This window comes from Amblyomma mixtum, chromosome 2 (assembly GCF_055824585.1).
Source record: "Amblyomma mixtum isolate Tamu chromosome 2, ASM5582458v1, whole genome shotgun sequence".
NCBI classification, from domain to species: domain Eukaryota; kingdom Metazoa; phylum Arthropoda; class Arachnida; order Ixodida; family Ixodidae; genus Amblyomma; species Amblyomma mixtum.
Window position 1 is genome coordinate 202,641,124 of NC_143013.1, and position 109,899 is coordinate 202,751,022.

Genomic DNA, 109,899 nt, shown 5'->3' on the forward strand with positions numbered 1-109,899 from the left:
TCCTCTACGTATATGCTTCCACGTACAGAGGCAGAGAAGCAGCGGTCGTAGCAGTCGTTAACAGCCTGGGAAATAAATATCCAGCATGCCAATTTGGACTGGGGATATAGACACGGCGGAGGAGGTGGCAATAGCTTTAGCCATCGCGGAAGCAAACAGAAACAACAAAAGCTACACGATAGTAACAGACTCAGAGGCTGCATGCAGAGACTTCCTAAGGGGAAGAATAAGCAAGCAGGCCGGCACCCTCCTCAGGGAGGTGACAAAACTCAAAAATAAGCAGAATGTGATATGGGCACCTGGGCACGGAGGAGTGAAGGGAAACCTTAAAGTCGACGCGATAGTTCGAGCTTACACAAACCGAGCGAGCGGCGACAAGGGGGAAACCAACACTACTCCGAACAGGTAGGGAGAGCTCACCATGTTTTGGAAGTTAGGACGCCGTTAATACCCACTTCACCACAAGACACTCACAAGAAATCAGGCAACTACATGGAGACGGCTAAAAACAAACTTATACCCAAGTCGCTACATATACAGTAAGATCTGGCCTACGCAATACACTCCAGAATGCGTGTGGTGAAGAGATATAGCCAGCCTCTACCACTCCACATGGGGCAGTCGGGCGAGCCCGATAGAAGCCAAAATTACAAACCCGTCAGTCGAGCAGTGGGAGGAGCTTCTGTCGAGCTCCTGACCCGCAAGATCAGCTTGCGCAGGTTGAGCAGGCCGAAGAGGCAGCAAGAACCAATGGGATCCTGTACCTAGGAACACCACCTGCAGCTCAAGACCCCAATCCCTAAACCCGGTCCCATTTTGCTGAATAAAGTTTTATACTACTACTGCTACTCCTACTCGGTTTTATTTCTTTATATAGTGTGACTAGAAAGGTTAATTAGACTCAATTAGTCATTAATTATCATGCAATTATTATAGAATGCCTTAAATTGCGTTCCGCAATAATTCGAGTGTTACCGAATAAGTATCGATTAAGTAATCATTGGCATATGCCCATATAAGGCACGTAACCGAAACGCGGACACACCTGCCGACACGGCTGCCGACACGGCTGCTAACGAAAGCATGAGGCATTAAAGGCTTTCGGGTTAATATTCGACCTCAAGGCGGTAGGCACCCACTCGCCATAAGGTATGGAAAAGCAGCCTAATCACGTGACAATACATCACGTGGATGATAGATAGCGGTGCCAAAGAGATAACGCTTGTTACTTCAGCGTCTTCCAGACGGTGGCGGCACTTTCTTCGCACTTCGCTAAAAAAGAGTTTAGGAGTGAATGACGCTTCTTGTGACCGCATATAACCTATATCCTGCCTGCCCAACAGTGTGAGACAGACTCGTCCTCAGGGAAACTGACACCAGATATCTTGACATGTTCACTGAGAGCATGTCCCTTCTTTTTAGGCGCCCTACCAAGTACGCTGACTTCGCACTTTAATTTCATGGCCTCACGTGCTTGTTTTCAAGACGCGCGGAAGAATTTCGCGATGTTTGGCGAGACCAAGAAGCAGTGGCCAATGTGAAATTTTTATTTTCTTTCTTTTCTAGCTTTTCACGTAAAATTTCTGTTTTACTCCCTGCAGGTAAGTAGACATTAAGGTAAAAATCTTCCACTGCAGGCTGTTGTGAAAAGCAAGTGCCGATGCTTTTCTCAGTGCTTTTCTAGAGCCTTCCGACCTTCCCTGTTACTAAGATGCACGGCGCTTCACTTCTCGCTTTCTGCGCTGAGTGTTCTGCCCGACAGCTTTCAGAGCTTGAAGTTTCAAGTTTATTCATTGGTTTAGTTATAGAGGTAACAAACACGCAATAAAGGAGGAGCTAAAGGCGTAGCGTGGCAAGGGCTCCTGCCGTATCGAGCAGCAACGGCAGACAGGATGCAATTTCACTCAGAACTGACAAGCATACACAATACACCTTTTAAGACAGCAAGCGTTGAAATTGAACAAAAAAAGAAGAATTGTACAAACACTAACAAGTGTTTAAAATACATGTAATACACATAGCACACGGCCAAAAGAAAGGTAAATAATTGTGTTCTATCAAAGCACAAAATACATCTAACACACTTAGAACACGTTGAACAGAAAAGCTAAATAATTGTATTCTAACAAAGCAACATAAGGCAAATCTATAAAGTTAAATATTTATTATCTCAGTTTGCAGCAGGAGTCTTCGCAGTGGCCCCTTTGAGATACATGCCCTGAAATCAATCCTGTTTCCTAGGATATTTAACAGAAGGGGGACTTGGTAGTTTTTGTTGCGTGCCATAGTTTGTACGTCCGCGTGTTGTTCTCAGTGTTTCTTTGCCTAAGCAGTACCGACTTGGTGTCTTAGGCTCGACATTTTTATATAGCTGAATTTTTTTATGAATTGTACAAGCTTGTAACAGTTTATTTGACTACGTTTAAGGATTTCATATTTTCAGATGGGGGGTTTGGTTGGTAAATCTTGAGTTCTACGTCTGTAGCTTTTTTTTGTGTAATATGGTAAACCGACTATTCTTTTGACTCGTATTATCCCATGCTAGGCTGCAATGAGATAGTCGCGAGAATAAAATAAAGTGTAGTATAATGTTTTCTTCAACCAGAGAGGTGTTAAGTTTGTTAGCCTACAAAGGCACCCATAGCTTGTATACATGTGTGTTCCGCGACAGATCGTTTCCAAACCAGATGCGTAAAAAATTGGCACTGGCTTAGCTCAGGTAGACGAGGATATACTTCGCGAAAGCAATTTCGTCTACTGGCATTTCGGTAGCGACACGCCGTCGTTGTTCACCAACTTGGCGGCGTCTCTTCGCGAAACGTTTCTCCCGTTCTTCGGGTGTCTCGACCGCCCGCTTGGCCTTTCTCGCCTCGTTTTCCCGCTGTCGGCCAGCCTTGCACCATGCGACGACTTCTGCATCGGAAGGCTCAATTTCGCGCAGCCTACTGCTGCCGTGACGAGAACGGCCGCTCTCCTTCTTCCATGGTGTGCATCTGAGGAGCGAGCGTATCGATTCCGGCTTATATAACATAAGCTGCGCGGTCGCGACTCTGCGTATGCGCAGTGCGGCGCCATTGTTGTTACGGTACTGGTTGTCTTGGTAATGGCGCATGCGCCTTAGTGGCCTGTGGCAGGCACCGCCAAGTTCGCTTCTGCTAGCCTAGTCTAGCTTTCGGTAAAAACATTCTGCGTCGATGTTTGCATGGTTCGTTCAGTGTGTGATTGTGTCTTCTGTTGCGACAATTGGATCAGCTGCAGTTTCGGAATAGTCGCCCTCCTGGACTGATGATTCCGAAGCTGTTATCGTCGGAATGCTGAAACAGTGACTGCTGTAAACTTTGTAAAGTGTATCTCCATGAACAAGGGCTAAATAAGGCTGCTGATTTGAAAGAGCCGTTTCAGTTCCAGATGATCCAAGGCATTTCTTAACATGGTGCTGAAATCGATACAGTCTCCGGTTGGAGGCGATTTGCGATGTATACCTGTGTATACCTGTGTATACGTGTGTGCATATACGTGATAGTGGTGGCCCCACAGAGTGCTAATGTCTCGTTTGAGGTGCTTTGGGCGCGGCACCAGCAGACGTCGCTCCCCATCAGGCATGACTTCAAATCTTGCTACATACTCCGAAGTGCTGTTATAGTGGTGGGGTCTTCCTAACCATGACAGAAGTTTTCTTCCTGAAACTGAAATCATGAATATTTTATCATTTATCCCTTATCGGCTTCAGTAATGCTACAATGCAGTTTGGCTGCACTTTTAACCAATTATCAGATGAGTGATATCCCGCAGTGTCCTTAAATTTCTTGCCAATGGGATACTTAGGTGAGCTAACGTTGTGGTTGCTTGGGTTATTCATATATGTAGGCAATTAAATGCCCTCTCACACACATTCAACGCATAAATAGGGCACCATAGAGTGTGTGAATGGAGGCCGATCAAGAGTTTCCCTCAGTGCAGCTCAATGCAGCAGGACAAGCTCCGTCTGACCAGCGAACAGTTCTCAGCCTGACCGAGAACACTCCTTGGGCGCGCCGTATGCTCCTTGCCTCCGCACGGAACAGCCAACGACGCGGTATGCGTCACTTGCGATCATAACGACGAAGTGTCTCGGCCTAATTCTTCTCAATAGGCAATATTGGTTTCCAAACAATGTACGACAGTATTGGAGAGTGAATGAATAAACAGTTCATTTTTCATCTGCAGTTTTCGCTCGCGTGGCGGTGCAAGAGAGGCTTACGAATCACGCTAATTCCGTTTCTGGTTGCCCTCTGCGCTTTGTTGCAATGTGGAGAGAACGAACTACGACCAACCAGGGGGAGGGGGGGGGGGGACCACGATGGGATGGCAGTTTCCTGCCCATTGATGATAAGGAGTGCATGTTTTCGACGACAGCAGGCATGTTGTTGCCGCGGAAGATACCATCTTTAGCTAATGTAAATACCCCCTGGTACGGGACCCCCTGTACCTGCGCGTTACCAGGGGGTAACGCGCTGGTATAGGAAACAAGCCCAGACATTGTTTAGCATATATAGCACAAGATATAGCTGAACTTAAGCAAAGCAAAAAGGTACCCGGATAATATAACGACATTCATAAAACAGGCTTATGGAGGCCTACTCGATGTTGGCAAACAGATGTGGGAAGAAACATTTCACTTGTCGTGCCAGGCCAGGTGGCCTTTCTCGTGGAGCAGAGTACGTTGACTTGAAATGCACTTTCATCTCCACGACTTGGCTATGTGCGAAGGGGCGCGTGGCGAGCAGTAAACTGAGCATGGACTGCTGAAGCTAAAAAATTGTTTCGTTTCTCAAAACAAAAATTGTTCTGATAAAACTTAACGAGGGCAAAGCAATGAAGATGCTGAGCAAACGAGTCATGTCTCGTATTTTTCATGGCGAGCTAGTGCGTGCACTCGACAGCCGAACTTAAGAAACAACGGTGTTTTTCTCGCATCTGATATTTTTTATGGAGTACAGGCGCTAACATAAGGAGCCAGATTTATTTTTCCTGCCCAGTACAAGGCCTTGCAAATGCGAGATTTTGCGAGAAACCAGCAAAGAAACCACTTTTTTTTAAATTTCAAATCAGGAATGTTTTTAAGATATGAAATAAATATACAGACAGCCAGGAAATAGAATTTGCTCGGTGGCTTACAGGGCAGTACGGTGGAGCGTGTGCAGACGTGGAAAAAACAAGCGGCAGCTGTGCCGATAGGACTTCCTTTTTTGCAGTATTTTTTCCAGTTCATATTTTTTCAACTATGCTCGCAGTTTGTGGGCTGCTCAAGCGGTCAAAAGTTTTTTTTTTTTTCGTCAGAAATCATTTCAAAGAGCGCTGTTCCCTGGGGAATCAAATAACATTAATTTTTTCTCAGAAAAAATCTCAGATGGTCGAGTGCCGCACCTGGGACATTTGATATGAAATCGCGAGAATTAAAAACATAGCAAAGTTTGTTTCGTTTCGGCTGATCGAACGACATTCTTCAGGAAGGACATAAAGAAGGTCAGGCCACGGGCAGCATCGTTGTAATCAACCCCGTTATGTTTTGAATTCTGTTATTACTCTTAATACACGACAGTCAGCGGCCAGGCAGGCATTATATACCAGGTTCAAGGTTCAAGGTATGTTTATTGCATGTTTATGGTACAAGAATAAAAAACACTGGAATACAGAAGGAGTGTACGATGGGGGGCTAGTTGGTAATCCATGAACTAAGAACGAAAACCACGCAAAGGACGATACACAGGGAAGAAGTAGACAGGACGAGCGCGGACTTGCAACTTTTTATTGAAACACATCTTCCTTCCATCACCAACCCTACGCATGCGCAACAAGCAATCTCTATCTAATCGAGTTCAGGAACTTCAGTTCCTTCTTGTACAGATGGACCGAAGCCTCGCTTACACACTTTTCGGGCCCATATCTATCAATCTGCCAGGCTTCGATGACCTCACGGGTTTTCTGGTCTTTGGCCCTTCCGATTATCTTTGTGCGCTCAAAGAGTGGCGTGCATTTATTGTCACACGAAAGACAGTGTTTTGGCAAATGCATGCCGCTGTGAGAGCCCAACGAATTTTTATGTTCTTGTAGGCGCTTATTAATGCAGCGTCCCGTTTGCCCAACGTAAACGTAAGAACATAAAAATATTCGTTGGGCTCTCACAGCGGCATGCATTTGCCAAAACACTGTCTTTCGTGTGACAATAAATGCACGCCACTCTTTGAGCGCACAAAGATAATCGGAAGGGCCAAAGACCAGAAAACCCGTGAGGTCATCGAAGCCTGGCAGATTGATAGATATGGGCCCGAAAAGTGTGTAAGCGAGGCTTCGGTCCATCTGTACAAGAAGGAACTGAAGTTCCTGAACTCGATTAGATAGAGATTGCTTGTTGCGCATGCGTAGGGTTGGTGATGGAAGGAAGATGTGTTTCAATAAACAGTTGCAAGTCCGCGCTCGTCCTGTCTACTTCTTCCCTGTGTATCGTCCTTTGCGTGGTTTTCGTTCGTAGTTCATGTAATACAGAAGGAGGTCCCAAAGTCAGAGACTGTGGACGGGACCTCCTGTGAGAACAACTGTAAGGATAAGTATTGGGCAGCAGATGCAAAAATTATAAGGATGTTGGCATCAGTAAAGACCAGAAAGTGAGATACAGGAAATAATGCAAAAACTTATTTGAATGGAAAATGATTACACACCTAAAAGCGTACAGAACAACACAAAACAAAAATCATAGAGTGATATAAATTACAAAACTAGTACCATTTACCATGAGAAATACTTTTAGAGGGATTGTAAAAACTGACGAAGAGCGCATTTAAAGGCACAGATATTTGATGATTGCTTAATGGTAACAGGTAATGAGTTCCATAAAGTGGTAGCAAAGAAACGAACTGTTTGTTTACCATAATTAGTGTTAGGTTTAGGGAGTAAGAAGTTATTGTGATCAGCAAAACGTGTGTCGTTGCGACGCGGGATTTGTTCACCGGTAGTTAGCGAAAAAGGAAGTAGCTCTTTAACAGATTTGTACATAATGGTGCATAATTTGTATTCGATGATTTTGCGCACAGACAAAATATTGTGGGATAGGAGCAGACGAGGCGCACTTACAGAGTAGTGACTGTAAGTTAAAATGCGAATGGCTTGGTTTTGAATAGTTTGCAGAGATGACAAATGCGAAGGATATGTGTTTCCCCAAGATGAAATGCAATACTGTTTCAGGGAAGACTAAGTCATTTTCAACAAAAGACTTTTCGGGGTAAAAATATGACTTTTGCAGCGTAGTCTCCTCAGTGTTGATGGACACAGGAAAGCCAGTGAATTGTCTTAAGTAGTGAGCTGGTTAACTATTTTCTGATAATTCTCTTTTTAACTATCACAGCTAGGCAACTGGTTGCAATTATAGATCTGTAGCCGATCGTTAGTTCTTATCATTTAGAAAACGCGATTGCCCTCGACGCTGTGGTTCGACAAAATTTGGATAGATCGTGTCAAAATATATAAGCTTGCGACAAGCATACAGCCAAAGCCACCTTTCCAGTCCCCGTGACTAGTCTCAAAAGCCGAACTTTTTCGGACTACAGCACCGGAAGTAAGTGCGTTTTATTAATTCAAAAGCTTGATATGGCGATTACTAACGAACGGCTACAAATCTCTGATTGAAACTAGTCGCCTGTGATAGTTAAAAAGTTCATTAATTAAAAGTAGTTAAAGAACATGCACTTAAAACGATTCACCGGTTTTCTTTCGTTCGCCAACACTGGTAACACTTTGCTGAAAAAGGCATATTTTTACCTCGAAAAATATATTTTGAGAATTAAGAGTTTCGCTGGAACACGTGTTCCCCCTCACACACGCATACACACATGTACACAAACGCACACACACGCGCGCGCGCGCACACACACACACACACACACGCAGTGCAGTGTCGCCGCGGTGGCTCAGCGGTTATGGTGCTCGGCTGCCGACCCGAAAGACGCGGGTTCGATCCCGGCCGCGGCGGTCGAATTTCGATGGAGGTGAAATTTTAGAGGCCTGTGCACTTTGCGATGTCAGTGCAAGTTAAAGAACACCATGTGGACGAAATTTCACGAGCCCTTCACTACGGCGTCTCTCAAGCCAGAGTCGGTTTTGGACACTAAACCCCGTAAACACGCACGCACGCACGCACACGCACACGCACACGCACACGCACACACACACACACACACACGCACACGCACACACACACACACACACACACACACGTACGCACGCACGTACGCACGCACGCACGCACGCCCCGCTGCGGTCGCTCAGTGGTTAAGGCGCTCGGCTGCTGACCCGAAAGACGCGGGTTCGATCCCGGCCGAGGCGGCTGAATTTCGATGAAGGCGAAATTCTAGAGGTCCGTGTACTGTGCGATGTCAGTGCACGTTAATGTTCCCCAGGTGGTCGAAATTTCCGGAGACCTTCACTACAGCGTCCTTCATAGCCTTAGTTGCTTTTGGACGTTAAACCGCAATAGCCCAAACAATAAAGAAGCGTCCAGCCAATGCCGATAACCTTGCGGCTATTCGCATTCTCTTCTGCCTCAACTCGGTCGATCTATTTCTGTCTTAGGACGCGGATTATGCCAGCGTACTATTTATGAATGTTCAGTGCTATGCGCCACGTGGTGGCAGCGAAGGCAACTAGGGGCGCTCATTCCAAATTCGTGGTAATGGTAAACCTCTTGGGTGACTGCTTCGAGCGTCACGCAGGTAGATGCAAGGCATTCTGGATGCACAAGATTTGTGAACGGCACGAGATTGCGAACCAAATTCAGAATCCGCGAAGACCTGAATAGTCCTCCGAAAGAACCATAAAAACGAAAATCAAACTGCACTGCCGCCACTATCGAGGCAAAGCGATACGGACGCGAATTCCTAGGAGCGCCCGCTGTACAAGTAGAGCCAAGTGATTTTAGTGGTAAGGCCCACGTGCCGTGACAACCAGCCCGCAACGACTCAGGAGAGAATAGTCAGCAGAGCGTGCAGCTGAAGTGTAAACAAGAAGGCATCAGAAGAAACCTGAAGCAGCAAGAAGTCTTCTTATAAAGAATTCAGAGAGGAACCATTAGGCATTGTTGTTCGGTCTGCTGCCCCTAAAACTCGCGCAATAGGTGTAAACCATCCTGCGAATCTATTTCGCGTCACGGAATAATCTCCTGCGCTCATAGGTAGAGAAACTAAACTCAATCAAACCCAACATGAGAACACGAAACGCATCAGCGCAACTCATCACATGTTGAGAGCAAGTCCAGCTGTGAAATATCCTAAGGCAGCATTATGAAATAGTGATTGCAATAGACTATTCTTGTGACGTGTACTGGAATCTCGTTTTGAAAGTTTTTCCTGCGCTCACACCGAGTAGTTAAGACTGATATGAAAAATCATTGGTGTGTTTTTGACACTAAATAGCAGAAATCCGCGAGCGTCCCGACGAGCGACCAGTGGATATATTGAATGTTTGGGGGCAGTCTTGCATTATGCGAATAAATTCCGTTCTTAAACAACATCCGTTGAAACATGCACCTGTCCAGAATTTCTCTGTATGACAGGACATGACATACGACCCCCGAAAGGGATTTCAATAGTTCCTATTCGCTGAAAAAAGAGTAAGGCTTCTGAGGCACGCCATAAGGCATGCTTCTTTCATTAGCGTGCGTTCATTAGCTTGTGCTGGTTCATTCCTATAAAGTAGAGTTTTCGTTTCGCATTCGTTCGAAAGCCAGCGCTGTTGAAGGTATTGAACCCGCGGCCAGGTTCTATATTCAACCAAGCAGCGCAGCCACAAAACCTCCACTGCATGGGATCCACAGGGAGCGCCAATTTTGGTTTGCACGGGCATAGGAGGTGCATTTCTCAGACTTAAGAAACCATTTGAATATCGGCTCATATGTTACGAAAGAGCCTAAACCCCAGTGTAACGTGATAAGCTACCGCGTTGTCGTTTTGCTCTATTAATTTCTACTCCGCGCTAACAACTGCTTTCAGATGCCGACCAGAAGTTCTGACTTCAAATTTCGGTCTCATAGCCGCCGCGATGGCTTGATAGTTATGGCGCTCAGCTGCTGACCCTATAGACGCAGGTTCGATCCCGGCCGTGGCGGTGGAATTCCAATAGAGGCAAAATTCTAGTGGCCCGTGTACTGTGCGATATCGGCGCACGTTAAAGCCCCAGATAGTAGAAATTTTCGGAGCCCTTCACTACAATGTCTCTCATAGCCTGAGCCGCTTCCGAAAAATAAATTCCCATAAACCAAAAAACCGTTTCGGTCTCATCAACATTTATTACTTCTCTATTTTGTGGGCAACCTTTCATTACTCCGTCAAAACGTGCTGCAAGGAACCCCTTAAGGCTCAAGTGAGACGTCGTTGTCAGGCTCACTAGTCATCCATTAAACCGACCAAGTGAAGCGCCGAAGGTGTGTCCACAGATGACGCCTGCCTGTCTACTTTGGCTACGTGAAAACGACACTGGTCTTAACTACTGTCCTCGCAATGAGCTCGCCCCACTATTGTATAAAGGGTGGCACAGTGGTTACGGCACTCGGCTTCTGGCCCGAAAGACGCGGGTTCGATCCCGGCTGCGGCGGCTGAATTTCGATGGAGGCGAAATTCTAGAGGCCCGTGTGCTGTGCGATGTCAGTGCACGTTAAAGAATCCCAGGTGGTCGAAATTTCCGGAGCCCTTCACTACGGCGTCCCTCATAGCCTCAGTCGCTTTGGGACGTTAAACCCCAATAAAACAACCAATAAACAAACTATTGTATAAAGTTTTTTCAAAACGTAAGTGAGGGAGTTTAGGCAAACGCAGTCTAGTGTGATTTGAACCAAAAGATTTTCTTGGCATGACGGTCACGAAGTCCGCAGCAAGCATGATGGTGCAGAATAGAAGCCTCCTTCTGCTCGCTATACTTGTGTATTAGTCCCGGCTTTCTTGAGAAAAAAACCGCGTCAGAGCAGTTTAGTCTAAGTATGTTAAGCCTGAAGTGATCACCTTCAAATCTCGCAAGTGTGAACTTCGCTTGGTGGCCGCTAGAGTTGTGGGATACTAGAAGAAGGCGCTTTGAAGCCAGACGCCTAATGAAGCACAAAGAATAAGCAGCTGCTTCGATCGAAAAAGCTTGGCGACCGGAAGTCATCGAGGCTTTTGCGCTCTCTCCAGCAGCTTTGGGCAGATAATCGTGCCACACTCTTGAAAAAAAGTTCGTAAAAAGGTAGTAAGTGCAGCAGTTACTAACTATGACATAGGTTTACTACTTTTTATCAACTATTTACTACCCTCTTCAAGGTATAATTAGTAAAAGCAACCCTAGCTACCTTTTTAATAACTATGGCCGCTAGTTACTACCTAGTTAGTAACCGTTTTTTTCACTCTAAAATAAGGTCAAAGAATATAACTGGCACAGACTGTTGTGCCAATAAATTGGTTTTGTAATTAAACATTTCTGCAGGGGCATATGGGTAGGCAGACTAAGCTGTTTCTACAATCTAAACTTCATAATTAACGCTGGTATCCAAGCTCAACCGGTAAGCGCCACTAGCCCGTACATGAGAGTGTGATTTACGGAGCATATATGACTGAGAAAGATTTACCTGTGATGTGTGTGTGTGTGTGTGACTCTTTGACACAGGTGTGATTTGCCTGTGTGTGACTCTTTCTTATTAGTGCTTTTCCTGCATTCTGAACCTTTGTGTGCGCACGGTAAGGTTCTTGTTGCCATCACCTCGCATAATTTGTGCATGTAATGCGTGATAAGCTTAAACCTAAGTGTTTGATTTACGGCCAGCACGCTCTGATAGTTCTGTCTGGATTCCAGAATTAGTCAAATTGACTATGAAGCTCTTTTATTTTACCAGTACGCATAAATTTGGCAAGCCATGCCAGCACACTGTACGATGAATCTAGCAGCATATGCGAGTTTATATTCATTTTCTTAGTAAATACTGTTAGTTTCCCGTTACTAACTGCGGGTAGCAGCCGTTACTAACTCAATGGGTTAATAACTGTTTCTAACCTTCCCTGTACTAACTGCAGTTACTAACAGGGTAGTAGCATATGTGACCACCGGTTACTACCCCAAGAGTTAGTAAGTACTACAACCTTTTTCCTAAGAGTGCACTCTTTACCAAGTTCTACACCAGGAGTGCTTCTGGCGCTTACCTTCCTCTGTCTTTGAGGTGCTTGCCCGCTGCGAAGGTTCGTCCTTGATGAAAGGCGCTCAGCTTGCCGACTCCGCTATAGTATTTGCTACCTCATCTGTTTATTCTGTTTAAACTTATGCTGCTGGAAGTGCGGAATTTCTTCCGTCGCCACCTGTCCTGCAGACTTTTTGCGAGGAGTTCCGCAGCCGTGTACAGCATCGGTCCGCTCGTTCCGGATCTTCATCATGCTCCCGCTCCACTTCCCGCCGGCGCTCCTCATCTAAATCGTAATGCCCCGGCAAGTGCTGGCAGCGCAGCAGCTTTTACGCGACAAAAAGCCGAGAAATGTAACTTTGCAGTCTCTCGTGAAACACCCCAGCTCAGCAGCCAGAGGCAGCGACTGGCGGCGGCCAAGCCAGCAGCGGCTTATTCGTGCTGCACAAGGCAACTGCCCTCCGTTCCTCAGTGGACGCGGAAGCGAAGGTAGCGTTGTTCCATCCTAGGCTGCACTACCCAGTCATTGTCGCTATACCGTTTACGCTCCCAGTACTCAACAAGGCCACCATAGTGACTAACAGTGAGCGTGCCCTTACCTTGAAAATTTAATTACGATCGCTTTCCCGAGGGCTCTTACTCGTAGCGAACGTAGCTTAGCTCATTTTGGGGGCAGATTTTTTCGTCGATTTCGCTTCCTCATTAAGATATACCGCAAGCATGTGGTAAATACTACGACAAAGCGGCTAAAAATCCTTCGAACGGCTTGCTGAGTACAGCCTGACCATCAACAAGGCCAAGCGTATATTCGGCGCACCCGAATTCTATGGTCTAGGTGACCACGATGATGAACACAGCGTCCGATAGCTCCCGGCAAAAGTGCAATTTATGCGGCACTTTCGCAACCCACTTCCATTTGCATTCTGCGGAAGTTCCTGGGTCTTATCAACTTCAATTGGGACGCTGTTTACCGCTGTGTTCAGCCGCTCTGCCCGATTATTGATCTGCTCGAGCGGCTCAGACCATTACACGGTCTGCGGATGCGTCCAGCTCATTCGCAACTATCAAGATTAAGCTCACTGACGTCGTGCTTCTTGCCGACCACAAAACCTGACAGCCGCCGCGGTGGCTCAGTGGTTATGGTGCTCGGCTGCTGACCCGAAAGACGCGGGTTCGATCCCGGCCGCGGCGGTTGAATTTCTATGGAGGAGCAATTCTATAGGCCCGTGTACTGTGCGATGTCAGTGCACGTTAAAGAACCCCAGGTGGTCGAAATTTCCGGAGCCCTCCACTACGGCGCCTCTCATAGCCTCAGTCGCTTTGGGACGTTAAACCCCATAAACCAAACCAAACAAAGCTTGACATTCCATAATGTCTCGTGCCGGACATGTTTTAGGTTTATTAGTTTGTTGGGCTTTATTGACCCAAAGCAACTTAGGCTATGAGGGACGCCGTAGTGAAGGGCTCCGGAAATTTCGACCACCTGAGGTTCTTTAACGTGCACTGACATCGCACAGCACACGGGCCTCTAGAATTTCGCCTTCATCGAAATTCAGCCGCCGCGGCCGCCGGACATGTTTGACATATCGCTGTTCGAGCCGTGTACACCAATGCGTGCATGGAACGTGGGGGCCACTGGCGCTCTTTCGGCGCAAGATTTTCTAAACCGAAGGCTGCTGTCGACCGTGAACTCTTCGTTTTTTAGATGGATGTGCGCCATCAGCATTCCCTTGAACCTCAATGTTTTTAATCGCCACAGATCACAAGCCTCCGACATTTACCATCATGTCTGTCAGCGCCAACTTTCCGCTTTGTGAAAGATGCCACCTGGCTTGCATTGCGGAGTCTGCATCTGCCATTAGCCACTAGCGAAAGCTGCTGTTTGCCGGCTCCCTTTGTCCATGTCTTCCGCCACATCGCCAACATCTGTCCGTTCTAGCGCTCTTGTTGGAGTGCTAGGACAATGCGCCCAGATCGCCAAGCTTCACCAGTCCTCAGGAACGCTTCTGCTGCGTGATGCTGCCCGACCATCCAGGATCGTGGGATCCTACAATTTCTGTGAAACATGTGTACTGGCAAATCACGACCTCTTTTCTCTGGAGGTTCTCTGGAGTTCGGCATTTCCTCTCCCGTCTTGGGATCGGCACCATGCAGTACCTTACCTCACACGGCGTTTCATTTGGCCCAACAAGAACGATGTCCAGGATTCATGGACATCGATTTTAATTGTAAGCCAACAATGAAATATTCTAAATTACTGCAATGTCGAAGGTAATGGTCGATTCCTCCGACGCGTAGAAAAATATTTCTTTAAAAGTTTATCGATCGCTCGCATCGAGTAGTTAACACTGCCATAGGAAATATTAGGGGAAGGTTAATAGCGAAAAAATGCAAGCCTGCCGAGGAGAGATCTGTTGAAAAATTAAGTGTTGCCGTGGGATCTTAGGATATACGAAGAAATTACGTTCATGAACAACTTCCTGTTGAAAAATGCACTTATCCAGAATTTTCGGGGAACGTTCGTGTGTGGGGCCGTGGCTCTTTCGCTTGCCAACTGTTCAAGGTTTGTCGCCGTACCTTCTCACCTTACGGATTCTCCGCACAACCTCCGGAGAACTTTGTCAAGGTTCATTTCGAATAGATTGCCTTGGGATCCTGTCCTCCACCAGAAGGAAACACCCACCAGGTGACCGGCACCAAAGGCTTTTCTCCGTGGCCAGAAGAGTTTTCTCTACCCGACGACTACAGCGATACTGCCTTCAAAGTTTTCGAGCGCAGCTCTTAGGCGCCCGTACCTGCGTTCCATGTCATCGTCTAAATTATCGACGTAACCGGTTGTCCAAGCAGCAAAGCTACACGTCACCTGGAAGGTGGCTGCCACTGAAGGTCACGGAGGATGGCTATTATAAAATGCTGCCTGGCTAGCATAAAATACTGCCTGCCAGGTTGCGTGTTATGCGCACACATACGCGCCCGCTGGAGGAATGTGAAGAGCTTCGCTCAAACTTTTCACTACCGAATATAGTAAACGTCAGCGAATTTTTGTTACATACTGGGTGCCACGTTTTGGCGTACCTTGTACTGTCACCACTGATCGTAGCCGCCAATTTCAGGCAACCATTTCACGAACTAAATGCTGCTGCTTGGAAGTGCATGGATTTCAATCACTTTATATCTCCTCGTCGCAATTGCCACGGTTAGTGTTTTCATCAGAACCTGAAGGCATACCTCAAGGTGCGACCTGACATGGTCGGCGGGACAACTTTATTGTCGCTTTCCTTGATGATCCTTAGGGCTACCCTCAAGCAGGGCATAAACTGCACGCCTGTTGATATAGTCTGTGGATCATCGCTCTGCCTTCCAGGAGATCAAGTGTTAAGACTGCGCCCACCTCACCGTGGCCTGACCCAACAGAGTGTAGTGTGCAGCCGACAGCGTGCCCTGCGTAATTAGCGCCCTGTATTCTCGTGCGCACGGCGGACCGCGCCGGAATAAGCATGCCTCCGTTCTTGCTTATGCAGGTCAGTGTCGGTTATGCCTACAGAAGTGATGACCCTTTTTTGCCGGTCATGCCTAGCCCACGGCGTGTTGTTTGTATCGCATACGAGTGTCTACGCGTTTGTGAGCTTCTCTTGTGTGGAGATGTTGAAAGTAACCCGGGTCCTGATGTACAAGTATTACTTGATACGATTTTGGAAAGCTAGAAGTGCGTAAAGCAAGACGTGTCTGTTCTGAAAATTCTGTACGAAAGGATAAATACGGCTATCATTTCTCTGTCTGACAGTGTAATTCAAGTTGCAAAAAACTGTCCCTGTCTTTCGCGACATTCATGAAACATTCACCCCTATAAAGCAGCACTTAAATTTTGTTGGTCAGTCTCTTCATATGGAAAATCGAAAACTGGTTGGTTTGGAAGATCGTAGCAGGCGCGCAAATATAGCCATTTATGAAGTTTCGGACAAAGAGGAAGAAACGGCAAAAGATTTAAAGCAAACCGTTCTTAATGACGTATTTCAAAAGCAGCTTGATGTCTCTGCTTCATCAGTAGGCCATTTCTACAGACTTGGTAAATCAGCCAATAAAAAGAGGCTAATAATAGTTCACTTCGAAGACCTTGATGAAAAGAACACCATGTTTACAAACATAGGGAAACTAAAAGGCTCTGGAATTTACATTAACAACGATTATCCTCAGGAAACTTTACGAAAACGCAAGTTGCTTTGGGAGTCGGCTCGAAAAGAGAATGATGACGGCCATAAGGTGAGATTGGTACACGATAGACTCATTGTTGAAAATGAAACGTTTGTCTGGAACGACACATCGAATAGCCGTACTAAAATCGCCTCGGTCCCACACGGAACTTCGACTGACTACCCGCTTCCACTCCTTGCAACTATAGACACCTAACTATTCTTAATCTCAATGCTCAAAGCATAGTCAATAAAGGAGAATAGCTTGAAGTCTTACTGATCACTCATAGTCCCCACACAGTTGTGATCACTGAAACTTGGCTTCACTCTGGCGCTAGTGACGACTGCGTTTTTCCTCCCTCTTACCATGTCTTCAGGCGTGATATGGGATCCCGCGGCGGTGGCGTTGCTATCCTAATAAAATATAATATTAAAAGTGAGGTTTTGCAGCAAATAGATAACCATGAAAGTTTATTCCTAAAGGTTAATTATGTTGGTCACACCTTCATTCTGGGCCAAGGGCGTCCGCAGAATTTTTTGCAGGGGGGGGCCCCATAGGTTGTTGGCGCCGGAGGGGGGGGGGGGGTATATTCGTAGCAAAAAGGCACTATTTGCGGAGTAAATTTATTTATTTATATATAAATAAAAAAAATAAGTAAAATACGCACATGAAAGAAAAATTACAAACAGCAAATTAAAGCGCGGCTAGGAGAGATACATTGAAGTTTATCAACGAAAAAACAATTAAAATTAATAAAAAATACAAAAAGATACTATCACTTCGTGGAGAAGAGTGCTCAGTCTTGCTGCATACGGGTTCTCGACTCACCCGGATTGATGACCAGCACACAGCACAATATGTTCACAAACACGCAACTACAGTCACTTAGTCAGTCTTCCTTGAACAGCAACTGTAGGCGCCTCGGATTTTTCTGGGCGAATTGTGTAATTACACGGGTGATAAATTCATTTCTGTGCTTCACTACACGCTCTCGGTGCATACTCATCATACACATTGAATGGAAAAACGGTTGAACGCGTACGTTGAAAACAAAAGACAACTATATATACAACAAAAACTTCTTTACAAGATAAATGCACGCTCGCCGCTTCATACACCTCGCTCCATCTTGCTCGCGCATCCGCACAGTCGAGCAACCGCACACACACTGCTCGCCGCTCGTCGTTTTCTCGTCCGCTGTCTTGGTTGTTCTGACCTTCGTTGACAACCGGCCACTAAAAACACCGAAGCACAAACACAGAGGCGCGCACACGTGCAAGGGCTTACTTCCCGCAATATCCCCGAATGCGCACTTTGGGGGGTGAAAGGAACGCCGCGCGACTTCCGAGGGGAAGGAACACTCGCCACTCCGGTCGGAAAATTTGTTGTGTTTTTATGGGGTTCAGAGCCCCAAAACGCATCAGGCTATGAGGGACGGAGTAGTACAGAGTTCCGGATAATGTCGACCACCTGGGTCTGGGTCTCTTTACCGTGCACTGACACGCACAGTACATGGGCGCTGTTGTGATTTGAGACCCAGCCAGAGGTTACAGGCGAGCCAGGCAGGCGCCATCGGTCTGCATTGACAAAAGGCGCTGGTTTTCGGAGAAGACGCAAGAAACGCTGGTGTGGGGGCGCCTCTGGAGACTGCGTCGCCGTGAACAAAAGCAGCTAATCCCCTTTGCCGAAGGTTCTGAAAGCGGCGCTTCTACCGAACTGCGCTCTCCCGTGGATCGGAGGAGACAGCGAGCGGCGGCTGCGGCGCCAACCCACCGCCCGCTTGACCCTGAGCAGCCCGACAAAGCGGGGGTGGATACGGCTGATTTGTCCTTCCCTCCTGAAGAATTCATCGGTGGCCGGCGTACGAACGTATCCTGATTATAGCGAGCGACGAAGTCGAAAACAAGATGCTCTGTGCACTGTCTGCCTCCGTGCCGCTATCTCTCTAGAGATCAAAGAAACAGACACCGATCGTAAGAAGGCTCAAACACATGCTCGCCGGTGCCGCTGTATGTCTGCAACAGGTCGCCTTTTAGTAGAGCTAACGATGGCGTGGTTTGAAAACGGCGGAACGACGCCCGCCCGGACGCGGCATTTCGCAGATGTGACCCAAAGCGTGGAAGCGGGGCTGCTTTTACCCTTTTGGCTGAGCGCACCACCGCCCCTGGCGTGCGGCCATCACTCACGGTTCGAGTGAGTGATTTTCCAGGGGGGTGCAGCCGCCCCCCCTTGCCCCCCCCCTCCGGACGCCCATGGTGGGCGCATTGTATAGGCCTCCAGATTCTGGTCCTGACTATATGCACAAATTGCAGGACCATATGCATTCATTTAGGAACAGTGAAATCATTATTTGTGGAGACTTTAATATTCTAAATATGAATTGGTCTACAGGATCTTTTGAAACTTCTGAAAATGCAGACTTAATTTCAGACCTAATGATTGGTCATGACCATGTACAAGTTGTAACTGAACCAACAAGGGTGCGAGGGATGAGCAGTTCCGTTTTAGACTATCTAGCTTGTTTTGCTCTAAAACGACGTGCCACGTCGAGTTAAGCACGAATACGTGCATATTTGTCAGCCGCTTGTTTTCTGTGCACATGTCATCTTTATTGGAGGGAATATCAGATCACAAACTGGTACTTGTTTCTCAAATATTTTCTTCTTGTCATAAACCATGCAAAAATTTGCTTAAAGTTGTAAAAAACTTTTCACGTGCAAATGATGAATCAGTACTTGATTATTTAGACGTTGCTTTCGACAGATTTTTGTGTGAAGATGTCTCGGTTCTGTGGGCTACGTTCAAGGAGACCTGTGAATTTTGTCAGCTGAATTTCATTCCATAGAAGAAGAAACGTGTCAAGAAAAAGAATCCATGGATTAATCGCCACATTATTCATCTCAAAAGTACAGTCAAGCGCCTAAAGCGTTTGAAACGGCCAAACACAGATCTTTTACCAGAACTTGCGGCTGAACTTTCTTTAAATATTAGATTGACCAGGAAACGGTACTTCACAGAATGTCTCCCACAGTTCATAAAAAGTAATCCTGGTAATTTTTGAATCATATCAGAGAGTCTCATAAGCCGACCGAAAAAATAGTCACGAATGGATGCGTTGTTACGTGCCAAAAGGGCATTGCCATAGCTTTTAATAATTATTTCCAGTCTGTTTTCTCAACTGATCAAGCTGAAAATATTGACGGTTTTGTTTGCGATTCCTTTCAACCTTTAGACATTGTATCTGATGAAGGTGTCATTGAAATGCTACTCTGATTAGATACGAAGTGTTCTGCCGGCCCAGACGGCATTCCTAACGCATTTTTTCGGCGATATGCTGAATTATTGTCTCGTTTTTGTCCAACATATTTCGTGCCTCCTTATCTTCTTGCTCCTTGCCGCCTTACTGGCTCATAGGGAAGGTTATTCCTGTCTATTAGAATGATGATCAACTCTCTGTAAACAACTACCGCCCGATCTCTCTAACGTCATCCTGTTGTAAGCTTATCGAAAATATCATTGCCAATCATATACTTGCAATATTAAACAGTAATAATGCCTTAAACCCAGCTCAGCACGGATTTAGGAAGGGATTCTCTGCCGCTGCACAACTGATAATAGCCATTCATAATTTTAGAGCAGCTTTAGACAAGTCAGACCAAATTGATGTTTTATTTCTAGATTTCGCCAAAGCCTTTGACAAGGTGCCGCATAACAAGCTTCTTTTAAAACTGAAACTGTTTGGTGTACCACCTCCGCTAATTGCTTGGATTGCAGCTTATCTACAAAACAGAACGCAGTTTGTGGAGTTTGGCGGTAGTTGTTCTTCCCCACTCCCTGTAACCTCTGGGATCCCTCAGGGAAGTGTGCGCAGTGCCCTACGTTTTTTAATATATGTAAATGATTTAGTTTCAAGTGTTAATTCAGCTGTCAAGATTGCTCTGTTTGCCGATGACTACATGATATATACTCCCGTATCTTCCGTTTCTGACCAGGAACTTTTAGATAATGCTCTGCTTAGTGTCGTTTCCTGGAGTGAAAAATGGGGTATGAAAATCAATACTGAAAAGAATGTGCTCTTGCGGATAACAAGGAAGAAAAATCCGTTTTCCTTCAGCTATCGTCTTAATGGCGTTTCAGTTAAAGAAGTGCCAAGGTATAAGTATCTTGGTGTTGTTCTAAACTCGCAACTAAAATGGAATGACCATATAGACCACATTAAATCCACAGCTTTATGTAAACTTGGTTTTCTTCGCTATAAACTTAAGGACGAACCAACAACTGCAAACTATTAGCCTAAAATGCTCTTATAAGGCCAAAACTCGAATATGCCGCCAGCGTTTGGGACCCACATGCAAAAAAAGACATAAGAAAACTAGAAAAAATACAGAGGCGCACAGCACGTTTTATATTTAATAAGTACAACAGAACTGACTCCCCATCTTCGTTAACGGCAGCAAATAATACTGAACCTCTCCACGTCAGACGCAAGATAGCCCACCTATCTTTCCTTCGCCAACTAATTCATGGAAAACTAGGCATCTCTCCAGCCCCCTATGTGCAGTTTTCTGAAACGCGAAGAACTCGACGTCATCATAATCACACTTTAGCACCATACTTCGGGCATACTAACGATTTTAAATTTTCTTTTTTCCCGAGAACTATTGACGAATGGAACGCCCTGCCTCTACAAGTGATATCGGCTGTTGATTTTGACAACGGACTTTGTGAGCTATTTTAGATTATATATGTGCTACAGTGTTGTGTGAATGTGTTTTTCTGCCCTCCCTGCCTGGACCCAAATGAGGGTCTGCAGTATTGTGAAAATAAATAAAATAAAATAAAAAAACAACAATACGTTGTTTCCCCTACATTCATGCTGACCTGGTGGTGGGGTGAACGCGTTTATTGTATTTGTGGTCAGGTGAGATTGAAAGAGTTCCTTGGCATATGTGGCAGCCCGGGCTCAGTTGACGATCCGGGTCCGAACTCAGTTAAGAGACCTTCCGCTGACTGTTTCAGAGAGCATTCTCTTGGCAGTTACGTTTCAACATGGCAATTAGCTTAATGTAGTTTCTACATATTAATCACTGATGGTGGACAGGGAGGGAGGTAGGGATGTAACGTGGCGGCCAGCCGAAGAATGAGGCGTGGTGAACGATGGACAAGAGATGATTTAATGGCCGCTGGCCTAGCGCGAGCGCTCCGTCCCGCGCCACTGCCAGCTTCGTCTTCGTCACACTACCCGGGGCCACCGAGCGATCGTCCCGATCGGTGGCGAACAGACGCGCGAAATGGCGATGGTCTTGAGTGAAGGATTGAACAGTGTGTAGAAGATGATGCAGTGCTGGCCGCCACGATGAGAATGATGAGAGAATGAGTCCCGGTCCACGAAGCATCCGGGCCGTAGGGTGCCCGGAGCTGAAGGCCGAGGCCCTTGGACGCACCGAACGGCAAGGGCAGGGGGGGGGGGGGGCGGTGTCCTCATGTGTGGGCAGGGTCTTGGGTCGGTCGGGTCTTCGGTCTTGTGGGTCTTGGGTCGGTCGGGTCTTGCGGTCCGGGCGGGGGACGGGGCTGGGGTGAGCGGCGAGGTCGGTACAGGTCGGGCGGGCTGGGGCACGGCCGACCGCGCGGACCAGGTACTCACGACCGACCTCCATGGCAGGCGCAGGACACCGAAGCTCCGGGACCAGGATGGCGATGAAGGGAGCCCCGCACCTCCACCAAATGTAACGTGGCGGCCAGCCGAAGAATGAGGCGTGGTGAACGATGGACAAGAGATGATTTAATGGCCCCCTGGTCTAGCGCGAGCGCTCCGTCCCGCGCCACTGCCAGCTTCGTCTTCATCACAATATTATTTCGTAAGCTAAGGTGAAGGAGGTGTTGGTTTCAAGTTGTGGCCAGTGAACTTCTTACGATTTATGTAGAGAGAGGTGGGCCGGCTAAAATTGGCGTCGGCCCAGAGTGTAGCGCTGCCTGAGTTTTTTTTATGACAGTATAGACGTTCTGTGCCCCACTGAAAGTCCTTTGTGCCAAGTTCAGCTCGAGCAGCGGCGTAAGCACCTCCATTGCCTCATGGGCAGGAATGAGCGGGGGACCGTAAGATGTTCATTTGTCCATTGGAGGATTGTGGTAGTAGAATTTGTTGGGGCTTCCTGTTATTGATGCCGTAGGAATAGTTACGAATGGCCGACGTTACTTCTGTTTTGTCTATAGAGAGTGGGCGATGACTTATGCATCTTCTTGTAGGGATCTTCGATGGACGCGCATTTTATTAAGTCGCGTTTTTGGTTTGTTACTACGGCCTTGATACGTTGATGAACCGGCTATGTGGCCGCGTCGGTATAGACAACGCCAGGATGTGAGTGTAGTGGGGAGCGCTCCAAGCGTCTTGCTTTGCTGTGTGGTGGGTGCATGTTTTTAGATATCGGACTAATGAGTAGTTCTTTGTGGAGGTTGGGGGGGGGGATGTCTGCTTTAAGAGTTTAGGTTACGGTTTTCGCCCCCTTCACTTGCAGACGGTGACTCATGTGCTCGTGCACTGTGACTCAGTGCGGAAACATTTAGAGCCCTAATCGCGCCATTAGGAATCGTGACAATCACTATACCACTAATTTTATTGGTCGTCGAGAAATGTCTCTGTCGACGCCTCAAAGAGCTCATCGTCCAGGACCCATTGCCATCACGCACTGCTTCCAGCAATGACCACCACCATCCACCACAGCACCCTGCTTCTCTTGACCCTGTTTCCACAAGAGCAAGACGATGCGTATCGCTCAGGCTCCCGCGTTCAACCCTGTGGCCCCTGTAACTTCATCAACGCCACTATCATCGGCCGCTGTGAAAGGAGAAGACCCGGCGACATGGCCCAGATCTCCTCTTTTGTACGGCACTAGTGCACAGAGCTGTTCTGCCACTTCTTTCGGTACGGGTAATTCCTGCCCATGTTGCCTTCCAACCTTTTGCATACCAATTTAGAGTTTGCTCTATTTTGTACTTGCGTTCCTGATTAGGTTCTCGAGAACACAACAGCCTCGCGGCTAGAGGCTCGTCAAGAGTAGCACGCAGGGCCAATTTTTTATTGTTGTCTATGTGTACCACAGAGCTCTTCAAGCAATGAAAACCCCGGCGTAAAAACAGGAACCACAGCTAGCGCGTGCGACCAAGCATACGGGAGAAAAATTCACCCGTGCTACCCTTGTCATAGAACTCCGCCTGATGTCGAGGCATGCTTCTGCCATACTTGATACCTATTGCACAAATTTGATTGATGAGCATGATCTTCGTCGTCAGACCTCGGCTAACTGCTACGTAAGCTACTCAGTTGCGGCTGCCCGCCTAGAACAGGAGTCAGCGCGTGTACTCGCAGGCACGGCAACGCTCTCAAAGAAATACTCATTTCCGCAACCAGACCGGCATCCGGTAAAAACGTTGCTTGTGGATAAAACTGAAAGCTGTACGGCGCTAGAACGAAAAAAAAAACACAGCAGAAAAACACAGGGCAGAAAGCTGCTCTCCGCAATGGGCGTCACGTAGGTACACTGCACGCAGCTGTTGCCCGACATGTTTGCAACTTCTGCCCTTCCTCTCTCTCTGTTTATCTCCGGCGGTGGCTTTCGCTAACGCACGTGTCGTTCTGGAGCAGCGTTTTCCGCGACGCGGCCCACTGCACCCCAATGCGCATGTTTGTCTCGCTCGGCTTCCTGACCATCAGTGCTGACCCTCCACTCACCATGGACCTAGCAAGCCAAGAAGCAGCGGCCACGACATGAGTCCTCTCTCGAAGCCAGGAAAATGTCACGTGCGCTTCGTTCATCGGGTCTGCCGCAAGCCATCTCGAACTTGTTGGGTACCGACATGGAAGGTTAGTGAATCAAGGCTACTCTGTTCAGCGCAGATGCAGATCGCTGTTAAGGACGCAGCTGTGAATCAATTTTGCCCCCCCCCCCTCCCCTTTTTTATACCAACAATGTGCGCCATACTTTGTGTCGCATCTGAGATTGCTCAGAACCAAGATGAAGTGCAGTGGCCCTTCGGTTAAGGATGTTAAATTCACGATATACGCCACGATGTTTGGTGTTGTTGCAGAATATCGGTGTAGTTTCTCATGTGAGCTGTTTTGCTTTCCGGTGCAAGCGTACTGGCTTGATTAGTTAAAAAAACCTGTTTTATTTTATTAGCGTTATCCGTACAAAACAACGGTACGCCACAGACATGTTGTTTATGATTTACATTTTCTATTCACAGCGCAAAAATAAGTGCACTACTATTGCTATTTGTGTTCCTCTTCAAGATAGTGTGTAACCGTTGATACTTGTTTTTTTTACTGGTATGAATCCGCTGACTCACTCTAGAATCAGTCGGTTAACAAGAGCGCACGGCAAATGTACGGGCAGCAGAAGTGCAGCCTACGGAAGGTATTATATGTGCATTCTGCAATTAAGCTTTTGGCGCAAATGACACATGTAATATAAAATTCGGAAGAGAAGTTTTTTACGTTTTAAAATTTCCTGTCTGATATTCCTTTTCGTTTGCCCCTTTCAGCACACCACTATTTTGTTTTGAAATGGTGAGAAAAACACTAATAACCTTCTTCCAATTGAAGCGAGTATTATTAATTGGCATTCTTTTCTACAGTACATCGCGAGGCTGCATGTCTGCAAACAACGCTTCCAAACATTTTCCACTTGTGCCAATCCAGGCAGTAACTCTCCTGCACTGTTTTAGTTCGCACAAAAGCTTGCTGAGTCGCACTAAGGCTCTGGAAAGTTTTCAAAAGTGTCATTACCAAATTAATGAAATGCTTTGTGGATAGAAAATTATGTGCAGCCACGTCCTAAGGCAGCGCGAGAGGGGAACTGCCTTTAAGAACACGCCATGCTGCTGACTAATTCAGTCTCTGGGGGCCACAGAAACGCCGTAAGAGAATCCGTGGCCAGAGTCGTTGGTGCTGAACACCGACTGCAAAAGTGTACCTCGGCTGTGTTTTAAAACATGGGGACCTGGAGACAAGTGACGCCGGAAGGCTACAACAGCTTTGAGCATAGAGCTCCCTGTGAAGGGATAGGATACGCAGAGCCAATTCTTACAATTAAGCCTGGAATGCCACCGTAGATGACAACCATATACATAGGAAATAAGAAGAGAAGCCAAGAGGAAGGGCGACAAAGACCACAAAGACAAGCAGCATACGTTGAAATATGAATGGCTGTTGGATGACTCCACCGCGAACTCCATATTCCCGAGAAAGTCTAATCAGCGGCTCGCCTGAATGGTATCCAAAATGGCATATGCCTTGCCACCTTCGACGGCATGTGCCGCCGCGGTGGCTCAGTGGTTATGGTGCTCGGCTGCTGACCCGAAAGACACGGGTTCGATCCCGGCCGCGGCGGTTGAATTTCTTTGGAGGAGAAATTCGAGGCCCGTGTACTGTGCGATGTCAGTGCACGTTAAAGAACCCCAGGTGGTCGAAATTTCCGGAGCCCTCAACTACGGCGTCTCTCATAGCCTTAGTCGCTTTGGGACGTTAAACCCCATAAACCAACCAACCAACCTTTGACGGCATGTGCCGCCGAAGGTGCCACCCTTCTATGCGCAGTCATCGCTGTGAAATAACCTGGCTCTAATGGTCTTGTTAAAGCCCTGCAGTGCGTCATGCGACTTGAATGCGGGAAGCACCAAACACAGAGCGACTGCGCCTAAAAGTTCGGTTTTTGGTAGGCGGAAACTGCAAGTATCTGTTATAGCTGTGCAAGTGGTAGCAGATGGCAAAGTGCCAGTCGCTGCTCCTGTGCATTACATGAGCAGCCGCTAGACTACGTCTATGCGGAGCCATGGCTCGTACGCCGCAGTGGCGCGGCTGGTGATCGACGAGAAGCGCAGCTGGAGTTACTCGCTTCTGCTCTGCCTGCTGTGCGGGTGATAGCCACGAGGGAGGCCATACCACAAAGCGCAACTACCCCCGCCGCACCCCAACACACGATTTCTTGATGCAATAGCACAGCGGACATGCGCAGATGCAATAACATTCCTACATTTGTCCTTCCCGTGTTCTAGGCTTGAAAGGAACACAATGGCCCTTCTTAAACAGCGTAGTCGACGTCTTTAGGTTGTTTTAGAAACTATGTTTTAATCTGCTATAACATACTCATCCCCTAGTTGCTTTCCAAAATTACTCCGGGAGAAAGAAACTGTGAAAACAAAGAAACAGGCACGCTAAAAGAGTTCCAAGAAACTGGCCGCCAAGAAGCCGAAATTCAACAACCAAAGGATAGGTATCATTGACATACCTTTAATTTAACGATTTCCTGATTAGAATTTTACGATATTTATTGCTGTCAATTCTTGACATTAGCACTTGTTTGTTAGCATTACGTAGCGTATTTACTATTACAAACCCGCAAGTTTAGGGTAGCGAATTGAAAAAAACTTCCCTTTCAAGGGAGTTCGCGAGCCAGGACCTCGTTCGGCGAGTGACACACCACAAACAGCTGGCAACATCTTTTATTACGGACGAACTGTACAACACTGAAGTATGCAAGGAAATAAATGCACTCGCAACGGACTACAAGCAGAGCACACCGCTCACACACCTCAGAAACATCCGAGCTCCTCAACGCTGAACGCAGACAACGGAGGCACAGGTTGTAAAAGCTAGGCTACGCTGAGACAACAAGACGCTATCCGCTGCAAGAAACTGCGGGACGAAAGTCGACCCTCCGCGGCACACCAATAACCCGTCTACCGATGCCGCAGCCACTGAGGCCGGGTACTGTTGTAACCAGTGCGTCGAACCGGAACCGAAACTGAACATGAAACCGGAATCAGTATCGTATTTTTGCCTCGAACCTGAACTGAACCGGACCCATATTTTTTCGCCATCTTGAAACCGAACCGGAACGATGCAAAGAAACAGTTCCGAACCGGTTCGGATATCGGTTCTGCCCCACTCTTCTCGCAACACGGGATAATTTTCTTCAAGACGAAATTACATGTGCTGCAACATTGATTTACCAGCGAAAGCTGTCTGTGCCCGGCAGGGCGAAACTGGCCCCTAGTCCGTGAGAACAAAATGCGGGAAATGTCTAGGAAAATAACTTAAGACAACTTCATGTGCTAAAGTACGATACACCAGGGAAAGAAGAACACAAGACAACGCTGGAGTAACAACTGAAGTTTAATCGAGAAACGGCCAACCTAGGTCACTAGAAGACGCATGGGTATCAGGCACACTAAAAAAAAGCAAATATATATGTGGAGATTCAGCAAGGAGTGGATACACGCTCCATATCTGGCAAACAACAAAGGACAGATATTTTTCCTATCAAACTTGCACAAGCACACTTCTGCTTAGGAAATGAACTTCCTTGTTAGTGAGATGCAAAGACGGTGCACTGACGCATGTGTCACTGCCTTGCAACCTAATATGCCCTGCTTTTACCTTTTCCGATGACTGAAATGTTAATAGCCGGAACACTGTTTTTACAACTCCTCCAGTGACGTGGGGGGTTATTTTGATGAGACATTTTTCAGGGAATTGTTATGTTCGCGTGCCCGGTCATTAACACCTCTGCCAGTCTGGCCCGTGTACAACCTACCACATGAGAAGGGTAACTTGTAAACGACACGAGTCGAACGAGCAACGAACTTGTTGCCATGCCTCAGAGTGCTGCACTGTGCTGCAAAGCATGCTCTCGCTGATAAGTGCGGTAATGATTAAGTACAGAAAAGGACTTTTGCAATGCAATGCAACTGTGAGGAAATGATTTTGAATTATGCCGATGTGCTGAGAGTTCTGCTTATAACCAAAAAGGACACCAGTTGTTGGCGGGTGGCTTCCTCATGCTGTTCTTGGAAGCTGCTGAATATAGAATTCTCTTTAGGAGCGGTTTGTACCTGCGTCTCGCTTTAGCATTTCGGGTTCTTGGCTTCTGAGACGAACGGTTTTTTCTTATTGGCGATCTTCCCGGGAACGCTTTGGCGACGGCACATGGGAACATTCACGTCCCGCCTCGGCTGCATTGCATCAAATATTTTTGCACCAAACTGCACAAAAAATGAAAAAATTCTCTAAACCACGATAAAATTGGAGTAGAACATCAAAAAAGAAAGCAGATTTGTTTCCGAAACATTCCAAAAAATTTCTTCAGAATGGCATCCGCAAAAAAAAAGACCACGTGATGTGATACGACAAAGGCGCGTTAGCAGTATTGGTTGTACCTGTCGTAGCGGCGTCCGGCCGCTATCGGGGTGAGTGTTCCAACCGAGCGGAGACGCATCCAGAAGCAACGAGGTCCGTGTCCAAGCCCAGAGCGAAAGACGCCCGTCCGTTTATTGCGGTCAAATATATACAGGCAATGATGTCACGGTTCTCACGTGACTCGAACGCAGACGCATATCAGCACAGTACCTAAATTCCGAATTTGATTTGATTGCGTCCCATTTCGTCCACGAATTCGATTTCACAGCAGCTTGTGTGTCGAAGGCTTTTAGAGGGTGAAGCCGCCCCCCCACACGGACACGCACGCACGCACACACACACACACACACACACACACACACACACACACACGCACACACACACACACACACACACGCACGCACGCACACACACACGCACGCACACACACACGCACACACGCACGCACGCACGCACGCACACACACACACACGCACGCACGCACGCACGCACGCACACACACAAACACACACGCACGCACGCGCGCGCACGCGCACGCGCGCACACGCACGCACACGCGCACGCACACGCGCACGCACACGCACACGCACGCACACGCACACCATGGATTATTTTTGCAAAAGGAGGTTATAATACTGATAGCGCAGTAATAAAACAACACCAGTACACTCCAGCCGCACGTGGAATTGGAACCACTGATGTCGCAAACAGAAAAGCTTTGTTTGCCGATGCCTTAGACTAAAAAAAGGCGGGCGGTTCAGCATTGCCAAGCACTAAATATTGTGCGAAAGCCCAGTTCTTTGAGGTGCACGCTACAGCTCCGTACCTGAAAGCACGATTGAGGCGTCCACTGGCCCAGAGGGACAGCTGTGCACGTCTTCAACTTTTTCAGCGTCAGTTCCATTTTACCCAATGTACGCCGACGGCCCATGCTCCGATGCAAGGTTTCTACAGCATTGTTGCGAGCGCCAACGCGTATTGCCCTAGTGCCGCGTTTCTGCCACAAAGTTGGCCATGCCGTCGCATGCAGCGCACATCCGTCTGTCACTACCGCCACATAGCTCACAGCGCGAATATTAGTTGGATAGTAGTATTAGTTGATGAAGAAGACGGTGTGGAATGCACAGCGCGATAGAGTGTTGCAGTTTAACACGAGGCGCGTTCGACTGCGTCGATAGCCTACGGTTAGGTGTCGAATAGCATGGGAACTCAAATAAATTCGCTTTTTCAAGTTACAGAATTCTGTTCTTACAACTCATGAAGCATTGTTAAGTTGTTTCAGAAATATCACAGAGGTGGCAGTTCAGAGGTGACACGATAATGCCCCTTTTCCGAAGCAAAGTCATCAGGGGTAGAGCTTTCGTACGTAACTTATAGAAGGAAGCATTAGTGCATGGTTAAAGTAGCATTTATTGCACTTACTCGTGCAAGACTATCATGTCCTGCAAAACATACATCATGTATAAACCCCAATAAATAAAGACGGTCAGTGAAGTTAGAGAACACAGTCATTGTGGGCAAAGCATTAATTAAATTTCTTTGCAGAAATTTTCGAAGCATTGGGTGGGAAGTGTCGAGAAAAATCATAAAGCAGGTAACAATCTATCGCACATGAAGATTCAGAATGTCTAAACCTAGCCTGCCTGCCTGCCCTGACAGGTTGAAAAAGGTAATCCCGTCGCGTGGATTACATCTAAGAACCCAAAACAAAAGTGGCAAAAACACTACTGTCTCAACCGAGACCTTTGAGGAAATAAATAAATAAATAAATAAATAAATAAATAAATAAATAAATAAATAAATAAATAAATAAATAAATAAATGAAGAGAAGCCTTGGCGCAGTGGATAATCTGCAAAAACAAACCAAATTTTTGTTGCAAAAATCAAGCTAAAGGCGGCAAGACTATTGACAGGCCACGTGGGCAATGTCTCAACATAGCGCTGTACAGCCGATACGCGATCTTTCCAATAATTTTCACTGAGCCTATACGCGCATAATGGTACGCCAATGTACTTGAGCGGTACACGCGTAAATCCCATGCCAGCATATTCAGCTGGCGTATTTCACAATTCAAACCACAGACAGCAGGCCGTTTTTTTGGGAACCCAAAACTGCGCCAAACTGCTCATTTAAGCTCTAGGCTTGTCTGCACAGGAAAACGCCATATCATTTGCATAAGCTAATACTTTAAGCTCACTACCTAGGATACAAAAACCTCGCATGACACTCGGCGAATCGCTTACATAGGGATCCTCCATTAACTCTTACCCCCTCCGGTTCCCAGTACAGGGCTCCGAACACCTGCTGTAAACAGGCGGTGAATGGCATTGGCGAGATTGTGTCTCCCTGCCTCACACCCTTCCTTATTAGAATTTTATTGCTGGCTTTATGAAGGCCTTTGGTAGGTGCGCAGTCACCATGTAAATTTTCAAGCATTTTCGCATAAGACTCTTCTACCCTCTGATTCCGCAATGCCTGCACAACTGCTGAGGTTTCCACTTAGTGAACTGCTTTCTTGTAATCAATGTAATTTATATATAGGGGTCGGTTATATTCTGCGCATTTCTATATCGCCTGATTGATAGCGTGAATATCGTCTATTGTCGAGTGTCCTTTACGAAAGCCCGCTTGATTTTTTGGATGATTGAAATCTAAGGCCGTCTTGATTCTATTCGCGATTACCTTAGTAAATACTTTGTAGGCAACGCACAGTAAGCTCATCGGTCTGTAATTTTTCAAGTATTAGACAACTCCTTTCTTACAAATTAAGATAACGTTAGCGCTCTTCCAAGCTTCCGATACTCTCAAGGTCATAAGGCAATGCGTGTAGACAGTGGCTAGTTTTCTTCCACAATCTCCTCTCCATCCTTCTAGAGATATGCTGTGACCTGGTCCTCACTATCTGCTTTCCCCCTTTGCATTGCTCCTAAGGCTTTCTTTACTTCATCCGTCGTTACTGGATGGATGTCCCACTGCTGTGCGCTATACCCTCTCTCATTAAGGTCCTGATTGCATTCGCTACTGTATAGATTTGTGTAGAAATCTTCGGCTACTTTATTTATCTTATCTATATTCCTAATGGCATTGCCCTCTATGTCTGTTAGCACATACATGTGGTTTTCACCTCTGTCTGGTTTTCTGTTCCCAGCTTTTAGGCTACCTCCGTTCTTTAGAGCATGTTTGATTTTCTTCATGTTAAACTTCCTTATGTCGGCTACCTTATGCTTTTTTATTAAGTTTTATGGCTCTGCCAGTTCTATTCTGTCCGTATGGTTAGACGCTTGCAGGCTTTGCGTAGAGTGTGGTTTGCTTCAATGCTCCTCTTTCAGAAATAATTTATCGGAGAAACCGGGCAATCAATGAACGCCAGACTAAATGGTCATCGAGCCGACACAGCAAGGAACCTACGAAGGCAGTGGCGGATGATTTTAATTAACGTGGTCACAGGTTCGATGAGCTTAAACTGTTCATTCATCAATCAGGGTTCAAATCTGCAACGAACAAAAACAGAGAGAGGCATTCCTAAGTCACAACTTTAAAACCTTAAAACCAGCAGGTATTAACATATCGAGAGAAAACTTGGAATCTTTCAGGTAGATTCTGGTACCGGCGTAATTCTTCTAACAGGTCTTTCACATGGTTAGACCATTTACCAGCACTTCATACGGCCACTTAATCGTGTTTTTACCGTACCCTTCCGCCTCGACCCGCCCTTTTGCCCCTAAATGACATTTTTTTTTCTCTCTTCAGTGTTCAATTTTCTCGATATCCGACTCTCTACTCTTTTGCCATCGCTTCTCGGGAATACTTCTCTTCCGCATTCCTTTCCAACACACTCTCCCCTTTCATTTCATGCTTTCGCTGTTTTCTATTTCTCTTTTATGATATAGTTTCCCCGGTTATTCGTTCCAGGGTTCGTTCGGTCATGCTGCCTAAATCCTTTATCTGAGTTTTTCGGGACAACACCGCGAGTCACATCAGGCCACCTGTCGCAGCTGGACACACAGCCTTTCAAGCCCACGCCCTCTCTCTCTACGCGGCACACCACCAGATTTCTTTCTGCAGAGGCGGCCTTTTTTTCAGTTTTGCTGATCGAGCGCTTAATCAACTTCAGCAGCCATCATGCCTGTACAAGTTTCACTCTTCCCATCCTAAAGCCATTCCCACTTCCCACCTTTCTCCCCTTCACCGGGCATTCTTCCTCGGAGGGATGACCCTATTTTTAACCCCGCCAATGATGAACGCTGTGCCCAGACGAAGACAAGTACACTTGTCGAAACGCTGGGAAGGACCTTGAGATTTTCCTTCCCTTGTTAACATTGTGGTTAAAGGGGGCCGAGATGTATGGAACGAATTACAGAGGCAATGTCGAACAGGCGATTTTAGGAAACTATTCTGTGATCACTGGCTGATAGGAAGAGCCAGTGTTCCTGCGAGGTTCTTGTTGAGTGGAGGATGGATAGCTGAGGTGATTCTCGCATATTCTTATGCATGTGGTAAAGGTTCCGGGTGCGAGGTAGGGCTGCGCATAGGATACATTTTGGAGGTGTGCTGGCAGGGTGACTGGCAAGTCGGTTTCGAGCGTCGGTAAGGTTCGTAATGGTAGCTGCCGAAACAGAGCACCTTTCTTCTCTCAATAGTGTGCGGTAAAGTAGGGGGCGCGTGCGTTCGGTATTGATGGTGCACTCGTATGTACTCTGCACAGAAATCCCTGACTGACACAAGCTTCAGGGGTGACCTATACTCGCGAGACGGGGTGTCCAAAGCGGCTGAAGCTGGAAGGTTTTGTAAAGACAAACTCCTATAGTTAGTTTTGCGTCCCGCATAAGATGTATTCTAGCCTACACAGAGCAAGGTTACATTAAATGTGACTTCATTTCATTTTGCCTCTTAAAAGAAATTTTTGATATGCCATTTTGTATGCCAATGTAACACAAAAAAATAAACATAACAAGGCTGACTAGACACCTATCTACGATCAGGATTTTTTTTGGGTCATGAACCCGTTTCAACCGGTTCAAACCGGTTGCACTCGGATGCACGCGTTCGGACCAGAATGACGCGCAGCATGGTGCGGGCTCGGCGTGCGCAGTCTGTCGCGTCGATTTCGCACAAAATTTGATTAATTTACGTATCGCTTCTCATTCCTAAATCCATCTTTTTTCACTTGGAGAGCCAGTATTATTAATTATAGAGCGCCTAGTTTTTGGGCGTTGAAAAACATTTCCAGGTAATGGCTTTCGCCCTCAGAGCTTGTCTTGTACCAAATTCTGCAGCCAGTGAGTGGTATACAATTTGTAGCTATGTATTCACTTATATTAAAAATGAACCACAACGCATAATAACATAACACCTTAGATGGTCACAGTGAAGACTTGAGGCACCCTCGAACATGTATTCTTTCTTTACATATGTACTTCCTTTTCTCAGTGCATTTCTTACAGACGGAAGGAGAGAAGTTTAATGAGGATTAGGGTAACGGAGTAGATTCCAAGAGAAAGCAAACGTAGCAGGGGACGGCAGAAAGTTAGGTGGGCGGATGAGATTAAGAAGTTTGCGGGGATACAGTGGCGGCAACTGACAAAGGACAGGGTTAATTGGAGAGACATGGGAGAGGCCTTTGCCCTGCAGTGGGTGCAGTCAGGCTGATGATGATGATGATAATACAACATCTGAAAGAGGCCTAGGCTAGTAATGTAAGAAAAATATCAGAACCAGAGTAAGAAATTTAAATTAAAATCAGATGCTACATTCTTTGCCAAAAGTAACCAGGCTGTGTGGTTTGCTTCTTTTTTATTTATTCGCATACCCTAAAGGCCCTTTCCGGGCATTACATGGGGGGGGGGGGTGTACAGTTACAAATAAACAATATTCCACACAATTGTACAGGCAACACAAATCCAAAACCACAGGCAAAATCGGGGGAAAAAAAGTACAGAAAATTCAAAGCTGATAGAACGCCGGATTAGAGGCTTCGTAATCCGAATTTATTTGTAAAAAACACTTTAGTTTTTGAACAAAGGCGTCACCATTAGAGGTGAAGACAATGTCATCTGGCAACTTCTTCCAATGATGGACGGCAAGAAGCAATGGTGAATGACTAAAGAGTTGGGTGCGTGAAAACACGGGTGCGACTTTGAGAGCATGATCTAAGCGCGGAAAGATACGGTGGGCGGGTCTAATATGGTATGAAGCGAAAGAAGATGGACTGTGATACAATCTGTGAAAGTGCGATAATAGTGCTAGTATTCTTCTCTTTTCAAGTGATGATAGCTTTAGCGACGCTTTGATGGTCGTTATGCTGGAATGACGTGAATAGCCCTTAGTTATAAATCTCGCTGCTTTATTTTGTACTGACTCCAGTTTGTGAATTAAGTACAATTGATGTGGGTTCCAGATTAAGGATGAGTATTTCATTTTTGAGCGGATGAGTTTATTGTAAGCTAAAGGTTTGGTGGCGGGATCAGCTTGGTGCAAGTGACGTCTGATGAAACCAAGTGCTTTAGATGGTTTACTGACAATTGCATCGATATGGTTATTCCATGTTAGATCAGACGAAAGATTAACACCAAGGTATTTGACTGTGGAGACATTCCCAATGGGAATACTATTCATGGAATAACAGTGATTTTGAAGCTGATCATTGCTGGTGAATGTTATAGTCTTTGTTTTAGAGACGTTAATTTGCATTTGCCACTGTTCACACCAAGTGGTGATTCTGTCGAGGTCTTTCTGCAAAGAGTTAGTGTCGTCAGGGTTGATAATCTGTCTATATATAACGCAGTCATCAGCAAATAATCTAGTAGTAGAGGTAATAAATTCACTTATATCATTAATGTAGAGCAAGAACAAAATTGGTCCAAGCACCGAGCCTTGCGGCACGCCAGATTTTACCACGGTTGGGGAAGAACAACACCATTTACACAAACATATTGATAACGCTAGTTGGTTCATATTGCATATAAAGGGAACCAGCGAAAATAGACGCAAGACAAGAACACAGAAGGCACACACCACAACGCTGGACTTACAACTGATTTATTGCGATGAAGAATTGCTCAATTTAAAAGAATTTCCTGCCTGCGCACACACCCTACAGACAATACACTTCGCGCACCACATGGTGACATGGCTACTATAATGATAAAAACTTGCACTATTTTTCGGTGATAATCACAGACTGCTCACTGACGCATTTCTGCTTATTCTTTCTGATCAGGAATGCCTCGGGCGGGGGAAAACTAAACGTGAGCGTGAGCTATTGGAGGCATTCCTGATCAGAAAGAATAAGCAGAAATGCGTCAGTGAGCAGTCTGTGATTATCACCGAAAAAGAGTGCAAGTTTTTATCATTATAGTAGCCATGTCACCATGTGGTGCGCGAAGTGTATTGTCTGTAGGGTGTGTGCGCAGGCAGGAAATTCTTTTAAATTGAGCAATTCTTCATCGCAATAAAACAGTTGTAAGTCCAGCGTTGTGGTGTGTGCCTTCTGTGTTCTTGTCTTGCGTCTATTTTCGCTGGTTCCCTTGATATGCAATAAATATAGCGTCAATCCTTAATTTAGCGTGCACGGCATGATGAAGGTCGGTTATTAATTCAAACAACTGCGTCTCACACGAACGACCATGTAGAAAACCGTTAACGAGACAGGTCTGTAATTTGTTAGCATGGATTGGTCACCTGATTTGAATATAGAAGTAACACGAGCAAGTTTCCACGAGGCAGGTACGCATCCGGTGTCAAGAGATTGCTGGAACAAGGCAGTAAAAAAGTGAGATACAATATGTTTTGTTAATTTTAGCAGTTTCGGGCATATACCGTCTGGACCAGGTGACGAGTTAGTTTGTAGTCTGCCAATAGCTTTTTCTTTCCCTTCAGGAGTGATGATAGGATTATTCATGGAAGCACTAATAGAAGTGAAGTTAAGATCAGGGGGTATTGGCATCTCTTCAGTAAATACGGAACTAAAAAATGCATTAAATTTTGTTGCTGCCTCCGATGGTGAAAGGTGTTCGTAATCCTTTATAATTGATAAATTTGTAGCTGAAGACTTGGGATTTATTACTTTCCAAAATTTCATGGTATTATTTTTTAATAAACCCGATATATTATGATTAAAAATTTGTCTTTAGCTGCTTCAATTTCTTTCTTGCACGCTGCTGCATGATGCCTGTAACGCTCCCAATCACCATTCGAGGCAGTCTGTTTTGCTCTACAGTATAAACGCTTCTTTTTATTGATGCATCGCTTTATTTGTGAAGTGAACCATATATTGCACGTTGAGGGGGTGATGGTAATTTTTAGAATATATTTACCTTTCAGTTCAATTAGCTTGTCATGGACTGTTCTCCAATTTTCCGTGCTTCCACGACAAAAATGTGTTTAAAATTCTTCGGAAAATGACGACAGTTCGCTCAAGATTAGGTCTACCTTTGCTCGCGTATAATCGTATATGACCTTATTTTGCATTTCAGGCTTTTTAATTGGTAGGGCGTACTCGCAGTGTAAGACATTATGGTCGCTAATGCGCTCTAATACGTTGACATGCATATTTTCTGGCTCAGTTGTCAGCACCAGATCTAAGACAGCAGCTCCACGCGTTGGAAAGGATACGGTTTGGGTCAGATTAAACAAGGAAATTAAATCAAGAAATTCCATACATTCGCGCTGCCTTGTACCGCCAGTGGATGTGCACGTCCGCCAGTCTATTCCGGGATAGTTGAAATCACCAGCCAAAATTATTTCTGCGTTCGGGTACTTGTCTGCAAGAAAACTAACTGATTCGCCGAGGTCGTCAACAAACTGATTTCGTGCATCTGGCGGACGGTAACATACACCGATGGCACAAGTAGCGGCGGTCGATAAATACCGCTTCTCATTTTTACGGTAGAACTCTTACGGCTTCCCTTAAAATAAAAAGTCTTTGAAGGTGAGGACAGGGGTTCTCCTTACCGTACAGAGATTTAGAGCTTGAGGGCTGGCATAATAGCTTTAATATACGACTGAGAAGCAAATCGCGCAGCCTGGTTACTTTTGGCAAAGACTGTACATAAGAAGTGCTTCAGTTGCATACAAAAAGCCCTTTGCAGGCTTGACGAGACCTATATCGTAGTGACAAACTTTTAGCAGAATCAGCAGCGATAACTTTAGGAATTTAGTCATCAATTTAATGTTGCTAGGTGATCTAAAAAATTGTAAATTAGGACAAATGCGCGCAATACAACAGAACGGTAACAAAACAAACCTACAAAATCAATTCGACACAAGATGCCGACAGTAGACATCCACAGTAGATAGAGTGCAGGTACCTACACTCTATCTACTGCAAAAATATGCATGTCGTGATTTTTGGAACAAACAACTGATATGTATGTCAGCGATAATTCAGCTTCTTCACGCTGAGGTTTCAGTGCCTTGGATAATACGTGCGTTAACGTTATAAAGCGGTTTGAGCCCAATTGTGTAAAAACCGAAGTCTGCAGCTTTTTCTCAGAGCGCACTATGCTTTGCAGCGATTTCTTTGTTTAACGTTAATCTAGTATCGTTCACGTTACCAGGAATGCCGGACGGCGGTCCAGTGAACTTGTTTGGCGACCAATTTGCGTACGGTGAGAAATATACTGCTGTATTTTTCTTTACAAAAATGCACACTGCATGTAGGTTAAGTTTTACCGGAGAGCATCTTTACCGGCGTTGCGTAGCTTTTAGTAGCTAGACAGTAGGCTACTACGCGACGTATACTCGCATGCGGCCGCATTGGCATATAGTATTTCAGCATGATATGGCTTAGCCGCGATCTGGAAATGCCAATTTTGGACAATTTTCCTCTTTGTCAAAGCCGAACCATCGCCGTATTGAAAATGGAAAGCCCACTGCCTGTCGTATTTGAACCCGGTTGAAGAAAAGTGACAGGAGGTATATATACTTCACAATGCTTTCTGTGTCGCCCAAGAAGGCTCTAAATTTTCATCATCACCATAGACTGTCCTTGGGTAAACTTGTACTTGATTTTGGAACAAAGGTTAGGCAAAGCATAGAAACTCCGCCACCTTTGACCTGTGCCACAGATCGCCTAGAATCTAAATCTTGTTGAAAAACGCTGTGAATCATATTTCCGATTAGTTGCACAAAAAAACGCGACTAGTCTCATTTAAACGCAGAGGCCGCAAGGCTTACTGGGGCTGTTTGACGGCCCTCCAAATTTCCTGATAAGGCTTCGTAAACGGGGTTGCCTTTTGGCCCAGCTAGCGATCCAAGTAACATTTTACAAAAAAAAGCTTAGTGCAATTCCTTTCCATATTTCCATTCAGACGCGTTTTGCCATTAAATAAAATGGTCTTTTGCTGCAGCTGGCGAGAAAATTAACATTTTACAAAAGAAACTTGGTACTATTCCCTTGCATATTTTCATGCACACACGTTTTGCCACCAATTAAAATAAATTCTTTTTTTTTCTCAATTTGTACCGTCATGTGGATCTTCGCAACATATAGTGATTCCACGAATGCGGAGGAGTTAATCTGAAGAATGCTAGTAATAAAAAAAAATATTGCACTTTGCTTTCGAAAGCTGATAGATTCGCTTTCTCTAGACGCTTAGAGTATATATTTAGGCCAAATATGTTTCCTCCGTCAAATAATGAGCTGTGCCCAAGAGAGTTATTAAGGATGCAAATTTACCTGATGAAATGAATGGCCGGCTGACAACGCTTTGCCATTCCGTACATAATCGAAAAAAATCACCGACGACAACTCATGACAAGTATCCGGCACTTGTCGGCCATAAATGACCATTGCAATTTTATAGCGACGCCTTGAAGTCCGATACGGGGAAAATTTTCAGAGTCAAGTGGTAGATGAATCGGCCCAGTTAACTCGGGGTGCCTCGGAAAGTGGGCATTCCAACTGCTATGCCCATTTCCGCTTGTGTAAATTGATCCAGAGCGCTCCATTACGCCGTCTTTCACTGCCCATGTGTAGATTCTGGGAATTAAATTTCAAACACCATGCCGCATCATTCCATACCGTGCCATAGCACACAGGGCCGTACCATAACTTAAATATTGGCAATAGGCGTGAAGTGCTCGCATGCCCTTTGTGAACTTGTTTATTAGGACCTCAGAAATCAGAGCTACCGCCGCAGCGAATGCGCGGAGGTTGTAGAGGTTGCGCAACGGTTATCGCTGTCAAACTGCATGGTGCTCTACTACTTCCGCAGAAAGTGCAAAACATCGTATCTTTCACTCTACGTCTTATGCGCCCGTGAGCCACTGACACAAACGATTAGATTACCACTGCACCGGACTTCACCGCACTGAATCAGAGCAAAACTTAGCTTCAGAGAGTCGTCCAACGTTTTCTCTTCTTTTCGTTGAATGTTAAAGATAGAATTTTTTTGGCTGGCATCCTCAAAACCGCGGGACCCGAATGGAGAATAGATTGCAAACTTTTCTGAACTTCAGTTCTGAATGGTTATCAGCTTTGCGTACGGTGAAGCAATCGGTGCGCCGCGAGCTGAAGGGTGCTTAAAGCCTCTGCTATCACTGCGAAGTTCAGGCTGCTCACGGCAGTGTATAATCCTTCTAATCCATCGTCTCATCGCTCTCAAACTGCAATTCTCACCGGCGTGGAAGCCATTCGGGTTACAAGGTTGCGCTTGTGGGTGCCCAAACTTGGGGCTATACAACGAACTGACAAGGGCGGGGTATCCATAGAAGGAGAGGAGTGAGGGTGGTGAAATGGACCATTCCCTTTCCACCAGTGGTCTGGGGGCCATTTGGAGACCAGCTCAGGGGTGTGCGCTGCCGCACCGGAGCAGCTCTCCGTGGATGTCACGGGTTTGGCAGTTGCGAAGTTCCGTCTGACTCGAGGCACATTAAGCTCGCAGGCCCGAGCCGTTGGCTCGTGAATGCGTGCGTCTCTGGCTCGTTCTGCGCTTCGGCGAGGTAGGCGGCAGAACTGCTTCATGGCTTAGTGCGGCGTGGTATGACATGGGCGAGACACATTTCAATAATGAGTTTAGTGGCACTTACTTACAACCCATCTAGACAATGAGACACTCTCTTGGAAAGTATTTCATGTTTACATCTACTCTCGGCAAAGGGAAAAGGTGCAATTTGTTCGGTCATGTTCTTGCTTTCCTTTAGCAGAGACCATGCAGCTCACAAAGCACCTAAATGTGCTGCATGTTAAATGTAAATTTTAATAATTTCAACGTTTCGTTTCCTTTCCAGTGCAGCCAAGGGCAGGTCAATGATAGCTGCTTCATTTTTCAAGGAGAGCTGTCAGCAACAGTCCTGTGAATTCTACATCATTGGTGTTCTCAGTGTAACGCCACGCAACACTGAATAGGCAGAATGCAGTTACGGTACGCATGACGTCGCTGCAACTCGCCGTGCCAACATGGTCGGAAGAAGGTGATCCCACGAGTGACAGGATTGTGGTTTCACGCGCAATCTGGCAAAGAAGGCGACAGAAAATAACAAATAAGTGATGTTATAATCACCACCAAAAACTACTTTTTCTACAGGCTATAACTGACCTGATCAATGTTTTTTTGCCTCCACGTTTTCATTTTTGGAATAAGTGGCTTTCATTCCTTCAAATTGTGGGTAAAGTTGCCACTTCTGAACCCCCTATTAAGAACACTACGCGTAGCAAGGCTTTCACTCTTCAATGCAGGCGCGTACAAGAAATACAGCTTCATCTCCGCACCTGTCTCTACATTTTGGAAGTTGCATTTCTTCATCTATGGAAAGTGTTTTGCACTGCGAAATTCGCTTTGAGGCAAATTCTGAGGACGCTCACTTAACCTTCTCCGAAGGTATGGCGAAACTATCGGCAACACTTTCACCCATTTGTTCAAATCGAACAAAAACTTTCGAGGACACTTAGCTCTGCTTACGTGGAGGAATGAGAAAATGTGTTTTCAGGAAAGGAAAGGGCGAGTAGCTCTCAAATCTCGACATCTCTCGGTGGACACTTCAAGCGCGCCTTAAAGGATGCAACTGAAGGTGCATATATCATCGGTCCGAACACCTCACATCTCACATCTCGACATCTTGTTGGCTCCTTAACCGCACCTTGACGGAAAATAGTCTCCGAAAGCATGCAATTGAAAGTGCATATGTCGCTGGTCTGAACCTCTGTTGCAATCTAGCTTCCAACTTCACTAAAACATGAAAGCTATATGCAAAGAGAAATGCTATAACACCAGGCGGAATGCTCTAAGGCAACGGTTGCGCACAATTTTGGTGAACGCATTCGGGAAAAGTGCCACCCCACTGAGGTCAACCAGTGATGGTATCGTTGGGAATTACGTGTGCATCTGCGTTATCTGTTGCTCGAACCAGCGTCATCGTTTCCGCGGACGCAGTTTTGCGCCGCGTTTCGGTTTCCATCATTCCTCCCGTCTCCTGCCTGCACATGGCATCGATTATGACTCAGCTCGGGTGTGACGCCACACTATAAATTTTCAGCCATCCTGTCACGTCATCTCGCTCCCCGGCGCCCGCGTTCGATTCCTACCTAGACCCTATTTTTCTTTTCTTATTTTAACTTCATATCACCGATGACGTCACATGGGACCAATTTCTGGCGACAGATTTTGCAGACACTTCCGGTGTCAATACAGTCGTGCAATGCTTTCGTATTAGTAACGGGACATGACAGTGTATCTCGCAGTGCAAAAACGCGCATACTTTCTGCATTGCGCGGACTAAAGGAGTGACATTGATATTTGTCAAGTAAGAGCGCAAAAAACACAGACGGAACACATAGAACCAGAAGACACAACGAGCGCTGTCTTTCAACAAGTTAATTTCGACGTATACATTGCTTTATACACTGAAATAACATAAAGTTAACGTCGATCAAGCACGCAGGTATATTGGAATACATGTGAGAAATTGCCCATCCAAATCTTGCATGGCTGAATATGCACAATGTAATGTGATCGATAAATTCGCAGAGCAGCTGGTTCGCGAGATGACTGAGGCAGCCGAGATAGCCATGCTTGGAGATGATTGTATCAGCAAACTATCTGTACTTTTGACAACAAAAGAAGTGGAGCGGTTGGATGGCGATGATTCTCGTGGAAGTGATGACACGTATGGCGTAAGTCAAGTGTTGTGTCTCGTGTGGCTCGCAACAGTGTGTAAAGCAATGCATGCCTCGCAATAAACTATTTGAATGTCAGCGCTCATTGTGTGCACTTGTTTATGTGTCCCGTCTGTGTTTTTTGCGCTGTTATTTGAAGATGAATAACCAACAAGCCCAAGCTGCTGTTCTGATTGATATGTGCATTAAGAAAGAAATAATTTCAGCCCCGGTACCCTGAACACACTAAATAATGTCCAGAAACCGCAGCGAACCTGAAGCTGATTTTGAAGAGGTACGTTTCTCAAATTATCTCCAATATTATGCCCGAACTGCACCCGTCATACAGTGCACTCAGGAGAAGCACGTCGAAATTGTGGGAGGCACACATACGTAACAATGGGCAACCAGTCTGGCGGTTGTTTCTCTGCCCCTAACTACCCATCGCACTTAAGTCCACTTCTCTCAGAACAGACACTTCAGAGAAACCAGTGGCTCAGCATGTGTCGGCCCATCATACGGTCTTGCATTGACTCAACAGTCCCGTTGGTCTGATAATGCACAGTAGGATCTCGAGTCCTTTTTATTGATTAAGAACAACATCTCGACAAAGAACAAAAGCTAATGCCACAGCCTGCCACACTCGTCATCATAATAAGCCTGACTACGCCCACTGCACGGCAGAGGCCTCTCCCATGTCTCCCCAATTAACCATGTCCTTTGTAATGATCGGCTGCAGAGAGCTACTGCCAAAGCCTGGTAATGAGGACGTGCGGGCCAACAGCGAAAACCTCACCTGTGTCGCCAAGAGCAGCTGCATGTATCCGCACATGGAGGGGAGGCCACAAGGCCAAGGGGTAACTGAGGTCGTTGAAAGCAGGCAAGCGAATACAGCGATAGCAGCGCAAGGCTGAGCGCGCCGCCAAACAGCAAAATAAACGAACTTGGGGTACAGTTAGTTGACCGTTAGAGTTTGATGCGGTAGCATTGAAAGACCCCTACAGACTCATGGAGGATCCCAGGCGCACCCGTTCGCAGACACCGGGAGGCTTCGCCGTATTAATCGTCCGTATTAATTGGTGACGATAATTATTGAACCCATTGACCAGAACGTTCCTGTAATCTAATTCGCCTACAGTGCGGTGTGAAGTTCTCGTTCAAGGCCTCCATTTATTGCATCCAACGAACGTTCCTAAATGATGTAGAGGTAACGTGCCGAGGTCCTAACAAAAAGGAGAGTCGTTCGATTCTTCTTTACCACTTTTTCAATGCGATAGCACTACATCATGGGGTCAAAGCCAACCAAGAGTCTTGGGGCGTCCCTGAATTTGACGGTGCAAAAATTAAATAAATATTGCCGCGACTGCTATTCGAACCCGCGGGGGTGCGAAGAGATCAGCTTCGTTAGAAACTTCACGAGAGCACTGTGCTATCGCCGCAGGCGGTCACGCTTCTTGTTAAACTGCAACGTGCTCTCGCGCTGTGCATTGCACATCGTCGTCATCAGCTTCCATCTGCGGCGCCAACATATCAAATCAGCTCAACCTCGCTCAGCTCTTAACTTGAGTCTGATATCGTGGCGAGACGTGTCCACGACCCAGCAAAGAAAAACCGTGACCCAACCGGGCTAAACACATGTTTTCGCATATCCTCTCGGTTTAACTACCTTAAAACCCTGCAACTTCATTTTCAGCAAAACAGCGTTTTTGTGTCTCTGCCCTCTACTACAATAATAATTCCCCTTCATGCCGACACCGAGTTATGCGCCACACGTGACATTTAACGTTGTCGAGGTTAAGGAAAAAAGACCACAATCGACTTAACGCGGTGGCAGGGAAAGCACCTATAACGGTATGCTGAACAGCTAAGAGAAGCGGCTGATGGTGGCTCCCATAAGCTCGAAAAAGTCGGCTCATTTTATTTAATACATTTTTTCCTCCACCTCGTCCTGCTATTCCCAAGGCGCGGAAGCAGCCAGGGCAACCAGGCACTCTGCCTGGCTGGAACAGCAGGAGTGCGCGAACAGAACGGCGAAGCAACCAAAGAACCTGATGGATAGCCGCATCCGGCTACCACCAAGTTTTATATTCCCTAGAAAGCGCTAAGCCTTTCCTGAAACGCCTTCCATGCTTGCACCTCCTCCTGCGGACAAGGTAGACAGACATTTCTATGTCCTATCTTTCTGGTTGTGAAGAATGCCCGCTACCGGCTGGTCTAGCTTGTGTCACAGAGAAAGAAATTGGTAAAGAGCGGACACATTTGGTACAGAGAAGAAAATTGGTAGAGAGTGGACACAGTTGGTAAAGAACACGGCCTAGGGAACTAAGTGAGGGCGCATATCCTGGCGACCATGGACGCCTGGACATGTGAGTGCTCGGCGTTCTCCGTTTTTCGTTTCCAGGTAGCATAAACACTGTGTAAGTGTTACCGCCTCCCTTCGGCTGTTCGGCGCTGCAGCCCGGCGCTTTTGGACAAGAACAATGTGAGAAACGTCTGTTTTTGTGAACATACGTTGAATTCCTAACAATTTAGGCTGAGAATGCCGGCCGAGCCACCCGCTGTCACGAACCGCGAAGTTAGCGATCATGCGCCGGCTTTTGTGCCGCACGTAATTTCGCACTGATTGCTAAATGAGGACGTGACTTTTTTTTATGGTTTCTGAAAATGACAAGGTTAGATTTTTTTTCGCCAAACCGTACGATCCATTGCAGACAATTCAGGCAGCACGCCGGCTGTGCCAGTCGGTGCCACAACTGCGCAGTTAAGTGCAGCTTCCACGCGGGTATAAGCTGCGTTTTGACTCTTACGTGGGCGTGCTCTATATTTTTTCGATCCAATGATGCCTAATTTGTTTCAACTGATTTGCTGACGGTAGGGCAACATGCGGTCAAATTGAAAAAGAGTGGCGGTGTTATCCGTGGTACGCCTTGATTGACCACTGCAAGAACGCGTGGGTTTTGAGCAGTGTTCTTGAGCCATAGCAACAGTTCGTGGGGGAAATTTCTCTGGCTAGAAAATGGCTCATCCATCTCGAGCGCTGGGTGGAATCTGGGACATTTGGAGCCAGCGCAAGTGTAGACAACCAGTGCTTGTTTCCAAATCGAGTTTCACATGCGGACAGCCTGCTGGAAAGGTGCATACCACGCGCTGAAAGACCGTCAGAGAATGCGCTAAAGAGGTGGGGGCAGGGCATGGAACGATGCCGTGGAACAAGGGGTGAAGTTGGCAGCGAAAACAACCAGGACGCTAGCGTTTGTACAAGCATAGCATAAAGCTATAACATACAGCGATACACTTACGCGCATCGCCAGTGCGCTCGCGCTGTTTGCCCCTGACGCAGCAGGCGTGCGGCCAGCTTGCCGGCACTTGGCGCCATCTGCCGCCAATCACGGCGATTCTTGTTGACGCTCGCCGAACTAAAACGTTGGCGGTCGAGTATCGCTCGCTGCCAGTGCATGCGCTGGAAGCTCCGCTGCTTAGTGTGCCCAACACAATCCCCTTTGTGATGCCTAGACTATCAGCCTTGGAAACGTTGTTATTGTAGTCGATGATTTGACACCCTGCGTAGTTGGCACCGTAATCGATTATGTCGTGAACACTTCAAATAAACAGGAAAAGATAAATATGAAACCTCGTTTGAGCCCAGCTTATGTACTTATTCAGTCCCTAGAGGACGCGGTCTGTACGGACAGAAGGAAAGCGGACGGACGAAATTTGCGGGGAGAGAGAGAGGAGCATATGTAGCCGCTAAAAGCATTCTTGCATTAAAACGGGCAAACGGGAGGTATGTATCACGGGAGGCAGCTTTTCAAAACGGCGAGAAAATATGACGCGTAGGATTAAAAGCTCAATAACCGGGAACTTGTGTGCCAAAAATTCCGTCCTCTACGCCACTGAAAACACGCACTGCCTCTGCATTTGTTCTCAATCTGCCAAGCAGACATCCTGTGAACGTGTGGCTGGGAGCCCGTGTTGTGACCTCCCCTGTACCAAATTTGTCGAACAAAGCGCATAGTCGGCTGTGCATTATGGCTCTTAGGCATCAAAGGATAACGTTGGGAAATAGAGGAATACTTTAAAATGGTTTGGTTTGGTTTATGGGGTTTAACGTCCCAAAGCGACTGAGGCTATGAGAGACGCCGTAGTGAAGGGCTCCGGAAATTTCGACCACCTGGGGTTCTTTAACGTGCACTGACATCGCACAGTACACGAGCCTCTAGAATTTCTCCTCCAAAGAAATTCCAGCCGCCGCGGCCGGGATCGAACCCGCGTCTTTCGGGTCACCAGCCGAGCACCATAACCGCTGAGCCACCGCGGCGGCGTATACTTGAAAATCATTCGACGATTTCTACACCGTATAGTATAATATTGTGTGTGGTGCGTCCATCTTTCGCATGTGATGTTCATAAAAGCATGTTTTCCGTGCTCGTAATTGCCTCGCTTCGCTGCATTCGCGCAGTTTTTCAATAAGGTTTACCGCATTAACTCTTGGTGGTAACTTATATTTTTCAGCTGACACTGCCCGGTGGGAATGAAAATCGCTGCTATGTACCGTGATGCCAAAACAATGGTCGGACAAGACACCTTTAACGAGCTTAATGGTACGCCAAATGGCGATGGCGACTGCAGCGATTCGTTTTTTCGTTTATCAGGAGGAAAATAAATATTCAGTTCACAAGACACCTCGTGCATCCTGTCCGGAGTGCCAATGATGGAGAAAGGGTGTGGCACAGAGGCGTTGATGGTTTTTAGACACCACTCGCAACACAATTTTGCTGGACCAAAAATTGTTTTCAAGCCTAACAATAGCCCAAACAAAGTAAAATAAAACGTTAGGACGCCGATCGCCGCGGGGTAGCACGTGCTAACATTCAAAATGCGCGTACTTAAAGCCGAAAGCTGCCCCGGCCAACCGCGAAGTGTTCCCTCCAACCACTTGGTGGTCGACATTCAAATTGACCACTGCGCCCTTAGGAGGTGTCGGCTCTTTACCAATTACTTTCGTCACGTCCGAGTTAGGCAACGAACCCAACCTCCAGCGTCATTTCCTCGACCGATGCGCCCCATGAGCAGCCGGAAACCATTCGCCTTGCACATCAATTCGACGAGAAATTTTTGTTAGCCTTCAATTGGGACGCTGCACTCAACTCGGAAAGACGTGGTTCGAGAACTATGAACCTGCACCGAATGGGAGGTTTTTCGCAGAGAGCTGTTAGCGACGTTCAGTACCAGTGCGATGAAGAAGGCTGAAATCACTCTGCACTCCATGTCGCAGCAGCCGGAGAGCGTCGCCATGATATATACATGATATATATATACAGGGTGTCCCAGCTAACTTGGACCAAGATTTATAAAAAAAACTAAGCGTTCTTCAGAACTGAAATCGCGTGGATGTTATTGAGGTTTATGTAAAGTTACAGTACCATTTTTTCGCTCCTACTATTTGAATAATTAGTCGAGATAAATAAATTAACTTTATAAATATAGCTTGAAATGTTCAGGCGTCAATAGGAAGGTTGTGGAGCTCCGCAAATATCGTCCAACCCAGGCACTTCCAAAGAGATAGGCCCAGCGTGGCCATTTTTATTCGGGAAAAACGAAATCCCGCGGAATTTAAAATATACCACGTGACAGCGCGCTCTGTGCGCCCGGATGCGCCGCGATTACAGCGCTCTCAACCGTGCTTCGTTAGAAACATCACCTGCTCCGGGCCTTTCGTGCTGCCCAAGACAGGGCTTCTTGATGTGCTTGGTTCCAAGATAAGCGCCAGTGGGAACGGGCGGCAATGGAAAGAACATATATATACCAGTAGGGGTTTCAATGGCCCAGTTTACTAGTTTAGGTACAGTATTACAACAAACGCGACTGTTCTTTTAACGTTTATTTTGCCAACAGTTTCGAGAATGGTATTCCCTTCGTCAGGGAAGGGAATATCATTCCCGAAACTGTTGGCCAATAAACGATAAGAGAACAGTCGCGTTCGTCGTAATACTGTACCTATATATATATATATATATATATATATATATATATATATATATATATGTATATATATGAGAGAAGGCAGCAGCCACAGAAACCAAGGGACACGAGGGATTTTTAATTAATGTATTTATTTTGTGCTCTTCTTCGATTAAGAATATTACTGAATATGTTCCCGCTTAAAGCTAATTGATTAGAAAAGCAGAAAAAAGAACCACATGCCGCCGGTGGGATCCGAACCCACGACCTCCGAATTACGCGTCCGGTGCTCTACCGCTGATCTACGGCGACGGCTGTCAGTTCTGCTTTCGGGGGTATTTATGTTTACAAATAACCTAACCTTTAGAGTGTTCACCAGCGCCACCCACGCGCCATATATATATATATATATATATATAAATGAGCGCTACGGTATCGCCCTGGAGCTACCTCACAGAGACTGGCAAGTTCAGCGCTTCACGATCGGCTATAGCGCCGGTTAAGCTCCTGATTTTAAAAAAAAAATGTACTTTCTCCGCATCCCTACTATCGCGTGTGCACAAACACTCAACTCTCCACAGCAGCAGGCCCCGCCGCGGTGGCTCAGTGGTTACGGCGCTTGGCTGCTGTCCCGAAAGACGCGGTTTCGATCCCGGCCGCGGCGGCTGAATTTCGATGAAGGCGAAATTCTAGAGGCCCGTGTGCTGTGCGAAGTCAGTGCACGTTCAAGAACCCCAGGTGGTCGAAATTTCCGGAGCCCTTCACTAAGGCGTCTCTTATAGCCTGAGTTGCTTTGGCACGTTAAACCCGAATAAACCAAACTAAACCGATCCACAGCAGCACCACCGGCGCATTAAAAACTCGAAGTGTTTTTATCTATTTAGTCCAGCGCCTGCGCTTAGACGCTATTAGGCAGCGGTGAAATCGAGTCAAAAGCGAACTTGAAAACCGTGAACAAGATGCTTCATGCGCAGGTGCGCGGGTCTGCTGCGCAAGGTTCCCATAGTCCTTTGCAACAAGCGTATCAGATCTGGAGGGCCTAACGAGCGAAGCAAATTTACCAGACTGCAGAGCCATGGAGGAGGGTTTTGAAATCGTGAATAACAGAAACGTGCTCCAAAGGAAGCTAATGTAATAAGCTTCCGTAAAGCACTCTGCTGTCTCTGGCAAAAGGCATCCCAAGCACTCGTTCTGCCGCACGAGCGAAGAGTGCTGTAACGGTTTTTTTCCTTAAAACACACACCAACCTGTTCTGACTGTGAGTCATTGTGAAGGCTGACTTTCAGGGCAGTGAGTCATCAAATAGTTTTTTGACACATGAGATCACGCGCACAGCCGACAAGCCGGAATGAGCTACGTTCGCGGGACATCGATCGTATCAATAAAGCCAAGAATGCAAGCTTGCTTCAGGACTCGCCGCAACAGTGTCCTAAGCTCGCAGCGACGCTAGCTCGCTGCGTCCTTGTCCTTGAATTCGAACTCAGAGAAGATAAAAACCCTGTACTGGTTCGGCAATAAAATCAGAAAAAAAGGATCCCCCTCTCCTGCAAGCTTTGCATTTTTGGAGTTCTGGTTTCTTAGATAAATTAAAATGCAGAACGGTGCAGTAAATGACGACCAAAATTTATCAAACCCAGGATCTACACGGCGTCTCTAGAATGCTGTTAACAAATCTATCAACAGCTACAGTAAAAGTAATTGCGTTAAGACGCGGAGCCATGAAAATGTTTGAATAAAATCCCTTCGCACGTGGCAAAGAAAAGGAGGTAAATGAAACGCATAAAATAAACTAGTCAAAGTACATGCTAAGCTAAAAAAAAGAGACTTTCCTAAAGGAAGTAAAGGCTTTGGATTGTTTCGGCGTGTAGCCCAACATACGCCGACCGCGCCTGCCTGCCTGCAGGAATAAAAACAGTACGCAGTTTACCGTGACTTTTTTCAGCCTATTTATAACCATGCCGCAAACTGTGCTGAAAAAGTAGGCTACACTTTCCTTCCAACAGCACCTTTCAGTTGTATGTGCAATCTACGCCGCAAAAAGCTTTTCTTTACCTGAAAAGCCCCATTTTTTAAAATTGTAGGTGTGCTTCCCTGAAACAACTAGTCCATCCACAGCACTCAGTAGTGAAAATTTTAATATACTAGGTGTTTAAGGGAAGCCAATCACTAATTTTTAATAATAGGGTTTTGAGGTAAAAGAACCTTTTTGCGGGGCAGTAATGCCACTGTTGGCGCGGGACAATGAACAAGCGAATCATGTTAGACAGTAAAGTGATTAACCAAATTCTAATTGTTTAATTTTGTAACTATTATCGATAGGCGCCTGGTTGCAATTAGAGATTTATAGCCGGTAGTTAGTAGCAGCTATATAAGTTTTTAGAATTTTGAAATATCGCGATTACCGTTGGCATTGTGGCTCGACAGAATTTAGCTATTTTAACTAGTTGAGTGCACTGGAGCGCTTGCTTTGCCTCCGTGCATTTCGAATGCCCATGCATTTTGGCACGATGTAGACAAAATTTCTCGAGCTACAGCGGCCAGGGTAATCGCGTTTTGCGGATTCTAAAAACTGATATGGCTATTGCTAACATGCGGCTGAAATCTGGAATTGCATTCAGGTGTCTATCAGCAATAGCAAGAAATTTATCTATTTGAAATTGGTTCATCACTTTCCTAGTAACATAGTCGCCTGTTCTTTCCAGTCCGCTATCACTAGTATTGCTATGCAGAAAAAAGCTTGTTTGTGCTCCAAAATCCTATTTTTAAAAATTAGTGACCGGCTTCCCTGAAACACCTGGTAAATATGCCAAGTGTTTCCGGGCTTCCATACAGTCGTAGGGAAACGCAGACCACAGGTTCACCTTTATCCCCGAAGAAGCAACGGCTATTGACCTATGCTCGCCTCGCAGTCTGGAAATCTTTTGTTCAATTCCCCGCTCCTGCTGAAGAAATTTTATTTTTCGTTCTTTGCTTTACATGTCGCTATGGTCTAGTGCTGACGTCATGCGGAAGAGTGCTGGCGTCACTGAGGAATTTCGCGCCATGGACTTCGACAGACGCCGACTTTTGTAGTAATAGGACGAAAAGTACTTTCGAATAAATAATGTTCATGAAAAAGCAGCATATCCCAAGTGGCTGCCGAATGTATGACCTTCGCGTACGGTGCCTTACTAAGTGGGTTAATGTAACAGCTTTCGAAGCAATTAATTTTATTGGAGAGGTATCATCGTTACCAAAACATAACGTCCTTATCTGAACACATGAGAACTAAATATGTTCCGAGCAATTTTGTGTTATTCAATCTTGTGGGTGTCCACCGGGGTAACGCCCAACAAATATGACTTAGTAACTTAAGTATGAATTCAAAATTTTATACCAGCATTAAGCACGCCCCGTAGTTCTTAACGTTGCCTAAGCCCACATCCTTGGTAAAAAAGTAGTGATGTAATACTCATTACGCCTATATTACACACCATGGAAATGCATGCGTGCTGACCCGTCTTTTGTTTGCCGTAGGCCATCGCACTTAATCGTGGTTAAAGATGTGGCCACGGAAGGCGATTGCAGTATCGATGATAAGCAATAGTACTTCTAGAATGTTCTTCATACGTCGACCCCATTTAATTAGGTCACATCAATAGAGTTAAGGAGCACAATTTTGGGAGCACAGGGTGATAGAGACTTTTGTGTCGCCAGTGCGTGAGCACGCGTTCATTGGTCCCGAAGCGGCAAGCGCCCCCCCCCCCCCCCCCCCCCCCATTTTCCCTCAGCACGTGGCGCCATCTTGAAGCCTCATGGCGTTTGTTGTGTGAACGGCCGCGCACGGCAAGCCGCCTGTGCGCATGAGCTGAACACTCCTTCTGACGGCCTCTTCCTAGTGTTTCAGCATTCTCCTTTGTGATGTCGGGCGTATCTGCCTTCGCAAATTTCGTTGCTGTAGGTGATTTAAATACCCTGTGTAGTTGGCACACCTCAGATGAATAATATTGCAAACACTTCAATAAAAAAAAATCAGAAAAACAACAAGTTTTTAACTTCGCTTAAGCGGCACCTTATGCACTTATGCAGGTCATAGGGGACGGCGTGGACGGACACAGGACGTATGAAATTTGCAGTCAAAGAGAGTTGAAAATGTTGCCGTTAAGTGCATTCCTACTTTAATTCTCTAATTACTCCTGGCGTATTCTTCCAACTTTGGCGGCGGTATGGCCCCTCGTGTAGCAACTGGAATGGTCCCTGCCTAGAGCACACGTGATAGCTTTAGGCTCCTCGTTCGATGCGAAAACCACTCTCTGTGGGACGATATTATCCCATTGTGCGAAAGGAAGTGTGATGCCGCTACTCTCGCAGCGAATTGTTTGGCGTTAACGTCACATGGTGGTTTGTGTGGTCTGAAGTCACACCATAATTTCAAAGGGACATAATAGGGATCAGATTGAATTATTTTCGCGATAAAATGAATTAGTGGGCATAGCTCTATGCCACAGAGGCACAAGCGTTCAACAAGAATTTAGGGAGACAAGGGACACCGCGCAAGCTGCGCATAAGCAGACAGCGTGATCTGAACTCGATAGTGTGCAGGGATTCCTCTGCGTGATGCTCCTTGCGAGAAACACTTAGCACCCATTCTTTGCCCGTTCTTTTTTAATTTTTTGCACGCTCCAAGATGGATTCCCGCAAGCTGTTGCGTTCCGATATCATTGGCGTTACCAATCTGTTCTCGATTCTCACAGCCCTGTCGCTCTGTTCAATTCATTAGACCCCTTTCTTTGACCACCTCCTGCCGTGGGCGCAGCTGGAAGACCAACTGGTCAAGGTTCACTAGGCTTGTGGTATACTGAACGCTTGGTCTGCGGTATTTAATGCAATGATTCTCTCCCATTGGTACATTATGCGGTGTGGAAAGCGGCACTTATAACCATGTAAGTGGTGGCGAAAAGGCAGTTGTTAAAACCCTGGTTTGCTGCCCCGCCGCTGAGGCTCAGTGGTTACGGCGCTCGGCTGCGGACCCGAAAGATGTGGGTTCGATCTAGGCCGCGGAGGCCGAATTTCGATGGAGGAGAAATTATAAAGGCCCATGTACAGTGCGATGTCAGTGCACGTTAAAGAACCCCAGGTGACCGAAATTTCCGGAGCCAGTCACTACAGCGTCCCTCAAAGCCTTTGTCGCCTTGGGGCATTAAACCCCAATAAACCAAACTAAACAAACCTGCTGTGTTGCCTTTGGTATCGAGACTTCCAGCACCCAGACCCTTGCTATGTTTTCTTCATAGAGGTGGATTGAGGGGATGCGCTCGTTAGGAAGAGAGTTGCAAGAGTCATTAGAAGGAGTGAAATAGAGCGAAATAAATGGCGTTGTTTAATGTTTAGAGAAGGTAACCCGTGCTTTGACCCCTGAGATAGGAGATAAATTAAAAGGAAGTGCATAAAAGGAACATTTCACCCGTCGCAGGGGAAGGCAATTAGAGCGAAGTATATCTTGCCTCTGATCTGTGAACATATATGTGGCACGTACACAATTTCAAGTATCCTTATGTAATGAGTTGGGCGCATGTTACTTGCACACCGTAGTTGCAGGCGACCATTATCCTGAAGTTATGGGCGTAGCTAGGCTTGTGATGGTTCGAACTTAAGATAACCGCTGGAATCTGCAATATAGATAGCATTAGTGCAAGTAAACATTTCTTCATTCATGTCACAAGTGAGATATCCGTAGAATATCCTCGTTTCGACAGGCGTCATCTTCATCTATACCTCACATTGCTGATGCTTCAATCGTATGTTGCGGTATACGCATCTATAATAGTTTTTTTCGACTTAGCGAGATAAAGGAACAAAAAAAAACCTTAAAAGACAGGTCACGCATTTGAACTGCACTAATGATATCGGCCAGACAAGTAGTTCTATATTTTCTGCAAAAATTTCAGGTCCCTTCACTGATGTACAGCCAGTATGAAGCAGTTCTTTAAAAACGGAACTGATGACACCGGTTTCCAAAATAGTGGCAGAAACGAACTTTATACATAACATATGTATGTCAGTTGTTGTTAATTGAGATGTTGTTAATGTTGTTAACTGCAGAAGAGCAGACTTTCCTACTTCTTCTCTTCAATTTTATCGCACCTTGGTAAGAACTGCGTTCAACTGATCACTGATAGCCGAGAAAAAAAAACAATCAAGAAAAGTCATTGGCATGAAACTTCCAGACAACCGCTTGCACGTTTCAGCGCTTCACAGATATGTTTCAACCTTCGGGGCCGTAACGTTGCAGCTGCGATATTTCCTTTCAACACCGGATGTGGTACCAGAGCACATGAATGCAGTCACACCGAGGACAACAATTACGAAAGCACGGCGTGCACGCAAGTCAGTAAATGCTTTTACGCGTGTGCTGCAGTTCGTGAGACTGTCGTCACGCTCTTTGCAAACATTGCTTTTGTAATTATCGTTGCTTTATTCAGGATAGCGTACAGATGCTCAAATCACTGGTCGCACTTCCTGAACTGTACGTAAAACCAGCATACTTCAGGGTGGAATTCGGAGTAAAACTGCAAAGAGTAACAGATCACTTGCAGAGTTCTCCTACTGCACTAGCAGTTTTCCCTGGTAGTTCCCAGTTCCCTGGTAGTTCCCAGTGTTTGAGTATATGTTTGAGTGTTTATTGTTCAGCAGCAGCACTCTATGTGTTTCTGTAAGCATAGTTGCACGGAGCTTGGAGGCTGCCACGTGTGTGGCCACATACAAGCTCCTGTGTTTCTGGATTGCCTATAATGGTTGTTCTCTAAATACATATACCACCGCTTCATTTCGCCGTCGATTTGGAGCTAGTGTTAGCATATAATGAGCAGGAGAGCATAGCTTCAGTTCAAGTTCGACAAGAAAATATTCTTGAGAATGCCGAAGGCACCAACTGTACACGCAGGTTATACGACTTTGTTGATGTTATTGCTTGCTTTCACATACAGACATGACATCAGTCAAATGCTGTCTAAGAGACAGCTTCCTTCGGCGCTTTAAAGGTTAGGTCTGCACGTACATACAAACTACACAAACGCGTGCATACGCGCATGCAGCGTGCCTGCTGATGCTGTATAGATGCATGCATGCAGTGGTGTATACATACCTACCAATGCATGTGTGCGAAGAGCCAACTTTAGAATGGCAAGATTATTTTAGCTTCAATGCATTCTGTCGCACCGTAATTTCAGGGTCTTCAAATTCTGTTTTCAGTTGTTTGCTGCTTTGTGACGGCAACAGATGTGAGTTGCTATGTTTACCTGTTAGTGAATTTTTGAACACCGAGCGTCTGGTCATTTACTCCAGGTCTGTTAAATATCAGTCATGAAAGAATGGTACAGTCGTTCTGCATTTATGGCACTCGCCATGGCTTGGCAGGCATGGCACATCTTTTAATACATCAGGGGTTAAACCAGGATCTACAGCAATCCGCATGTACGATAAGGTCCTGTTTGCAGTCCTAGGCCGCTCGTAAATGATGGAATTGTGCTCCCCAGTGCACTGTTCAAGCGCTCTAGACAGGTGTGTGGGCGGTTGTGCACTGCAAAATCAAAATCACGGCGCCAGTTTTCTGTGCGCTAAACACTCGCTAGCTCCCACAGCTGTATTTTTGTTTTTTATATATATATTTCAAGCTGTATTTATGGTTTACAAAACAATTGTTTTCGCGCGCTTTTTTTCTCGAAACCTCTAGAGTGCACACGGCGAAGTTGCCAAAGAACAATCCCTGAAGGTGTGCCTTTCGTGTTACTCGTCATTAACTGCAGTCGGATCGTGGCATCATCCGCCTAGTATACAGCATGTCTGAGCTTTCCTTGTACTTGAATAGAAAATAAAGGGTCAGTCCGAACAAGGCATCTCTCTCAAAAAACCATGACTTTTTTTTTTTTTACCAGAGCTAGTTTTTACGACAGTCACGGCACGAAGGCGACGATGGACATGGAAAGAAACATCTCAAATAAGCATAATATTAGTCGTCTTCAGAATTACAAAACATCATTAGAAGGGTATATGACCACAGTGTTTCTCACAACCTGGGCCTCTCGTCTATTGAAATGAATGTTTTCTTCCTGAATAAAAAAGAAAAGTGAAAAAGCAGAAACTGAAATGCCGAAACTGCCTTGCTGGAGCACGGAAAAAGTCGGTATGTTTCGTGACGTAGTGAAGACTTTACATTGTTCGCAATACTTTCGTGCACTTCGCTGACTGCTGATTTACAGACTGTTCAGAAAATGCAAGAAATGGCTTCGTAGCGCACAAACCGTTGCCCGGAGCCAGAACTGCCCACGGCGAGGGTGCGCTTTATCCATGAGGCATGACATAGTGGAGGCCTCTGAAAAAAATTGCACCTTCTCTCGTTCCCTATTGGCCGCGATATTACAGTATACGAGTGCTCCTGCATTTGACCTGTGTTGAAGCTCACTCACTGTTGCAGGGAATCGAACATTCGACCTTGTTCCGAGTAGCAGAAAGCCGCAGCACCGATATCGCGGAGGGGACAAACGTGTTACATCTTTAAAGTGTTATTGCACACTTACCATAGAGACATAATTTGGATTCGCCGCATGCTAATTAAGGAAATAATTTAAGCTGTTTTCATGCAGGAACCATAGAAGGCTCCTGCTCTTATCCTTATCGGACAGCCACTTGGAGAAATCCTGCTCCCATGGCGCCGTCCGTCCTACTTTCTGAGCATGACAAGATCAGTGGATGTCACAGATGTAGAAGGGAATAATATTTAATGATATGAAACAGTAGTGTAGGAGGTGGAAGTCAGCTGTCAACGGCGTGCTGCGGACAATGTGGGCGAAACAGGACATGAAGCCGTGAGGAACAGATCAACAGTAGCACCTTTGTACCGCAAGCGAGATGCTTCTTGAGCTTACTTCTCTGACGATATCGGCCACAAAAATCTCGATTTAATACGAAAGAACTAAACAACGCAGAGAATTCACTTTATCTTTCGTGTCCTGGAGCACCGAGGCCAGCTGGTCCTCCAGTCAAGCTGACGCTAACCTAGTGCGCGAAGAGCGGGTGAGTGGCTTCGTAGAGGTGTGACGTAAACAGCGGAATCAGCCGCTCTGCAATTCTTTACTGCAATACTCTAAAGGAAACTGTATTCCTAGCTCTGTACCTGGTGCTGCCAACATCGCCCTGTACGGCTGAGCGCGCGGAACGCGTGCCGCTCACAGACCACTGATGCTCGTACTTGGGAACATCGGAGGTTATGTCTCAATACCGTAGCGTGCCGTCAAAAATTGATTCCACCGCTTGTTGCAGCGCGTGTTGAGGCGTTGATGTCAATACGGAAACATTTAAAAGAAGGCAAGTAAAGTGTTACGCTTTAGTCTTGTAAAGTATTGTCTTCCTGTAGCCCTAAAAAAAGGATACGCACATTGCTCTGTAGAAGAGCGTCTGAAATATTTATAATGCAATGCCCGGTGCAACGTATGTTAAAAAAGGTTTAAAGAAGAACGAAAAATAAAACTGCTCTGCCCACACCGGTGAGAAGACCCCACCGGAGAATACGTGAAACACATATGACATTATCGACAGGAGAAAAAAGGGATTAGTGGATGTTCCACAGCCGCTGTGTGACTGTACAATTTGGAGTTGTCAAGTATTAGGTTCAAGTCGGCGGAATAATCGTGCAGAAATACATACGCAGTCATGGAGAATTCAGTTTATTACTAGGCACGAGAACCGTCGACCACAGCTACTACAACCTGTGTTACCAGGAAAAGTCCCTCAATTAGACCGGAAAATCTCTGTCTTTTTCTTCTCTGAACGAAGTCAGTGAAGTTATTGGGGAGGCAGTTTTAATCTTCCTTCTCGTTCATTTCCTCTGTTGCTTCTGTTGTTTAAGTAACATTTGATTCCCTGTCATGTTTACTGATGTATGTTGCTGCTGTGTGCTATGCTTGCGTCACTGATGTGCTGCGTCTCTGGTTTTGCAAGCGACGTTTCTGAAATTTTAGATTCCAGCGTAAAACATCAAGGCTTTTTCCAAACTGATGGCAATCTATTAAAAAACAAAATCCATGTCGTCCTCTACTCGATCTGACAATCAAGCTAAGACAGCATGGCGTGTTTTTTTTTTTTTATCGCATGCGAAACGTCTGTGTCATGCGACGTTCCCTGAGCAATTAGAACACCCGGCACGACAAAAGGAATGAGTTCTTTTTACCAGGGTAAAAATAGAACTTGACACATCCTGATAGCCCGTGCTGAGTTTTCTCCGAATCTGTGAGCAGCTATGATAAATGCGGGCAGCGTTTCTACTTTTTCTTTTTTTTCCGGAGCACGTGCACTCTCTTCGCTATTGCGGTCTATAAAACGATCGCTTCCACAAGAGAGATGACTCTTCGGTACATTTCCACCCTCTGCGCAAGGGCAGTTTGCGTTTCTTTTTTTTTTCTTGTCAGCGTAATGTTAAGTAGATTTTTTTTCACTCTTACTTCGGCGCTTGCTGGCGAAGCAGTTAATAGCCAGAACATATCTCCGCCACGCCTACAATTGAAACCACAAGGCGAGTGACTGCAACCGCGCGTTTCAAAAAAGGCGCGCTAGTTCCGAAAGGGCTTGTCGTTTGCACCGCTTCCGGTCGCCTCTCAGTGCAGCTGGCATAAAACAAAACGGACGATTCGGTCGCCCCATAGCAGCTTTTCAGAGGAGCGGTTATGGCGGCAACAAGAGCAGCAGCAACAGCAATCTGCTTTCATGGCTACAGTTTACGTCATGCGAAGCGGTGAGACCCCAGTGAAGAGGCCGGCGCGACTATTGAAAATGCAGGCTGCGGTCAGGCACACATCGGCTTAGAAAGAACAGCCCGTTAGTGACGACAGAGCAACTATGCCGGAACCGCGCGAGAACCAACAAGCAGCAACCGCCGGGGTGAGTGCTGAGCAGGCGTGCGCAAGTAGTTGTGGGCACGTGCGCCCGTAGGGGTTTGTTGTACAGTGTTGCGCTGCGTTACGCTTGAATTTCGCACCAACAGGCTGCTATCATCTGCACAGTACGCAAATTGAAACAGCGCTCGAGAATGCTGCACTTATCCTTCATGCTACATTAATGCGAATTTAGTTCGTGGGAGTTTAACATCCCAAAGCGACTAAGGCAATGGTGGACGACGTAGTGGAGGGCTCCTGGTAATGTCGACCACCTGGGGTTCTTTAACGTGCATTTACATCGCAGAGTACACGGCCCTCTCGCATTTCGCCCCCTACCAAAACCCACATCCGCTGCCGGGATCGAACCCGGTCAGCAGCCTAGCACCACCACCACTGAGACACCGGGGCGCCAATTTTGCGAATTCAATGCGAATTCAAGAGTCGCAAGAGCTCAAAATCTGAGCGTGGTTAATTAGTGCTGGGTTAAACTCGATATATAGCATTGATTTTGTCCCCTGGTTTTAACTAATGCTGGGAAAGCATAGGAGTTCCTGGCTGTCGGTACTGCTTAATCTCGCGTTATAACGAAGTCAACAAAACTAGGCTGGAACCGAGGCAAACAGTGGTTTGTTTCCGACAGTTATGAAGACACAATCAATGTATAGGTCAATACTAACTCCGGAGAACTAACATAAAAACCCTGAGAAATATCCCCACATGTTTCGTTCATTCCGTTAATAGTTCGTAAGCGGATTTCACCTGCGATTATAACGGCGTAGCCGATTTAAAAATTCACCCATTTCATTTTCTTTCGAAACCTCGCAAAACGAATACGTTTTTTCCTCAAGAATACCTGTCAGACACTGGGCAATGCGCACTTGTTGCGAAACTACTTACCAATGTCCAATTAACGTGCTGACTGGTACGGTCCACCACAGCAGTCGGCGAGGCAGTATGACGTCCTATGTTCAAGAAGGAAACTTTACGTCCAGTTCCAGTGCATTATTTCGAATTGCGCACTGCGCGTGGTATGATGTTATTACGGAGCGGCGGAGTAGATTAGAGCTTTAAACGGATAAATCAGGCCCTGTCACTCATTTTGAGCACTGCCGCTATAAAAGAAGACAAGAAAAGCAGAAAATGACGTTAAATGCGACAACGTCACACAGGTCTGCCGAGCAGACTGCGACACGGCTGCCCTACAATTAAAGTAATGAAGGGCTCTAGTCACAGTGGTATGACGAGCGATTGAAATGCTTGTTTGAGAAATTAATTACGAAGTGACGGCACAATGCGTACCTAGTTTGGTTATGACTGCTGCGATCGTTATTTCAGAATTGAATATTTATTAAATGACAACAATACGCATTACTGAATCTGGAAAAACTATTTATTGTTATTGGCTCTTTTCGTTCCTTGCATCCTGATTACGCCTTCCTTGTTGTCAGGAAAAGAAGTGGATATGCCTTGAATTGCTTCCGCCTTTCACTGCCTGCTGAACTACGGATCCACGTGTGTGTGTTCGTTATATAGTCGACTGTCAGATGTGAAGTTTACCACGTCGACGTCAAAGTAGCCAGTAAGGATGAGTGGCAGTGTGATCAAAACCTGAGAGAGATGACTTCGCGAATTTCACGACGTATTTCCTGATAGGCGCTTCGAAGCGTTCGCTTGGACCGCGCTTAGCACCCGATGACGACGAAAATAGCATGAGGCATTGTCTGCGTGCTCAAGGTGGTGGCTAGACAGCAAGAAACCCATCTTTGTGCCTTTGTGCCGGCATCGTGCTTGTGCCGTGCCTGTTTCGTGCCTGCACGCGGGCACCGGTGACATGAAATAAGTGGAAGCAATTCGCACCTTTCAAGTACCGCTGAGAGCACGCTTAAAGCAAACGCTCGAGTGCGCGTCCTGCACGGAAATTAAAGCCGCTGAGTGCTGGGTACTGGGTCTGAGAGCATGCTATAGACGGTGTGTTTGCAGCGGCTGGCGTCAGTTGGCGCTCTGCTTCCACCCTAACATTCTCTCAGAACCAGCGGCCGAAGCCAAGCGGTGCTAATATCAGTGGAAGACATGCACTCAAGCATTCATGTCAAGCGTGCTGCCGACGGTACGGCATCAGGGTCGCCTCCGGAACCGTCCGATCGATGTACCGGAGGAAGGCGTCCAGGGCAGCCTGCACAAATTCAGTGCTTTTAGTTCTGTCGCAGAGCACTTTGAGCGCATTTCTGAGTTTTTATTTGTGTGTGTTTTCTACACAGCCTCGGGATCAGGTTAATTAATATCCATGTGCGAGTGCAAAGAACAAAATATGGGTAGAAGCAATTGCATCGGTTGTCTACAGCAGTGAGCGAACTCTGCATTCAAGGGCGAGATAAACCAGCATAAGTTCCTTCTAGATTACAACCTAAAGAGAGGAGTGGACAGTAAAGTGAATTAAAATCTCGGTGGGGGAAAGTAGCTGTTCATAAAAAAAAGTGCTAGGGTTTTAATATAGTTAAACCGAGCATACATGCGAAAGAAAGTGTTTAGCGTTTAGAAAGAAAGTGTTTTACTGGGTCGTGGCCATGTCTGGCGACGATATTAGATTCAGGATAAGCTTGGATCGAGGCTAAGCTGGTCTGATCTGTTGGCTCCGCAGATGGAAGTTGATGAAGACGATGTGCAATCCACAGCGTATCCTATGGAAATTTCCTTATTTATGCCACTATACCTTGACCAATCGCCCCACGTGGGTATGTGGCATTATAAACAGGATGAAGAAAAGAAGCGCGAGAGTGTGTGGCAGTTTAACACGAGGCGTGATCGGCTGCGGCGACAGCAGAGTGCTCTCGTGCAGTGTTCAGCGAAGCTCTAAATTCACTTGCACGTTACCTTCATGCATTCTTCATGCAGTGAACTTCGTCAGCCCATTTGTCGGACTATGCGCTCCATCATTCCATAGGTTATATCAAAACTCGCCATTGCATCCTTAGTACCCATTTCATGGCCGCATTTTATCTTCGTTTTTTTTTTCTTTTACCTCTTCCACGCTGCTCTCCTACTGTCTTTTTCTCCCAAATTCCCCTTCCTACGCAGAGTAGCATGCCAGCGATTTTTAAACGCCGGCTAAATTCTCTGCATTTCATTAAAGAGTCTCTCTCTCTCTCTCTCTCTCGCCGCCGTGAGTTCGGAACTAAATCGTGGCAGTAGTTATTTTATTTATGCAGCTTTAAGGTAAGGGTGCACAAGATTCGCGCAAGATTACTGGTTGTATTCGTTGGGTTTGACCCCGTGAAGTAATGCTTTCACTCTAAAATATAAGTCAGTTGCATAAAAGGGGGCGGACGAAGAAATACACTAACGGCAGCACTTGTGCTCGTGGCGCACTGTTGTTGCCCCGTTTCTCCATTCTCTATTTTCCACGATCCTTCAATTACGCGCCATAAACAAAACTTCGAACCGGAAAAACTCTGATGCAGTCATCTTTACTGATGTAAAATGTGAACCACCCTTGAAGGCTACGTTAATAAGCAGCGACCACTTGACGGTACAAGTAATTTGTAGCAGAAATTAATAAATTCTGATTCCTGCCCGATTGAATATATGCAATGTTTGTAATCTGTATAGTAGCCGGATGCGCTCTAAATTCGGAGTGCGTACTGAACTTTACAGAGAGGTGGGTCCATATTCGCAGCTGCTAGTAGCATTTGTGGCGCGGAGCAAGTAACAGCTACGGCTTCACCTTAAAGTCGGTGTTGCCTCGCTTGTGCAGCGATCGCTGATCAAAAATATTTCTGCCAGAATTTGTTCACGAGTTACATCAGTTAGAATCCTTTCCTACCTGTAGTGTTACCCAAAATAGATAAGCCGGGCTCAAATGCACACTGTTGGCCATCGTTGCTGCTTTTCATTCGTGCTTTTTTAGTCTAGACCACGATTTTTTGTTCGCTGCTTGTCTAAGAAGCAAGGCGTGGTGGTCTATGTGCTGCATTGAGGTGGCAAGCGGGGCCAATGGCTGTGAAGTGAGCATATACGCGCCGATGTGAATGTGCACTGCGACATTTCGGAATGGTAGGCTGCAAGTCCCGAATGGTATAAGTGGAAGTTTTTCTCGGTACTCGTGTTTACCGTTAACGCACGTGCCGATTGTTACGCTGCCGATTTTCTTTGTTGGCGGGATTACAGCCGCCACGGTACATGTCACACCTGTCACACTACATAGTAAGCAGCCGAATGTTTTGCATATCAGACCAGCCACATCTGCGGAGACTGCGCACAGATGGATTGTACGGTGACTGAAGTACCCTGTATAACTTGGTGCCACCGCGCCTAAAAGGGCCTGCATTGAGGATTTCTTCGCCTAACGCCGCACACTGGCACATAGGCTTTAAATAAGCTTCACGCAGCGCAGCGCAGCGCAGCACAACGCAAGCGTGGCTGCCTGATCATCGTTGAAACAGCCATATGGGATTTTCAGTAGCCCTGAATATAGGCCGTGAGAGTTGCGTATAGTGAAGCAGAAAATTCGGCTGTTGGTGCAAATTCATAGCGTTGAAAACAGCGCAAACCCGACAAGACACCAAAGACTGAACACACCGGTGCGTTTGGTGGATTCTTATTTTTATGTTTCGTCCAGTTTGCGCTGTTTGTTTTTGACCAGAATACATTGGAAACTAGGCTAATAGATCTAGCGCGGTCTGGCACGTGAGCACATATGCTCTGAAGGAATGTACGGCTATCTTTCAGCGCTGCGCTAAGACATTGGTGCGCATTGCTGCTTCTGCGGTGACCCCAGTGGCGCAGTGAGGACGACGTGGGTGGTCGAGTGGCGTCGCATCTGAGCGAAAGCAAGCGAAGAAGCCCTCCATCTTTCCCTTAGATCAGTCCAGCTGAGCGTGGTCCGAAAGCATGCATCATTACATCGTAACCGATAGCTTAAAGTGACTGGAACAAAACCGTAGGAATGAAAAGGTGGAACGATCAAGATACTGCGTTTCGTCGAATTCTCAGCAAAATGACTGAACATGAGCTTGGAAGGGAAGCCTATATAAACAGCAGCTAGCACGCATCTTGCTCAGATATTTTTCGTTTCCTCTTGCGTTGTCCAGAATATGCGAAGCAATAGTGTTTGCGATTGAAAACCCGACGAGAGCCGCGGGATGCGCAAAATTTCAAAGCATGTTTTTCGCTGACTTAAATGGCCTCTTGTATTTAGTTATCATATTTGGCGCTGATCATGCTTGCAGTGAATTAGCAGTCAATAGTATAGCACTCAACACAGATCAGTGCATTACTTTCACTCTGATGAACGTACAATCTAAGTAAGCCAAAAAATTCGATGTCACATTTTTACATTCGGGAATTGGCTAGCCCGGTCTTTCACATTACTAACTATCACTGTGCACGGCAGCGAGATTACTTCCAAGCGTCCTGCACCTGCGCCCATTTCATTGAACAAATCTTCCAGACGACCTCTATCTTGAAGACCGAATCTATTTGCTCGATAGGAGATGTTTCAACGTGCTGGTGGCAATGCCATCGACAATAGACGATTAGAATTTCGTAAAATTCAAGCACTTTATTGGGTGGACTTCTGCCAACAAAGAACTGAACAGCTCGATGGTGGCACCGACAACAAGCGTGCTCGGCGGACAGCGAACAGAATTGATGCCGCTCCCGGCTGCTAATGCTGAAAAGAACTCCCAAGACACGTGCGGTGCGAAAGGAGACCATAACAATCTGGAACCACGGAGAAGGGCTTGTGCGTGGCTGCCACCATTCGCGACATACCTGATATCATCTCGCGTCACAAGCTGATAAAGTCGAGTGAGGGTGGCGTTGACCAAGAACAAATGAACAGTGCAGAACCTGGTAGCATTACTCCCCTCTTAAAGGAGCATTTGCCTGTGTGTATGTCTGCGCGGTTCCGCTGCCTGTCGGGCTCTGCCGCTCAAGCCCTATGAGGCTTTGGCAGGCCGGATTTCTGTACATTTTTTTAAATATTTGGCGCAATAAAGAATAATTATTATTATTATTATTATTATTATTATTATCGGCTCGGAGCTTTAGAAGAAAAGGAAACGTGTCCAAAATAACACAAAGAATAGAAAAACAAACAGTCAAAGCCTCGTGCAAAGGCAGTATATTAAAAAATAGTGTCGTTAAACAGCTCTTTGACCAAAATGCTAAGTGCGGCAAAACGTGAGCTTGATTGCCCTATGGTTAGCTGGTACTTTCCGCTAATGTATTTTCGGTTTGGTTTGGTTTATTGGGTTTAACGTCCCAAAGCGACTCAGGCTATGAGAGACGCCGTAGTGAAGGACTCCAGAAATTTCGACCATGTGGCGTTATTTAACGTGCACTGACATCGCACAGTACACGGGCCTCTAGAATTTCGCCTTCGTCGAAATTTACCACCGCGGCCGGGATCGAACCCACGTATTTCGGGTCAGCAGCCGAGCACCATAGCCACTTAGCCACCGCAGCGAATACTAATGAATTTTCAGTAACTTCCTTTTAGTCACGAAAATTTTGCGCAACGCTATGAGAAAGATTTTTTTCATTGCCTAGAGTCACTGCGCCCCGGAGCCACCTCGCCGGAAAGGCCGTCTCTTACTTTGAACAGGAATTAGCAAAACTCAATAACACGTGGCCCTGGAGACGAAATTTGTGTTGTTCTGTAAATAATGTGAAAGAATGTGTAAATATAAATCTACATTTTCCTTTTTCTAAGTAACGCTTTTTCTCTTTTGGCAGCTCTAAAGGAGAAGTCTGTTTCCGCGTACAAGGCTGATTTTCAAGTACAAAAATATGTAACATTGCTGTGCTGATGCCGTAAACAGCCACAAGTAGACTTGATAAATATATAATTTTTGTTACTTTATTGAAGCGGCACTGAAGACACCTTTAATGGCTTTTTTTTCTTTGTCATGGCCAGGGCGATTGGATTTACGGAATAAGGTTACTTTTTTCGGGCAGGAAAAGCAAATTCGTTGCTGAAAACATTTTCTGTAAAAAGATTTTAGGGCGAATAAATTCCATTTTTTTGCGCCTAAACTAAAAAAGGTCAACTGACTGCCACTTTGGGCTTAACAGCAGTGTAACCTAAAGCAGTGCTGGGAAATTACATGCTATAAAATTTGTCCACACACCGCCGTTTACCTGTGAAATCGCCCAGTGGCGGTAACACGTTTGGTTTTCCTGTTGTATTTTAATTATAAAAGCTTTGTTTTCGCGCCGGGTTCTTTGTGATTAGAACGCGGTTATCTACTCAAAAAGGCCAACTTCTATTCATCCTCAGTTTCAGCTTAACAGGCATGTTACCATTGTCGCCTAATTAGTTAAATAGCAAAGGTTGTTATTTTTCTGAAAAGAATTACCTTGCCTGAAATATAATGACCACCTTTCCAATTGCTCTTTGAAAAGCAACTGTGCACTTAACAGGCGAAAACATAGTGCAAGACACACAAGGTGATTCAGTCAATTGTTTCAGGCAAGCACCGCAGTAGTGGCGACGTTTCATAAATACTGAAATACGCTTTCAAATATGCGGTGGAGACGGCAGCTTAGCTACAACGAAGGTAAAGCAAACTGGTGAGCCAGGTTAAATGATGTGCAGCATGCCTGTTGTTGCCGCACTCACTATGCCTGTTTTATCTGGTGCTATCAAAATATATACCACGTATCAGTGTGCGCGATGAGCTGCATGCTCATGCAAATACGTCCAAAGCTTTTTCATGCTACCTTCTTCAGAGCGTGAAAGAGCACTGCACCTAATATCGATTGAAGTTGCCAGTAACCATCTAACATTAATGGCATAGTGAGGCTGTTGTTAAGGTTTTTCGACGGTAGCGTTTCGGTCGACAATGGAATAAAAAGATAATTGGGTATACACATGTTAATCCCTGCGTGTAACCACTTCAGAAATGAGCTACACCCGATTACCCCTGAAAGCCCACTTATTATCTGGGGGCTATCATTCTGCTTTGTCTAATGTTTCTTCACCTCAGTTATAACGTAATATTCTTCTGTTATTTTGCCTTCAGCTCTAGCACGGGCTATTGACTACAAAGGAGTTCTGCGACTAACGCTGTTAGACTTCGACCAGTGAAAATTACACTGCCCTAACACAATCCCGCTTCAATTAATTGTTCAGTTCGGCTTAAACACAATCACTACTAGCTGTCTGGTTAATTTAGTTGGTGTGGTCTCTGCCTCGCACAGGCTCTTGTTCTGGTGTCGCTACCTAGACCAACACGAACTTTTCCTCGACTGCTCTGTGTCCGAAAAAGCGGTATGGCTTTCAATTATAGGCATATCGCTGCCCAAAGACGGATGCTAAACAGTAATTTGTATGGGCGGTATTACTCAATAGCTAGAACAAAGGCGCAACCACAGAGCTGCAAAGAAAAATCTGTATATCTTTCACAGAAGCTTCCTAGTTGAAGGGAAATTGGTGCTGGTCCCGGGTTTGAATCTTTCCCCACGTGGAATTTTTCTTCAAATACGACGCTTCTATTAGAACTGTATAGCTTTCCTTTGTAGCCGCAGGGCTGCGGCTGTGTGAACGCCAATGAGTAATTGCTCGGGTATGGCAAATTCGCACCAACTTAAGTGATTCCCTAGGCACTTTGCGCCACGGAGCAAATGCTCCTCAACTCAAAGCATCTTTCTCCAGGCTCACTTGGAAGCGTGTATCTTTCGGCCGAAACAGCCATTTAAGCACGCAGAGTACAGAGTGCAGCAAACACAGCGGAAACACTTGAGCGCTTCGGCTTGCGACTCGTGCGGCTAACGCACTCAAACAGCCTCTCGGTTCTGTCCATTCCAAAATAGCGCTCCCCTTGGGATATCCGTGGTGTGTGCGAGCAGCTAAATCCCGCATTCAAGAGTTCCGATGATTTGTGGCCCACTCTGTAAACTTATAAAAACATGTCGCCAATGTTTCCACACTGCAGCAGCTTTCCTCTCGTCAGTGAGTACTGCTAACCGTGACATATCCGCTTCATGTGGTTCGCCAGCGTCGCTTGAAATCCGCCACTAGTCACTGATTGGAAAAGGCATTGTGAAGAGAAGGGCGCGGGCAGAGCGGGCTTGGGCGTTGAAAAATACGGTTACGGGCGAAAGTTCAAGGGCCGGGCAGTATCACGACTGTTTCATCGATAACGAGCCTGTAACGCATAAGGTCGAGGGCCGTGAATGGTTATATTTAACACGCTGATGTGAAAGCAGCTGCTTACGCTGGAACGCACGAAAGTCTCGAAAGCCGCAGCCATTGTTTGCTTCACGGCAGCGTTGAGCATAGCCTACACGAAACATGGCATCCCGATATATGTTATTGTTTTTCTTGCCATTGCCCGAAGGGCTAATGATCGACCGGACAGAAAAAAAAAGAACACAGCTCAGCTGGGAAGGCAGTTAGCGCGCTTCTGACGACTGTTACGCGACTACAGTGTGCGAGTCTCTTGTGGTCAGCAGGCTCTCGCACAGGACAGATATCCTGCAGAGGTGCTATCAGCTCTTCGCCACTCGAATTACTCAGCATTCACTAAGTACATTTGACGTTAACTCGCCGAATCACTCTATCGGCTCTCGATATCCTTGCACCGCCATGAGTACAGTTTTTCATGAAGAAATTATATCCTTCTAGATTTATCCTTCAGGAAATCTCTAGATACAGGTTTTTTACCAGGTGACTGGAAAATAGTTCATGTGGTCCTAATTCAGAAAAGCGGATCAAGAAAAGATGTGTCAAATTACAGGCCTATTTCCCTAACATCAGTTTCCTGCAAAATCTTTGAACACATCTTATAGACAGAAATAATTAACCACCTGTTAAAAATGATTTGCTAAGGACCAACATGGGTTCCGCAAAGGTATATCATGTACTACGCGACTTGTTGAAGTTTATCACGATCTTGTATCTGAAGTTGACTACTGGGGGTAAACAGACTGCATACTTCTGGATTTTCGGAAAGCGTTTGACATTGTGTCACACCCACTTCTTCTTTATAAACTAAAAAATGTTAAATGTCGACACAGCTATAATAACATGGGTTCAGAATTATTTGCTCGACCACCGCCAGCGTGTAGTCCTGAACGGTAAATGCTCAGATTACGTTAATGTGACATCAGGGGTCCCAGGGGGGTAGGGCCTGGGGCCACTCCTGTTCTTAATTCATATAAATGGTATTTCACTCAATATTTCCTGAAGTATACGTCTCTTTGCAGATGGCTGCGTTTCGCATAGGAAAATTAACACTGCCAGTGATGTTGTTAAACTACAAACTGACTTAACACTTACCCACGCTTCCTGTCTGAAATGGAAAATATCTTCGAATACGGAGAAATGCGCTCATCTTTGTTTTTCACGAGAAAAATTAGTCCAAGCTCAGTATCGAACAAATAATGAATTGATCAGCCAGAAATGCACATACCGATACATAGGCGTTATATTGTCGAATGACTGTTCCTGGAATGCTCATGTGGATGATGTGGTTACCAAAGTCGTTTGGGCGCTGAATTTCATAGAGCGCATTTTAAGGTGCTCGTAGCCAAACCTCAAGAGAACTGCTTTTCTGTCTTGTGTTCGACCTATCATGGAATATGCGTGTATTGCATGGGACCCTGCTCATGAGGTTTAAATTACGAACTCTACAAAATTCATAACAGAGCAGCAAGGTTCGTCTTGGGCAGATACGGGCGAACGGTCAGTTGTACAGCAATAAAAAAAAGAATTGCAATGGGAACCACTCGCTTCCCGTAGAAGAAAATAGAGGCTAAGATTGCTGCATTGCTGTATTTGCTCTATCTTAAACAGCCCTTTTACGCTTCTAAAAGGCATGACCATTCTCGTAAAATTAGAGATCACCGTACCAAGACAAACTTGTTTGCAAATTCATTTTTTTTAAACAGTGCAACATTGGAACCGCCTTTCCGAAATGCAAGTGGTTCTTCGAGTGAAGATGCATTTTTTGCCAATCTGTAACCCTTTGCTATAACGCGTGTGGGCAATGCGGGGTAACTCTTGAGTAAAGAATAAAGAATAAACAAACAATCAATAACTTTTTCAGGGCGGCGGCTGAATTTCGATGGAGGCGAAATTCTAGAGGCCCGTGTATTGTGCGATGTCACTGCACGATAAAGAGCCCCACGTGGTCGAAATTTCCTGGGCGCTTCACTACGGCGTCCCTCATAGCCTGAGTCGCTTTGGGACGTTAAACCCCAATGAACCAATAAACCAAACCTTTTTTCAGGCTATTGTGTTTTGTGCGCTCGTTGATAACCTGGCGCGTAGAAGCAAGCTAGGGCTATGGGACCATAAATTTTGGTATGCTGCGGCATTTGTACCTGAATGCTCTGCAATGAGTGCGGCATTATAGCCGTTCCCTCTCTCGGCAGTGCTACGTCACCAATCATACGATATGTTTTAACCACAGCCTAGAGCTGCGCATTTCAGCAACTGAACAGATACGTTTTTTTGCCGAACTTTCCCTAGCCGATTCTTCACATCTTCAGCTAAAAAGTAGTCTCAGCGAAGGATACGATCTGCGTTAAAGACATACGGCCCGATTGGCACTGGATTCTAGGGGCATCAAAGGAACCTCACTATTCAAAGATGAACTGTACAAGTAGAGCACCGTGTGAGCTACATTGTCATCATCATCGCAATCATCAGCGTGACTTCACCTTCTGCAAGGCCTCTCTCATGTCTCTCCAATTAACCCTGTCCTTTGCAAGCTGCGGCCACTGTATACCGGCAAGCTTCTTAACCTCAATCGCCGACGTAATTTTTTACCGCGCCCTGCTACGCTTGCGTTCTCTTCGAATCCACTCCGCCACCCTTAAGAACCAGCTTTTATTATTCCTTCGCATTACATGCCCTGCCCAAGCCCATTTCTTCCTCTTGATTTTGACTAGGATGTCATTAACACGCGTTTGTTCTCTCACCCACTCCGCCCGCTTCCGATCTCTTAACTTTTTCGCTACCGCGCCATAGGCGATCGTTCGCAAATGATCGATTCAAATCGCCCGCGCAAAAAAGCTAATTTTGGAGCGTTGTGGACGTGCTCCGCCATCTAGTTAGCGAGCTCAACAAGTGCTCTTTCGATTGCAGCCTTGGTTTCAGTGTTTTGACATGAGAGGGCGCCGTGAAAAATAAAACTTTGAACGGCCGCAGCACCGTCAGCCGGAGAAAATGGCGTCCGCGTCGCCGCGCGCTCCTCGTAAGCGAAAGCTGACACCGAGCACGTCGGCCGGTTTTGGTTTCGTTTTTTGCGACGAAAGCAGCGGTTATTAGTCGGGCAACAATGTACAAGCGTTGGATTTCGGTTTCGGCAGCGAGACTTCGCCTCGGGAGCCTGGAACGTCAGCGCGTACTTGCATGTAAGTTCTGTTTTCGTTCGCTGTGTGTTTTCTGCGAAGCATACGGTTTGTAACTGATGACAGTGGTTTATTTTTGTGCTTCAGGGTCCTGACAACGTATGGCGAAGACAGTTTGCCAAATGCTCAAGGTCGCGTCGCGTTTTTCAACCAAGACGACGGCTAGGTGTCCATATCGGCACATCGCTGCGGAGCGGCGCTCGGAGATTCGCTCGACTTCTCGACTTTTTTTTGATGCTCTTCACGGCGGAAATGATGAAGATCGTGTGCGGAAACACTAATAAGTATGCATGGATGAAGAGTTTCAGCAAATTCGGCGTGACGGCTCATGGGAAGACGTGAATCTGTTGGAGATTCTGATGTTCATTGGAATCATCATATACATTGGAATTGTTGACCTGCCACGACTGTATCTCGACTGAAATACCAGAATAATCTATTCTGGCCCTCTGCCATAAAAAATCATTTCTCAAAATTTGTTTTTCGCTTTTTTTGTTTTTGATTTTTTGCACGTAACGGACCCGGATGATTCAGTGGCGGCAGCTTCTATTGGCAACACTTGAAAAGTGTCCTGGCTTTTGAACCACATCGATAAAACTTATTTTATCGATCCTGATGTTTTAGAGCTTGTCTAAAATGCCAAATTTTATCAGCTGGCTTTCAGGGAGCAGCTCATTCAAGAAATCTTCGGGTATGATGAGGGAAAAGAAGTCCACGCCCCCAATCCTCTCATAGAATCCATTCAACACCAACCGAAAAGAGTGAAAAAAAGAAGAAACTACAAGCTCGGCTATCAGAGAACAAGGGAGGAACAAAGATAAAACCTTATGTGAAGCACTAGTCAGTCTACCTCTACTTCACATCTTCACCTCTGATTGCTCTTCACAGTGGCACCACAATCATGACCCCTGACTTGACAAGCCATGGAAAGTGCAGTAAATTTTTCTCATAGCTGAAACTGTGAATAATGACAGCTATAAACATGTGCAACAGTTTGTATATTCCAGTTTTCCTCTAATCAAGTTCGGGCTTAGTGCAGCCGGTAATTTTTGTTTTTGCTATTTACTTTTTTGTGTGTTTTTAGCAAATTTCACAAATAAATGTTCATTTACTTTCGCACACACAACTCTTCTGTTTGTTTCATTCAGAAGTGTAAATAATAAGCTACAATTTCATGCATTGCAATATGTGCTGGGTGTATTAGTTCTTGAGAAAAAAAAATTTCTTTCAGTACGCTCCAAATCGTGCATTTTTCCGCGGTAGCGAAAGAGTTAATGTTACACCTATCATTTTCCTTTCCTTATTTCGCGGCGTTGTCCTTAACTTAAGCTGAACTGTTTTCATTAGCCTCCATGTTTCTGCCCCACAGGTATGCATCGGCAAGATAGAGCTGTTGTATTCTTTTCTCCTGAGTGAAAGACATTTCTGATACATTGTATGGTTGTAGAAATCACGGAGTTCGCAGTATTCTTCCTTTATAGCAAATTTAAGGCCAGGCCAACTGCTCGCGTAACGTCGCAAGGTCCAGGTCTGTGTAGCGGTCATAACAAACGCATTCATTTTTCATAACAAACGCACACTTCGATGAAACCGTGTCGGTGGTGTCTTGCGCGACAACAGCCAAGTCATAGTTTTGTGACTGTAGCAGGAAGCAAGCGCGTGCCCCCGTAGTTTAAAATATGACATTTATATACCGGAGCGCACCTTAATACCAACTAATTACGCGAAAACAGAAGGCGCTACTTAGTTTGTGGCTTTGTGGTTTTATGGGGCTTAATATCTATAAGCAACTCAGGCGATGAGGAACCCCGTGGTAGAGGGCTCCGGATAATTTCAGCCTGCTGGGGTTCTTCAACATGCACTGAAATTGTAGAGTACACGACCCTCTTGCGTCTCGCCTCCATCGAAATGCGACCATCATGGAACGCGCATCTTTCGGGCCAGCAACCGAGAACCTAACCACTGAGGCACTACAGCGGCTGCTACTTAGTTTACATTAAAGGTAGTGAATGCTGCAACGTTTTTAGCTCACATATATTGTAACTACTGTAGTTTTCACACTGTTCCAAAAAAGTGGTGAGGTAAGACTAGAGTGGGCTGGCGTGCTACGGGATAAGGAATGGACACGGAGTCAATGCGCCTCGTGTGCGGGCACATATACACTTTTAAGTATTCCAGAGATCACAAACAAGCAGAAAAGAGCAAAACACGTGAAGTAACTGTCATGCAGTACAGACCCGCTTGAAGGGACTAGTGACTGTGGAACACACCTCGAAATGTGTTGCCGATCCTGCGGCACGGCTCAGGGACGTGCTGTTGATCCTATGGAGCCTCCAGCTTCGTTGAGTGCTCCGATGAGGCAGCGACGGTGAGCCAGCTTCTCGACAGTTCTTGCATGAGAGAACCATGAGTTCGCTCCGCCACCCTGGCTCCTGGGGCTGCAACCACGGCCCGGGTAGCCCGGCTCATTTGGTATGCCTCCGCTGTTTCGCACCAAATCGAACGTCCTCTGTCCAGCCGCATGCGTTCCAGAAGCAGGCGTCTTCTTTTTTTACCTCCTGTTTCGACTTTCCGCGAAGACGGACACGGCGTTATTCGGACTGCTCACACGACAACCGGGTGACTCATCACAATCCCCCTAGATCAAATAAGTTAGCAGGGCACCAACTCGCAGAAGCATAGAGAACTCGCAGAAGCGCAGAGAGCTCGCAGAAGCACGCAGAACTAGCATAAGCACATGGCACCATATGCGCATACAAAACACGACCCGCGCACATACCACAACCGTGTCCATGGCACAAGGCACCAAGTGACGAACATGTTCCAACCAACGACGGGTGAGGAGTGGAGAGCAGTTATGGAAGCAAAAATGGTACAGAGACAAGATCCCGTTATGCCCACAAAGTAAAATGTCGTTCGGCCACTCATTGCACGGGCAAGCGGCTCATGTAGTCCAACCGACCGACGGTGGGTCGGCCATCAGTTGGGAGGCTTCATCGTACTGAGGTACGAAATCTTTGTAATACCTCGTTAGCCCCAAGAAAGAATGGACCTTCTTATCGGTTTCGGGTTGCTTCGCGAGGTAGAATTTCTCTAAACTCTCAGTTTGCAGACGCACGCCTACATGCTCCACTACATGGCCAAGAAATTTAGCAAACCAGAAATCAATTTCTCTCATTGTCAGGCGAATTATTAGACAAGCCGCCTCTATTCGGTGGAAAAAATGACAGCAGTGTCACCACATGTTCTTCCTAGATCTCAGTTTCCACTAAGGCGTCAAAATAATGAACAATGCTGGGGAGGCTCACCATGGCCTTTCGCATGAGACGTACGTATGGACACACTTTGCGGGGTGGACTTTATAAAACAGAACTGATAAAGTCCGATGCAGAAGAAAAAGCAGATATTGGGTGAGATCATCGCTGCATTGAAGCATGCCAATGCTTTTTGGAGAAATCGAACTTGGAAAAATATCGACCCCTGCCTTGCAAACATTATGTCCAGCCTTGAAGTTGGGTCATTGTCTGAGACGAGCACACGAGTCAGCTACCAACCTTCACAACGACAATAGGTGCATGGTAGGGAAGGGCTGAATCGTGCCTTGCGGTAGCATTTGCTGTATCTTGAATTCAACGGCTTTCTGAAAAGCGAATGGAATGCGATACTGGCGGATGCAGATGGGATCGTCAGTCAGGACCTTCAGCTCTCACTTGACGAGGTACGTCTTGCTGGGAAGGTCAGACAGGCTATCGTGATACGCCTCGAGCAGGCGATCGACTTCACGGAGCTGTTCAACAGATAATTCGGCGGATAATTTGACGTCACGATGGGCTTCTTTTTACTGTATAGTCACCACAGGAAGGTCATTTTCTTCCGAATAACCGTGCTGCAGAGCAACCGAGACATACAAGGGGGTCTCGCCAGTGCGCATCCTTTCCTCATATTTTTTTCAGCATGTTTATATTATACAAACTCAATCGTGTTCGAAAGTATATGACTCAACCGAGAGAATTGCGCCACCCCAGGATGGTAAACGGACCTTTACATTTAACATCAGCTTGTATTGGTCAAATGGAAGTAGTAACAGGACCTTATCGCCAGCAGCGAGTTGAAGCGGTTGGGAATTTTTATCAATAAGTCTCTTTTAGGTCAGCTTCGCTTTCTTAAGGTCTTTCTGGGCTCTCCTACTTGCGCCCTTGAGTCTATGGTGCAGCTCTACCATGTAGCCATATGACGTCGTCACGTCGTTAGTCAGCCGCTCCCCTGGCCAAAGCTTTTTTACAGTAGCCAAAGAGCCTCTGATATATCTGTCCTACAACAGATCAAATGAGGGGAATCCTAAACTAGCCTGCGGCACTTCGTAGTAAGTCAACTATAGTGGAGCCAAATGCCGGCTCCAACTCTTGGGGCTGTCCTTGCACATTGTCTCGAGCACCTATTTTTAAGTGCGATTGAAAAGTTCCACATCATTGGTCACAGGGTGGTACGGTTGGCGCGTAAATGCTCGATGGAAAGCCGTCGACCAATCTCTTTCACAAAAGCAGACGTAGATCAGCGCCCGCTATCACTGATGATTTCTCGTGGGACGTCTACTCTACTCATGACAACATCTCGAGAAGGGCCCCGGTGCTCCGTTTCGATGCTCGGCAATGCTACCGCATACGGGTGGCGAGTTGCGTAGTCTACTATGGTAAGCATGCACTGGTTGCCTTTGTCAGAGGTCGAAGACAGGGGGTCCGAAGATGTCAATGGCCACCCGCTCAAAGGAGCCTCGTAGTGAGCAAGGAGACGAGTTGAGCGTGGCCGACGAGGTACGGGACAGTACGTTGACAGTTGCCACACGATTTGAGGAACTGATTAACATCGGTGTGCACACATGGCCAGGATAACTCTTCAAACACACGTCTGCCTTGCATAGTATGCCCTGTTGCCCGCAGGAAATTCCTTGGTGTGTCATTTGTAGAACAAAATTCCGCTCATGCATAGGAACTACCAACTGCCGCAGCTTTTTGCGGGATGGTAATTTGTGTCAAAGTAAGAGAAGGCCGTTGAGCAACACAAACTACCTGTTCGGTTCTCACTGTTGACTGATTTTCAACAGGATCAAAGCAGCCTTGCAAGTTACTGTCAGCCCGCTGCCTATCGCGTTGGTCGGAAGGAGACACAACGAATGGGCCATGAGATGCAACATATAGAGGCTCAGCACGCTTTTGCGCTGATATCGCCGCCACAGAGAGCGCCTGACCCGTTTCGTTTGTCCCCACTGACTATTGCTCCGCTAAAGAAAATCGCGTCCCTCGAAGTTTCAAGGAAAAGTAAGTAGCTGAGATGTCGCGCACCCCTGGGAGGTTTCCGAGGGGGCCATCTCATAAAGGCGGTCTTCCATACAAAGCGCTTTCACCCGCTCATTGAAGAATGATGAAGGGATGTTCGCCTCAACCTCGGGAAAGATCTTAGCTTTCTGGTCAATAACGAAGAAAGCGCTGTAGTTGCCCGTGAAAATAACGCTTGAAAATTACCGAATCGCATGCCCAGTCTCGCAGTACTATTACGGAATGTTCCTGCAGCTGACCTTGGGCTGTCAGCAAGGCACTGCGGTGAGTTCCGCTGGCATTTCCGCCCGGCCCTGTGACGCCTAGCGTGAACCTTCTTCGTTCCTTCGTCGCAGCCCATTTCTCGCAGCACCAAGGCTATATGACCGAGCACATTGCCTCACCCTTAGCGTCCATCCTCGACGGCCAAGTATCAGCCTTATGCCTGGATTTGCGCCATCTCCAGCACACAGGTGACGCCGAGCTGGACCCTCTCGCTTTCGGCTAGCAGTCGGCCGCCTGGTGCCCTTCCCTGTTACACAAGAAGCAGATAGGTTTTACTTTCTGGTCTTGATAGGCAACCGTTCGACTCTATCCTGTCGACTTGTGTCTTTGGCCTCCTGAGTTGTAATGATGTTCCTGAGCCCTGGCACCTCATGTTACTGGTCGGTTGCTTCGGCTAAATTGCCCAGCGTGATGAAAGCTTGTTCCTTCAGAAATATGGTTTTTGCCAGCTGTTACCAGTTGTCAAAGTAACTTAGCAGTCGACCAATAAAACGTTTAGCAGTTTTCGAATACCGTCGTTGCGGCTCTCTGCAGTTACGCCGGTATCATTCTGCAGGGCATCGGAAACGTTGTACAAGGGCCTGTTTCAGTTTGTACAGCCAGTAGCATCATCTCTCGTCTCGTGTCCCACAACGCTCAAAGCTTCACCGGTCAAGAAAAGGCTTCAAGAAAGAGCCCATTTATTCTGAGGCCAGCCTTGACTATATAGGCGTCCATCTCGTCACGCCCCTCATTAAAGACTGGGATAATTGTACGGGCTATGATAAGGAATAGACCCCGCTGTTTCAACTTCAGCCGACGCACTTGAAGCTTCCACTCCAGAACCTACCTGCAGCCGTAGCTTCAGGCCAAGGACCACTCTCTCTACCTCCAAACGGGCACGAGTTTTTTCCTAGCTTCGCGAGCAGCATCGCGTTCGGCAGCGCGCTCGTCACTGCCCTTCGCACTTTCCTGGCCCACCTAATCTTTCAGTTCCGCACCTGACAGTGCTAACCCGCGACCTATCCCTGCTGAAAAAAAGTTCTATGATGCAATAACCTCATAGATCATTCATCATAGAATATAATACAATCTGTATGACATATCATACAATCTGCATGATATATCATACAATTCGTATGATATATCATACAGATTGTATGATATGCCATACAGATTGTATGATATTCTATGATGAATGATCTATGAGGTTATTGCATCATAGAACTTTTTTTCACCAGGGATTTGCATCAAAGATCCGAGATTCATTCCCAAGGGTCATACAATCACAGACTGGTAGGCTTGAAACGGGCAGGAAAAAGTCTCGTTCTCGGACGCCAGAAAAATATGGCGGGACTAGAGCCTGTTGGCGTTCTACGCAATAAGGAATGAACACGGAGTTACTGCGCCCAATGCGTGGGCACACATTCACTTTTAAGGAGGAGAGAGATGACACTGGAAACAGAAAAGAGCAAAACGCGAAGTAACAGTAACTCACACAGAATACAAAGTCGCTCGAAGGGTCTAGCGTATATGGAACACGTCAGAAAGTGTGGTGTTGATCTGGCGGCACAGCTCAGAGGCGTGGCGTTAATCATATGGTGCCTCTAGCCTTTTTGATTGCTCCATTGAACCAGCGGTGTTGTAGCTTGTCGCCAGTTGTTCCATGAGACAGCGACACTGTGGCCCGGCTGTCTCCCGGGGCTGCGACCACGGCTCGGGTTGCCCAGCACAGTTGCGACGCCTCCACTTTGTCGCACAAATCGAACGTTCTCTGCCCGGCCGTATGCGCTTACGCCCTCGGCAAGTGCACCTCTTTATTTTGCTCCCGCTTCTACTTTCCTCGCCAAGGGCACTACGGTTCTCCAGACTGCACACATGACACCCCAGAGACTCAATGCAAATGGAATACTAACCACATTTTAATTGTCCTTTTGTGACTGTCTGCACTCTCCATCAGTTGGTCACTAAAGTATTCTCTTGAAGTAGAAGTTTTTGCCGTTGATGAGGAGCTATATAAAGCGGAACTAGAGATTCTTCGCTGTGTTGAACGCGGTAAAGGAAGGCTAAAGGTAGCACTGAAGCTTGCGCAACACAGCTCTGATGTGGATCGGTGTGAACGCTCATGTAGCGCAGAGCGCTATGGGAGAATGATGTTTGTGTCCATACGTGCACATTGCTATGGGTATACGCCTGAACATGCGCGACTCACGTTCCAACATCGTATAAGGTACGCGGTAAAAAGTAAAGATTAGCTCGAGTGATTCTTCCTTCGTCTTTGTATTATGTCTTTGTTGCTTTTCTCAGCGCTCGGCTGAGGCTCACAGCACCGAGGACGTGCTGCCGCGTTTCTACACTTAGAGATCTGCTAAAATCCCATCTTTCATCTCCAGCCACCTACTCCTTGAATGTGCAATGAGAGTGACAAGCGATCTGTAGTGTCTACAATCGAAATTAATTTCGGCTATGCCCTTCTTGTAGCAGGCGAGTTCGCAAAGGGAAATACAGGAGACAGACCGGGACTGGCACGTCACCATCCTGGCTGCTGCCGCGTTCTTCTTTGGCTCGGCGTCTATCCGCTCCTCAGGTATCTTCTACTTGAGCATCATGGACGAATTCCTGGTGTGCCGCTCCACAGCCTCCTGGCCCGACACGCTTATCGACGCCACATCCGAAATGGCCGGTGAGAGTTTTGAATGGTATATACCTTTTAGCAATTCATTCGAGCCATTTATTGTTACCGTACCTTTTCCCTTCTGCCAAGCGAATTTGTGTTTTGCCATGAGGTAGTGCCCAGTACCGCTAGGCGGTGCTACTTTAGCGCTATTCACGCTTGTTACAGCGCCGCTGTCAATAGTTCATTTCCCGGCTGAGCGTTGACGCTGGTCGGAGCGTTGTATCCAGCGCACCCAACTAGTCCAAGCGCTCCGCACGTGCCGGCGGTTGCTTCGCCTTCTTTGCGGCTTAGAGCAGAAGTCGCGAGGGCCTTTCAGAGTGCTCTGCTGGAGAATGCAATCGCTGCCTCAATACAAAGCCGAATAGACGTCAGGCTTGAAAACAAGGATATGTCTTGGGATAGAGTACAGGGTCGATGAAACGTTTTCAGGCCACAGGGCCTGTTTTGAGTAGTATAATGAGGCAGTTACGACACCCCCCGGGCTAAGTATATCTGTAGAATGTAGAAAGATTATCGTTCTAACCTCTAAGAACCTTGATAGTTTTATCGGCATCGTAAGGACCAGGAAATACCCAAGAAAGAGGGCCCTGTGCCCTGGGAACTTTTTATCAAACCTGTTCAGTCTTTGTCAAAAGTAACCAGGCTGCTCATTTTTTCCTTCTCAGTCGTATATTAATGCTATTATGCCAGCCCTCAAGCTCTAAATCTCTGTATGGTAGGAAGAACCCCTGTCCTCACCTTCAAAGAACTTTTTGATCATTAGAGAAGACGTAAGGGCTCTGTTATACGAATGATAAGCAAACCATGGAGCCTGTTACTTTTGACAAAGACTGTACATAAGTGTTTATTTCGCAAAGCACAAACCGGCCGTCTGTCTGGACAAATTCTTCAAAAAGAAATGTTCCAATGATGTAGAAACTAAAGGGAATAAGAACGAACGAGAAAAACTTGCTCAGTGTCTCAATAATATATTCTGAATGGTGAAATTAGCATAAAAATATTTTTTTATTGAACCGCACAAATCACTCTCTAGCGCTATGCTGTAATGGCGCATCACCAAGTATCGTCTTTCTAAAGTGAGGTTTCCTTTCTCGCACGTGTCAACTGCACTGCCGTTTTGTCTTCTAAATTTTTCGCGGTGACATTACATCTGGTTGTGCTTTTCCAATGAAAAGTCATCTAAGGTGGTAACCGCGATGGTGGTGTTTATGCACAGGTGCCATTTTTTTTAAAAGTGGTCTGTCGGCAACTGCTCCTTCCGAGTCACGAAATAAAAGAATGAGTTTCATCCCCTGCACCACAAGCCCAAAGTAATCAGAAAACATCTAGAGAGGTTTTGTTAATGTTTGCCACTCAGCTCATGAATTATCACGGTATTCGTTGAGAAATATGCTTAGCAGGTTGAGTAGGAGAGTCTCACGGCCACAGTAAAAGGGAGTGGCTTACATCACCCATGCAAGTACATGTGACGTACATAGCTGAAGTCGCACAGTTAATCTTGCGAAGGCGCTCTAGTGTGGACATGGAGCCAGAAAGAAATAGGACACTATGCTTCGAAGAAAGGAAGGCATCTGAGCGACTTTGAAATGGTCATTGATGCGACCGAAATTAACGACAGTAGCTCTTCGAAACAGCCAGTCCAATGTAGACGAATAGCAGGCACTGCAAGTGAGGCTCAGCATCAATGCTCAATCCTGCACAAAGGGCGATTAGTGTAAACTAGTAGGTGGCCCCCGTAGGCGCTACTGAAATGTCCAAGAGCCAAAGTTTTGACTCTCGCCGCGGGCATTGATCGCTTTCATCATAGGGCATTGATGAACTAGGCGGCAATAAGCGTCATCGTAAGACCACATATGTACCTGGTGACACCTGTTTTCCCCGTAAGATCAACCTACTGTGCGAAGTGTGTGTCTGGTAGTAGAGAAGTGACTTTCCATCCAGGCTCGTAGTTGACAGTGGAGGACCTAACCCTGTCCGGATTCCTCCAAGGTAAACATTGTAAACGGAGCCTTTGCGAGGGCAGCAGACGCAGCGGAAAGGTTTGGTGGTTTGTGAGATTTAACGTCCCAAAGCGACTCAGGCTATGAGAAACGCCGCAGTAAAGTGCTCCGGAAATTCGGACCACCTGGAGTTCTTTAACGTGCACTGACATCGCACAGTACACGGGCCTCTAGAATTTTGCCTTCATCGAAATTCGACCGCCACGGCTGGGACCGAACCCACGTCTTTTGCGCCAGCAGCCGAGCACTATAACAACTGAGCCTCCGCGGCGGCCGGCACAGCGGACAGGAAGCGGGTGTCTCTAAGACATTGATGGAAGATCACCGCAGTTTTTAATCCTCTTGTGTGGATGGCCTCAAGCCACTTGTACTATCAGAGCGAAAAAATACTGAGACAAAGCATTTGGGCAAACCAGACGCTTAAAGACAGTCATAGGACAAAAGGAATACGTTTGAGAGGTGATAATCAAGCCACTTGTATTACCAGAGCGAAAAAATACCGAGACAAAGCTTTTGGGCAAACCAGACTCTTAAAGATAGTCGTAGGACAAAAGGAATACGTTTCAGAGGTAATAATCAAGCCACTTGTACTATCAGAACGAAAAAATACTGAGACAAAGCATTTGGAGAAACCAGACGCTTAAAGATAGTCATAGGCCAAAAGGAATACGTTTGAGAGGTAATAATCAAGCCACTTGTACTATCAGAGCGAAGAAATACTGAGACAAAGCATTTGGGCAAACCAGACGCTTAAAGATAGTCATAGGACAAAAAGAATACGTATAAAAGGTAAAAATGTGAAAGTAAGTAATTTGATGAGAACTGCGAGAAGAATCAAAGCTAGCAAGTTTGAGGGATTTTTTATGATGCCATACTTTTGCTCGTTTATGCCGGTTATATGAAGAGGAGCGCGCTGTGCAGAGGTAAGATTAGCACAAGAGAACTGATGCTGGCTGCGTCCAGTACACCAGCAGCCGGATCCTCACAGGTGGATGCCCACTTATGTGCCGCTCATTTTTGAGGCCAATAGGCCGAGCCAGCCACAGTTCATCCCTCAGTGCTTGCAATGGTTAAGAACGGCAGCCTGTAAGAAGGCCCGCAGGCAGCAGCAATAGGTTTGCGATGTGAGTGCGTCGTGCAGTGTCGCGCGATTTGATGGTTATCGCGTTCGTTACGTCCTAAAATGACGGATAAATACATGACGGTCTGACGGACGCTCAGCCTGTAGTAAAAACGGCTGTGTCGTATAAAGGTCATGTGTTCTCTTCAGATTTCTTGCTAAAATGTACGTCGTTAGAGCAGTTTGTTTGGGTAGGCTAAGCCTGAAGTGATCCCCTTCAAATTGCTTGAGGCTGTTCACAATGCTGATCTTGCCAGCAATGCAGGAGGTGGCACTGATTTACTGAGCAGTATAAATGCGGTTGGCGTGGTGCATGAACTTTTTCGAAAAGAAAACAGTTAAATTGGCGCACAGAGGAATCTAGTTCGGACGGCGCAAAGCGGTGGCAGTAGGTCCCCTGCTTTGACACCATATAAGGTGCTTTCCAATTCAGATATTTTTTTCACATGATGCTACCACCGACTGCAGCGTTCTTTGATGAGTAGAAATTGTGATGAAGGACCTAGAAAACTAAACTGCGAGTAATAAAAACCTTATTATTTATATTTCGCAAGCTAAATTTCAGGTTGCTTTGTGATTTGAAATCATGTTCTCTATCGCTACGACAATATGGGAAAGATAGCATTACAGGGGATTTTGATCGGCTCCGAAGATAGGTAAAATGAGGAGACTATACGCCGGTGTGCTGTCAAGCCAAGAATAGACCATACCAGCCTTGTAGCGCCAAATTCCTAGCTTTGACTGGTGCTTTAACATGGCCTCGAGAGTTCAGTGTTCTTTTACAGAGAGTTCTTTTACAGATGTAGTGTCTTCACATTAACCTTAGCAACCGCTTTCTTTCATGTACGGTTAGCTTACAATGAGTGTCGTAAGGACTCTAACAGAAGGTCAGCACACAGCGGTTCAGTGTAGATATTTTTTTGGTGTTTCCCATATCCATGTTCTCTTTTGGTTTCCTGTAGGAGAACTGGGTCGATGGCGAAAGAACATGCAATAGACTACAATGAGAAGGATGAATTTTCGAACAGTTTTTGCGTACGACGTTTTCGTCCCATGGTGACAATTCGCTGCAAGCGGTGGTACTGTGTGGCGAACAACACTAGGAGTAAAGGCTCGGGCAGTCGGAATCAATAATAAAGTGATTACGCAGAGCCTGTAGCTAGCACGGTTACAAATAGGCTCTACCAAGGTAGATTTGGCAAGGAGGCATGGCTTGAAATTGTATGAGGAGTTTAGAATCCCAAACATGCACATGGAGTATGGCAGGCGCTATAGTGCAGAGCTACGGATAAGCCTAGACCACCTCGGGCTCTGCGCTGAAGCAGGAGGGTGGCTTTTGTATCTCCTCTCTACGAGATACGATGGCCCTGACAGGATTTGGTCCCACCACTTTGGTGCACGAGCATGATACTATATACCTTATTAAGGATTGCCGCAATGGTTCGTTTCCTGAACCACAAGTTTTATTGGAGAACAAGTTATCCGGTCTTTATGTTTGCGTAAGATGACGGTGTTAGAAAAAAAAGACGTGCATGTGCCGTTCCTCCAAAGAAGGTTTATTCGTGTTTGTATGACACAATGGCGATAACCTGAATTTTCATCCTGACTGACTTCGACCTCGACTGATGCTTACGGAGCACTCGACATGCGAAGCTGTTATACGCTTGGACGCGATTCTGATCAAATTTTTGGTATGCTACTTGTGTAATGGCCCTGACTGGACTTTTAACGCGGGAAAACAGGATAGACGGAAGAAAGCAAAAACGATCACTCGGAAGTAATAGTTTATTCGGAGAAATGACCCTATATGTTTTCCTTTCCAGGAAAACAAACACCAAACGTAAAAAAATAAAACAATGCTGCTAATCATAAATAACGGTGAAAAACACGCACCACCTTGCCGTGGTGCAATCGCGCATGAAAGTTAGATACATTTGTCGGATAAATAGGTCATCTCGTTATCATTGAGCGTTATCGATGAATAACTTATGCAGCCCTCTGTGTTAGTGTATGTGGAAGGTTTCCAAAGTTTCACGTGCTAAATGGTCTTTATGTTTGTCAAGGATGACGGTGTTAGAAAAAAAGGACCGCATGGGCCGTTCCTCCAGTGACAGACAAGATTGTATGGTGAAACACTGGAACGGAAATTATTGTGCTCATTTAGACGTACGTTTATGCATGATCCCGTCTGGCCGACATAAGCCATTCCGCAATTGCAGGGCATCTTGTACGGCACCCCTGCATTACTTGGTACAAAGCGATTCTTAGGAATTATGTGGCATCCCGCAATCTTGCTTGCATTTGGTGCCTACGCTTTTGCTTCCACTTGCCTGCCCTCGCTATCTCTTCGATGCTGGAAAAACCATGTCCATGTTGTATCTCCTGGGTACATTCTTTAAATCGTCCGCTATACGACCTGTGTGTGGCACTACCGCGAGATTATTTTTGCTGCTTTTGGTTTATCACCTTTCTTGACCTGTGCAACAAGCTTATAGCATGCCCAAATCGCAGTCTTAATTAACTTTCAATTGACGGACTGGTGGGAAACAAGGAAAGTTTTATTCACGTACAAGTAAAAAGAATACATCACATTAAAACACTTGAAAACATTCACAAGAAATAATTTGGCAGCTTAGTAGTTTGCCTCGGAACACGTCGTGGGGTATGAGGTTAACCTTGACAGCTTCTTCATCCTGATCGAAAGTTTGCAAAATGCTTGACTCGGTCAGTATCAGAAGAGCCCGTGTGACAGTGGTATTGGAGAAGCTGCATGCCTGTCCTTTGCAACCTTTTTTCGAGCCACTAACTGTATGGCACAGAGCGAAGGTAGTGCATTGTCAGACGAGTTCTACTGCGATGCGCAAAACTGCAGTGATCGCTTTCACACTTAACTGACTCAGTTCCATTAGTTGATGCTATTGGACCAATAGTGTTCTGTACGTTTTCCGACTTATGCACAAGGCTCCTAAATGCTGCGGTGATGTAGCGAAGGTGTAAAAGCTTCAGAAAATAAAATATTCGTTGGCGCAGGCTTTCATAGGCATGTATTGGACAAGGAACAAAAAGTGTCCTGAAGATAGAGGTCGAGATAGGGCTGCGAATGCTATCATCACTTCTGGATAGTTACCTACGTAACATACAAACATACAATGGTTTTACCTTGAAGAAACGATGCGCGTGGCGAATTTCGTACACAAAAGGTGCATTTAGCCATTTAATATCTAATGCCTTGTCTCTGCTGTATTAGAACAGGTTATAAATGTGTTAACGAGGCCTGACGCCAACTGAAGGTGCACCGATGGTGGCGAAACCGCCCCACTGCTCTAGTCTCGACACCCGGAGCGCATCTTCAAGTGGCGCCCGCATGCAGTGTAGCACGCTTCGGAACTTAGAAGGAGAAGAAGGGTCAGTGACTTTTGCCCCCTGTAGTACCTTCATTACAATTTCTTTGTTTGCTTTCAGGCCTCATAGTCGGAGTGTTCTTCGAACGCGTCAATCTGATTACGGTGATGGCGGTCGGCAGCGTACTCGCCTGGCTGGGCGTCATGGCGGCGGCACTGGCACCCAGCATTTTCTGGATGTCACTGACACTCGGTGTGACTCACGGTAAGCCTTACTCGGGCGAAACATGAGGACTGGTTCGGGCTCGCTGGCAGACCTGTTAAACGCGAGCAGGAAATCATAAAAGTAAGAAGTTAGTGCTGGGCTGTCAGGATAAAAGATGCAGAAGACGGCAGGGTGCGTTTAAAGCCTTGAAGGTGAATAGCAGAAATCCGGTCTGTGTGAAAACCTCGAATACAAACCGTCATCCTAACGGAACCTAGCATAATTTTGTCGATTGCCGCAAAAATGGGATCATTGCAAAAGTGTTATTTATCAAGAAACTTGCTTCTCAAGTGTTTGCTTGTGCAGCATTAGGAAGTCTTGATTTCTATGCCTGTAATACAGTTTGTTTGTTTTTTGTTTTCTTTCACAATATTTCGCTATAGCAACAGCTTATTCAAGGTAAAGCTGGTTGCAGTGCGTGAATATTACTGCAGTTGCAGCAACATTGGACCACCGCTGCATTTTAGACACCGCACGGTATGATGCGACGGCCGGTTTTTTCAGTTATTTAAAATATTGATCGGACTTGTCACGGCGAACCTCAGTGCAGGAAAATGTAGTCTTGCCCACAAGTCTGGATGGAACGTGAACAAAACTCGTTCAACCGGCGGCAGAGGCCCAGTGTTTAAGCTTTGTCCTACTAAACTTGTGAACGCGCTTTCGCACCAGGCCGCTCGATGCTAGAAAATTGCTAAAGCGCTGTTGCGCTGTGCCTTGGGTGAAGGTCGAAAGGGCCAAATCTGTTTATATGCTTGCAAAGCTGTGAGCCGTGTTCGAGTCCACAGGCCACGTACTCCAGTTCTTTAAACGTAATAATTATTACCTTTCCTTCTCCATGGTAACTACTCAAGACCGCTTCTGGTACTGGAGAATTGAGAAGAAAGAGTTTTTTGCTGCCTAAACAAAGGTTTCTCTTAGTTTTACGTATGCAAAACTGCCGTTAGGAAAAATTCGCAGATCTTCGACTACAGCACATTTGGCGAGATTATTCTCTGTTGTGCTGGTTTTCTGTGCGCTTGGAATTGCTAACTTCATTTTTGCTTTATTTTCACACTGCTCTCTCAAAATGGCGCATTTCCAAAACATTTGCCCATTTTAGGGGAGCCCTTATAGGATTGGATTAGCGCATTTGTCTCAACTGAGAAAAGATACAAAGAAGTGGCCGAAGAAAGAATTCGGCAGACGTTAACTTTAAGCAAAGCCGATAGTTGGGCAAGTTGGATAACGTTCATGGTGTATAAATAGCGCACAAGGAACACAAAAGACGGAAAGGAAACGACGCAGACAAGCGCTAACTCGCAACTGAGGTTTATTGCTGGCACTCGCAATATAAGGTAGTCACTTTAAAAACATAAAAACAAAAATAAGCACACGCAGTCCCTCCTCGAAAGACCAAGTCAGAGGGAGGAGTCCATTTTTTTCCCCTCTGACTTGGTCTTTCGAGGAGGAACTGCGTGTGCTTGTTTTTGTTTTTATGTTTCTAAAGTGACTACCTTATCAGCAATAATCCTCAGTTGCGAGTTAGCGCTTGTCTGCGTCGTTTCCTGTCTGTCCCTTGTGTTCCTTGTCCGCTATTTTTACATCATGGATGTTAACTTTACTAAGGATATATCAGTTCATAATGCGCTCCATCTTAACTTGGTTTCAGGCTTGGGCATCGGTCTGGTGTTCAGCGCTCTCCAAGTGTTCTTGAGCCAGCACTTCAGCAAGTACCGGGGCACTGCTCACGGCATCATGTACGCCGGCGCGGCTGCGTCAGCCATGGTCTTTCCCTATCTGCTTGAGTACAAAATTCAAGTCCTCGGCTTCCGCCTAAGCCTCGTCATCTTCGGACTGATGCTCGTCAACCTGACCATCATCACACTCCTGCTGGACAAGAAATCTTGGGCCGCTGGCGTCGCAATGAGGCAAGCATGGAAGCAGTATTTTATCTATTGTACATTGAGACTGACCTCTGCATGATGTTGCTTATCAGAATGACAGCCGTTCGAACAGAGGCTATGGAGATTTTTCCCAACGAACAACTCAGAAAAAAATAAAATGCATGTTCTTGTGCGTCATAGTGCGCAAAGAAATGTACTATCACTGTGGAAAAAAAGTAATTGAAAGAAATTGAAAATGCGAACAGGGCGGAGCCTAGGCGCTCCGCTCTGTTCGCATTTTCAATTTCTTTCAATTACTCTTTTGCTTCGGTGGCTGCAAAAAGGCGCTAAAGTTGTCCGAAATGCATTCTATGACGACTCTAACGACTTGTTCTTGCCACCCAGATAAAAGTGCCATCAAAAGAAATCCGAAAAGCGGACCGCGTAGGCTCCGCGTGTTCGCATTTCTTTCCATCGGAATAATACGTTTTAGACTCCAGTCATGGTTCAAAGATATATACTCAGCTTCAAAACCTGCGTCAGGAAACATACTGCAAAACTGCAGCTTGATGTTAAGCCACCGATTTTTGGGTCGTTATTTGGTAGCACTGTGACTCTGTGGCTTTTGAGTTCTTCCACAATGCAGGGAGCCGCGGTTTCTACCGCAGTCGAGATGCATGCTTATAGAATGCGGGGAAATGAAAAGCTGCGACGTTAGAAGTGCACTCCCAGAATAGTGAACAGAAAAATATGGCGTGTCTTAAAATAACCAAACATTTAATTTCCAGAAAAGCTCCCTTTGCCTTCATCAATGCGGCGCTTCATTTGAATGCATAGAGTGGGCGATAGCGCCACCTGTCACAAACGTGGGAATAAGATGTTGAGTAACAACAAAATGCCATCCCTTTTACAGCATTTTTGCGAAAACCACATCGTGCTAAGGCCTCTACTTTTGGATTTGTGTCATTTTTTTTATTTTTCTCTCACTTTTTGATCACCCGGTATTTGAAGTCCGTAAAGGGAACTGTGACTAGAAGAATTTATTGGAAGGCTTCGAGCGCCACCTTCCGGATATATATATAGTTTCCATACGGGATCAGCGATAAATGTTTACTATATAAAGCTGAAGATTAACAGCACGAGGAGCATAGTCACATTTTGAAGTAGTCAAAGGGGATGTCGTGTTGGTTGTATCCGTTATTTTCTCACTCCGCTGACAACACTTATCCGATACGAAGCAGGACACTCCGAAAAACCTTGCAGTGGTCTCAAAATTGCGAAGTATGTGAGATTTTTCAACGCCTCTTTATATCAACCTCTGCCTGAACGTTCAAAAATTGTCATAGTCTCTATTGAAATTCTTAAATACTATGAGTAGAATCAGGGGAACTTAAAGTACATTTCAAAATCAATAAACGTCTCTTGTTGTAACAAACAATGATCATGTCATCGCGCGAATCACTTTTGAATTGGGCAAGAGACATACTTTTTTCTTACCGCGCCATTGAAAATATGTTAGAGATAGTAAACCACACTGGAAAAGAATAGCGGTGGCTGAAACCGATTTCTTTCATTGAGTACTTGTGCAGAGGGAATTAATTTATCAGTTGATCACTGCCTATCGAAAGAAAAGCCTGTGTGGTAAATTTCACTTAGCGCACGATAATCTTCTGAGAGAGAGTGGAGGAGACAAAAAGGGACCTCGCGTGTGAAAGAGATTCGAGCTCGCTACAATGCAGGCGAAGCTAATAATATTCCTTTTATTGCTACACCGCATACAAACTTAATATTTACGCATGCTCTTAAGCACGCGCATTAAAATAGCATTGAAGGCAGCGGCGCTTATGCTTGGTTCTGTTTCTTTGCAGGCAAGTTCCGCGCGGAAGTCTGTATAACAATAAGACGATCTCCGCTGCAATTAGTGCCGCCCATCCAGCCGCTGGATCGCTTGCAGCAGCGCCATCTTCACACACAGACATCATGCTGCGAGAGGGCAGAGTGTTCAGCTGCCCAATGTACTACGTCATCGTCGTGACGTGGATTGTATTCAATTACTGTTTCGACGTGTTCATTGGCACCATCGACGACTATGCCACCGACAAGCAGATGGGCTTTCTGCGTACCATATCAATCATGCCCATCCTTTCCACAACGGACATCTTCGGCGGCGTCTGTCTGCCGGTTCTCGTTGACAAGGGACTCGTGAGTCGAAGCGCCCTGCTCAGCACCACTTACATAAGTCTTGGCGTGACAACTGCCCTGCTGCCGGCTATGAATGATTTTCTTCCATTCGTGGGGATGTGTCTATTGCTGTCCATGTTTATGGGCTGCGGCAACGCGATGTACGGCGTTCTCCAGTCTGACTACATCCGCCAAGACCGACTGCCAGTATCCTACGGCACAGCGGGATTCGTCGCAGGCGTTCTGCTCATCGCGAAGCCCTTTGTAATAGGTGCGTATACCTAGGAAGCTTGCAAAACCCATATTCGTATTCCACAGTGAAATAATTCATTTGAACTTAAAATGGCAAGCGGTTACATTTTACGCGACCAAAAAAATGCAAGAAAGGCATGTGAAGCTCAGCCATGTGACCCGAATGCAACTTCGTCACTTTGCTAAAGTCAGGAGTTGTGATAGGTTAATTAGTGACCACATTCGCGTAGAGTAAAAACGACGAGAATGCATTTGAACCTCATCCCAGGACAGTAAAACGATGGTTAAACCAGATGCCTTAGTAGTTAGGGATATTTGACATCAAGAGTGAGCCTTCAAGGCTGCTGCATCAGAAATGAGCGAATTTCAATTTTGCGCGTAGTAAATGCGCAATTAACGTATTATTTGGTATTTTGCGCTCTTTCATTTTTGTAGCATCTGCATAGCTCTGGAGCACATGACTTGTGTGCCGCCTTACAAAACGAGCCTTGATATCTAAAATGTATAAACAGCGGGGCTACCACATGCAGACGAATTTATTTCTGCAAAGAGGCAAGCAGCGAACGGCAATTATTCATTCATTGCCTTGCAGGCTACTTCAGAGACGTCCACAAATCCTACGACGGACTGTTCCACATGTTGTCCGGGCTTTTATTCCTCCTGGGTTTTTCGTGGCTTTTGGTGGTGGTGTACCAATGGAACACAAGTGGCTCATGGAGGAGGAAGAAGAGACGAGAGGCCATGCTAGCAGTTCTTCGAAACCCGTGACCTCCTTGGTCCCGTGTTGACGTTCCATGTTCCTGCAGGGTGCTTTCTTGCCTAACATCTTCAAGTGTGCACAAGGGTCCGCGCCGAGGAGAAATCGTACCTTTGACGCAGGCCAGGACACTATTTTGCCAGTGCCAAAGAAATTAGTTGAACTTGTTTTATTTCCATCTGAGAGTTACTATTCATGCGTAGTAGTCGGCTGTTAATATGTTCTGTTTTGTGGCAAATGGTTTCGATGTAAATAGCACTCATCATTTAAACTACGCGTTTCGCCACACAGATTCATGCAACCTTGATTATTCGACATCTCAGTGTCGTCGATAAACTTGCTCATATCAAACACATAAACAAGAGTTTATCTTAGCATTTTATTAGTCGTTCGCACGCTCGCCAGCCCATCAATCTCGCGCAGATGGAAGACTTTTTGAGCAAAAAAAGCGCAGCTTCTTGCTTGCAAGCCATATCTTTGTAACGCCTTTGCTGAGGCGGTTCGTATGGACTGCATTGTTCTGAAAGTGCGTGTATGTATTTATGCATTGAGTGGACACTAGCAGAACCCTGCGCCAAACCCGATGCCTCCCGCCACAGAAAGAAAGATGGCCACTTTAAAATGCCTCAGGGGCATTCTACCCTTGCTTGGCTTAGGCGCTGCCTTAATCGCCTAGGTATGTCTACTGTTTCGAATTCCTTACAAATGGGCCCGCGAATGCAACGCCGACAATTCTTCCCCCCATTCTCCGCACAATTCGTGTTCAGTGCTTGGGGCAACAACTCGATTCCATTTTCACGGCGGCAAGTTGCCATGGGTAGTTGCCGTTGTAGAAGGGTTGGCTTGAAAGGCTGATTGTCCAGCTCTTCGCTACGACAGAACTCTGCTGCATGAACATGGGGACGTTCAGGCAAGCCATTGTTCTGAACGCATGGCCGCTTAGGTGTAAAAACTTCTCGACGGCTTGTCCATCAGTTCATGTATCTTCGCTATGATAATTCATTTTTGCCCAGTTTCCAAGGGAAATTCCCTTCCGTAGCAAGATGCCAAAGTCCACACCTCCTAAATGTTCACCACTGTTATGCGCTTTAAACACAGCCGCCTAACAACTTGTATCAGGGCGTCAGACCGGCAGTGAAAATGGACAGTGGACATGGTTCAGGTTTCTTTCAAAAGCAGATCTGCAGCCGTGTACCTGACCTCGTCGGCTCGAGTCGTCTTGCTCGTGTCGCTCGGCGACTGCCTTTCTACAGGTAGCGAGGGCAGCTTGGGATCCACTTGTGCCACAGGCGAACCAGTGCCGAATACACGTTTTCGGGGTGCGTAAAGAAAAGTTGCAGCAGCAACACCTCAGATGACGCACCTAAGGAGTGCATAGTCATTCGTCTACTAGACCATTTTCTTGACGAGGAAATATATTGCGCTTATCAGTCTGAAGCAACTTGCAAATTTCGCAATGAAACATTGTTTTTTGCACTGCTTTTTGCTGACCAAGCTTTATCGTCATCAGCGTGACTACATCCACTGCAGGACAAACGCCTCTCTAAAACTTCTCTAAATAACCCTTCTTGTGCCAGCTGCGGCCACCTTACTGCTGAAAACTTCTTTATCGAATCTGAGCACCTATCTTTCTGCTGCTCCCTTCTACGCTTGCCTTCTCTCGGTATGCAGTCCGTCATTCTAGAGAACTATCGGTTGTCTTGCCTTCGCATTACATGCCCTACTCAAGCCCATTCCTAACTCTTGATTTAGACTAGGTTGTCATCAACCCTGATTTGTTCTCTTATTCACTCTGCTCTTCCTGTACCTTAACGTTACATAGACAGTTTACTGTACCATAGCTCGCTTCGTTGTCCTCAATTTAAGCTGAACACTTTTCGTTATTTTCGATGTTTCAGCCCAAAGGTAAATACTGGTAATATACAACTGTTATATAATATACTATTGAGGGGTACTGGCAAACTGCCAATCATGATCTGAGAGAACCTGCTAAATGCGCACCACCCCATTCTTATTCTTCTAGTTATCCCCTTCTGATCCGGATCTGCGGTCGTGCCCTAAGTACAAATATTCCCTAACGCCTTCCAGAGCGTCGCTCGCAATTTTAAACTGCTGTTCTCTTCTGAGACTGTTGAACATTAGTTTGGTTTTCTGCATATTAATTTTTAGGGCACTGTTCTGGTTTGCCTAAGGCTTTGATTATGTTTTGAATTTCGTCCCCTGAGTGATTTAGCAAAGGCAATGTGATTAACGAATAGCAGGCTACGAAGATATTCTCCTTTAACTCTTCTTAAAGGACTCTTAAAGTGTTCCCATTCCAATCCTCTGAATACGTCTTGTAAACAGCCTGCCACTTCGGGAACACTAATGTATATTTAAACTTCCCGGGAGAGTAATGTCGAAACACTGGTCTAAGTTTTGCTCCTGGAAAATTCTATGCTGCACTAGTTTTTTTCCTGATTTAGAATAATGCATTTTATATCATGGTTTTAGACTCCTTAACTTTGTCCTTCACCTCATTTCAAACCCAGGCTTATTGTGATGGGGTAGAAGTCTGTTTTTTCTTCAAAGTGTATCTCCACCCTGTGAAGATTCGCATGCATTTAATCTCATCACATATAGTGCACACAAAAGCGTACTTCTTCGTGCAAATGCTTGCTTTTATGCTTCATAGAAATCCTTTCTAGACAGTAGTGACACATTTTGGTAGAAGAATGAATTTCTTTGACGATGTGCAGGAGCCATTTAGCGAATTTTTAGGATTAGGCGAGGTCTAGGCGTCATTTTTTAGAGCAACTTGTGTCAAGTATTGCAGCTTTTTGCCACCCACAATGACGCGATATAATCACAGTACCCACTATGAAATGCTGCAATCACGCCAAACGGGTAACGTATTCTGTGACTGGCAAACTTATTCGAGGCTTCGTGATCTGGAAACTGTTTCAGCCGTAAACTAGCGGCTCTGTTTCGAAGGCACCCTGATAAACCAAGAATTTCGTCGCACGTCTCTAACTTAGATATCTAATAAGTTAAGAATGTGTTTCCCATTATAATGAGTGCAGTAGCGCACACGTTACACTTTCCGACAGCCACATAGCCATCACATGTGGAGCAGTTCTTTTAGTATGCATTTTATTCTTTCTTTCCCTACGTTCTGGTTTGGCTCCCGCTACATTGCGGTGCTATATTTGCGTGTTTATTTTTTATCATCATTGTTGCTTTTGCATTTCATACTCGTGATCATCAGTACTTCGATTCACGCATTAGTTCGGACGAGATTTTTGCATTTGTCACAGCGTAAGTGCTGTCTTCAACCACCTTTTCCAATCGTGTTCAGAATGTAAAATTTGTGAATTTTATGAGCAGCATGAAGCATTTAAATGAATGATCATATCTCTTTCGATTTTCTTTTCCTGCTTGCAGAAGACGGATATTAATCTGAAGTGATTTCTAAAGTACAATCTTGGAAGCGGCCGCTTGACTATTGGGCTAAACAAACCATCGCAAGCACTAATGCGCAAAAAAGGCCTTCGGTGCCATTTCGCGGCCTCTTCCGCCCTTGCTTGATGTCGTTACACATCCGCAGATTTTTCTCGGAAATGTTTAAAAACACCGTTTGTTATATGCTACTTACCCGCATTTCGCTCCATGCCTCAGTGTGTGCGTTGGCGCCACGTCGTTACGGCGGATTAAACAGGTGATTTGGTCACCGGCAGATCAATGATATGTGAGCATGTACAGTAGTTGGCCATAAGCGCGAGCACATATAACCTGATGCTTCAAGGAGCGGCGCAGCTTTTAACCATTCGCATTTACGCTGTCGATTTTCCGTTCTCCTAGTGAGTACGATGCGTGGTACCTTTGTGGTAACTGGCAGAAAAGAGCCCATGATAATCAACCATACCTCCTTGCTTTATTTTCAGTTTAACAGAGAAATTTCGGTGCACTCACTACGACAGGGGAACCATGGCATGCGCGCTTACATTAGCCACAGAGTAAGCACAACAACTTTAAAAGACCGTATTCTTGGGCAGTATGCAGAAGATAGATCCCGTAGCGCTATACAAAGATTTGTTGTGCAAATAAAGTTTAGTTGAAAGTCTGTGCTCGTTGTTTGGTTTTTGGTTTCTCCTCGTCTTACAAGCAAAGTAGAAGATAACGCTTTGATCGCATTGACTCACCACGAATTAGCACTGATGAGTGACTGTTATATTATGGAACACAATCAACTTGTCCAGCTTTCTGTCCTTCTAAACACCTTACCCTGAAGCTAAGCCGCTGCGGTGCAGCTTGGAAAGGGCACAAAAATAACTGAGTGAACGAGAGTACATGATGGAGGGGCAATCAGTGAAGGAGAGCAAGACGTACCCTACCAGAATGTCAACAGGTGATGACGGGCATCTTGTGCCGCGGTTTGTGTGATCCCGCAAATCGAGGTCTCGTGAAAGCTACACCTGCGGTCAAACGGTAATTCGGGGAAGCGCACTTCTGACGAGCTCTGGTGGTCTTTTTGTCGCGGCTATTTCCTCAGCCGTGGTTCTGGAGAGGGCTTAACGCAGTTTTGGCATGTCCTCTATTTAGCTGCCATGCTCGACGTTCTCGGTCAGTCATCGTTCTGAAACACAAAAGGTGTTGGCGCGCAAAGTGAAGTGATTTCCTGTCCAAAGCGCTTTGTTTTATCGGGAAAAAAAGCATCCACGTATATTGTATATAGTAGATTTCCCCATGCATTTGACCATCCAGCCCTGTGTGACATTTTTTGGCATGACATTTTCCACACTGAACTTTGGTATGTTAAGTATCGCTTGGGAAGAAGCTGGGAACAATCATGAGACCAGCCTGAAGGCACCAAACTCACCGACAGAAGACCGTACTACAGCAGCTGCAAAGAGCGGAATATGAAGGGTTACCAGTTCGGCTCTCAGTTAGTTTCCTTGGTGCTCTCTTTGAGACGCCCCGTCGCGGTGGCTCAGTGGTTACGGCGCTCGGCTGCTGACCCGAAAGACGCGGGTCCTATCTCGGCTGCGGTGGCTGAATTTCGATGGAGGCGAAATTCTAGAGGCCCGTGTTCTGTGCGATGTCAGTGCACGTTAAAGAATCCCAGGTGGTCGAAATTTCCGGAGCCCTTCACTACGGCGTCTCTCATAGCCTGAGTCGCTTTGGGACGTTAAACCCCAATAAACCAATCTCTTTGAGACATTCAGTGATTTGGAATAGTGTGATTATGACGAACCACCAAACTCGGAATGGCAAGCGATCATACAGATGTGCTATTGTTATAAAGGTGGTAAGAATTTAACGAATTTCACCAAAGTGAACGTGCGAAGGCGTGTGTTTAGCCTGGCTAGCTCCCGGTTTTGCTTCGCTGGGTAGTCGGTACGTTTGGCGAAGATATAACTTTGATACGTAGTATTATTTGATGAAGACAACGATGTACAGTGCACAACGCTAAAGTCTGTTGCAAGTTCATCAACCGGCGTGGTTGGCCGCACGGATAGCATGGTGCTCGCGTTCATGCCGCCGCGATTACGAATGTCAGTCGCGGCAATGTTTATTTATTTATTTATTTATTGATGTTTCGGCCAAGGTCACCATCAAGGTAATGCATTACACAAACTCGGTAAGCAGTTTAGCTCTCGTGAAGTAGTGCTTTCGCAATAAAAGAAAGCTTGCCTCGGGGTGTGTTAATGGAGTGTGCACTGTTCTGAGGTCTCGCGCCGCTGTGAATTTCTGATTATTCCTGTCCTTCAAAGTTATCTGCAGAGTACTCTAAAAGCGTGTCACCAATCTTTCCAGCTTATAATGCAGTCCTGTGCTGTATTAAAAACGTCACAAGGTGACTGTTTACAGCCGACACGGAAATACTTTTTCTGCAGACTTGTTTTTTCGGGTAAGGTTTTAGCATGCAGGTTGTTGAAGAAAGCCTTCCTGCAGGTTGAGACAGGCATTCGCACGCTCGTACAGGTATGTCATGTCAACGCAGGCCAAACTATTTTGGCCAAAAGAAGCGCAGAAGGAAGAACATAAATTAATTTGTGGACAGTCGTTTCAACGTAGGAGAAACTGCAACGTCTAAGACATTCTTTAACGGGAAGCTAAAGGAAAATATGAAACAAGGCATCACGGATGAGGTATTCCTCGGGAACACTACCGACGCTTTTTCTGAGTGGAAAGGTGGTTGCATTGCTGCGAAAATCACAAATGAGGCCACGAAACCCTTCAGCATTGAAACGGCCCGCGGCGAAAGTTTCGTCATTTCTGTGGCGCGTTTGCCAGGGCGCTCTCCGACCTGTAAGAAGCGCCACTGCACCGCCACAGCAGCAACGCACAAGATGCACATGCCGCCTCATCCTTGTTGGCTCAACCCGCCCTCCCCCCTTCCTCCCCCCCTTACCCCAACTACTCTGCATAATTAAACGGTCAATGCTCTCCGCTGCATCGCGTGCTTGCGTCTCGTAGCAACGCCGTTGTACTGTAGAAATAGACTTCGTATGTTTGAGAGCGACTACGAGAAGTTATCTAGGGCAGCCGCAGACTGCACAGCACACTGCTTACTGAGCTCAGGCGCCAATACATCGGCGACGACGACGCGAGCGTAAGGCCATCGGACCTTCGAGAAATCATCAAATGCCTTCGAGCGCGAGTTGCACTGTAATATAATTATTTCACACAGCACCTTAGTGAAAAAAATTGCAGGGGACACTTAAGATCCACCTTGAGGGTATGACGCGATAGCGCAATGGGTTAATTCCCATATATTCAAACGGCTATTCTCTACATTGCATTCATAGACACCTGGGAGTCCCCGTACCCCCCCCCCCCCCCCCCCCCCCTGGAGTAGTGTTGCAGCGGTTAAGCGAGGCGCCACTACCGTGCGATGGCAGGTGCTCCCAGCGATGGGCCATGTTCGGTCCTGGTTACTCTTCCCGAGCGACCATACCCTCCACCCCCGCATGCGTTGGCTATACAGACTCGCAAGCAGCTCTGCGTGCCTTCCACGAAAGATCCCTCCCCTTCCCTACCCAGTCGGCTTTAGATGCTGTCCTCACAGCATTGAGCCCACGACCGGTGACCCTTCGGTGGATCCCTGGTCACATGGGCACTCCCAGCAATGAGCTTGGTCACCAGCTTGCTTGAGATACTATACAGCGGGCGCCAGAGATCCCATGGACGAGCCCACCGACGTAGGGCGCGCGCCGCGCATCGAGGCACCCTACACCGACGGAGCAGGCGGTCAGGGCTTACAACTCGCTGTCGACGAATACTGCACGCAGCAAAAATTGGTATGAGCTGATTTACCACCGACACACCCATTCTTATCGATCCGTGATGCTCGCATTCTTCGCTGAATGGAGTTCGATCTCTTACATACACCAGCCAAACTTTATTTGTACCGGTACGCTTCCACGCCTCATTGCTCAAACTGTCCGCATACATATGCAGATATAGAACACTGCCTTACAGAGGGCCACAGAGACTTCCAGTCCCCCGCCTATCCTTTCCCCGACCCCCGTCGTGGCTCATCTGGCTCGCCCCCCTTAATCTGGAACTACAACACGCCCTTGTCACCTTGGACAACGACCTGTTAAACGCTTAACATAAATGTTGTTTTTATAAAAGTGTTCCGCCCCCACCACCATCCCGAGCGAACAGTCATTTATTTTGCGGCCATCTGCCACCGTGGGCAGTTTGCTCACTATCCGGTGGGCAAGTTAGGATGACGCCGCAAGGTCACGTGACTGAGGTCACGTGACCTTGCAAGGTCACGTGACCTACCGCTTAGGTTGCTCTTTGGGGACCACTTGCCAGAGACCTGCTGTGTGGCGTAGCCAGAAATATTTTTCACGCGTTGTTTTATGCCGCCTGTAAAAATAAAAAAATAAAATAAGAGAGCCTGCACCCAAGCAATATCTTAGCCAGTTTTCTGCTTTAATAAAGCCTAAGGCTTAGTTGTTTCGTTCACTGCAATATCTGCAGAAAAATATGAGTACACACATGACTCCGAGCACTTCGTTTGTGAAGAACATTTATTTCCTCACAAAAAACACGCGCAAAAAATCGCGGCTGTTGCACGTCAAAATCAACAGAGTGAAGGTTTTAGCGAGGCGGCTGGAAGCCTTATGCGGATCTTAATGCTGAGCGAAGGAAGAAAAGCATTTTCAGAAAGCTTAGGTGCTTATCCGGAGGCGTTGTCGCTAGCTGTCTACGTCGTAAGCTTACATACGCTAAATGGAAGTGTTCTGCGCAAATTTATATTGTTACTGTTACCTCCGCACTTTTAGTTCAATGCATATGTAAACGTAGAACTAACGATAACTTCAGCGTAGTGATGCCATCTGGCTTTAGAACAAGAACCATTTTTGTAAAGAAACCGACACTCTTCTTATTTTAGTTTTTACATTTGAAAATATTGATGCGGTGCGTAAATAGCGTGGGCGAAAAAAATGTTGAAAGGGGAGCGGAAGGGAGGATGCAGCGCTGAGAAAATTTGCGGAGGTTTCCTGACACTGAAACACCACCGTGGCTAGGCCCCTAGCCGTGCTCGTGGTTTTACCTGAACACGCCGACTCCGACATGGGATTTTATCGAAAATGAGTCATTTAACACTGTCGCGTTCAAATGGCACGCGCAGTGGTCATCAAATGGCGTGATGTGCTGTCGACTATCTGCTCTTTCTCGGCTACCTACACACTAAGTAAGATATCGGATGACCCTTGCGCTCGAGTCTGCTTTGGTTGCTGTGATTTCTGCGCTGTTAATGGTGCGTGTGCGTTATAAGCGGGAAAGAATCAGCCTACGTTCTGCCTAACTCTTGTCTGCACCCTGTCGGCTATACCAGCCTGCAGAAAACGCACCGCTAATCTCGATGAACACACATTAACTAATTGAGTTTTTCTTGCTGAAGCCCGTGAGTCATTAATACCACTTTCGCTGTTTATCATATCTGTATGCTACGGCTTCGCAGTTGAGAACGAGCACTCGAATGGAATGCTTTCTAAAATACGGCCTTGCATGACGGCGCCTCGCCTCACCTGCTGAGTGCGTGACGACTTGCGCCCGGAAACTTCTCGTTGATGGTGCATGCATATGGGACTTCTCACACTTTCATCATTTCTGAAAGCAAGCCCGCCTTTCTGCTGCGAAGATAACATGGGCTCGCATCGCGCTTCACAGGTTGACGACTCTGACGACGATTCATGTGCACATCCATCTGCATGAACGCTTACTGAAAAACGAAAAGAACTTAGCAATTTCAGAACACCTCCTTCACCGGCCTCCTAGCAAGCACAATAGTGCGCGAATATCGTCGAGAGCTTGCGATTGTTAACTTGCTGCGGATAACGACCACATGCAGACTGACTACGTTATGAGGCGGAATGGTTTGGTTTGGTTTGTTGGGGTTTAACGTCCCAAAGCAACTCAGGCTATGAGGGACGCCGTAGTGAAGGGCTCCGGAAATTTCGACCACCTTGGGTTCTTTAACGTGCACTGACATCGCACAGTACACGGGCCTCTAGAATTTCTCCTCCAAAGAAATTCAGCCGCCGCGGCCGGGATCGAACCCGCGTCTTTCGGGTCAGCAGCCGAGCGCCGTAACCACTGAGCCACCACGGCGTGGGTATGAGGCGGAATACTCAGCGTTCGTTTCTGCGTCTAGCGTTTCTCTCCATCAGTGCTTTCTCTCCATAATGTGGGGGTCAAAATATGACTATTCGACGCTCGCCACGCTGCTTGCCTTGTTTTTGGACGGCAATTTCTCATCGATGACAGAATAGCGTTCCACGAGAATGCGCTAGTAGCCACTTCACTGCCTCAGTAGCACGAATTCGCGATTGTCGTCGCCACGCCTACTTCTCTTTTACACACTTTTCTAGCGCATAAAGACATTGTTTTCAGTAAACATTGCGTATTTGCTATCGTGTGATGCTCAGTCTAGCCGGCTTAGTATTTCAGTTTAGCTTCCGTTTGAGGCGAGCAGTTAAGCTAAACGGTGTCTTCGCAGTGACGTCCCTGCTGCTCACTGGCTTGGGTGGCATTCTCTTCTGCGAAAACACGCTCAGAAGGCGGTGGCTCCGTCTGTGGCCCGGCACGGCCGAGGGGGCAGCTTGTCCGAATGCTTCCTCTCTCACACTTGTGATAGCCCCGAAATAATGATGCGTTCACCTGGCGACGAATTTCAGCTTGACGGCTTGTCTCACGCACGACTGGATTTTGCCGTTGTCGTTGCTTGTTCTCGCGCTCACGAGCAAGCCGAATACAAGCTACTGCTGGCGCCTGCGGTCACGCCACTTGCGGTCCCCGCTCTCAGCTGCAAAGACGAAGCTGCCAAGGGTGTGTGAGGTACGCTCGCCATTGTCACGTGATCTGGCTGCGACACCCCCAACCTCGATCCTCAACTGTTAACTGAGTCATTAACAGCGTGCCCCCACGCGACCTCCTCTCCGACAACATATGGCAATAGATGCCCGCTATACCAGGAACACCCAAAGATTGACCACGTTGCGTGAGGCTGTCAAAAAACAGGTAGTGCCAATAAATAACACACAAACACCGGAGCAGAGGAAGGCTGCGCTGTCTTGCTCGAAGCCTGAAGAACAGTTGAAACTGATCGACAGTGTTCGAAGAATGGCAAAGCCTGTTGTGATCCTGCACTGAAGGCCACACCTTCGCTGGGAAGACTCCCCTGCGAGAACAGTTTTTCATTGACTCACTCCGCTCTGAGCAGCAAAGAAGGCAAACAGGCGACAGGCGCTTGAGGAAGATTTGTGCAAAGCTGGGGCTCAGTCTTTTCGACGGCCTACTCTGAAACTTTGTTCCGACTAGGGTCGCTATAAAAGCTTGTCGCTGAAAAAAAAAAACCAATATCATTACCTCACCAGCGGGGTACAAAAAGCAGGATGAACGTCATTGTTACACACTCTAAAATAAGAACCATCGGTAAAATGTGAGGAACGTACGGATAATAAAGAGGCAGTAAAGCGTCTTAGAGAATACGAAACAATACACCGTACAGTTACGAACAAATATTTAAGAGATGCGGGTTCGCGGAAAAGGATTTATTTGCGCGCGGTCATGCCAAGCAGGTCTATGAAAAAGTACAGAACCATTAGGGGACATGCGTAGCTGCGAGAACAAATAACGACTGACTGGCTAGCTAGGCAAAGCAGGAAGCATTTCGTTGCAGCGAACCCGCGTCCAGCAAATTTTTGTCCGTGAGTGTACACAAAGGTCTACTAAACCAAATCCTTCAGCGCTGATAGGCTTAAAGAGTTAACTGCTGGGTGAGTTGGTGCATGTAGAAGCGAGAAAACCAGGCGAAAACGGACGGAGGACCAGGAGAAGACACCCACAGACTGTCGCCGGCTTGAAGAGCTAATCACTACCAACGCGCTTAAAGACAGATTCATTACAGATGTCCGAGATTTTTTTTCTAGAACACTGAATATGAAGGCCGGTGCATTGAATGTTTGCATTGAATATTGATTGCATTCACCAGTGCATCGCATAATAAGTTGCAATCAATATCGACCGTGTAGATCGCGCGAGAAAAACTGGGCTAAGTTAGGCAGTGGTACTGGTCTGTTAGCGGTTTGCGTTTCTTGACACCCTGTTCTGGAGTTATTTCGTTATAGCTGTTAAGGCCGACGGCGAATTCGTTATCCCCTGTCGCACTGACCGCATTGTAGATTATGTTCAAGGATACTGCCCACTTGCCCTTTTTGGAACCATAGAGTACCCCGTCGGAGCTTCTTGCGGCGTTGACGTCGCGATGCAAAAAATGTACTTCGGATTTTCAGTGCGCCCCGTGGCAAATAATTTGCCGCATAACCCCTCCGATGATAGCTCCTAATTCAAAGCACATCTGTATTCCATGCACAAAGATCTTTCACTCGCATGGCCGTTCCTTCCTCTTCCCAGGATTCGTTGCTTTGTTTATTTTATTTCAAAATACTGCAGGTGAGAACTGTTGGCTTAAGTAGGAGAGATTCCAAGAAAACAAACGCATAAAAATGCGGAGTGAAGAGGCAGTTCACGAGGTCACAAGTAGTACAGCAAAATGATGCAACACTGCCTCGAACTAATTCTGTTCACTGGCCTGAACGGAACTGAACAACTGGAGAATACACCTCTAAATAAGATCTTTGTCAGAAACGGTTGTTGTAAAATCTCTGCTTGAACAGAGGTTCCAAGGAACGACCCCTTGACTGGTGCGTTTGTCTTGACCGGAACTGTTTAAAAATTATGGGCTCAGGTGCGCATAGTTTTTAAATGTTAACATTTTTGCATAAATAATAACTGGGAGATTTTCCAGCGCAGTTCAAGCAGTCTGGTGTGGCTGACCTACTTTAATGTTGTTGGCTAATGTAGTGCCCCGTATTTGCTGTAAATAAACCTTATCGCCTTTCATTGCAGCATCTAGAGCTGATAAATGTAATTCATTATATAAGGATAACATAAAACATAAGCATACAGTATAACTTTGTTCTGCCAAATGCCTCCTGTGCGAGAAGTTAGAACTTAATACAAAGAACACTCACTTAGCTTCCGCATGAGTTAGCACAAGATAGATAACGCCAATGAACAAGTGGCTGTAATACTCTCATGTATTGTTATTTACTATTCGTGTGAATAATATTGATTAGATTTGAACTCGTCCTATGCTCGCTGGGCGCAGTAACCACATCATTGGTCTCTCCTGTATTTCTTTTGATTAGAAAACCTTTTTTCATCAATATCATCAGCCCCTTTTTCATTCGTGTAACTATTTCTTTTTCATGCCTTGGCGCAAAAACATTGTATTAACCGCGTTAACTTTGATTACTAATATTGTAACGTGGCGGCCAGCCGAAGAATGAGACGTGGTGAACGATGGAAAAGAGATGATTTAATGGCCGCTGACTTAGCGCGAGCGCTTCGTCCCGCGCCACTGCCAGCTTCGTCTTCGTCACACTACCCAGCACCTCCACCAAATGTAACGTGGCGGCCAGCCGAAGAATGAGACGTGGTGAACCATGGAAAAGAGATGATTTAATGGCCGCTGGCCTAGCGCGAGCGCTCCGTGTCGCGCCACTGCCAGCTTCGTCTTCGTCACAATATAACCAAAAATATTTACGATGTGCTATTGGGGATATTCTAATTTGGTTTATTTCATTTGGTATATTGGCATAATTCAAAGTGGTATTTCATTCCCCATCGAACACCGTCCTGAGGAACAGCGAGGAAGAAATTTTCCAATATCTCATGATTAATGTATATATTCATCCTCTAGAACGAAAATGAGTTTCTTTTGAAGGAAATAAAAGGCGCAGTAACTGTCTCACTTCTCGGTGGACACCTCAAACGCACCTTAAGGGAAGGACGGAAGGTATGGGTGAAAGAAGAGAGAGAGAATGAGGTGCCGTAGTGGAGGGCACCTGTATAATTTCGACCAGCTGGGTACCTTTAACACGCACCGACAGCACATAGCACGCAGGTACCCTATGCGTTACGCTCCACTGAAACGAGGCAGCCGTGGCCGGGTTAGAACCCGGGTAATGCGGGTCAGTACACTGCCCTCTCATAAAGAAGGCAGTCATCTGCAAGGAATATGACAGATACATGCTCAGAAATAGTAGCCGGCAAATCATGAACATTAATTTTAAAACCAGAGGTCCTAGGAAGCTTTACTGCGTCAAGCCGGACGTATCACGAAGCTCCTCGGATTAGCAAACGTTTACATGCATACAGTTTGTCCTGTGGCTGAAGCACGCAATAATCCAATCATCAAGATAAGCAATGCTACCGATCACTAGACAAGTAGTGAAGCGGGTTCTAGAACATGATGTAAACCGGTGTCGCTTGCCCTGTAACATACGATTACACCGTCGTATGTTACGCACACGCCCACGCATGCATACTGTTTTTAAGAAAACGAAGTGCGGTGTGAATGCAGCGAGTCAGGGCGGGGTTATTCTAATTGGGGCGGCTTTTCCGAGTAGTATGGAGATAAATTACTTCCTAGGGACTCTACAATGTTCTACAGTGATGCATCACTGCACAACACGTGGAGTTCTGAGATGCATTGAAAGTAAGCAGCAAGTCTTAGGCAATTCTGTCTGTCCTGTTGTCTTGTCCTGTTGCTTCACGTTCCTTCTAAATAGAGAACTAGACCCGTGTGTTGGCTGAGTTGCATTTTGTCGACATTTGTATTGACGTGTTTTCTAAACATGCAAAAATTTGTGGATAGTCATACAAATGTCCGCGTGATCTGTTTAATGAAGCTTGCGCTGCTGACATGAACGGAACGCGCTTCCCATGGAGCTATGGTGGTGCAAAACTCAGCCACGCTGTAGCACAGGACACCTCACTTGACAGTGCCTCAACAAGTCAGAACAAGTAGTGTCGACCTGATAAAAACTGTGCTTCAAGGGCGAAAATATTCAACTTAGACGAACCGGTATTTTGCCTTTTGAACTCTACAAGAAGAACTGTATATCATTTACGCCTGTTTCGTAAGCAATGAAATTCACCGAAAGCTAGCTTAAACGTGGCCAGTTTTCCAAGAAAATATCTTCCTTACTAACCCATACCTTACTAACCCTAACCCATACCTACTTAGAACCGCTACGAGACGAACAATATAGTGGCTTCGGTGGAATGATAGCGCTTGTGCCTCGATTTTCTACATAAATAATGTTTGAAGCGTCACCATCACGGACAGACGATACTGCAGTCGCTCAGTTTCCCACCAGCAGGGTGTAAACCTTGATCATTTTTTATTGCGAAAGCAATACTACGCCACGTGTCGCCTCTTCGCGGTACTGCAGCCTACCCTTCACGGTCGGTGGTCGGTCATGTGACTACTGACGTCATACCAGAGCGAGAGATGGGGCACCAAGTCGGCTCTTCAGCGCGCCGCAGCTTGAACTTCGCGGCCGGTCGACCACCTGCGAACGGCGGCAAGCGATTGACGTCATACAAGCTGCAAGAGCTTGCAGGCCTTGCTGCGGTGATGGATGTGTGTTGCAGCGTGTGGTATGAGGTCATCCACAGATATCCAGGCGCTATCGGGTGTAGAGAAAAGTAGCGCCTGCTCGCCGTTTCTTCGGTATAGCTACGGACGACTTCGGACGCGAGTCAAGATTCTTGTGTTGTGTTACCGTTTAACCTGATGGAGGTTATCGATTTCGAAGATGCTACAAGTTACACCACTTGCTTTCGCAATTACCTAGGCTTAACCAAAGCTAAGCCCAAGCAATTGTTTTGTGCATCAGGTCTGTGAGCACATATAACTGGTAGCGGGCAGCGGGTTGTCACCCAGCTTTTGACGGCATCTTTCCACAGCGCATCCCAGCCAAAGAATGCATAGGTCCCAAGAAGCGCGAGGGTCGATGTGCGTGCAGTGTGCGAACATGATCATATGGGCGTGTTCGCCCTACCCCAAGGGATAGCGGTCGTCGTTTAAGCGGGGGGCGGCTTCGGGTCACTCCTCTGTGTCCGTTGGTGTTGAAGTTTCACCGCCACCATCACCACCTACCTGAAGACGACAGAAGGAACGCTAAGCACGTGCAGAGGGTGGCCACGTGGGCGCGGGTCACGCGGTCGGGGGACATTGCAGATAAAGCTCTCGCTAAGTAGTCACTACCATTGTTAGGCCTCAAGTTTCAGTACAATGACAAAAGTTTCGAAAGCATTACTAGTCCCATTACGGAGAAGAGCCGGCGGCATGTGTTAATGTCTGTGCTCGTAGATGGTACAGAATATCCCAGCGCTGGCGAGAAAAACAGGGTGACATCATCAAGCGCTGTAGGACGTACGCAGCAAGCCTAGTAGGACCGCCATTCCAGACTATCATATGTATGGTGTTCGTCTATTTATACCTCACATTGGCTTACCTCAATGTAGGGCCAGTCTTCCAGACTGCATTCGTGCCACAATTGTGAGGAATCGTTGGTTGTACAACGTTCTGGGTGGTGTCAAACGATTTCTCGTTGCATATAGCATAGACTCTTAGGTTGGAGGCTAGCTCCCAACGGTTATTTGAAACGAGTGTCCGAGTGTTTCACTGGAACCTTTATGGATGCAGCGTTTGTGGAATTAGCGTTCGGAGGTGCGTCTTTATTTCATTTCCCAGTGCGCAATCAGCGTCGAGGTCGGACGCTCACGATGAGAGAGTAATGCCTTTACAGCAAGTAAGCAGTCTTTAAATGTGGTAGGCGAAACGAAATGCTGTTCGATTATCATCGTTACCACTTAAATGGCGCTATATTGCTTTTTCAACGCAGAGTCAATGCAATAAAAGGCACGTAAAGCATGGTTCGAGCAACATCACGCCCAAGGAGGTTGGAGCAATTATCCTTTCGTTGTCTTGGCCAAACAGTATAGAAACTTACTCCACATATGAGTCCGATTAAAGCTGTTCTCACTCAATTTTAATCGCAACAGCAGCAATGAGCACACATCGACCGCGCTGAGTGGACGGGGGCCGCATGCGCTCAGCCTTTGACAGCTCACGAACGACGCTTCTCCCCTAGCACCAGAACTTACTCTCTCCTCTGTGATTAATCCAGCAAAGTACCCGCCTGTCGACGACTGCAGTAACGTCCCCGTCGTTACAACATACGTTGCTCATTGAACTTACGATCATTTCAAACGGTTCTTGCAAAAGTGTATGTTGGCCAATGTCATTGGCCTTGAAAGAATGAAGCGCAAGTTTGGTTCCATTGCGACGTGACCAAACATGAAGAGGTTTGGTTTATTTTCAAGCTTATGCAAAATATCAATTTTTATTGTTTCTTTCATTTTGACGCCACAGCAGTGACAAAATTCATTACCTTTCTATTCCCTGAAAGGTGGCAGATATACAGATATTCTGGCAAGCGAATGTTTTAACGGGAAGTTCTTTATAAAGCCAATTTTTTTTCCCTATAACTAAAGTATGCACCATAACAATCAATATATTTGCCGACCTTTTCTTCGGACACATGTAGTTTTGCTTCTATTGTCAAGTCAAAGACGCACCTTATTGGTTTTCTATGGCAGTCTTAGCTACACGGTGCGAGCGAAAGACGAGCTTTAAAAGCCAAGATTTCGGTCCGCATCAGAATATTACACTATTTCCATTAAACCTGGTGTTCCACGTAAGATGGTCTGCAATTTTTAAAAAGGCGGTTTTGGAATTATAAGAGCGCTAATTTCGGCATGAGCTGGTTAACAAATACTGAGTAGAGGAGTGTCTAACTGCAACTGTTAGGCTCCTTATTTATTGATAGTCGTGTAGAGAAGTAGAGTCAGTTTAGAGAATTTAGAAAACGCAGCGGACTTTGGCGCTGAGACCAAACAAATTTTGGCTGCTTCGACGACATAGGTGCACTGGAGGGGCTGGTTTCCCTGAGAGCTTTTGCAGGTAGCCAAAATTTGTTGGGCCACAGCGCGAAGGGCAACCACATTTTTGAAATTCTAAAAACAGATAAATATATTACTTAAGGGGGGCTAAACGCCTCTATATATTTAAGGCACCTAACAGTAAATGATGAGTCAAATATTTAGGGGAATGAAGATGGAGTAGATTTGTAATGAGGGAGTAATTACTCATTGACATCCTCCCGAGCGTAGCCATACGGCTACAAAGGAAAGCTAAATGAGTAATTACTCCCTTATTAGTAAAAGTTGAGACGGTAAATATTGAATATTAGTTAACCCTGCTTCTAGTTAGTACGTCTTAGGTGTACTCTGATCGGTTACACCGCTGACAATGCTACACAGAACAAAGCGCTCTTCTAGCTAAAGAAGGCTTTTTTTTAAATTTGGGGAACATCCTAGGTGAAACACCCGGCATGTTCACATCGGTATATAACAGTATTAGACATTTACCTCACAATTCCTGTGAAGAACGCATCCCACTTGTTTTAAATGGCAGTTTGACTACTCGTTGTGAGCGGACGAAAAATGTTAAACAAATATATTGCCGCGCATCCGGCAACTAGACGATTTTCATCAATTTTTTCATA

General features: G+C 46.2%; 2 protein-coding genes across 2 annotated transcripts; one reads left to right on the forward strand and one right to left on the reverse strand.

Moving 5' to 3' along the window:
- Positions 1-23,963: 23,963 nt before the first annotated feature.
- LOC149362254 (monocarboxylate transporter 6-like) lies at positions 23,964-94,646 on the forward strand. The gene is made up of 6 exons (XM_089572955.1): positions 23,964-24,218; positions 79,936-80,137; positions 86,714-86,857; positions 88,506-88,764; positions 90,588-91,171; positions 91,745-94,646. Exons 1-6 carry the CDS (start codon positions 24,123-24,125, stop codon positions 91,918-91,920), a joined length of 1,461 nt encoding a protein of 486 aa, XP_089429081.1. The 5' UTR covers positions 23,964-24,122; the 3' UTR covers positions 91,921-94,646.
- Positions 32,030-35,245, reverse strand: LOC149362255 (uncharacterized). Its single transcript, XM_089567477.1, has 2 exons — positions 34,585-35,245; positions 32,030-32,046 (listed from the first exon to the last, which is right to left on the reverse strand). The coding sequence occupies exons 1-2, from the start codon at positions 35,243-35,245 to the stop codon at positions 32,030-32,032; spliced, it is 678 nt and encodes a 225-aa protein (XP_089423603.1).
- Positions 94,647-109,899: the final 15,253 nt, after the last annotated feature.

Coding starts and splice junctions, on each gene's coding strand:
- LOC149362254 (XM_089572955.1), top strand. CDS start 24,123: ATGAGTCCTCTCTCGAAGCCAGGAAAATGTCACGTGCGCTTCGTTCAT. Junction 24,219..79,935: donor GTTGGGTACCGACATGGAAG/GTTAGTGAATCA, acceptor CCCTTCTTGTAG/CAGGCGAGTTCGCAAAGGGA. Junction 88,765..90,587: donor GCCGCTGGCGTCGCAATGAG/GCAAGCATGGAA, acceptor GTTTCTTTGCAG/GCAAGTTCCGCGCGGAAGTC.
- LOC149362255 (XM_089567477.1), bottom strand. CDS start 35,245: ATGCAAATTAACGTCTCTAAAACAAAGACTATAACATTCACCAGCAAT.